This window comes from Carassius auratus, chromosome 4, assembly GCF_003368295.1.
Source record: "Carassius auratus strain Wakin chromosome 4, ASM336829v1, whole genome shotgun sequence".
NCBI lineage: Eukaryota > Metazoa > Chordata > Actinopteri > Cypriniformes > Cyprinidae > Carassius > Carassius auratus.
In genome coordinates, this window is record NC_039246.1 from 13104717 (window position 1) to 13247742 (window position 143026).

Below are 143026 nucleotides of genomic sequence, written 5' to 3' on the forward strand. Positions count from 1 at the left end.
GTCTCGTGTGAGGGTGAATAAGTGACCGATAAAGAGCCTCCTACACCATTCAACCACTTATGTCTAAGAGAAGAATGGGGGAGTCATTGAGAAGCCTTTTCATTGTAATTTATTCCTCTGTTCTGTACTTGCAGAGTTGCACCAGCAGAAGTCAGACTGGCTCTTTCTACAGAAAGGCTCCTGGGTGTTTCCGTTCACCTCAGAGCTGGCATCGTGTATTTGCACTGAATAATACATTTGGACGGTGTGCGAATAGCTCAATGACTTTCAGGTTGGACTTTAAAATATTTGCCTCAGTGTTTTGTTTTTAGTGCAGTCGATTGAGCGTCATCGTTTGGCGCCCCTAGATGATTCATTAAATAAGTTTAAACAAAACACTACATTTATACGTTATTTATAATATATTTTTGTGATGCATAAATTTATAACGCGTCGTATAAAATATATAAATTAAAATATATCAACGGAAATTTAAAGTAAATTTCACTTTTTGATTAGGTCCACTATATCATCGTATTTCGTGTTTCCATAGCCAAATGCCACAAGTTAACCAATAAACCCTGTTAAGTATTCAAATCTAGTCCAGTTGATCTCAGTCTAGGTCTACAGTATTTTGACTTTCTCCGTTATCTGGCACACCCAGTTCAGGTCTTGTAGTCTCTGCTAATAAGCCGATGATACAAATCAGCTGTGTTAAATGAAGAACTAGCCAAAATGTTCAGAGATTGGCTTCTCAAGGACCAGGACAGTGAACAACTCGATTAGATGTTTCCTAAAATAGAGTGACTGTCAATTTTGTGTCTTAAACACAAACACGCACACCCAGCTCACGCCCCAACCCGCCCACCAATTGACAGCAGTGTGAGAGCGCGCGCATAAGAAACACGCACACCTAACGATTTTATTAATCTATTTATTTATTGCATACACAATGAGATTCTCTCACTCTTTTGACTGAGTTTAGATGAGAAACGGTGTGTGCCTCCTCTAGCTTTCGTGTTTATCTCGTGCGCACTCAACCTGTGCGTTATATTTATGCGGCCACTTGCATCTCCAGTCGTTCTTGCGCGTCTGGCGATGCGGCTGTAACGACGCGCCCCTGTGGTTCACGTGCCACTTTTCATGGCTCTTGTTGTACCGTGCAGGTCCAATAATCGTTGATGTGCATGGTTGAGTGTCATCACTTTGCTTTACGGACTACAGTTTCCTGCAGCTGGATCACGCACTGAACCTCTGGTTAGATATGACGCATCGGGCACAGTAGGGACGCGTCTCGGAGAAGCAGAAAGGTTTCAGACAGAAGGGACAAGCGGATCTGGACTACACAGGCGTCATGTCTAACACGACGAAAAGCAAAAAGGAAAAGGAAATCATTACGGAGTATGAGAGCCAAGTGAAAGGTAAGAAGAACACTCTCGCACCTGATGGGCACCTGGAGACGGACTCTCGTCTGATGCATCTAATACGAACCTTGTGCATGCGTTAAATTTACAACATGTTGACAAAAATAATATTTCATAAGGTCTTTCAGTTGCATTATTGCTGCCTGTTTTGTGTCAGTTGATTCTCAAAACATTAAATTGTTCTGCTTGAAATTGTTAATCTGGTGGGTGTGTTTTAAAACGAGGTAAGTGGTTTCTTGTATTCTTTTGCTGGTTAAAGGTGGTTAACCATCTTTGACCAAGCAGATCAAAATGGTCAAGATGGTTTTTGGAACATGGTTAATGGTCAGCCAGCTATTGACCCTGCTGGATTAACTAGAAACCAGCAGCCAACTGGTCAAGATGGTTTTTGCAACGTGTCTTACTACCAGCTACAAACCAAATAGCTGGTCAGTATGACTTTTGCATCATAATATCTGGTCAGTCCGCTTAAGGTTTTTCTGATGGGGTTTGGATTATAGTATCTGATTCAAGAACTAGCTGCAAATAAGCAACCAGCTATAAAGTTGGTTTTTGAAAAATGACAACTGGTCATCCAGTTTAATGTGTTAAGATGAGTTGTGGAACATGGTAGCTGGTTGACAAGATGATAACCAACTTGTCAAGATGGTATTTACAACATTGGAGCTGGTCAACCAGTTTAGCTATAAACCAGACAGACTAAGGTGGATAAAATGTATTTTGGAACATGATAACTGGTTAACAAGATGATAACCAACTGTTCGAGATTGTTTTTGCAACATGGCAGCTGGTCAACCAGCTTAATACTAGTTAGACACCATCCTGCTTAATGTGGTTAAGATAAGTTGTGGAACATGGTGGCTGGTTGACGAAGTGATAACCAGCTGGTCAGGATGGTTTTTACAACATGGCAGCTGGTCAACCAGCTTAATTCTAGCTAGACACCATCCTGCTTAATGTGATTAAGATAAGTTGTGGAACATGGTGGCTGGATGAAGAGATCATAACCAACTGGTCAGGATGGTATTTGTAACATGGCAGCCGGTCAAACAGCTTAGTGAGAAAACAACCAGAGTAAGATGGTTAAAATTAGTTTTGGAAGAAAATAGCTGGCTAATATCCAGCTAGATATAAGCAGTCAGCTGGTCAACATGGTATTAACAACATGGCAGCTGGTCAACCTGTTTATAACTAGCTACAACCAGATTAAGGTGGTTAAGGTGGTTAAAATTAATTTTGTAACATGGCAGCCGGTCAAACAGCTTAGTTACAAACCAACCAGATTAAGCTGTTTAAAATTAGTTTTGGAGCATGACACCTAGTTGAGGAGACGATAGCCAGCTGGTCAACATGGAGTCTGGTCAACCATCTTAATACCAGCTTAAAACCAACCTGCTGGTGGTCAAGATGAGTTTTGGAACAAGGTAGCTGGTTGACCAGCTAATAACCAGCAGTCAGCTGATTATACAAAGTGAAGATGGTCCAGACTGTATAAGTAATGTGGTTACTGGTCTCAAGGGGATTAAGATGGGTTTCGGGTCTGTTATCTGTTTGACTAGATATCTAACCGCTTAAAACCAGCTATCATTTGGACATACCAGCTCTAGATGACTATTTCACCAGTTGATAACCACCTTGAATTAGCTAGAAACAAGCTACCATGTTGAAAATCTTACCATGTTTAAAAAGCAGGAAGTGAGAGGCTTAAGTGAGGGAATTATGAAAATGCATGCTTCTTATCCTTAAATACATGTCTTATCAACATAATAACATATACAGTCCACCCTGCATCATTTGTTTGCCCTTACAGCAGGGCGTTCACTTGTGCATGCACACTCGTTTAACAGTGTGTAATCGATGAAATGGAAAGGGGGGGGGGGGGGGGGCTTCATGCAAACCCCTGTCTCCAGCACTCCAGCTGTAGTCAGTCAAAGCTGTACGTCTTTTTTAGATCTCAAAAATGGAAAAATGTTTTTGAAAAAAGCTGGAATAGGAAAAGCATAGGTTTGCTTTACCTAATGCTGATATTTAAATGTAAGGAACCGAGTTGCTGTCTCCGCTGCTATTGGCCAATGGTGGTCCGGGTGAGGGTGGTCTCTAGGCAACATGCTGATAGATCGGTGTAGTATTGGGGCCGCTGCGTTAGCGCACGCGTGGCTAAGATGGATGAACATATGGCCGGCTCTGGTTGTCAAATGTAGGTTTGTGTGCACATGCACAAAGGTACACTCTGCTTTCAACAGACAACAGGCTCTTGCATTGTACATGTTTCCATGGATACTCAACCACCAGTGTGTGTGAATGTCCAATTGGGAACGATGGGTATCTGTGTGTGTGTGTCAGGGAGCAAGATCAGGGAATCCTCCTGCCGCAGCAGTGCTGTTTAGTATGGGCCGCACGTACGGCCGTGTGTGTGGCATACAGTAGTGTGAGTAAGGATGGATCGAGACAGATGAGTGATTTCTGGTCATAAGGGACAGCGCTGTTATTATCCGATCTTACAGACGCACGTTTGTTTGCTTTTCAAACGTGCCTTATTGAATTTTTATTGATTAAAATTGCTGCAGTGAAATGTGTTCTGTGAGCACAGATGTGTAAATGTGATTGCTTGAATTTTTATCAGAATTGAAAATAACAGTTTCTGTGTGAAAAAATATAATGTCCTTGGGAACAGCTCCAGTTTGTCAGTGTCCGAACAGGAAATGGTTTTCTCTAAGGGAGGAAGTTAGAAGGAAAGAGAGGCACATGACCTTGACTGTGTCTGCATCTACACACACACACAAATTAAACTACACATTTATGATAATTCAAATGAATTTTATTTTAGTTTTTTGTTTTGTTTTTGTTATTTATATCTTTGTTATTTTTTCATTTAGTTTTTATTTTAATATATTTAAAGGTTAAGTAGTTCTGTTGTGTTGTCAATGCCACTATAGTCTATATATAATCTAGTTTATATATAATAGTTTATATAAGATAGATTATATATAAACTTTTATACACACACACATACACACACACTGCATGTAGTATTTTATGTATTTTATTATATTATTAAACACAATATTATTTTTATTTTTATTATTTTCATGGTTTTAGTTTCAGTTTTCATTTCCATTGAATTCAATAACCCTGCATGGCAACTACCTGAAATAAATGTAGTTTTTTTTAAATCTATATATCAATACAGTTTCAGTTAACATGTAGGCTACTTATTTCAAGTAGAGCAAATGTTTTTATGGTTTTTAGTTAACCCTGATCCAGAGTGAGTCAGTTTAATGTGGAAAACATTGGTGTATGTGTGTGTGTTGTTGCATGCGCATTCCTCAGTATTTTTGCTTCATCAGCATGAAATGGCACACGAGCGGGTGACTTTTTCAGTCCTGTAGGGAGCTTGTGTTTTTTAATGCATACGACTAGAAACACTATTGTAAACCCCATCCTCATGTCATCCAGTGATAGCTAGTGTGTGTATGAATTATGCGTCCAGTATGTTATCATGCAAGGCTTAATCTTTTCCAACGTGTGATTATAACCACAAAATGAAAGACAGTAAAGAATGAATTGATATCTTACAGCATGACATTGCTATAATGCTGTGTTTTAGTCCATTATTCTCATGAGATTTGATGCCGGGTTGCACTTCTGGCTGCCGTCCAGTCCAAAGCCACAAACACTCAGATACACATCATCGTCCGAGGCCGCAGACTGACTCGCTGGTGTACTTCCTCTGCCGAGAGTGACTGTATGAATCAGATTTATAGTGGCTCAGGGGATCCACTCCGCTACAAGACATTTCATCTCTTTGTTCAGAGTCCCAGAGAAGGAGCCGAGAGAGTCCAAATATCTCACAATAAATGTTCAGAGTAAATGCAAAGTGACATAAAACGGGCTGTACAGATTAAAGGAATATTTCTAGTGGCTTTGGGAAGCATTATACTGCAGATTTACCAGAATTCAGCAGCCATTCATAGAAATAATGCCAGATGATACTGATGATTTTTAGTTTATTTATTTTTAATGGTCATGCTGAAGGAAGAAAGCGGTTTTAATCACCCACATCCTCTTGTTCGTGTCACTGTGTCACATAAATGATGAACTTTGGGTTTTTCCAGTATGAAATAACGAGAAACGACCTGCTTCTTTTATAGTTAAAGATTGATCTTATGAAAGTGCCATTATGTGTGGAACGGCTCTGTTTAAACACTAGCTGAAAACTACACAGATTATATAGACCTGCAAACCTGCAACTTTACTGCGTTTTAGTTTATATATTTTGCAGGGAATTGGGTGTGTGTGTGATTACTTATATTTTCAGGAAAATAAATTGTTACCTCTCCTTTTAGGGTTATTTGGGGACATTCTTAACTGGGGAAAATGTAAATAAATATGTATGTAAATATAAGTAAAATTAAACGAATAGTGTTTTATAATAAATAGAATTAAATATAAATAAGAATTGGAATTTAACCTGTTAAATGTCACCCCGTCCCGTATACGGGACGCCTACGTTGACTATACTATATTACAATCAAATCTAATCTAATCTTGACAAACTATATATCGTTGGAAAGGTCTAAGACTCCCAAATATATATTTTACCAATATTTTTTGTTAAAAATTATGTAGGAAAAGTAATAGATGAATTTATGACAAGAGTGCACCCTCAGAAATCTACATTACAAAAGGAGCTTTGACCTTTGTTTAAAAAAAAGACTTCCTCGTTGCCTTTTTCTCTATCACATTTTAGAAATCATCAGAAGTTATATATCACTTGAAAACATAAAATCTCAAAATTCATCCTTCAAAACCCATTTTAAAATCAGACATTGCATTACCATGTAAATGGCACATCAAAATCATGTTACAAAATGTTTTCAGTCATGAATTATAAAAATGTATGTTTGTATCATGCACATTAATGTCTATCTTCAAAAACGTGAGTGACAGTTAACAGGTTAAATATAATATAATATGTTAAAATAATGTTAAAATAATAAAAATAAATAAAAAATATATGATAAATTTGATAATTTTTTAAAAATATTTAAAGTATAATTTCTTTTAAATATATATATATATATATATATATATATATATATATATATATATATATATATATAATATCTGTAGGCTGTTCAAATGGGCTAAGAACAAATTGTGGTATCGGATCATAAAATGTTCAGTTGTTGGCTTTATTTTGTTTTGCATTATAATAGCATTATGGAAAACAATTTTAAGTCTATCTGAATTTGCATATTTACCTACTATATCATACATACAAACAGTACACCTAATTAGTAGCATGTCCAAATGTTTATTCATAAAACAGCACACACACACACACAAAGAAACAATACTGCTTCTGACAATATTTTATAGTCGAACCTTTCATACTACCAAAATTCATACATGCATTAATGGTCAAAAGTGCATTCTTCATCAAATGCAGTACATACTTAGTATGTGATTTCAGACACCGCTTATGAAATGTAGGTATACCTCATTTAGGTAGTGAAGTAAATGTGTAGGCCTATGTGTGGACGATTAGTATTGTAACACAAGTAAGGTGATGGCGAATGCTGAGAGGAGGACAAGGACCAGATGTCCACAGTGTGTGTGTGTGCTTGCAGGAGTGTGTGAATGTGAGTTGTGTGTGTAATATCGTCCCATCCTCATGTTCCTATCCCTAGTCATGTTTCAAAATAATGATTAGAAAACGCATATGGCCTCACTTCCTCTTTTTCAGAATAGACAGTGAACAAATAGCTCATTTGGTCAACTGATTTCTTTGTGTCAGACTCGAGACCAGACAGATTTCCCAGCCGCCCACTGCATGTATTTATAACTGGAACCCTGTAAGTCTCATTAATCAAGTATAGATATCGATCCAGTAATCTATTTAAGACCACAGCGGAGAGGACCACATATACTGCAGTACTTACTACTAAGGATTGTGGGTCTTAAAGCCTGTCTTTGACTTTACTCATGGGTTTAAAGCAGACAGCGCAGTTAACTAAACTTGCTTTTCAGATTATCTCAGGTTTTATATTTTGATTTGAAACTACAGAGATGTCCTAATGGAGCTTAGTCAGGGTAAATGCTATATTTTGATTCATGTGGATAAAATGTCCTTTTTAATGTTTTTACTGTTGCTTCCTAAAAGCCTCATTTGCGTCATATTAAATATGGCATGACGGTTCTGGTCTGGTGTTGAGTCATTGTCTGTCTGTTTAGTCCTGACACGTTCTCTTTAGCGGTTCGTATCTACTGACCTTGGATTCGTGAGAGCTTGATTACATTTGTTGTGTCTTGTGTGCTGAATGAAGTCTTATCTAATGCTGACTTTTCCTTGACACTATGCGTGTAGAAAAAATTGGGGTATTTTAACACGTAACAATTCTTACATTTACATTTATGCATTTTGCAGATGCTTTTATCCAAAGTGACTTATAGTGCATTCAGGCTAACATTTTTTATCAGTATGTGTGTTCCTTGGGAATTGAACCTATGACCTTTTGTGCTGCTAACGCAATGCTCTACCACTGAACCACAGGAAGTACAAGAAACTTACTTCTTAAAGATTGGGAAGAACAGAGTGTGTGCCTAAGATTAAAGCAAACGCTGAATAAAAAGATTAAGAATTAAATTAGCTTCAGATGAATAGAGGAGCGCGAGAGAGGATTTACAGATAAGAAGTCTAAGGAGAAATGGGAAATAAATGGGAAGAAGCAGAATAGCGTATAACATGGTGACGTATGTGGGTTTTTTTTTTTAGAGGATAAAAACTTGAATTCTCCTTTTTTCCACATAAATAGGATATATTTATGTTTATAGGGGGCATAAGTGCGTATTTTGCTGCCACTGTGGTTGGAAGTTCCCATTTTTGTAAATCGTGTGTGTGTGTGTGTGATGCTGCTTTACAGCATGCCTGCACACTCCTCACACTCTCAGGTTGCTGAGCAGAAGCCTTGTTGCCATGGAGACAGTCTGGGTCGGGCGCATGCTGCAGGGTATCAGACGTGCTCACCGCGGTCATAAGTTCAAAGGTCAAATACCAGATAGACAGCGAATTTTGAAGGCAAACAATTTGAAAAATTATAAATCGTTATTTTATAGTAGTGACTGGTGCACATTACTTATACACCATTATTCACTGCTTGTAAACTGTCAAGTTTTATTTTTCATCGTGCTTCAATGTCTATATTTACGTATTTGCTCGGCACAGCAGGACGGGAGTTTTCTATTTCTGCGCTAGATGAAATCCATGCACATGAACAAACATGTCTCCGATGTTTTTATATCGTTTTAATTAGAATTGCCTGCCTGTTTTGTGCTTCAAAGGCTTGTGGAAATGACTCACTGTCTATTTATTTGCAGTTTGGAAAGCAGTTTCAATGCACTTCCAGTTCCGCAGTTGTTTCACGCTGGTTTTGTTCACAGTGAGTCCATTTGTAACTGATTTGAAACTGCGTGGATGCTCTGAATGCACATTGTCCAGATGACAGATGAGTGTGTTTCGAGCGTTAACAGCCGTGTGAGGATGCGCTCCGTTGCAGTCGGATGTTTTGTCTCTGGAGATTTTCTCGAGAACAGCTCGGTCAGCAACAGCTGGACTGGCAAAAGACTGATGCATTGGCTAGGCCAATTAATTGTTCAATATTTGGCCAATTAGAGATTATCGATATCAGCCAGGAGCACCCCAGTAGCTCCTACTATTAAAAACTATTACATATTTTTCTTGTAATTTGGCACATTTTTTGAATATCATTTGAATAACATATCTGATTCTCTGCTGTGTTTCAGGTGTTTCTTATATTGTATCAAAGAGTCACCTTGCTCACCATGCCACCCATGTAGAACAAGCCAACACAACACATACGCATTACATGTCTCCACTTCTCACAGTCCCTCCTACACACACACTCACACCCATGCAGAGCTCACGCCAAGCCTGCTGTCTCATCTGTTATTTCGAGCCGAGAGGCAGTGTGACATTAAACAGTTGGTCTATGGAGAGAGAAAGAAAGGGGGAAAAAAGTGTGAGGGAGAGAAAGAAAAGGAGGCTAGCGAGCGAGCTGCTGAAGGGGAACAAGGGAGTATTATGATTAAAAGCATGCAGTTATTAAAGGAATAATTTGTGCAAAAATGAAAATTAAGTATCCTCATAGTGTTTAAAACCAAGGCTCAACCCTGTATTTACTGTAGGGCTGGGGATACAAAATGTATGAATCAACCATTTTAAAAAGCCATATCGATGTGAATATTTTGATGGGATGGGGTGTGGGGGGGTGGTGTGTCCAAGGGGGAATATTTGAGTGTTTATGGCACTGTTTCAAACCGTATGGTCTGTTTTACATGCACTTACAATTAGCAGGCACTGAATCTTTTTGAAGCTTCCAAAAGATGCAGAAATGCTGTAGAAATATCTTGTGGTTCATATGACTTATGCACTTATATGTGATAGTTTATGGGAGGAAGTGACACAAATTTAAAATGTAATTCACTGAAAATCTGGCCCAGTTGTGTTTGGTGCATTCGTAAGAGGACATGAGAAAAGTACTAATAGTCTAATTTATTTCACATATTTATTTTCAATGATTTGGTTAAAGCTAGAATGATCTGTACACAAATCAAACTCATGATTCAGTCACATCTTAGATTATCAGTGAATAATGCCTTACATTTCATGCAAAGATATTTTGACTGGACTTATGTGCAGACTTTTATACTTGTATAACTTGTATATCTTTGTTATAATATTTAACTTTAACTAAAGCTATTAAAACATTTGTTAACTGAAATTAAGCTGAAACAAAATATGAAATGAAAAGTTTGAATGGAAAACTAAATGAAAGAAGTTCAGGGTCAAGGACTAAAATTACTAATTGGAAATATAAATAAAACTCAAACAAAAATCAATTAAACATTAGTAGTAATTATATATATATATATATATATATATATATATATATATATATATATATATATATAAAAACACTTGTGCAAATGTGCATTCAAAATCTATTTTAGTATAGAAATATTTCTTAACACTACTTCAGATTAATTTGATTATAATTATTATCATTTATTATATGTTTGAATGGAGAATGGCTTCTGAAAATTCAGCTTTGCCAACACAGAAATTAATTTTATTTAAAAAAAATTACAAATTTTAAAAAGGTTTATTTTTATTCTAATATTTCAATGCTATATTAGTAATTATATGCAGCCTTGGTATTTTAATATTTACATTTATATTTCCTGCCTTAATTTTAAACAGTTTTTTGTTGTCTCTATAGTTTCATAAAAAAAAAAAAATGTAATAATTTTTTTTTGGGGGGGGGCTGTATTTGTGCTGTCTTGAAAGTAAATGGTACTTTCTGATATTTTCTTGTCTGATTTTTCATAAGAATTAGATGATAAATGCATGAGTCTGAACTACTTCTTTGATACATTTGCAGCTGTTTTAAAAAGCTGAAAGCGAGTCACTTTTATACTGTCTTAGTATGGAAGCAGCAATGAGACTGGAACAGCACGACGATAAGTAAATGCAAACATTTGAATTCTGACTGAACTGTTCCTATAATGAAAATGAGTGTGAAGTTTGAAGAGAAGTGGAGATGAAAGCTAGGATGGAGAATCCAGAATTCCTTCTCCCATTAAACACACACACTAATCCCCATGGGATACTCCACTCCACTACCTGTTGTCTTGGCAACAGCAGTGAGTGTGATAACCAGTGTGTTAAGGAAGAATCCAGAGTGTCTTGTTAGGAGGAAAATCTCTGGTTCAGGGAGCACAACTTCACCCATCAGTGCCCACATTGTGCTCAAGTTGCCCCTGAACGTGTCATGTGATGTCACTTACACTGCAGCTGTCATTGAAAATCAAACACTGTCTTTGAAATGGCCATTGTTAATTAGCTAACATAACTGTGTGTGTGTGTGTGTGTGTGAGCAGAGATACGCTCTCAGTTAGTGGAGCAGCAGAAATGTCTGGAGCAGCAGACGGACATGCGGGTTCAGCTCCTCCAGGACCTGCAGGATTTCTTCAGGAAGAAAGCCGAGATCGAGAGCGAATATTCACGCAACTTGGAGAAGCTCGCCGAACGATTCATGGCCAAAACCCGCAGCACCAAGGACCACCAACAATACAAGTGAGTGAAGCTACAAATGTGTGTGTGTGACAGAGAGACGGCCAGAATGTGAATGCATATGAATGATTCAAGAGTCATTTTCTAGAAACGAATCAGTGGCGAATCGTTTGGTTCAGGTGCTTATTTCCATTCCTTCCGTTCACCTCCAGTTCATCTCTCTCTGCCTGATTTGTTCGACTTGTGGTTTGCAGTGGATTAGGGCGACGTCTGGAATACTTTACCCATGATGCTCTGCAGCTTCATGCTTGAAAAATCAGAGATGGCAGAGGAGAGGCGATTGCTGTGTCTGCTGTAGTTATTGTTCTTGTGTGTGTGTGTGTGTGTGTACAGGCATCTGTGTATTTGCTGTCTCATTAATGCAGATAGCATTCTTCTGGGAAAATAGAGAGATGAGGGATGAGTGAGTGAGAGAAAGAGAGAGGGAGGGAGTTTCACAGTTTCTCTTCTGTTGCAGTTTTTTTTCCTCGTGCTGGGCACTGAATAGTGTGCTGGTCCTCATGGGGCTGTCCCATCGGATGCCTGCTGAGCTTTATGATTAGTCACTGGCTGCTGAAGACATTCGCCTCTTTGGTCCAAAATGGCGTCCCATTGTCTTTTCGCAACAGCCTTTACTAATATAGAAGATCAAGTGTGTGAAACAAAATGGCGTCCTTTACCTTCACGTTGGCAGGTGGTTACACCACCTTCACTCTCAGAACAAATGAGCAATTTACACAGACAGCAGTGCAATGCAGGTTTGGGTCAGCTTAAAACATTCAGTTAAAGTCTGGGGTCGGTAAGATATTTTAAATACTACTATTCCGCAAGGATGCATAAAATTGGTAAAAAGTGATAGTAGACATGTATAAAATGTTATGCATGTTTTTATAATGTTACAGATTTTAGTTTCAATTAAATGCCGTTCTTTAAAAATTTTGATCAATCAAAGAATCCTGAAAAAACGATCACTTGTTTCACTCAAATATTAAGCAGTACAACTGTTTGTAACATTGCTAATAATCAAATATCAAAGTTTGTTTTAGCAGTAAATCAGAATATATATATATATATATATTTTTTTTTTTTTTTTTGGTTATTTCAAATTGTAAAAATATTTTGCAGTATTTTTACTGTATGTTTAATGAAATGTGAGCATTCGTTTTTTCAACTCTTAATTATTTATTAACAATATTTTAATAAATTATTTTTATTAAAGGATGAAATCACTGCACTTTACCAACTCAGGGTGTATTTTCCCAAAGATATGCACTCCTTTTTTTTAATGCTGTCTTGAAAATGCCCCTTGGTCAGATATTTTTTTGGTTAATGCACATATATGTAGTCATTTTTGTGTGCATTGCGAATTGAAACACTTTTAGAGGCTGTTGTATGTGACACAGTTATTCAGTTTGTGAATTAATGCATCAAATATCTTCTAGAAAAGTGAGGTGAGGAATATCATTTTTTCACATGGTATGAGATTCAGAGCATTAACTTGTCGTCAGTGGCTTGTATGTTGATATATTCACTAATGAGTCATTTACTATGAAGATTTCATGAGTGCGTTCAGCTGGGAGTCATCTATAGAGATTTTAAGGGTTGTAGGACATTTCCTTAACATCCTCATCCAGGCAACTCAGTGAACTGCAGTTGAAATCTTCAGCAAAGCCCAGCATTTCTTGAGGATAAATACAAAATGGTTCATTAGTGGATTTGGATGAGTACTTGATAAAAACCACAGAGCGGCACTCACAAAAAACAGCATGCACAGCAAATCCAGGGCCACCCAGAGAGTCCTGCAGCAGAGATGAAGATATTCACTTTGAATATCACCAAGAGATTGTGATTTGTGATTTTAAGCTTGACATTTATATATATATATATATATATATATATATATATATATATATATATATATATATATATATATATATATATATATATATATCTTGTTCTATATTAGAAGATATCAAATCAGTAGCATGTAGTAAAGCATATAAGCTTTATGTATTGCATGAAAAAATATATAATTAAAGGTTCTATATTTAGATTTGAACCTTTCTCAAAGATAACATGGCAAATAAATAAATGAATAAAATAAATCAAATGCAACTGGCGAACAGTTAGTAGGAGCTTTCTTTTCTTGAATATGTATTGTGTATTATTTTTTCCATCTATATATTAAAAGCCCACCTTTCCGTGGCTTTCAGGAAGGACCAGAACCTGCTTTCTCCCGTCAACTGCTGGTATCTGCTGCTGAACCAAGTGAGGAGGGAGAGCAAGGACCACGCCACCCTCAGCGACCTTTACCTCAACAACGTCATCACCCGCTTCACGCATGTCAGCGAGGACAACATGCGTCTGCTCAAGAAGGTGAGGTCAAACACAGGTCCTTCCTGTCAGTACTATAATGTGATGGGATACACGTATAATTACATCAGAATGAAAGCTGGAAAAAATATGCATTTGTTAAAAATGATCTTACAGTCAGCCGGTGGGAGACAAAACCTCTTGATATTTTAAGCACATTTCTACTTTGGATAATTAAAATGTGAACATGTTCTCTAGTAACATTGGTGTTTGTTTTCATTTCAGTATAATTCATTATCAGACTCTTAAACTCAACTTTCTCAGATTGTGTGTGTATTATTTTATGTGAATTCAGCATTCATTGTCTCTAGAATCCAATGCAGTGGCGGTTTATTTATAGGAAGCTTATTTCTTGTTCTGCACAGCACTTTAGCAGATCAGCATTAATGTAAAAACAATAGTAGAAGAGTCAATGACAAATAATACTGTAAGATACAGAATACAGGAGATACAGATACTAAGACACAGAAAAAAAACTAGTTACAGATGTGCAAGTTCGTATAAATGCAACCTTTGCATTCATGTTGGTGTTCTGTGGTTTTAAACTGTTTTGGGGACTTAGTGAACTTCTTCTAAAATGTTTTATTGCTATATATATATATATATATATATATATATATTAAACAATTAAATAATTAAAAATGGAACAATTAAAATAATCAAAGAATGGAATGCAAATACCTAGGCCTATATATTTTATTTAAAATGAAAAAATAGTATATTTAAATGCATTTTTTCTAAATTTTATATCCAGTCAAAAAGCTCTGCTAAAATTCACTTGTAACACTCTAAAAGAAAAACGGGACTTGGTCAGTGTATCTGAAGTGAACATTTGTGTTGTCTTGATCTATGGTGTTAGTTCAGAATAGACAAAGCGAGGACAGCGATTCTTGGCTGTATATTAGAGTTTGACCCAGCTCGCCCTTACTCTCTGTCCATTATAACACACCTTGTGTTTTTGGCCCACAGAGCAAAGAGATCATTTTCCAGCTGCAAGAAGACCTGATGAAGATTCTTAACGAACTCTACACGGTGAGCTTGTCTCATTCTCTCTCATCACCTGTTCAATCTCTTTTTGGATGACTTTTTTTCATCCCATCATTGCTGGTGCCTTTCTCTCTCTCTCATTTTATCATTCCATCAATATGTAATTCACCCCTCCATCACCAACACTCTCAGTCTCTCACTTCTCTTCTTCTAGAACTCAACTGTATAGCTTTCATCTGTCTTTCTTTTACTAGTTCCAACATTTCTGCATTGCTTTTTGCTCCGTGATAGCAGTTTTCCTTTTGTCTGCAAAATCTGCAGCTGTTTATTCTACACAACTCTGTAGTGAATTTTCAGCATGAAGTGGACTTAGAAATTTTGGCAACTTCTGTCTTTGATGTGATGGTACGAGAGGAACGCATACAGTCCCAAACCATTCGTTAATAATTATCTAATAAATGCAGCCTTAGACAAATCTGTCACATGAAGTTTACCCGTACAGCTCAGTTGATTGGCCTAAAAAGAATGCAAAAAAGGAAAGGTGGCATATTTAAAATCACAAAAAAAAAAATAGCTGAAAAAAAGAAATGCATGCATGGATGAGTCTTTTCCATTTTAATGCTGACTTTAAGCTGGGTGGGAACTTTTCCTGTTGAAAGAAATTTTATTCGCCTGTAATTGTTTTTATGTGCAGTGAATATTTGACCTGGAATGTGAGCTTGTATGACAGGATTGAAGTCTTAAAAGCCAGTAGCTCTTGCATAAATAACCTTGATAAAACAAAAACACGCAGCGCACATTAAGTCTGTCAGCTGAGCTTACCTCTAACATGAGGAATGCACACTAAAAATGAGATGTGAATTCTCTGAACCACAGGACTCAAAGCTCAGGAAGTTTCCACCTCACTGCAGCCCTCATGTAAGCAGTTTTGTGTCCCTGTTGAGAAGGATTTACATCAGTTTTTAGACCAGAGCAGGATGCATGTTGCACAATTGAGCTGCGTTAGCAGCTTTAGTGTTTTTTGACAGTATGGTGTAACCATCAATTTCATGATAATAACAAATTAACAGAATAATTATCCTAAAAAAAAAATTTGCTTAAAATATACTAAACGTCAGGCCATCCAAGATGTAGATGAGTTTGTTTCTTCATTAAAACAGATTTGGAGAAATGTAGCATCACATCACGCCATTGGCTCCTGTGTGGTGAATGGGTGCCGTCAGAATGAGTTCAATAATAATCCATAATAACGCTGCATCCATAGGAAAAGTTCATCCTCTGTTGTCCGCTTACATCAAAATCCAACAGCATATTTGTTTAAGAACTCTTTTGGGAATTTTTTTTTTTTTTTTTTTGCTTTTTAACAGTGTTTAATTTGTGCATATTTCTCTCCTGATTCAGACAAGACAACTTCATTGTACAAAAAGCAATATTATGGACACATAATTAATGAAAATTATAAAAGCAACGGTTTGAACTTAAAAACATATTTATGGATATGTTTAACACAAACGCGTAGCTTTTTGGATTATTCTGAAGATGTTTTTATCAGCTGTTTGGGCTCTCATTCTGACGGCACCCATTCACCCAACAAGTGATGTAATGCTAAATTTAAATGTTATATGGAAACCATTACACACGCATCCATGTGGACACAGATGCACAACAGACATTTATGAAACGGATTATCTCAGTAGGATGTGTTGCCTTCTGCTGAAAGTTTTGGGCTTGCATATGTGGGATTTTGAGGGTAATGTAGTTTTCCATCTGCTCTGCTCCCTGCAGGTGATGAAGACATATCACATGTATCACTCCGAGACTCTAAGTGCAGAGAACAAGCTAAAGGAGGCAGAGAGGCAGGGTGAACGACAGGGCCGGGGCGGAGAGGCCGTCTTTAGTCTGCGCACCGAAGATCGCCACCAACGGCGCAACGCTGCCCGCAAAATCCAGAAGATGAAAGAGAAGGTGAGTTCCACATCTTTTGCCTTTTTTTTTTCTATTGTATTGTTGTTTCTTTTGCCGTACGTGTTATACCTAATATGTGTTTAATTGTTTGCAGGCTAAGAGTGTATTATCCGCTATGCAAATTAGATTCCTTGAATTTTAATGTACCAGATGTGTTTCCAGAAATAGAGCAAAGTTCATTTGTCTTGATGAAATAATATGAACTGGAGTTATGGAGTAATTAGGTGGACATTATGAGGGAATAATTTCTATTTATGCATAACCAACCTGAAAATTAGCCTATTTTGTTGCTCTTGTTGGCTTAGATGATTTGATGCTGCATTATAATGTTGGTTCTGAAGAAAATTTTTTGTATGCCTGGTTGATTTAACGCTATATTAATGTATTTTTTTGTGACTGAGTGGAAATACATTATAACGTCAGTGCTTTCCAAATGTACATCTGTAATTGTGAACTCATTCCATTAGATCCTATTACAGCTACAGCATGTGCGAGATCAGAGCATATTTATAGAAATTTTCACTGCGGAGTCTAGGGAAAAAAGCAAAGAAGAGCAGCCATTTTGCAAACTATTCTGTAACCAAAAACCATTGATAACCATGTTTTTTAGGGCACAGTAGAGTCCCACACCAGTATAAAAAGACTCTGGAGACTGATGTCAGACTTTATAAATTAAGCAGTCTAATAACTAATATGTATATTATAGTATTATATAGTAGTCTCTCTTCAGAACATTAATTTTCCAGTACAAACAGCCCCATGACACACAGTGTGTTCACTACAGTTTGGTACTGCATTCATTTCTCTCTTTCATAAAGGGGAGGAGAGGTTAGAATGAACAATTGTTACAGAATTGGACAGAATAGGCAGACAGGATATCCCGACGGACAGAGTCAACAGTGCATTTTTCAGTTCGAGGCATTTTATGAGCATAAAACAGTCTGGTTAACATATAAATGTAATGTGCATGCAATATCATTCAAAGGTTCAGCAAGGATGCATTAAATTGCTCAAAGGTGACAGCAGAAATATTGATAAAGTAAAACTGATTTTTATTTTAAAACAAATGCTGTTCTTTTGAACTTTCTATTCATCCAACTGAAGAAATTCAGCTTAGCATTCCAGGAATACATATATAAAATAGAAGTTACTTTAAATATTTCACAAGATTGTTTTGTTTCACAGCCTTGATTTGAATTTCTTTCATAGCATTTTTACTGACCCCAAACTTTTGAATGGTAGTGTACCTCTTTACACAAATATCAGTTAGGCTGTGATGAATCCAGAAGTAAAAATGAATAAACTCTGACTCTATTGACACTATATGTTCAGGATGCTTGCTTGATTTAATGATAATGTTGCTGTAAAAGATCTGTGGGTTTTACCAGCAGCCGAGGAACTTTAATTAAAGGAGCAATTACAATCACAGAGAAGTGGACATAAGCCAAGCCTCAATGTGCTAACACACTTCCATTAGAAACAAGTTAGTCGATGGGCTGTCAATAAAAACATTTTATCTTCTTGCCTTGTAGGAAAAATATCACTTACTCAACACTCTTTCTTTCCTTCACCCTCTCTTTCTCTTCTTTTTTTTACCCCCAGCGCCAAGCCAAGTACTCCGAGAACAAACTGAAGGTTATGAAAGCTCGGAATGAGTATCTGTTGACTTTGGAGGCCACGAACGCTTCTCTGTTTAAATATTACATCCAAGACCTGTCTCATTTGATTGATGTGAGTATCTGATTAGGGCTGTGTGCTGTAATGCACAAGATTGTGAGTCGACGGCAGGAAATTGCCACTGCATGAAGGGCATGGTGTTATGGTTGCATTTATTTGCTTTTTCACCAAGCACAGTAATGAATTATAGTCCTGATTAATAATCACTAATTAAGGCAGCCTCCACTGCCTTTAATTAGAGACAAACGCACCCTGTAACAGGCAGGACGGGATAAGATAAAGCCTTTAATTACAAGCACACATTAGCACATTCTGAAACAGACCATGTTTAGAATGGAATACTGGCACACTTGTTCCTGCATCTATCTATCTATCTATCTATCTATCTATCTATCTATCTATCTATCTATCTGTCTGTCTGTCTGTCTGTCTGTCTGTCTGTCTGTCTGTCTATCTATCTATCATTGTATTGTTTGTTCTATTGTTTTTTTATCATTATATTGTTTGATCTTTCGATCATTCATTCATTCATTCTATATACCAGTCTATTTATCTATCAATCATTCTATATTTTGTTCTATAATTCTATCTGTCTGTCGTCTATTTATCTGTCATTCTATATATTGTTCTTTCATTCTTCTTGTCATTCTTTTTATCTATCATATTATCAGTTGTTCTCTATCTATCTGTCTATCTATCTATCTGTCTATCTGTCTGTCTGTCTGTCTGTCTGTCTGTCTATCTATCGTTTTATCTTTCTGTCTGTTGTTCTATCTATCGTTTTATCTTTCTGTCTGTTGTTCCATCTATCTATCGTTTTATCTTTCTGTCTGTTGTTCCATCTATCTATCGTTTTATCTTTCTGTCTGTTGTTCCATCTATCTATCGTTTTATCTTTCTGTCTGTTGTTCCATCTATCTATCGTTTTATCTTTCTGTCTGTTCCATCTATCTATCTATCGTTTTATCTTTCTGTCTGTTGTTCCATCTGTCTATCGTTTTATCTTTCTGCCTGTTGTTCCATCTGTCTATCGTTTTATCTTTCTGCCTGTTGTTCCATCTATCTATCTATCGTTTTATCTTTCTGTTTGTTGTTCCATCTATCTGTCATTTTATCTTTGTCTGTTGTTCCATCTGTCTATCGTTTTATCTTTCTGCCTGTTGTTCCATCTATCTATCTATCTATCGTTTTATCTTTCTGTTTGTTGTTCCATCTATCTGTCGTTTTATCTTTGTCTGTTGTTCCATCTATCTATCGTTTATTCTTTTGTTAATTCTATCATTCCATCATTTGTTCGTTCTATCATTGTATTGTTTGTTCTATCTTTCGTTCTATCATTCTATTGTTCCTTCTTTCTGTCTCCATCCATCCATCCATCCATAATTTTATATTGTTTCTGTCTTATCATTCTATTGCTTTTCTGTCTGTCTATCATTCTGTCTATCATCCTGCCTGTCGTTCTTTCTTTCTATCATCCATCTGTAATTCTGTCTATCATCAGTCTGTCTGTCTGTCATCATTGAAGATTGAAGTTGTGTGCATTGCATTGTGCGTTATGAAGCGTATTATGGTTGCATACTGATCGTTTTCACAGCTGTAGTAATTCATCAGTAAAAGTGCAAACTGTGCACTGAACACACTGTATAATACCTACTTTCCACACACACAGTCCTATAAGATCTTATTAAATATCATGCACAGCGAATCTAGTTTCCAGTGAGGCCAGGAGATTCCTCAATGGTAAAGAGAGGAGACATTTCTCACACTGGGTTTGCTGTGTCTGTTGTTTTGCTCATTAGAGTTTGCAGCAGACTGATGGTGGTCAGCAGTATCTGGCCGATCGGACCTTCACAGAGGTCAAACCTGCTCGCACTGTGATAAAGACAGCAGGAGAATTTGTGTACGTGGGTGGGTGAAAGAGGGAAAGAGAGAGAGATTGTGTGTGGGTGGGAAGTGAGATACAGTAAAAGCCTGGATGAAAAACCCTTCAAATTAACCCTGAGAACACATGCCCTGGAGGATAATTTCTAGATAAATGCTTTAAAGCAGTGGTTCATCCATCGTAATGGGCTTTGACTGACAGCTCCACACAAATCCACACTATTCATGTTCTCTTCTCCATTAAAATCGAGTGTGTGTGTGTTTGTGTTTTAACAGTGTTGTGACCTCGGCTACCATGCAGGCCTGAGCCGGGCATTGCGCACCTATTTGTCAGCAGAATACAGCATGGAAACCTCTCGACACGAGGGCCTGGATATTTTGGAGGGGGCTGTGGAGGGGCTGGACCCCAGTAATGACCGGCAGCGCTTTATGGAGACTCACCCTACAGCGTTCACCCCTCCTGCACGCTTCTCCTTTCAGCCACACATGGGAGACCAGGTCACATGCCACCTAGTGTCCTATCTAAATATATACATGTCATTTACACTACATTGACTTCTGTGCTGGAAAGGAATGAATCGGTGCTATTGTAGTGAGTTTTACTATCGTATCTAGAAACACAAAATTGTTTATTTAAATATTTTTTTTTAATGTAAAAGTTTTAAATTGTCCTGTGCTTGACTATATTGTGAACTGTGGGATTATATAAATGGGGTCAAAAATGAAGAAATATAAACATTTTCATATTTTGTAATCAAAAACGAAACTAATTTGGAAAAACTAAAACGTGCTACTTCCATTTTTATTCCTGTGTGATGTGCCTTGACATAACAGAGAGATTTTCAGCATTAATAAGCATAAATAAGCTAAAACTTTGCTAATTTGTGTAAATGAAGCATATGGGAGTCTGTCTTCCTAAAACTGTTTTAAATAGCATTTTCCAACTGTGTGATAATTATTGCACATGCAGTTTAATGACCTCATAATAATTGCAGCCAAATGGATTATTCATAAAAAAAATTTAAACTCATTTGTCACACCACAAGACCATTTCAAATGAATTCATGAAGCCGAAAATCTGATTTAAAAGTGGTGACCTCTTACAGCATCTAAAAACCTACACCAATTTTTTTTATATATACATACAAATATAATAATTTTAACCTCAAGTGTTGAGACCAATACATATCTATATAGATATATATGGTTGAGCTTGTTAATTGAAATATTATCCAATTTCACACAGCATTTTTATGTCAAATTTAGTCCAAGCTGTGGCCTTTTAGTTATCATGCATGCTCTGATATGATATGCAGAGCCTTGGTGGTCACATGGGAAATGCAAATTCAAGTCTGGCTCACAACATATTTTATCCAACACCATGCTGTTCTCCCTATCACTTCCGATCCTTTTTTACTATCCATGTCCTTGATAATGGCAAAAAGGCCTCTTTAATAATTAATACGCTCAACTGATTTGTTTGTTCTGCTGAGCGGTTTCTGTAATATGTGTATTTATGCACGTTGATATTTCAGGTGAGTCAAATCACAGCACTGCCGCAGGTGCAAGCCGAGCTCCTCCTCCGGTTCCAGCAGCTGCAGTCGCGCCTCTCCACACTGAAGATCGAAAATGAAGAGGTGAGACACACACACACACACACACACACACACACAATCCCTTCCCCTCGAATGAGCACCTCGGCAGCTGCAGTTCCCCCACTGAGGATAAAGAATGAGATGACAGGCGTGCACACCTTCTCCATTTCTCCTTTCCTCTTCTCTCGTTCCTTCTCTCTTGGTCGTCAGGTGTTATCTCCTTCACAGCTACAGATGCATTCATTCATATTGTTTCCATCTTCTCAGTCTCTGTTGGAGTGTGTGGTTGTTTGTCGCTGGTGGTTGGCAGAGGCCAGCTGTTTCCTGCAGCTCTCAGCGTGTGAAGAACCGAGCAGAAGTGCTGATGAACGCTGTATTACTGTAGAGATCGAGGGGTGTACGGATGTGTGTGTGTGTGGGATATTCCCAAATCCTCGTTTCTCTTGATGACATCAGACCAGTTCCTGAGTACAGTGTGTGATTGTCAAAAAGTACAGCAAACTATTGTAGTATTTGCTTGGTTGTACATAATAATACTAATTTATTTGATCAGTATTGGAGTAAAATAATAATATTGTGAATATACTTTTTATAATATTACTGTTTTCTGTTTTTAGATATTGTAAAATGTAATTTATTTATGTGATGACAAAGCTGAATATAGCCAATACGCAGTGTCACATGATACTTCAGAAATCATTCTAATATGCCGATTTGGTGCTCAAGAATTTTTTATTATATTTAATGTTGAAAGCAGTTGTACTGCATAATATTCTAGTGGAAACCATGATGCTTTTTCAGGATTTTGTGATGAATAAAAATTCAATATATAATATCATATAGTATTATCATAAATGTCTTTACTTAGATTAAAAAGTGTCCCAGCTGAATAAAAGTATTAATTTCTTTCAAAAAGGCTGAAAAAAACAAGCGTGTTAAAAAACACAATGGACATATTATTGCTTTCAAAATAAATTTCCAATTTTTAATTTCACTGCAAAATTGTATTTAATTATTGACTGGAGAAAAGTTAACCTTTTTTGGATTATTATTAAAGTGCATACTGTAAATTATGGAAACCCATTTCCCCAACTGAAGGAAAAATAATAATTTGCTCGCAATAGTGGGTTTACTGTCTAAATAACTGATTTGACTTTCTGACTGACTTATCTCATAACTGTAATCACAGTGCAGGATTTGGTGTTGAGGGTGATTAAATGAAGACAGAATTTTCTTTTTTTGGGTGAATTAGACCTTTAAGTGTTTAATCAGGCATAACATGTTACTTATAGTTAATGATGTGTGATTACATCACAAAAATTTTGGACCTCTATTCACACCTGTTTTTTGCTTTGCTTGAATTAAAATGACCATGAGCTAATTATTCCGTACAGTGGCACCACCGCTTCAGTAACTCTGTATGTTCCCTCTGAAGGTGAAGAAGACATCGGAGGCCACGCTCAGCACTATCCAGGACATGGTGAACATGGAAGACTACGACGTGTCTGAGAGCTTCCAGCACAGTCGCTCCACTGAGTCAGTCAAATCCAGCGTATCAGACACTTACCTCAGCAAACCCAGCCTGGCCAAGAGACGAGCCAACCAGCAGGAAACAGAGCTCTTCTACTTCACAGTAAATGTTGGCCCACACACACTCGCCCAAACAGGGCCTGTTTTGGAAATGTAATAAGACGTTTACTTGCATCAGACACAGAAAAGAGCACAGACGCCATGTTTATTCTCCTAGCATCACACTTTGCAGGCAATGATCTGTTTACACTGTAGTTTTGTAGACCCCTGGATTTAGCCTAGAGCAATGTCAGCATCTTTAAACTAAGTTTATGGCTACTGAAGGATGACCAGGACTAATTAGATCATTAATTTTCAGTGTAATTGGATTATTATTGACCGGGTGTATCTGTGTGGCTGCAGAAGCTGAAGGAGTTTCTGGAAGGCAGTAATCTCATCGCTAAACTACAAGCCAAACATGACATGCTGAAGAGGAGCATAGCTGAAGGTGATGTTGCACTTTTCTTGAAATGTGTAATTAATATGATTATATTTATTATTTACTATTGTATATGACTACTGCAGCTGGGGCTACTAACAATGAGAAAATGAGAATGATTTAGAAATGAAACGAATAATAATAATAATTATATTTTTATTATTTTCTCTTATTTTTTTCTTTACTTATTTGATTAATTAAATTCCATTGTAATATAATATGAATACTGCTGCTACTAGTGCTATAACTACTACTACTTTTTTATTTATTGATGCATAAATTAAAATATTATTTAATACATTTTCATTATACATTTTTATATAAATATGTATTTAAACCGAATATGCATTTTTACATGCACAACTAGCAAGATATAATCTCTCTCTCTCTCTCTCTCTCTCTCTCTATATATATATATATATATATATATATATATATATATAATCCATGTTAATAAAACCAAGATAAATAATCTGTGTTCACCATTTGAAATTATATAATGAAGAGTAAGTGGCGTTACTTGAGGTTTCAGATTAGTTGAGTTTTTGTCTGAAGAGCAGTGAAATGTGGTCTAATATAATATCTGCGTCCACAGAATACAGAGCAGACATCATGACAACCAGGTAAATCTCATCATCTATGTCTGACCTTCTCTTAATGCCCTTTTTGCATATACTGCTCTGCATCACAAGGTCCTTTTGATATTTGTAAAGGTTCTCGTGACCTTTTTGAATGCTAAATCTCTTGTTTCAGTTGCATTTCTCTCTCTCTTTCCAATTAGCCGTCGACGAAACTCCCACAGCAGGCACCAGGTAACAGCCGCTTTTGTTTCCACCTGTACCAGAACACACATTTCACGTACAACTTCCATAAGCTGCTTTATGACTCTTGGGTTATTTTTATCTGCATGCAGGATTCTGGGAAGGCCATCCCACTGATTGTAGAGAGCTGCATTCGCTTTATTAATCTATATGGTAAGAAATGTATATAATCTGATGAATAATACAAACATTGACTCCATCACACAAACATATAAATTCATATGCTCTTAAATTATTGTGTATTTTTTTAGGTCTCCAACACCAGGGTATTTTCAGGGTTTCAGGGTCACAGGTGGAAGTCAATGACATCAAGAATTCTTTTGAAAGAGGTTTGTGAACGCCGTGATGTAAATAATTCTCATAATTCTATTATGCTTTTAAGCAGTCACAGTCACAGTGAACTTTGAAAGTCTCCATATAAATCATACAAATATTTAATATGGAGAGAAAAAAGTTAATTTTTAAAATAATTTTAAACCAATGTAAGTTGTAGAATAATACGAGGAAGAAATATTATTTCTATATATATAATTATACTATTTTTATGTAGATAAATTGAAAATGTAAAAATCTTATTTTATTATAACGGGTGACTATTTTCAACTTAATGTTATATAAATAAAGCCATAATACCTTATTATAGTTGGTACCTCCTCTACATAAGAAGTCTTTTTATTTACAATTATATATTTTTTATTTTACTTTATTTAGTGACGTAAACAAGTTTCTGAAAAAAATTTAAAACCATATTAAGTTATAGATCAGTTTTACAGAAAAGTTATGGCATAATATTAAGAAGACATTTTCTGCACCATTTCTGTTTCACCAATTAAAAAAAAAAAAAAGTAACATTTTATTTTATTATAGAAGTGGTGACTAATTTCCACTTAATGTTACTTGCATAAAACCAAAAATTAATATGGTACCTCCTCTGCACATTGTAAAATGTCACCTTTAAAAAAAAAAAATGTTTTCCATTGTATTATATATTATTTTTATATTTTTATTAATTATAAAAGTAAATAATTTGTAAGATTTTGAATATGGTGAAAAATAAAGATTTTTTTGCGGTATTTCTGTGTCACCAGTTAAATAAATAAATAAATTGGTGACATTTGACCCTATAACTTGTAATGATTTTAAGAAAAATGTTAAGTAACTGTGTAAAAAATAATATATATAAGAATATAAACAAATAGCATTGATTAAATACGGTTTAAAAATCTCCCTTAAATTAAAACCATTAAAATAGATTATTTGATATATAGTGATATATACAGTCTTGTTCAAAATAATAGCAGTACAATGTGACTAACCAGAATAATCAAGGTTTTTAGTATATTTTTTATTGCTACGTGGCAAACAAGTTACCAGTAGGTTCAGTAGATTGTCAGAAAACAAACAAGACCCAGCATTCATGATATGCACGCTCTTAAGGCTGTGCAATTGGGCAATTAGTTGAAAGGGGTGTGTTCAAAAAAATAGCAGTGTCTACCTTTGACTGTACAAACTCAAAACTATTTTGTACAAACATTTTTTTTTTTCTGGGATTTAGCAATCCTGTGAATCACTAAACTAATATTTAGTTGTATGACCACAGTTTTTTAAAACTGCTTGACATCTGTGTGGCATGGAGTCAACCAACTTGTGGCACCTCTCAGCTGTTATTCCACTCCATGATTCTTTAACAACATTCCACAATTCATTCACATTTCTTGGTTTTGCTTCAGAAACAGCATTTTTGATATCACCCCACAAGTTCTCAATTGGATTAAGGTCTGGAGATTGGGCTGGCCACTCCATAACATTAATTTTGTTGGTTTGGAACCAAGACTTTGCCCGTTTACTAGTGTGTTTTGGGTCATTGTCTTGTTGAAACAACCATTTCAAGGGCATGTCCTCTTCAGCATAGGGCAACATGACCTCTTCAAGTATTTTAACATATGCAAACTGATCCATGATCCCTGGTATGCGATAAATAGGCCCAACACCATAGTAGGAGAAACATGCCCATATCATGATGCTTGCACCTCCATGCTTCACTGTCTTCACTGTGTACTGTGGCTTGAATTCAGAGTTTGGGGGTCGTCTCACAAACTGCCTGTGGCCCTTGGACCCAAAAAGAACAATTTTACTCTCATCAGTCCACAAAATGTTCCTCCATTTCTCTTTAGGCCAGTTGATGTGTTCTTTGGCAAATTGTAACCTCTTCTGCACATGCCTTTTTTTTAACAGAGGGACTTTGCGGGGGATTCTTCTAACTTTGCAGTTAGTCTTCTAACTGTCACAGTACTTACAGGTAACTCCAGACTGTCTTTGATCATCCTGGAGGTGATCATTGGCTGAGCCTTTGCCATTCTGGTTATTCTTCTATCCATTTTGATGGTTGTCTTCCGTTTTCTTCCACGTCTCTCTGGTTTTGCTCTCCATTTTAAGGCATTGGAGATCATTTTAGCTGAACAGCCTATCATTTTTTGCACCTCTTTATAGGTTTTCCCCTCTCTAATCAACTTTTAAATCAAAGTACGCTGTTCTTCTGAACAATGTCTTGAACGACCCATTTTCCTCAGCTTTCAAATGCATGTTCAACAAGTGTTGGCTTCATCCTTAAATAGGGGCCACCTGATTCACACCTGTTTCTTCACAAAATTGATGACCTCAGTGATTGAATGCCACACTGCTATTTTTTTGAACACACCCCTTTCAACTAATTCAACTAATTGCCCAATTCCACAGCCTTAAGAGCGTGCATATCATGAATGCTGGGTCTTGTTTGTTTTCTGACAATCTACTGAACCTACTGGTAACTTGTTTGCCACGTAGCAATAGAAAATATACTAAAAACCTTGATTATTCTGGTTAGTCTCATTGTACTGCTATTATTTTGAACAAGACTGTATATGTGATTATTTAATAATATATTTCAATAATTTTTTGAAAGCCCATTGTTCAAATGTGAAAATCACTGATTTGAATGAAAAATATCTATCACCATGGATACACTTTCATCTTAGTGACTGTTTCCCAGGCAACGACCCCTTGACTGACGAGGAAAATAACCATGACATTAACTCAGTAGCAGGCGTGCTGAAAATGTACTTCCGCAACCTGGACAACCCGCTTTTCCCCAAGGAGAAGTTCAACGATCTCATCGCCTGCGTCCGTGAGTGCTTGTGTCCCTGCGTTCATATGTGTGCATGTACGTGTATGAGGCAGGATGGAGAAAGGAAAGGAAAGGAAAGGTGTGTGTGAGAAACGGTGGCACAAGCGTTCGGGAAATGACAGGGTGCTAAGTACTCGGGTTTCCTGGGGCATTTGGACAGCTGCTGTCTTTTCATGTGAATATAATAGAGTCCCTGCCTGTCTGAGCACACGGGACGTCTGCTTTTCCTTGTTCATCAACTTGTGTGTTCATGTGCCTTCAACAGGAACGGAGAGTTTGTATGAGCGTGCCCTCTCCATCCGCAAGATCTTGACCACAACACCACGACCAACTCTCGTGGTCATGAGATACCTGTTTGCATTCCTCAACCAGTGAGTATTCACACACATTTATATAGCTAGCAAAATGAGGACATACTACATAGACTGTATGTTGCTTTTCTAATCTTTTTGTATAATATCTATTTGTTTTCTTTTTATTTATTATATAATAAGAAAAATAAAAACCTTACTACATGTACTGCGTTAAGCTAATTGAGACTTGTGAGTATACACACACACACACACACACATATATGTACATGTATATATGACCCCCGAAAAGTTCAAATGTTGCCTTTTTTCAATTTTATTTTATTTCAGTTAACATGTTTTTTGTTTTGTTTTGTATTTGTTTTAGTTAATGATAATGATAATGACCCTGGTATAAATATTACTAATGATTTTATATATAATTAGTAATTAATCAGTGCAGACTCTAAAAGAAAACAGGAACACAGAAGAATTATTTATATATTTTTAAGGAAAATTAATTATTTATTATTTGTTTAAATATATATATATAATATAATTAGAAACCTTTTTCTATTTTAATTTATTTCAGTTAATGTTTATTTTATTTAAAATAATATAGACTACCCCAAAAGAAATGCAGGGAATACAAATGAAACATTTTTAGAAGGTCAGATGGTATTATCTATTATTAAATTATTACACAAGCACAGATGTCACTTTATAACAAGTAATAATAACCTTATGAAGTGTTTGATTTTATATACTGAAAATACTACCATAAATTACATAAGACATTCACAATTATATTTACTGTTATATCTCTGAATCATTTTTTTTAGAAAGTTTTCAGATATGTTTTGCTATATTTAGCTGATTCATCTTGACAGTTTTGTTTAAAAAGGGAAACAAATTGAACCCACATACTCACTGTTCCATGTATGTACTCCGTATGAAATATTCATCAATATTGCTACTTCCAAACGAACACAACTCACTCAGCTGCAAAGCTGAAGCGTCTCATTGAATAGGAGAACTGCAGCTAAACTAAGCATCCGTTTTCACACCTGAAATTAAATCCTCTCCCACCTCTGTGCCGTGTGAGACAGAGGGAGGCTGAGAGCGAGAGTGTTGGATAAAGGTGCGATATGGAATTTATATTATTCATAAAAATAACAGACTGATGCTCTGATTTAGAATGGATAATTTTAGCGATGTACTCAGGAGACAACGTAATGCATCATGGGTTTGTTTCCCATCATAGCTTGTCCCAATACAGCGATGAGAACATGATGGACCCTGGAAACTTGGCTATATGCTTCGGCCCCACTTTGATGCCCACCCCGGACCTCCTGGACCAGGTCTCATGTCAGGCTCACGTCAACGAGATCGTCAAAACCATCATCATCCACCATGAAACCATCTTCCCTGACACCAAAGAGCTGGAGGGACCCGTTTATGAGAAATGCATGAGCAATACTGAGTACTGGTGAGTTTATGTGGGTAACTAATTACCATGTTCACATTTAAAGTGCATTGCAGTATGTTGATGATCTTCTGTGTTATTTAAGTGAAAGTCCGTACAGTGAACCTGGAGTGTTTGAGGAGGGGGAGCAGGATGGAGGGACTGAAACACAGACGAGTGAGGAGGGTAAATACATGCATGCTCGTTCGTTTTTATTAATCCCAAAAATACAGAATGCTGAATTTGCCTGCCTTTCTTTCAGAGGGTGAGCCTGTGGAGGCTATAGCCAAGTTTGACTATGTGGGACGGTCTGGACGGGAGCTGACCTTTAAAAAAGGAGCCACTCTGCTGCTGTTTCAGAGAGCGTCTGAAGACTGGTGGGAGGGACGACACAACGGCACTGACGGACTCATACCACACCAATACGTCACGCTGCAGGAGTGAGTCCACACGCTACATCTACATATTCAAGGCAACAAGATAAAATAAAGAAAAAAAATATTACCATAGCAAACACTTTCCGCTAAAATACCACATTTACAGTTAATGTTACTTTTAAAATTTTTTACATTTTTATTGTATTTATTTTATATTTTCTTTTTTTATTCATTTATTTCATTACTAATTCCCCCTTAAAATGTCTGCTGTAAAAACAAATCAATATGGTACCTCCTCTACACAATGCAAGAATTTTATTTTAATTTAATAATAAGAAAAGAAGTGTGTATTATTTTAATTATTTATTTATTTAGTTTAGTTTAGTTCAGTGGTGACTAATTCCCACTGAATGTTAGTGCTGCAAAACCATAAATCAATATGGTAGTTCTTCTACACAATATAAGAATTTAATTTAATTTAATTTAATTTAATTTAATTTAATTTAATTTAATTTAATTTAATTTAATTTAATTTTACACATTGGCTAATTTAATCTCCTTATAAAATTAAAATTATAATATAATTAATATAAAATTCATTTTGATTAAATGAATAGCTTGATGTGAAAATGGATGAATGAATGAACTTCTGAATGATGTATATCAGGGATGAGGCCATGTCAGACACTATGAGCCAGAAAACAGACAGTGAGTCCAGCCCTACACCTTCAGATGAAGTGAGCTCCAGACGGTCACTGACGTCTCCTACTGAACCAAGAATCCCTGAGACCTTCATCAGCCGGTGAGAACACACACACTCTGGCCTTCAGTCACCTAATCACTTTTCTCCTTTCATTCAACATTATTAATTCCTCTCTCCTCTCCTCAGACACCGGAAGCGGACGGAAGCCCTCCTGCGCCGTGTCCCTGGTCGTTTAAGCGATGGTCACTGCCATGGCAATGGGCTGGAACGTAGCTCTCCTCCCGTAACGGTGACGGTAACGGGGCATTTCAGCCCGCGGGAGCTGCTGCGTGGAAACAGCTGTGTGGACAGTCCTGAGCACCACAGACGCATGGGACACAACACCACCTCCAACGGCAACGTCACTGCCAACATCAACCAACACGAGTCCCTGCGCAGAGACAGAGAGCGAGAGAGTCCTCCGATACGCCAGTCACCATCCGCAATGCATTGTGGGTTACCTATTCAACGCTCCCAGACGCTGAACCCGCACACAATGGCACAGGTTTGTTATGAACAGACATGCAAATAGGAAAATCTCACAAAAACATGTTCCTGGAAACCGCTTTGTGGCAATGTTACAATTTTTTGCATTGACATTTTTACAGTTAAGCACATTTTTCAGATTCTCATAAAATTTTTATATAAAGTGTGTAATAAATGCATAGTTAGTTTATATTAATTTTAGAAAAGGCTTTTTTTTTATATTGATCAAATTAAAAATATATTAACAATAATATAAATCAAAAAACTATATCACATATAACATTTATATATTTGTTATTTATAATTTAATCATGTATATTAAATGTATAATCATTTTATTATATAATGTTTTGGAAAATATTAATTAATTTAGATTTTCTTTTATTAATTGGTCAATTATTTAACAATAATATAAATTATGATAAATTATATGTTTTTAGATTTCATTATTTGTGTATTAAAGGTGTAATTTAATTTAATTTATATTTAATAGTTTTTTTACTTTAATTTTATCATATTGATTAAATTGATAATTGTTGAATTACCAGTATAAATGGTGATATGTTGTTAAATATTATAATAGATATATATAATTTTTTTTATGTTTAAATTTCATACAGTTATTAAATGTATAATCAGTTTACATTTTATTATTTTTTGAAAAAAAGTTTAATTTGGTAAAATATAAAAAAAAAAAATTATAATCAGTAAATTAACAATATAATAATTGTAAATATTTTAGATATTATTATAATTTATATATGACATTCATATAGTATTTGCTGAAAAATAGTTTAGGGACCCTAAAAATATGGGACTTGTTTTCTCTATCCAAAACTTAATTTCTTGTTGTCTTTAAATTTGCTCTGCATTATGACGCAGAAATGTCCATGACAAGTTTTGTGAGATTTCCAAAAATCCGCACTCATGCATGCTCAAATAACACAATGTGTCGTGTTAGTAATACCGAAACACTCACAATCACTCTCTCTCTCTTTCTCTCTCTCTCTCTCTCCAGGATTTGGAGGAAACCATGAGTCTGGCATTGAACGAGCTGCGCCAGCTGGAAAGGCAGAATGGGAAAACCGCTGCTCCTGACCTGGTTCTGGACACCCTGGAGCAGGTGAAGAGCAGCCCATCCTGCCCATCCGGCTCCACCCCCTCCAGCTTGTCCAGCCCATCAGATTCCCCGAGCCCCCTCAGCCCGATCAGCCCCCTTCCTCCTCTCCCTCCGCTGCCAGGCCCTTCGTCCCGGCGCTCCAACGACCCCGTTGCCACCTTTAAACCCGTAGCCTCGCCCCGCATGGGTGTGACGCTCCGCCCACCCGCTTTGCGACCCAAACCGCCCATTCTTCCCAAAGCCAACCCTCCGCCTTCCCAGCAGCCCCAGAATCCGCCCTCGAGTTTCAGCAGCGACAAATCTGGCACTATGTAAGCCAATGGGTCCAACCGAAGGAAACAGGGTTAAAGACTCGACGACTGCTCGAAGAACAGGGTTAATCTCTTAATAATGACATGATTGTACGGCCGATAGCTAGTTTATGCGCAGAACGGTCTGATAGCGTTAGTCTACGATATTATATCCATAAATGTGTTGTCAGGGTGGTGTGTGTGTGTGTGTGTATTCTCAAAGTGAATAGGACTTTACCGTGTCTGTGTGTAGATACATTTATAAGGAACACATTCAGAGACAGCGGAGAGAGACTGCCTGTACAGGAATTACCATTGTTGTTTTTATGGGAAATGTTCCATTGAGTCGGTGCAATGTATTTTGAGTGCTTTGATTTGTTAGGCCTTACAAGAGAAATGTGTCGAAAACGCTGTTTTTATAAGTTGCTGCTGCTTTTTTTGATGCTTCAATTCGAGTTACAGGACTCCTGGTGCCTCTTGGGAAAATAGTTATTTCACTTGTTGGAACTTGATGGGGAATGTAATTTAAAAAAAATTCCCGTTCACTTAGCCTTTCCCGCAAGGCGACTGAAGAACACCGAATGTATTCCATGAATGTTCCACTGTTTTTCCTGTTTTCACTCTGAAAAATACCACGCTAAGCCTTGATCACCAGATAAACCTCCCCTTTCACCGTGGAAACCAAACCCTGAAGCCTGATTGGACAACGTGGGAGGGACACAACCGTAACATTCCGAGGGCAAACGCACGAACGAAGCTTTAGCAAAACATCACACTGAAGGCACAAAAAAGACATTCCAGGGAGGATTGCGAAGAAAATGACGAAAGTTTGTGAAATAGGCCACGCCCTTATATGCCACGCCCTCCCTCGGGTCGTTCAAGTACAATTTCCTCTGCTGCTCCACTGACGGACGATAACAGTGTTCGATCCTCGATTTCAACGTCCCCTGTGCTTCCATTGTACGTGTGTTTGTATGATATCGTCAACGGCAGACTCTTTGGAGCACACTAACCATACATGGCTCTCCTGTGTGTGTCTGTGTGGGGATTTTTGCATGATAAAACGCGCTTAGAGTAGTTCGGAGTACAAGGTGATGGATAATTCATGCTTGTACATGACAACTTAAGTGTTTGAGTGTGTTTGTGTGAGTGAAAGATAGTTAGAAAGAGTGCACTGCACTTGTAGACAAGATTGTGTGTGTGAGAGTGAATGTGTGTGTGATCAAGGGCGTTTAGTTCAGTGTGTAAATATGCATGAAGGTGAAGCAAGTAGTTTTACGACCGAACGGCCTTGGTTCACTTTTTTTATACACTAACAATGATTGTTTTTCCACTTTTTTTGACTGCTGCTTATGTTTTTCTACCGTTCTATTTTTTAACCTTTATTTCTTACTGGTGCTCTTTCATACGACCGTGTCTGTTTGTCGCCGTATCCAAGACCCATTTTTTTTGTCCTTTTCCAAGCAATCTGAGATTTTCCCCCCACCCTTCCACACACACACACAAACACACACACACTGTGTTCACATGAAAGTGCCTTTCAGGATGCATGTTGAATGCAGGAGCCTGGTCTGCCAAGGGTGTGTGCTCCCGTCGCTCTCTGAAGAGTCGTTCCCCAAGTAAAAAATAAAGAAATAAATATTATTAAGGCTAGAGCTCTTTCCAGATATTTAATAACCTGAACGAACAATAAATATGTACATTTAATCCATTGTGATGTCGCACTTTCATGTATAGGACTGTATTGGCATGTAGCATTAAATCATGTTCCAGTGCATTTTAAAATGAGTCGAAACTGAATGTCTTTGAAATAAAGGAAAGTTGATATGTCTCAAAATAGTGCGTTGTTCTTTTTTGTTGATATATTTCAGTTTAGTGATGGAAATTGCTCATACTAAAATTAAACTGTAAGTAGAAAGCATTGTACATGTGATTTAAAGACACAGTACCCCTCGAAAATAAAAATCTCTTTATTTGATATTTATTTACAGTGTACTGTCCCTTTAAATGTTACAATCTGTCTGCCTGAATCCATGTTTTGTACATATGTGCACTAATAATTTATGCTCTTATTTCAGTCATGCCGTTAAAAATGTAGGACAATTCGAGGATGCTTTTAATGGTTCACACAGGAGTGGAGGACACAATTTCTGCCTTTTAAAGCAAAGAATCATTTCCCATCATGCACCTTAACCTGGCTGATTCTAAAGTGGAGGTAAAATGATAGAGATTAGACATGCAGTGGGGTCCAAAGTCTAAAACCACTAGTTTTATTTTGCATTCTAATGTAATATATCACTTTTTCCATGTTTAAATGAAAATGTAATGTAAATATCATAGTATATTTGTATTTTGTTTGTTCCTTTTGCTTTAGCTGTATAGGCATTTATGTAAAACATGGTAATCATGTTTCCCAGATTTCTTATTCATTATACATCACATAATTTATTTGTAAATTTTTTATTAGATTTTGAGTCCAGATTTTCAATGCGGTCTCAGACTTTTGGACTTTGGACCCCACTGTGGTTTTGGATTTGCAGATGTTTTGCAAGCCTGTTTTCTATCTCTTGAGTTATGGGTATAAAGATATGAATCTTTAATGTTTTGATTTATATTAATCTTCATCCATTTTTTCAAATGCAAGCTGGTACATCCTTGCTGCTGTCCTTCTGCCAACTCTCATGTACAGTTGTGACCTATGCATTTCATGGGCCCATTTTTTTCATTCATGGGGGGGTTGCACTGAATTACCAATATGGTCATGGGTTTCAAACTTTTTAAAAAGTGCAGAATGTTTGAAAACAAAATGTTATTCATTTCTGTTCTGATCTACACTATCATTTGAAAGTTTGGGATCAGTATAACTTTTTAAAAATAAATTTAGTAAGAATGCTTTGAAGTGACAATAAAGACATTTATAATGCTACAAAAGATTTATATTTCAAATAAATGTTCTTTTGAACTTGCTATTATTATAAGCTTATTATTATGATTTTAGAAGTTTGATGTGACACTGAAGACCGGAACAATTATACTGAAAATTCAGCTTTGATCAAAAAATTTGTTCTTTTAAACTGTAATGTTTCACAAAATTACAGTTTTAAAGGATTTTGATAAAATATGCAAACCATACTACATATCACATTAAATGACAATTGAAATATTTGAAGACTCTTGGAATCAATAAGAGTTTCAAGTAGTATTTAAATTTTGCTAGTCACTTCAACTCAAAGATTTTTTTTCATAACTATAATTTTATTCCCTAATAGAAAGATTTCAGTACAGTTATAGTATGATAGACAATTCCAAACTTTATTTCGCAAGTGAAAAGGTACACAATGGTCAAAACGTTAAAAACCAAAGGCTATTAAAATGTGTTACACAGCAAATTAACAATAAAAGGGGAAGTCGAACTCTTTGCAGTGGGTCCCTTTCACATTCAGTAATTGCTAAGCAGGAACACGAGCTGAAAGAATTCATTCACGAACACATTTTTTTTTTTTTAAACAAGACAAAGCAGCCACAGCGGTGATATTCATCTTTGGTCTGAAAGTGTTTGAATCATGAAGCTTTTGGACCTCTTTAATAGTCATTTCCAAGGGAAAAGGATAAAACCGATTACATTCATCAAGAGTTTCAGCAGCGCAGTAAATAAAAGAGCGTCAGCAACTGATATTGAGGTATACATCCTTTTAAAATAAACTACATTTAGGGTGAAATGAGTCTATATTGATAATTAAGTAGTAGTTCAGCCCTTGGAGCCTGGTTTGAGTGTGGTGAAGGGTTTGGTGTTCCTCAGCGATCCCGTCAGCTCCTGCAGGAATGGCACGATGTTCGAGTCCCTCTCTGACTTCCTCCCGTCGAAGATCACCACTACGGTGAAGTGCGGTTCAGGCCGTGTGAGGAAGTAGGTGCTCTGGACTTTATCGTCATAAAAGTGGACCACCTTATCCAGAGCGTTGAGTTCCGTGGAGCGGTCGCTCATGATCATGATGACATTTGGCCAATGCGTGACCGGCCGTTCTCCGCCGGGAAGAGACACGATGGCCGGAAACTGGTCCACGCCTTTGGGAGCTTCACGGTAGGAGTGCGGATGATGGTATCCATGACCCTGGAAGCTCTCTGAGCCACGGTTGTCGAAGACCAAGGAGACGTTGGAAGCGTCGTGCTTGCGAATGAAGCCCGAGATCTTGCCGAAGTAATCTAGGGAGGTCCGAGCCGTCAGGGTTTTCATTTCGGACTGCAACGTTTGCCGGCTCAGAGCCTCGTGGAAGTAGAAGCTGAACTTGGCTAGGAGTGTCGCTTGAAGGCGCTGGAACCACAGGTAGAGGTGTGGCAGCTGCACGGCCTTCTGGGATTGGCCTCCGAAGAGGTGTTTCCTGGTTTCTCGTTGCCGTTCGAACACCTGACCCCACGCTTGAAGTTTGGAATGGGCGCCGTGCAGGTTGAGCAGAGACGGCAGGAAATGCCACTCGGAGATCTGCGCCTGGCATCGCAGCAGCTGCGTCAACACGTCCACCTCCACCTGGAAGCTGCTCTCCAGACGGCTCAGGATCGGATGGTGGAATCTAAAAGAAGCCAAATGCAACAATATATCGATATTGTTTAAAGCTATAGTCAAATCACAAAGGTTAATTACCATAATTTCCGGACTATAAGTCGCACTTTATTTCATAGTTTGGCTGGTCCTGCGACTTATAGTCAGGTGCGATTTATTTATCAAAATTAATTTGAAATGAACCAAGAGAAAACATTACCATCTACAGCCGCCAGAGTGCGCTCTTTGCTGCTCAGTGCTCCTGTAGTCAACCACTGAAAACATAGAGTGCCCTCTCAAGGCTATAGACGGTAATGTTTTCTCTTGATTCTAAATAAATGCGACTTATAGTCCAGTGCGACTTATGTTTTTTTTTCCTCGTCATGACATATTTTTGGACTGATGCGACTTATACTTAGGTGCGACTTATAGTCCGAAAAATACAGTATCTAATGGGCTGCAAATTTCAAAGTGAAGCACGTCACTGTGTTTATTTACACGCTGTACAAAATTATTTTTATTTCAATTATTTTGCGGTCATTGAAAAATATTTATTTTTCATCTATTATTTAATTCTTTTTAAGATTTATTATTTTAAGTTGTAGATAAAACTAATTATTCAAGTATGTTTTACAAGAAAATTCTGTATTAGTATTTAAACTTCAAAATTTTAGGATTAATTCCTAAATTAATTAGTGTTACTTGTCATTTCTTTATTTATCAAATTCACTACAAAGTATATTCTACACCAATTTGTTTTTGTTTTTTTTTACATTGGAAAACAAATTGAGCTCTGAGCCCATGATTTTGTATTTCAGCTCCATTAAAAAAAAAAATCAAATACATATTTTAATATTTTATTGTAATATTTTAATGCAATAATCACATTGAAAATCATTATTTTTATAGTCATATTAAGTGGGTCAAAAAAGTGGAAATTATTTTTTTTTTTTTGTATTTGTAAAATCCTTTTAAATGCAGATGCACTACTGAGCAAAATCAACCAACTTATTCTCAATTTTTTTTTTCCTCCAAATAAAGCTATTAAAATCATCTTGAGAATTTCTTAATTTTTTTATTTTTATTTTATATCACAATATATATTTCAGAAAAACTAAATATCGAAATACATTTTTTCAATATCACGCAGCCCTACATGAAATGGAACTCTGATATCAATATGAGACGATGTAAGAAGGTGGACGACAGATCCTCCAATCTGTGTGTCCCGTTTGTGTTTGAGCGAGCGCCCCCGTACCAGCTTGTTCTTGAGAAAGTCATGAATACTGCAGGGCGGCATAGAACTCATTACATCTCTTGCATTCAGCAGCAGCAGCAGCGTGAAAACTCTTCACCCCTGACTGATCATTAATTACACGTCTTAGCAGGCAGCCGGAAAGAATAGCACGAGGAAATGACAGAGAGAGAAAGAAAAGTCAGCTACTTCATAAAAAGGCTAACAGAGTACTTTCTATGGGAGTTATATATTGGAGAGAACCCTGGCGCTACCAGAATATCTTCACACAGCAACCAATGGGGAGAGTTTAGGGGCGGGGCTACCTGTTTAACCAGACAATGGAAGAAGGGGAGTGTTTGAGGAAAATGGTTTGGAAATAGATTTTTGCAACACAAAAATTCACATTCAAAGCATTTTCTTTGTAGGCCGGCAGAAATTTGATAGAGTTCACCTCTGATTTCTCAAGGTCAACCTCTGCAGAGTCAACACTGCTGCCAAAGACCAAATCTCTGTTGAGCACTTGGCTGACTGATTAATTGATCAGATAACATTTGTGAGATGACTCAACGTTTGGCATCCTTCCTTCCATCCATCCATCTCTCTCTCTTCCTTTAGTGAAGTGCAGAGTTCACCTTGAGCAGTCAGGTGCTGGCCTCACATGCTGCTTTATCATGCATCACTGTCCCTCTCACTATAACACGAATTAGTGTTATTTAGTTTGCACATGCCACCTGTGTTTCTCACCTGGAGCTGTACTTCTGCAGAATGCTTTCCAGCGTGCTCACGAGCTCTTCAGAGTTCACAGTCTTCTGGCTACCCAGAGAATGCATCTTCTCGTAGAAGTCTGCGATCTCCATCCTGGCCTGCGTGAAGTGACACAGCTGCTCGGACAAATGGGGCAGGAGATCCTCCAGGTTGGGAGTGGAGCCTCCGGATGTGTGGCGGCCCATGGAGACCACCTTCCTCAGTTCGTTGTTCAGGGACGTATAGATGGTTCTGATGGAATCCTTGCGGATGAAAAATGACTGACCACCTGCATGACACACATACATTAATGTGATGGCATCAAAACAATACAAAGCAGGAGGCACCTCTAGTGATTCAGCCTGAAAATGAATTCAGTAACAGAACACACAGATGGAGATGCATTATGTATGACCACATGGCGCCATCTGCTGTATTTAAATTATATTACCCTGTCATTCACTGTAAAAAAAGTAAAAAATAAAATAGGTGTTTTTTTGTTTTGTTTTTTGACTTGGACCAGGGTAATTCCTCGTTTTTGCCATATTTGACAGATATTTCCATGGTACATATACTATGGTAATAAAAAAAAATTCCAGCAAAAAAGCCATGGTATTATTATGGCACATCAAAAAATATACTATTATCCTGACACAAGTCCAAACACATCATCTTACCATAATGTTACTGAATTACTAGCATTATCACAAAGTGTTACCATTTAATACCTGTGGGAAAAAACTAATAAAAAAAAAATCATCCTCTGGTAAATCAAGTTTTACATTAAAAAAAGTTTTATGAGATACTATGTCTATTGTGACAAATCACATTAAACTTATAATTAAAATGATGTATTATGACAAAGTCACAATAACGACAGTGAACTTTCAGATAAGTGGAAAAATTAAGACAAACTAAGAAAAAAAATTAAAGTCTTAAGACAAATAATTATGTATTGACATTAAAATTGGTCAAATCTGAGAGATGATAGAACTGTGTTATGAAAAAGTGTCAATTATAACATGATAAACGTTTTGTCAAATTTATAGCTTTGTTGTAATCATGAGTCATACATTTGACTATAATTTTTTTAATGTTTAAATTATTTTTATGTTCCCCTTTCTCTCCTAATTTGATTATATCACAATTATGACGTTGTATCTAAATTTTACTTTTATAACTTCTCATAATTTTGATAATCATAATTATTATATTATAATTTTAATTGATCTCATAATTACCATCTGACATCTCACATTTTGACATAATCTCAAATTATGACATCTCTAACCATTGTTTCATAAATTTGACTTTTATTTGTCAAAATATCTATGTCTGTAATCCAAATTTACTATTTTGAATTGTGTCATAATTTATTCTAAATCTTTAACTTCCCTTGTTTGGCGGAAATGGGTTTTTAAATGGTAGTACCACAGTCAGTAAGTTTTGACAGAATGCAGTATTGTAAACGCTGTTTCACACCTAGTTTCTGCCCGAGGAAAGTCATGTTGTGGTAGGCTTTCTCCGCGGCGGCGAGGTGCGCGAGAGCGGCCAGCAGAGACGTCCAGGTGGCCCCCGCGCTCTTACTCACGTCCTTCTCCTTCTCCACATAATCCTTCGCCCGGTCGAACCAGAACATCCCGAGCTGAGTGAAGAAACTCTCGAGCACGGCTCGCTCTTTAGGAACCGGCCGCAGCTCATCATCGCGCGGTGTGTCACTCATGATGACACGGGGGAGATAAACTTACAGCTGCTGTACATTCACGCTGCAGTGTTATTAAACGACGCTAAAACTGTTTGATGCGCCCATTGTGTTGTGCCAGGCAGTTGCGATCGCTGGAAATAAAGAGATTCAAGCGGGTTTCTGTTGGTAAAATGCGCATTCTTAGTGCTAAACGCCACCATAACACTTTTCAATAACAACACTACGACAAGCCAAAGGAGACAAATATGACTATATACGAAACGCGCATCCTATACAAGAATGCTCAAATGGATCAAACCTTTTCGTTTTCTCAGAATGATACTGAGCTAAATCTCCACTTCAGTAGCACCACACTTTACATTTTTATTCCTGTCTATATTTCTGTCTGTTCTAAGTAACAAAAATGAGAAATTTATTCTGCAAAAACCTTTGACTCTAATCTGTAAAAAAAAAAAGAAAAAAAATTAAACAAGAATTTTAAAACTGACTTAATCCAGTATTCAGATTTTTGTTCTAGAAGTGTATCCAAATAAGCGCATATTTAATTCAATAATGCATCATTTGCATATTTACACCTAACAATTTAAAAAACTTCAATTAATGCTTGCAATTATCAGTGTAATCAATCAACTAAGATGGTAACTATTAGTTAATGTTTACCCTCCAGTGTCTTGCCTTAAACTATATATATATATATATATATATATATATATATATATATATAATATTCAAAAAACATTATATTGCGAAGACTCTTTAATAATCAGTAGTAAAATTTAACAAAAATCTGTCAAACAATTGTTTTAGTCAATAATTCTAAACTATTCAGAATGCATTAATGTATATACATTTGAACAGTACACATAGGCCAAATCTTCGATTTAAGAGACAAACTGTGTGCCACAGTTTAGATGCGTTTATATCAACATCACATTTTAAAAAGAGGTCCCTTTAACTTTTCGCGTGGGGCTTTGTTCTTTGCGACGATGACAGTCGCTTGACGGCAGACTGGGGCAGGGCTGCCTGTAAAATCCCCATGGTAAAATCCGATACATCTCTCTAGGGTCGTTCGCGCATCTGTCCGATAGTCCAAAGTTTATTCAAATTAATCGGGCCTAATGGATCTCAATCGAATCATACAGGCTCTGAAGGGCACCATAGATACAAACCTCAGGCTAGCGGCTGAGAATGAGTTCAATCAGGTCAGTGACCCATCGAGAGAAGTTTGTTTCTTTAGGAAACAGAAACACTGACAATGAGAGCAGAACTGCATTCAGTGAATATGCTGCATAAGGCAGGGCGATGTTTAATCATTCTGTCTGCGTCACTAGTTTATCTTTGTTTACTCTTTAGATGGTTGAACTAACTAGTTGCAATGCATTAGTGTCCAACAGTAGATGCAGATGCGGTCCTTTTCTGACAACCGACTAAATTATAATAATATTTGTGTCCTGTGCTGTAAGATCTGACCTGGTTTAGGTTTGATTCCAGAGAGGGAATACATCCAATAAATCCCCTATGAATAATGTGGAATGTGCACTACAACAGAGTTTATAGGTGTTATACTGTGATGTGACATTTTTCATTGTGTCCTGATTCTGCTGCATGTAAAGCCATTGCTACAGACCACTGATGCAATTCAGTGCAATCCACACTCTGTGCAAACAAAGCACTCCATGTAAAGTCATTTCTCTTCCAGATGAACTCGTATGTGTGTTTAGAAGAGCGGATGTGGCTGCTTACAAAATCTGTTTTTTTAATTAACACACTAATTATTTTATTTTTTTTAGTTCAATTAGTTTCATTATTTCAGTTCAGTTTTGACATCCTGTTGGTTGTTTGTTTGTTATATTTGTTAAAGACAGAATTTACTGAAATTTCATTGTTCTAAATCTAGTTATTGGCTACAGGTAGCATAAAACCAACAATTTTGTGTGATAATGTAACATTTTGGTGCTATACTGGGTCACCATTTGTTCTTGATCCTGAAGAAAAAAAAACGGAGAACGGTGATGCATGAATCCAGAATGAATTTTAAATGTTTTTATTTTTCAGTCCTACAAGATCATCAACTTCGCCCCAACTTTGCTGCAGATCATCGTTTCGCAGCAGGTGGAGTTTCCTGTGTGACAGGCAGGTAAGAGCTTTTCTCATCCTTTAGCGTTTTGATGCTTTTTGTACTTTAAGAAATTACTGATTGATTGAGCTGAGTGAATCTGAACTGAGACATGTGCATTCTGATTGGATGAAATAGTCATTATGTTCTTGCTCTAGCTGCCATCTACTTGAAGAACATGGTGAGTCAGTACTGGCAGGATCGAGAGCCCACATTGGGAGAGGTGGCATTTCCTTTCAACATCCATGAAAATGATCGCGGACAGATCTGAGAAAACATGGTGGAGGCCATTATTCGCTGTCCAGAGTCCATAAGGTGAGTCAGTTGTGCCAGTATGTGATCTTTGCAGGTGTTATTACTTGAAAATGACTTTTTTATTTTGTTGGTTGGCAGGGCTCAGCTGACAGTATGTTTGCGTGCCATAATAAAACACGACTTTCCTGGACGGTGGACGGGTGTAGTGGACAAAATTAACCTGTACCTGCAGTCACAGAACAGTGGGAGCTGGTACGGGAGTCTGCTCACTCTTTATCAACTCGTCAAAAACTATGAGTGAGTGGACCACAAGTTTTTGGTCTCTCTTGAAGTTCCTTACCTGTGGTGTTTCACCATTTGCTAATGTCATAACTTTCAACCTTCAATCAAGGTTCAACGAATATTTCACTAAAATTTCACTATCCTCAGGCCATTCAAGATGCAGACAAGTTTGTTTTTTCACCAGAACAGATTTGGGGAAATTAATCCTTGGCAGTGAATGGGTGCCGTCGGAATGAGAGTTCAAACAGCTGATAAAAACATGACTCCGGTCCATCAGTGAATGTGAAGCAAAATACAACTACTATACTTTTAGCTAGAATACAAGTTCATAATCCATAATAACACTTCCTCAATTGAAAAAGTTCATTCCCTGTTTCCCTCTCACTTCAAAATTTACCAACATATATTTGTTTTAAACTGTTTTGATCTGTGCATATTTCTCTCCTGATCCAGATTAGACTACTTTTTCACTGTACAAAGCAATATTATGGATAGATGTTAGCTAAAATAATAATAATGAAAATTAATAATGGTTTTGTTTTATAAATATTCTGGTTTTATAAATATTCTTTTGCAACTGTGATGTTTATATAACCAGTTTGGGCTCTCATTCTGATGGCACCCATTCACTGCAGAGCATAGCTATGTAATGCTATATTTTTCCAAATCTGTTCTGATGAAGGAACTCATTTTCAACTCGGTTGGCCTGAAGTTAAGCAAATTTTCAGAACTATGTTTTAAATGAGAGGTTAAATAGAAATTAGTATGGAAGTTGATCATTATGGTTCTGTGGTGGTCAGGTTTAAGAAGGCTGAGGAGAGGGACCCCCTGCTGGCTGCGATGCAGATCTTCTTGCCTCGGCTCCAGCAACTCATCACTCAACTCCTGTCTGGTGCCACCTTCATCTCAGTTCTGATCCAGAAGCAAATCCTAAAGATCTTCCATGCACTTGTACAGGTGTGTTTGAACATTTCTTTCATTGGTGTACCAGGTTAGTCCCAGCAGGTCAGTGCTAAGTCCCTGTTTGTGTTTATGTCTGCAGTATTCCCTTCCACTACAGCTGATTGGTAACACAGTCATGACCTACTGGATGGAGATCCTGCGGACAGTTGTCGATCGGGACGTCCCTGCAGTAACTTTGTGATGCTTTATCTACAGTTAAGGTCTTATTGCACACTGGTAAAGCACTTTGGGTGTGCAACAATAAACAATAAAGCTCTATATAAATGCATCATTCATTCAGTCATTATTGGTAAATATGATTCCATGACTTTATGCTGAATGAATTTCAGGAAACTCTGGAAGCTGATGAGGACGATCGACCGGAACTGATCTGGTGGAAATGCAAGAAATGGGCTCTGCACATCATCACGAGAATGTTTGAGAGGTGATTAAACAAGCCAGAACACAAGCCTCATTTGTGGGCACTTTATTGATCTCACAATAGCAGACATAAAACAGAGCAGCACCCAGTAATTAATATAGTTTAAATAATGCAATTATATTATATTTCTTATATATTAATTGATAATTTTTGCATGATTATTTACATTAAGTTTTTAAATCAAAATAATTTGTGTATAACATTTTATGTTTGTATATTTTGTATGTTTATTTTAAATTATCACAATAACTTTATTTTTATTATTATTATTATTATATCATTTTAATATTCAAATATTTCTATTATTTTTTTTAATATTTCAGTTACTATTATTATTAGTAGTAGTATATTTATGTTTGTTTTTTTATATTAGTGGTATATTTTGTGTGATCACAATAACTTCTAATATTAGTACATTTTGTATATTAATTGTATTGTTTGGCAAAATATAATATTCTGTGTTTTAGCCATGCATTTTGTATAATCATAATGTCTTGTATTATATTATATTATTATTTCTTATATAATTATTGTATATTTTGGATGATTATTTACATTAATTTTAAAAGCAAAAACTTTTTTTGTACAATATGTATTCTTTTTTTATATTTTGAATTTTTATTGTATTTCTTGTCACAATAACTAAATATTATTGTTGCATAATGCATATACTATTAATGTAATATTCAAATAATACTATTATAATTTAGATATTAGTAGTAGTAGTATATTTCTGTGTATTATATTTTTGTGTATTAGAGTTATATTCTTTGATATTTGGATAACTAACAAAAACTTTGTATTCAATTACTTAGAATTATATTGTTGTATAATACATTTGTGTATTAGTGGTAGATTTGGTATAATCTCAGTAACTATTATGTTACATTACGTTATGTTACATTATATTAATTGAATTGTGCTGATTTTCTGTTGTCAGATATAGCAGTCCAGGAAATGTGACGAAGGAATATGTCGAGTTTGCAGACTTTTTCTTGAAGACATATGCTGTAGGAATCCAGCAGGTCTGAGCAGACATTGTGTGTGGTCCCATTGTACAGTGATAGTTTTTTCATGTTATCTATAAGATCGAGCTGCTGTTTTTCTTGCAGGTCTTGTTGAAACTGATGGATCAGCACAGACAGAGACAGTACGTGAGTCCTCGTGTCCTCCAGCAGACGCTGAGCTGCATGACTCAGTGCGTCTCACACTCACTCACATGGAGACAGATGAAACCGCACATGCAGGTGGGATCCAGCGTCACATGACTTCATATAAATGATGACTTCCGTACAGCGTAATATCTCTGTCTCTGCAGACTATAACTCAGGAGGTGGTGTTTCCTCTGATGTGCTATAAAGATGAAGATGAAAGACTATGGCAGGAAGATCCTTATGAGTACATCCGCATTAAATTTAGTCAGTGAGCTTTATCATTTTTTTGACCTTATCTCTTTGTACGGTAACTCTTAATGTGCTTTTGTTGCCATTAAGTTCTTTAAAGATTGTGTCATTGCACTAATTTCTCACATTGTCCAATTTATGAATAGGAGAGGGTGTAAACAGGGAGATGTTTTCTGATTTAAAATCTCTAGCATTATAACATTCCAGCTGGGAAATTTAGTTTTTCAAATTTTCAGTCAATTTTTTTTTTTTTTTTCATCATAACTCAAAAGTATCTATGCATAATATATTTAATATATTGATGACTTGGAAAATAAATGGTATTTTTTATTTTTTAAATGCATGATTATTTATTTATTTTATTGTTTTTAATGTATTTATGTAGTATTTACTTTTTTCAACTAGATTTTCTCTTCTCTTTTGGCAATTAAAGTTTATTAAAGACAAGATCATCGCACTCATTTCAGGGTTTCTGTTTGTTTCGCAACTCTGGAGTTCATTTCCTCTGTCAGTGAATCCAGGAATAGAAGCTGTTGTTTTTGATTGTGTAATGATCTGATTGGCTGATGTCTGTGGTTGCCGGTGTGTGTGTTTTCTGCTGTAGATAAGTATGATGATCATGTGTCTCCCACCACGGCCGCTCAGACTCTATTGCGTACAGCATCCAGGAAGAGGAAGGAGGTGAGTCCACCCTCAGACCGCTCTTTAACTCCAGAGCTTACATTCCATTGAAACACTCCAGACTCAGATCTGATCAGAATTACTTGCTAGAGATACTGGAGGGAAGAAGCTTTCAAGGGAAGGATTCAGAGTGACATAACCATTGTATTTCATTGTAGGTGCTGTTTTTTACAGGTCACGCATGATTCAGTTGCACATATTAGGGGGTAAATGGGTTCTGTCATCGCCTGTGGGTTTGTGCTCTCGTTATTTTTGATGTCCTTCTCAGGTCTTGCCTCAGATGATGGTGTTTTGCCATCAGATCCTCATGGATCCCAACGCTGACCCCCGCAGGAAGTATGGGGCGCTGTATATGATCGGTGCCTTGAATCTACCATTGATAAAGGTTCGATTTAATTAGCAAGATCTTCTCTGTGCACCCATTTTAATTACGTGCTTTGTGCATTAGTGTTCCTACATGTGCTTATCTTTCTGCAGAACCCGGTGTACAGGGACCAGACGGAGCTCATGTTACAAAACTATGTGTTTCCTCTGATCAACTCTAATCTGGGCTACTTAAGGGCCCGGGTGAGTGAGTGAGTGTTTACTGCCAACCGTTAACTCCCAGATGACATTATTAAATGTTACTATATAACGCATCAAAAAAACCTCATAACGCCAAAGCACTTGAAAATATGGTGTATAACTATTCAGTAGGGATTACTACTACTGTATAACTATTCAGTAGGGATTAGTGTTTTTTATTTTATTTATATACTTTGATTAGTTTTATTGCTATTTAAATTTTTTTTAATGTTATGTACTTTTGACATTTTTATTGTTTTATTTTATTTTTTCTAAATGGTTTTAATTCTTCAGTTTTTTATTTTTATTTTATTTTTTTAGTTTTATTTCATAGTTTTAGTTCTTAAATTGTTGTTTAACTTATTTTATTTCATCGAATATTTTATTTAAGTATTTTATTTCAATTAATATTTTTTTTTATTAAATTTGTTATAGGTTTAGGATAGGATTTAGTCAGGATAGTCAATTTATCATCCGAAACAGCAAATTAGTCAGTTATTGAGTTTTTCTTTACATTTAAAGTCTTCTTAAATAAAATGTTAAGATCTTTTCAGAAAGCGTTTTTTGCTTGATTACTAATTATTAGACTGTCAGCACAATAAAAGCATTTCAGACAATTGTCTCCAAATTCAGTCCTCTAAAGCGCCGCTGTTTAAGCCATCAGAGCACCGCGTTCTTTACAAAATCTCCAACAATAAATTTCAGGACAATTACTGTCAAATTTCAAATCGCCTTCTGTGAAAAATGTTGTTATAATGCATACTTTGTCTCTTTTTTTGTGGGGACTATAACAGTTTTCAGCAATAGAAGTTGTTAATTAGCATGGTTATTTGTTGGCTATCTGTCTTTTACCCTATTAATGTTCTCTGCTCCTAGTCTATAATCCATTTCTGGTGGGCACGACAAACTATTTGCTCTAACAACCCACGACTTTTTGAATTTGAAAGGATATTTTGCACAGAGCTTTGGCTATCAAAACTGCATCTGTCAAGAGTCCCTCAAAGCATCAGTGGTTTCCATGGTGGCATGATTCTGGTCTTTCTGTGGTGTGTGTGTGTGTGTGTGCATAGTCGTGCTGGGTGCTGCACACGTTCAGTCCTTTGAGTTTCCATAATGAGCTGATCCTTAAATTGATGATACACATTTTTAGTTGAATACTTCTGTTTATGGAGTGAGGTGAAGTTCTGAGGGATGTAGTTTGCGAGGTTGCTGCTATGGTTTTGCTAAGTGGCTTTTAAGTAGTTGCTAGGCCTTTGCGACGGTCTGTGGGCTGGTTGTTAGGGTGTTGCTAAAACCTTGCTATATTGACAAAAAATGATATCTCAATACTATTCAGGATCTTAGTGCTGGGCTGTAAAATCGCCAGTAGGCCAATATTTCAGTAGTATTAAGATGTGATTCATTGACTTCAAATAAATGTAGGGTCAGAAAGCTCTCGGATTTCATCAAAATATCTTAATTTGTGTTCCGAAGAAGAACGAAGGTTTTGGAACGACATAAAGGTCAGGAATTAATAGCAGAATTTTGCTGGTGTGTTCTGCTATTATGTTGCTGCTGTAGATTCTGCTTGAGCCTTTCAGGGTAGTCGCTTTAACTGGATTGCTAGGGCATTTAAATGTAGTTTCTAGGGTGTTTAAGGTCATTTCTGGACAGTGTTACTGATTAACGGACAGAATGAGAAGATTAAATGAAATAAAAGTATGCAGGCTTATCAAGACGCAAACAGAAGGAAAATAAATACGCCTGCTTCCGTTTGAGAACAAAATGCAGAACACTAATGCACTTAATATGCAGCAAATTAATTTAGCTAAATTAAATTAGTTGACTCTCTGTAATTGGTTTAAGAAACAATTGGATTAACCTGTTTAAATTAAAGTCTGCCTGTCCAGTACTTGCATAATTCTTCCCTCTTTCTGCCCTTTGTGTGTTGTGTGAGTGCAGCTAAGGTCTACATCCAGCCCTTCATCAAGCCTGTGATGCAGGAGCTGCTGCACATCATCAAAGAAACGGAGAACGATGAACTCACCAGCGTCATGCAGAAGATGATCTGTGAATACAGCGAGGAAGTGGCCGTCATTGCGGTGGATATGACGCAGAACCTGGTACTGTACTTGTCTTCTCAGTTTAGCATTCAGTAAGGAGACGGTTGCATGCTAAATGAGGTTTTTGTGCACATGCGGAGATCTTCAGCAAGGTTATTCAGAGTGAAGAATATGAGGAAAGTGAATATAAGTCTGAGATGGCTCTGGGTACCCTCAGCACCATAGACATTATCCTCACAATCATGGGGGACCGAAAAGAGGTTTGGACATGCCTTTTTCATGAGTTTTATATATATATAAATGCCTTTTTCATTAGTTTTTATATATATATTTATTAATATTTTCCGATATATTTGGGAAGTAAATGTATCCTTTTATTCAGCATGGACTGATTGATATATTTAATTAGTCTACATGATAACATTTAAAATATTAAGGTTAAAAATCTTATTGACCCCAAAATTTTAAATGATAATATTCATTGCTGGTATATCAGCTTGCAAAAATATTTTATTTTATTTTTGATTTATTATTATCATTTTATCATATTATCATTCCAAAAAAGTCAGTTATGCATTGGATTCATTTTTGATTGAAATAATTTTTTAAATAAAATTGTTGCACGTATTTCAGAATTATGTAAAAATATTATATACTCTTGAATACAAATATAATATTTATATGAAAAAATATCCTTGCTGCTTGTTTCCATATAATTAAAGTGAATGAACTGCATTTTTTCCATGTTTTTTTAAGTCATGCACTAACTTTGTTCAAGGAACGGACTGAAATGTCAGATTCATGAGCAAATAGTTCTTTTGACTCATGTCTTTCAATTGCGTAAGTTTATCCAGTTCACAAAACTGCTCTGAATGATTTGTTCGCAAATTGGCTTGATGAGAATGATCACGTTTGGGTGAAAGATCTCTTTAAATTACATCAAACTTAGTTTGAACATGTTGTGATATTTCTGAAAACAGAAATGAGGTTTCTCTCTTTCTATCAATCGTAGATCAGTCAACAGCTGGAGGGAATATGCCTGCAGGTGATCGGTCTTATTCTCCAGAAACCCATCATAGGTATGGCAGGTGTGTGTGTGTGACACTTTTTTCGACTTCAAGATGATTTTTTTATGGATTTTTGCATTAATATAAAACGTTTTAGTGACATTTCATTAATAACAAAAAAAAAAAAAAAAGATTTTTTTAAAGCACATTTACAGTGATAAATACAGTGATATGATGGGAGTGAAAACAGAAGAGATATGGTTACCTTCTGAAGCTGTCAGTTTGAACACCACTTAAAAATGCACCATTTGACCACTTGGTGGAGCTTGGAATTAAAATTTCAATATCATTCATTTTTAATACCGCAAAATATATATCCTTTTGACTGTCCTCAAAACATAATGTCTCTGTTTCAGAAGCGATCGGTCACATTCTCTCTGTCTTTTTCAGAGTTTTATAAGGAGGTCTTGTCGCTGGCGTTTGGACTCACCTGTTATTCCATCTCTTCTCAGATGTGGCAGCTGTTGGGGGTCTTGTACAACGTCTTCCAGCACGACTGCTTTGACTACTTCACAGGTCTCAGACACACATGGAGCTCAGATACTTCACCTGTGGTGTAAAACACAGCCAAGAGCCAAGCTCAGACTTGATCTCTCCGCTCCACCTTAAACTATAAATCATGTCATGATTGAACGAGGTTGAAAGCGTCATTAAGATGATGGATGTGCAAATTTACGTGAGTTATTTGAAAATGATTGTGGTGATATTGAGAACTTGGTTAATGATGTGATTTATCTCCTTGTTGATGCAGATATGATGCCCCTCTTGCACAATTATGTTACTGTGGACACAAATATACTGCTGTCAGACCCCAAATACCTGGAGGTCATTTACACCATGTGCAAAAAGGTCTCATTATGCATTTCCTCTATTACATTATTCCATTTAAAGGGTATTTTATGTCATTCTTCCATATGCATTCGACATTTGAACTTTTGACCTCTCATCCCCCAGGTCCTAACTAGTAATGCTGTGGAAGACCCAGAATGCCATGCTGCCAAACTTTTAGAGGTTATTATATGTGTCGTGGACGTGGCATTGACCAGGTAAGTTGTGTGTGGAGGTTGACATGTATATGCAAGCTTAGGTGGGTTTTGTCGTATGTTAATTTTGTGTGTGTGTGTGTGTGTGTGTGTGTGTTTTTTTTTTTTTTATATATATATATACGCTATTTTAGTTTTATTAATATTTGAAATTAAAATGTTCAATTCTTCAATAATTTTTTTTTTACTTTTTTTTATTAGTTTTTATGTTCCTTTTTCTTCTCTCTCTCTCTCTCTCTCTCTATATATATTTATATATATATATATATATGTATATGTTTGTCATTTGTAATTTCTTTATTTATTTAGTTTTTTTAATGACTTTTGTGTCGTTTTAAAGTAAATAATTAAACTTAAATTTTAGTTCATTCATTCATTTAGTTATTTATTTATTTATTCATTCATAGTTAGTAATTATAGTGGTTCAAATTAAATTTATTTCAGTTTGTTGCCAAGGCAATGCTTCAAATTTTTAGTTTAGATTGGATTAAGTTTTTCATATAAATTTGTTTTATTTTTGTCACTTTTAGCAGTGCTTTGATTTAGTTTGTGTCCTTTTTTTCTAAAGGTAATAATAAATTATATTTATTTAATTTTAATATACGTTTCAGTTCTTGTTCAGTTGTGGTTTATTTATTTATTTATTTATTTATAATTTATAATTGTAGTGCTTTAACTATTTTATATATGTATAGGTTTCATTTCAATAACCAGAAATGTTTTAAATGGTTTTAGTTTAAAGAAACTATAATGGTGTGTATTACTGGTTTATCAAATCAAATAGCAATATCAAATGTGCACATTGATGTAACATCAAATCTGGTGCTTTTGTGTGTCTATTAGTGTATCCCTTTGTTTGTGGAGGCCGTGTTGGAGCGGTTAACGCGAGGTGTGAAGTCCACCGAGCTCCGCACCATGTGTCTACAGGTGGTGATCGCAGCTCTGTACTACAGCCCCACTCTACTGATACACACACTGGAGAATATCCGCTTCCCACACAGCCCAGAGCCAATCACAGCGCAGTTCATCAACCAATGGATGAACGACACCGAGCTCTTCTTAGGGTAAGGCTGCTTACACAGGAAATGCCTTACATTTGGTTCAGAAGGTCAAATGCACTTTATTAACAGAGATTGATTTAAATGAAACACAATTATCTGCATTTATGCTGATATGGCAGCTGTTCCTGACAGGGATGTACACTGTTTACATCTAACTTTGGAATGGTTTAAAATTTCTGTTAAATTCCGGAATTTCAATTGTGGTACTGAATTTGAATTTTGAATTTGAGGAAATAGAATTCTATAACTACTGGATACATAGTTTGAAATAATAACTGCCATCTTTTTAGTATGAATTCTAAACATATTAACCCTCAGTATGTGTGGAGTACTCCCAGAAACATTTCAATTCAGACTACAATTCAATTCTGATTCACACTCATTTTTGCATTCTGATTGAAAAATCACTGATTGATTGTTTTTGATCAAACTACATATTTAATTAAAGTGTATGATCGCTTGTTGTTGCTTATTGTTGTCTACCACAGACTACATGATCGTAGGATGTGCATCATTGGGCTGAGTGTTTTGATGGAGCTGCCCAGCCGCCCTGCAGTCCTGGAGGAAGTTGCAGGTCAGATCGTTCCCTCTATCCTCCTCCTCTTCCTGGGTTTAAAGCACATCTATACATCCAGAGAGCTCAACAAACCGGAGCAGTTCGCCAGAGCTCAAGGCACAGAGGAGGAAGAGAATGGTGAGATTGTGTGTGACTGAGACGTTTTTAAGCATTTCACTTGCAGAGTGTTTACTGTCTGTACCTTTAAGACTTCCATATGTAAATGACCTCATTTACATATATAGAACCCTTAGAGGTACCATAGCAATTGCTCTAATTAAACAGGGGTCACAGGAGGGTCAGGAAATGTTTCGTTGCAAAAAAACCTTGACTAGTGTAACAAACTACTTTTAATTATGTATAAAATAGCTGCTTTAACAGAAGAACACAGCAAATAGAATATAATTATGTATTTGGTGACCTACGGAGTGCAGAGTTTGTTGTTGCTGTTGTTTGGTGGTCTGTATAGTTATATTAATCTCACAGTTTCATCAAGTCCTTGTCTCACTTCACCTCAGGTAAACTTAGTCCCTGCACAGGAAGTACTATTTCTGGCATGTATAGCTTCAGGTTGGTCTTTAGTCATCAGGGTTTACGGACGACTGAGAACTGATTGCATCGCTCTAACAGTACCCCGGAGACATGGGAAATGGAGGAACGGCTTGTGCATGTTAGTTTAACATGATTCTGAACCTTTGGGTTTCGAGTACTTGACTCTGACGAATTAAACAGATCTTCACCACCCTTCATGATCCAGTAGGCTCTCAGTGTCTGGGTTGAAGAGGCAACTATGCAGTATTGCATTTAAGTATAAATCTGACCAAATTAAGTTAGAGGTTTGTAGGAAGGATAGTTTACCTCAAAATTAAACTTTTGTCATCATTTACTCATTCTCAAGTTGTTCCACACCTGTATGAATGTCTTTATTCTGCTGTACACAAAAGATGTTTTGAAAAATGTTGGCAACCGAGCAGTTTCTGGTCCCCATTGACTTCCAAAGTATAGAACAAAACCCCTGTGGAATTCAGTGGGGAGCAGAAACTGCTCGGTTGCCCACAATCTTCAAAATGCCTTCTTTTGTGTTCAGCATTTTTGGAGTAACTTGAGGGTGAACAAATGATGGAGCAATTTAGATTCAAATAAAAAAAGTTTAGTTATCATTCACACTTCATTTTTAACATAAAAGATGATATTTTGAAGAATGTTAGCAAATAAGAAGTTGACGTAAGTATATAGTAAGGGAAATAAAGTACTATGGAAATTGATGGCTACCAGCAACTGTTTGGTTCCCAACATTCTTCAAATTATCTTCTTTTACCACCTTTGTTTCTTCAAGTGTTTACTTTGGTTTGTGACAAACTAATAATCGTAATTTGGTTTAATTTATACTATGATGAAAAATATGCACATTTGCATGTAGTTTTTCTTTCATGTTAAAACCAACAATTTATACATTCCAAAATGTTTCTTGTAGATCATCGACAAAGGCTTTTTTCGCTTTGTTCTGTTGGGACCGGTAGTTTGAGATTCAAACACTGGAAATGTCTATTTTTAGAAGTGACCTTTACTTCAACAAGATCCAGACTACATCACCAAGCCCCTCCTCCTCACTACTCTGAGTTTAGAAATTCATCATGTCTGTTTTCCAGAGGAGATTCCTAGCGATGAGGATGAGGTCACACAGAAAGGGGTGGCCCTTGGGTCGTCGGGCACTCCCACTGGGAATGACGATGAAGATGATGAGGACGATTATGAATACTGGGATGATGAAGGTCTGGAGGGGACCCCATTAGAGGAGTACAGCACACCACTGGACTATGATAACGGAGAGGATGAATATCAGTTTTTCACTGCCTCCCTGCTCCGTATGCACATTTTTGTACTCCATAATATACCACCCATATAAATTACATGTCACAATATGCCAGATTTGCATAAAACAGCCCCACCCACATCTTGTTTGTCCAAATTCGGCTTCATATAGATAAATATTAAATAAAAGGGTAGTCCATGCATAAAATGTGTATACACTCGTTTTAGTCAACATCAAGAATTAAGGTAAAATAAATATGAAGTGTTTTACCATTTTACATTTTTATTTTTTTGGTCTGCACTAGTTCATTTGAAGCAGTCATGTAACGTAGTAAATACATTTTTAAAATTCTAAATTTTTTATGTATTTTCATTATTAAATTGGTCGTAGAAAATTGCATTCATTTTAAATATTTAATTAAAAATTGTGTATTGCACTTCACACCGCAGGGCAACTCCCCAAATGTCAAATAAGTTTTCCTTTGCTCAAAATCAGTAGTGATTTTATGACTCCAATGTTTGTTTAATTATTTTTTATTCATTTATTTATCTATCTGTGGGATAGATTTTCACATTTCCACACATTTTCCACAATTTTTAATCATCTCTTTTACTTCGTTTTAATTAACATGGTCATTAAAATCACATGCATCATTTTTTCTTTGCAAAAAGAAAAAACATTTTATATTAATAATTTATTTAAACACCAACATAAATTGATGCAGCACCAGTAATTGGAAACATTTGCTGTTGCAGGTGTTCAGAGTTCAGATGCAGGCTGGTATCAGTCCCTCACGTCACCTCTAAGCGAAAAACAGAGGAAACAACTGCAGGAGATCTATAACCTTGCCCAGCAGAGGAGGAGCGCAGGAGTCAAGGGACACTGGTAAGTGTGGATCAGTGGTTCACAACAACTAGAAGCAGCACATCAGCGTTAACTGCTTTAAGACTCCACAGAAAGCATGTTTATCTTGTACAAATATTCTGTATACACTACTGTTTAAAGTTTAAGGTCGGTAATTATTAATAATATTTCTGTAGGACGTCTCTTATGCTTCCCAAGGCTGCATTTGTTTGATCAAAAATACAGTAAAATTGTGAAATATTATTTCAATTCAAACAGTGTTCATCATTTCTTCAGTCTTCCGTGTCACATGATCCTTCATGCTAATTTGCTGCTCAAGTAACATTTCTTGTCATTACCAATGTTGAAAACAGTTGTGCTGCTTAATATTTTGTGTGAACCACGATACGTTTTTAAGGATGTTTTTCTAAATATTTTATTGTGACAATATAAAAGTAACATACAGTGACAGCACTATTAAATTAATATTGCATATATATTTCAGTCTCGCGTCTATATATGATTTATGATATTGACCTCTCAAATGCACGGGACATTAATCGAAACAGTGATGTGTATGATTGACAGCGTTTAAAATCAAAAACGGCAACATTTGCGTAGTACTCAGTGACACAGATGAAGTATTTAAAAGCATTTGTCGTCACTCTAGCACATTTAACATTCACATTACATTATTTCTCTGTCTGATGACTGCTGTTGTTACTTCAAGCACTTAAAATAATGTTCATCTCTCTGCAGAGATGTTCCAGTTGCAGGTCGGAGATACCTGACACTTTAGATTTGGATCTGAGTTCTGACATCGGAAACAGCCTAACCTCTGGAGACTAGAGACATCTCGGTCAGGATGGATGGGATCTTTAACCCAGGACCCAAAGCAAGCTCTTCAGATCCATGACTCTAAATAGGAATACTGAGACCTCGTCAAAACCGGTCAGAAAGGCACCAGTGAAGTCGAAGAGGTTACTCTGGGTCACCCCTTCCCTGAAGCTGTGTGTGTGTGTCTGTGCATCTGTACAGAATTATGGGTGTTTGTGTATGTGTGCAGATGGGTGTGTGTGTGTATAGGTAATTTGCAATGAGTCAGTAAGAAACCTGAGCAAGGCAGTGAGGTGAGACATGTTGGGACAAGCAGGTGAGAGAGACAGACAGACGGACACAGCTTCAGACTGACACACAGATGGAGGGATTTGTTGTGTTGGTCAGTGCCTTCAGAGATACGTAGGTATTTTTCTGCCCGAACAGATCACGTGCACTGGCTAGATGTCAGAAGGACGATGTTTATAGCGGTCATATGTTTGTATGTTTCAGAGTTTGTTTTTCTAACAGTCTGTTTTCAGAATTAACTGAAGTTATTAAAGTTAATATAACACTATTGATTTGCAGTTTTTTATTATTATTTATTTATTTTTATTTTTTTTTATGGTTATGTAGTCATGTAATCATTGATTTGTGTATATTTTCCGGATCATATTATTTAGCATATTTAACCGAATCGTATTTCATCCCAAAATCAAAGGAGAACTTGAAGAAATTATATTATACATTTTATTTTAAGAAAATTAAACCTATTTTAGTACAATTATGATTTTTATTTGTAATTTTCCAGCAGTTAAGCACATTTTGCACAAGTGTATTGCAATATGTGAAAATTTTATTTATTTCTTTATATATATATATATATATATATATATATATATATATATACATATATACATATACATATATATATATATATATATATATATATTAGTAAGTTTTTTTCCATATTTTTATTTATATATAATGTCATTTTGTTATATTTGCTAGAAATTATATTTTATAGAATTTAAAATGTATTTTTTTTCTATTTATATATATATTTATTTATTTTTATTTTAATTTTTTTTTCACATTTTTGTTCCAAAAAATGTATTCTTTAAATATACATATAAATATTTTATATTCAGTACTTCAGATATTACCATGATATAATTTTATTATTTTTTCTTTGTTGCATCTGTTACTGACAGTTGGTGGAAGGTGTTTAAATGTGCTTAATTGTCAAGAAAATTATTTCACAAGTGCAAAAAAGCACCATCAGCAGTCAGTTTCGCTGTTCAGTCTGGTTGCAAGTGTTTTGACTGTAGGGAGCCACCAGATGTATTTAAACGGCCCCCTCAGAAGGGTAATTTTAACACTTCTTGCATAAAATCATGTTTAGCCAGATGTTCACCCATCACTGAATCTTTCAGAGTGCGTTTATCATGGTGATTCATTATCCCTGTCTTCCTGTTCCATTAGCAAGTCCAAACCCAGAGCAATTTGCTTAAGACTGGTTCTGTGTGGAAGCACAGGTCACGGTCAAGGCAGTGCAATCATTGTGTGAAATATCCCACAGCTCTTTATTGATTTCCTGCCTGCGATCACTCTCTCTCTCTCTTATTCGTGCCATAATTAGCATTTATCTTTCTCTTTTATTCTTTTATTCTTGTGTTCTCATTCTCTTCTTCAAAATTTCACCTTGGTAGCCACAGTTTCTGCCCAAATATACTGCTATAACCATAACAGATATTATGGAAACAATTAGATGCTTTCAGGTTCTGTTTGCCATTTTGTTCAATCTTTTTTTTTCTTTTATAACTACAATTTATACAAACTATAAAAAAATCATAAAATTGAATCAATAATCTTTTGACCTAACTAATGTCATACAAGTATACTTGTGCACTATGTTGACAACAGTAAAAAGCAACCGATTCTTCAAATTACAGCCATTTAGATCAAAGCACATTATCTGAACATTTAGTACCAACTAATAGTCCTTTGCTTGACATAAACTTGTTAAACTATTAAACTACATGGCTTTTTGCCAGTTTTATTTCTTAGCTCTAATTTATGGAAACTTGTTTTTGTCACGGAATGAAAAATAAGAGTAATTGTGACTTTTAATCTCAAGTCAGAATTGTGAGATATAAACTCCGAATTTTAACTTTTTTTCTTCACATTTCTGAATTTACATCTCACAATTGTTTATTTCCCCCTGCCATGGATTGCACAATAAATAAATATATGTGTATATATATATATATATATATATATATATATATATATATATATATATATAATTCATCAGTGTTTAAAAGTAAATAATGCAAAAATTAGGTAAATGTAAAAGATGTGGGCTAAAAAAAAATATTCATGGGGAAATTATAATGAATATAATATTTTTTATAACATAATTGTTTCCATCTGTCTCCCTCTTTCCATCTGTTTTTTTTCCTTACGCGCTCATTCTTTCTCATTTGCCTCTCTCTCTCTCTCTCTCTCTCTCTAATTTACATTAGTCTCTGTTTCTCATCCAGTTTCTCTTGCTCTCTCTTCTGCGCATGCGCTGGTAGGCGGGTTACATAGACTTCGACACCTTATATATGTTCACACTCGCTGATATTACGCATTCAGAGCTGATCCGCTGTCCGGGCTTCGGTGCAGCACACGGGCTATGGAACGGGACGACTCTCCTCTTTTTGACTCGCACGAGCAGCATGCGAGACGGGGACCGACATGACAGTGAACAGCAGAGGGACCAAAGCTGCTGCTCCGCCGATGCAGAGGCGGCTGTCGGCGCTCCCGAGGCCGGCGGTGGGAGTCCGGTACGCGGCGCTGGTGGCTGTGTGCGCGCTCTGCTACAGTAACTCTCTCTGGGGGGAGTTTGTGCATGATGATATATGGGCCATCACCAACAATCCCGATGTCAGACCGGGCTCCAGCCTCCGGAGCATCTTCACCAATGACTTTTGGGGCAAGCGGATGGCTGATAACACCAGCCACAAATCCTACCGTCCTCTCTGCATCCTCACGTTCAAGTAAGTCCATCAGCTCCTGCGAAGATGTGACCCGAAGTTGCTTTTAATCACACATTGCAGTTTTCCGATATTAACTTAAGGTCTGGGAAGGTTTTACGCAAAGTTGTGAATTATCGTAACTTTCATGAGAACATTTTACATGGCTGGAGTCACTCTGAAAGATGATAGCCATTCATGTCATAAAAAATGGCACAGTACCATATTTGGCACATAGGCTCAGTAAGTGATTACATGTTGTAGATATTAAAACATCGTTATTGTTTATTTAACACTATATATCATGTGTTCGAGTTATTGTGCTTAACTTAAATAAGTGTTCCGGTAAATTATTTTTTAAATAATGATTGCATTTAGAAACTTCATGACGAAGCGCAAAGCATCTAAACTGAACTTGACCCACCGCCCTAAAAACACAACGCTCATGATGCGACGCCAGTCAGACGTGTATGAAAAATAAACGTTGTGCGTGAACGCCCATTTAAAGATATTTAAATACGTCAGCTTCGCGTTCATGTCCACTCTTTGGGGTTTTCTTTGGGAATGTTAGTAAACACTTGTTGCGCAGTTTCTATAGAGAGTTACTTTTCTCCCAAAGTTCACCACTACAACGGCCATTAAAAAATAAATATATAAATACTCGTAAATGGTGAAATGAAACAGACTATCACACACGTGTGTAGGAGTTATAGACAGTTCAAGATAAACTCGCGTGTTTTGACTCCGGATTCAGAACACGGGGCGTTCCTCTCGCGTGTATGACGTCATAGTCCATATGGCGCGAGAATCTGACAGCTCTCCAACATCCACAACAGAATTAACACAACGACAATGGAGGAGGATTGTTCCTTATAGTCTGAAAGGAGGCGTTTAGTATTTATAGCAAGGCAATTAACAGCCTACCCTGCGCCTCATATTTTATCTCCTTTATTTTTGGAGCAGCCAAGACACTTCCTGCTCCAGATAAATCACTGCCTAGGTCTTTAGTGCATAGAAATCTTTCTTTTTGTAAACGTATTGGTAATAATTTTCGCACAGTCTTGTTTCGGCACTCAAAGACCTATGGGTATTTATAATACGTGAGTTATATGCGATTGAAAAGTATTTTTTGAAGAAAGAATTGTGAGTTGTGCCAGATGCTGTGATGAATGGTTTCCAGGGAGTTGTTGTTATGGAGGTAGTAAAGTGGTCTGAGTATTACTTGCTAGTTGCTAGCTCGTTGTTAGGTGGTTACTAACTTTCCTAGCTCTGAAATTTCAATGCAATAGAATACTTTGCATTCAGGAACTAGAAATGTATAAAAGTTTATTTATATGTCCTTCTAGGCTATTTATATATATCCTATATATAATTTTGTTACATACAAGTAATTATATTTTATTAAATAATAATATATAATTTTATTAAAACCTATGTGTGTGTGTGTGTGTGTATGTATGTGTGTGTATATATATATACATTTATTTAATTATTTGAAAATAACTTGGACATGTTGGCTTGTGTAGTATAAATAGGGGGGGAAATATAATTAGAATAATTTAAAAGTTGTAAAAATATACTTTTAAACAGCACATATTTCTAGTATTTGAAAGAACCTTATTCTTTGGTGGCAGTGAAAATGTTGGCATTGCGAGTAATTTGGAAGTAGAATAAAATGTATTTTATAAGATTGTTAATTATTTATAAATGTTATATAAAAATGTTTTATTTAAATAACATAAAATACTCTTTTTAGCTCACATTGCTACTTATTCCCACCCTGACAAAGTTAAAATACTTGGAGGAGAGATTTTGAGCGAGGTAATTTTGGCATTCTTCAGTCTTGAAGCATATCAGTTGTGCCGTGCATGTCATGAGAGAGCGAACGGGTGCTGCTCATTCCCCAGTGTGTGTATGAGTAAAGAGATAAAACGAATCCCCTTGAGACCACAGGCGTTTGTGTGTGTGTGAGAGAGAGCTGTGAGCTTGCAGGCAGAGTCACTCTTGTATCTCAGTTTGATCCTCGTGTCTTTTATCTGCTCTCTGATGCCATCTTGACACAGACTCTTGAAAAACTTCAGCTGTCTTTCTCAGACTTATAGTTTGAGCTTAGAGCTGAGCCTTTAACACAATGCTAGAGTTGGCTCCAAATTTAAAGGATTAATTCACACAAAAATTCACACATTTCCTCCCTGGAGCATGCAAGTAGATGATTTTGGAGAATTGGTCCATAGCAAGAGTTTAGTTTATAGTGACCATGGCTGCTAAATTTTAAAAATGCGCACACACAAACAGAAAAAATCTAGAATTAGAATATCTCCTCCATATGTTAACATTATCAGTATTTACAATTTAAGTTTAGTGTGTTCCTTTCACAGTGCTATCAATGGCTAAATCATAAAGGATGGGGAACAATCACTTGAAATTCTTACACTTGTTGACCTTTAGATCTTTTTTTTACATCCTGCACACTGAAATTTTTGAAAATTTAAAAATATCTATAATATCATATTGGTATTGGTATTTATAAAATATAAAAATATATTATTAAAGCTTATATATATATATATATATATATATATATATATATATATATATATATATATATATATATATATATTCTGAGCAAATATATATATATTCTGAGCAAATATATTACTAAAAATATTAAATTAAATTAAGTATAAAAAACATTTAAAATAAACTGTTGACAAATGTTTTACAAAGCTAAATAAAAATAGAGAATAACATTATTTCTATAGAAAATATATATTTTTTAAAATACATTGCTAAAAGATAATATTAAAGAATATTAGAAAACTAAAAAAATAGGTACTGAGCCAGCAGAAAAACCCTATTATCATATGCCTTTACAACACCTAAAATGTTACAATCGTATGGACCACTTTTATGATAGATTTGTGGTGCATTTTGGGAGTTGTTTGAACTTCACAGCCCCTGTTATTTGTACTCTAATGCTCCATGTTGTAGAATGACAGGAAGGGTGAGTAAATAATGACAGAATTTCCACTTTGAGGTGACCCATACCTTTCATATAGTTTCCTCAAATCAACTGGACTCGCTTTTCTGCTCACTGAGAGCATTGCAATTATGTGATGTTAGTGGTGACCAAGAGTTTTTCATGGCTCTGTGATTGCAGAACGGCCTAATGATGCTGTCTGATGGAACCTAAAGACTGCACACTCAGTATAAATGGCTAGATTTTTATTTTCAGCTTTGATGAGGCCGGAAGACATCTTCTTGCTGTCCTGTAGAGACTGTTATACACACACTCCCGTCTCAATGTCACATTAATCAGCAGCAGTTAAACAAACACAGGCTTGTTATTGCCTGCAGATGTACAAACTGTTTCACAGTCATTATCGTTTTCCCTCCATCATTTCATGAACTGTCACCCTTCTCGCTCTCATTCCATCTCCTCTCATTCTCCGGCTTGTTCTCGACCCTGAGCGCTGACCGTCAAGCTTGGAGCTAAATATTAAGTGGCAGGTGTATTCAGTGACTCATGTAGAACCTTCATGGACAGCTTTTTCATGCTTGCATAACAAAGTACGCTGTCCAAGTTGGTCTGAAAGTACTGTGATCTGGCATTTATCCTGACAAAGTCTTGTGCTTTTCACAGTCCTAATTGAGAGACCCTCCAAAATCATCTTTAATTAGAGTAAACAAGCTAAGCATCTTCTCATGATTAAATTTTGACGATAATTGGGTTGTAGCAAGTGCCATCAATATTAATGAATTTGGGTTTAAGGGGATAAACAAGAAAGAAAAGAAAGTAACAGAATTAGGGGTTTGAGTGTCATGAGGGAGAATAAATGAGAAGCTACTTTTCATTGGGGTGAAATTATTTTAATTCAATTTCAGAGTATTATTTTATTTTATGTGAAGAAAACTTTAATAGACAGTTAATCTAAGTATATGGAATGTATAAACTAGAATAAAAGAAAACTTAAATGTAAAACAAAACATATATAAATTTCTAGCATATATAAATATTTATTGCTACAAAATAGGAAAACAAAATAAAAAATAATATCCATTAAAATACAAATATAATTTTATATACAAAAATTATAATACAGATTGATAGATAGATAGATAGATAGATAGATAGATAGAAAATGAAAATATATATATATATATCATCATCATCATCATTAACCTGATGATGATAATTTAGTTTGAGGTAGTATTATGTATATATTGAATGTTTTGTGAAATGTTCATCATAATCCATGCCATGTTCTGCCTCTGGTGCTCTTGCTAAATTTTAATGCAATCTCTCCTGCAAGTCAAGGTGACCATGGAACCTCATTAATGTTGCATTGCTTTAGGCTAATTGTTCCCTTCTCTCATCTCTTTCGTTCTCTCACTCTCGGTTTCTTTAAGGTCTTCCGCATCTCAAGGTGAAGCAAAAGTGTTTACCAAACATCAGAGATTTCAACCTCAGTCAGGTCTTTTTGTTTTGCGTGCTAAGACAGACCTGAAATCCATGAAACTGCAGCATTCCTCTAAAGTAATTTGTCTGTCCATAGTAAAAAAATAATGCTGCATGACTGAACACAATCATAGTCAATCAGAAACCGATGCAGAATATGCAATTATCTGTATATATATACACACACACATGCAAGAGATTTTGCTGGTTAGGACATGCTCATATCTTTTTAATGTGACTCTTTCTCTCTTTTTCACTCTCGCTGCAGGTTAAACATTTTGCTGGGCGGCATGACTCCATTCTACTTCCACCTGGTGAACGTGTTTCTGCACTGCATGGTGACGGCGCTGCTCATGCTCACCTGCGAACAGTGTGTGTTTGAAGACAGCAACTTCTCTTTCCTCACCGCACTGCTTTTCTCTGTTCACCCCATTCACACCGAAGCTGTGAGTGCACAACACACTGCATTTCTACTTTTCTACTCTATTTTTACTCGTCCGTATATGTTGTTGTATTTTAAGGGCTGTGTAATACTAATTACAGAAATAATAGCGTGAAGTTTGAGTAACATGAGGGAGAATAAGTTAACCAGTTAATTAACTAATTATGAGAGAATTTACTACAAAGAAAAAATCTGTCTATCTACGTATATGATATTTTTATATTATAGATTAGGTTATTATATTATATGCAATTTATATGTTAATACACACAAATATAAGTAAGTTTTCACTTGTGGTCAAAATGATTTTAATGCATTTACTGAACATTATATATTTTTAATTGAATATTTTTTTTTATAAAATTTTATTTTAAAAAATATTTTATTGTGAAGAAAAATGTATAGTTAACAAAAAAACATAAAAAATCAGTTTAAAATCTTAATATTATTTCTTGCATATCTATCTATCTATTGATATAAATGCTATAAATAATATTTGATATGTATATAACATGTCATATATTAACCATATGTGTGTGTGTGTGTATACATCATATATAATTATTTATTTAATATAGTCACACATTCAATAAATAATAATAAATGATATAAATATATGTTCAAAATGAATGTTAGTTTAATATTCAGGAATTGTATGTTTAATGTTCTGTGAAAGTTAAGGGTGTTTCTTTGGGCTTTATGGAGATGTGGACTGTGTTTGAGTTTTGCTTTCAGAGCTGCAGAGTGTGTTAACAGTAGAGTGTTTTCTGGGTTGTTTGGACTGAGTCCATGCCACCGCACCAGACTCCGATCGTCAGCTCTGTGTAAACACCATACATCAACAGCTGCATCCCACCAGCATTAATGAGACTCACACACACACACACACACACACACACACACAAACACTCGGCCGCTGGAGGAGCTGCTGTCCTCAGAGTTTTGATTGATCAAGCAGAAATATAATTAATCTCTGGATAAATAAATGGAAGACAAAGAGGTACTTTACTCAAATCTGTGTGTGTGCGTGTGGGTGGGGAGGGGATTATTATAGTTTTCCTTTTCTTTAATTTATTGCCACTTTCAGAGTAAAAATTATGGACAAAGAGGGAATAATGGGATTGCAAAATGTATTCAAACTCACTTTAACTGAATGTGCACCATGGCATAATGTATCCGAGTATACAGTTAACAGATTAGCTTCATTTTTCATTTTCTGACAGAACATAAATCAAGTTTTCCAACACGTTTCATCATAAACAGCTTTAAGAGACTTCCTTCAAAAACATCCAAAAATCGTACTTATTCTCAACATCTGACTGTTAGTGATGCTTCAGATCTGGCTTTTACTCTCCACTATTTATCACCTTAATTAACAAAGAAGTTTTCCTCCATTTTGCCTCACCCTTGAACACATGCTCCATGGTGTTTCATGAAACTAAATAGTGGTTATTTGGTGTCCGTATCATAGTGAATGATATCCGGTGAGGTTATCAGGTTACATCAGCTGTGCATCGCTCAGCTTGCAGCCGAAGGTTTGTCCCCACAGCAGGGCTGTTGGCTAGTTGTTAGTTGAGAGGAGCATCGCTTGACAGGCGTCACCAGGCTCCTGATGGAGGATGAAAGTCCTTCGTTCTCTGGCATTCTGTCTCTCCCCGGAGACTGTACTGAAGCCTGCCTACAGCCTGCTGACCATCTGTCCTGCTTCCTCCCTCACAGCCACCCGCCGCTGGCCACTGCCCATGGCCTCACACTGTCTTCTAATTGAAAAAAATGCATTAAGTCCTGTCATTAGCGGCACTATTTTTCTTATTCTACTCTCCCATACAGTTTCAAACATTTCTGCATATATGAGTCATATTTTCCTAATCTTAACTTTTCTTGCACACTCGTGCACCTTTAAAAAATAAATAAATAAATAAATTACGCATGAACTTCAGCTAGTGTCCAACACCTGCTCGGCTTTCAGCTGTGCGTGTGCGATAAAGTTTGTTTGTGTAAGCTTCTCCCCACTATCTGTTCCTCTAAGGTTTTACATTTATAGTGTGAGTGGAAAAATGGTTTGTAGATTTGGTTTTGCAGCAGTCGAATGGTGTGTGTGTGTGTGTTTGAGGACTCTCCGTTGGCAGGGCATGCAGGGCCCGACTGCAGCTGTTCTTGAGGAATTCCTGTTGAATTAGGTAATTGGCTGAAATGAGGTATAGCTGTGGGTCTTTCTGAGAAGTGCAGCGTTTCAGATCCCTGGCTTGATATACAATCACCCTGTAGATATGTGGTGTGTGTGTGTGTGTTTAATTGCCAGTCTTAGCATGGGGAAAGAAGTAGTCACAATTGAATCCACACATTTGAAAGCACCTCAGAGATCCATGGGTCTACTTTATGGACCAAATGTGTTAAAACAATAGATTAGGAACATGATCTTTTAGTGTATAGTGTGCGTGTACTCTCTGCAAATGTCCAGGGTTAAATTCTCCATTATAGGAGGCAGGATAAGAGTTTATTAGTGCAGGTAATGGCCTGTTGTTTGAAACAAACAGTGGGAAATGTGTAGGAGGACAAGTGACTAATAATGTAAAAGTTTAATGGAATGAGGGATAAGAACAGGGTCATTCAAACTCTACACAACTGTGTGGGTAATAGCATTATGCATGGTCAGGTTGTGTGTGTGTGTGTGTGTGTTGGATTGTATAATATATATATAATGTTGATATATATATATATATATATATAATTTGTGTGTATATAATATATAATTTATACATTTCAAACATCATAATTTAATAACATGCAATAAAATGTTTTTGTAGTGTTCATTTTAGTGGCGCAGAAATCACACACTTTCTCATCAAATATATTATTAATGGATACTAAAAAAAAATATATAAATGATAACTGCAATATTCTTTAGTTGTTGAATGCATTACAACATTAGGGTGGCGTTCACATGCGCTTATCTCATAAATACTACATGACCCGGAGGCAGCATTTACACATGCTTTTAGACGGTGATTTTGTGTCTGCAACAGTGCTTTATTACAGCAACTGTGAAAGTCTGGCGCTAGATTTGCTGATAGGTCCACTGGCCCGACATTTACATCTGTATTCAGCCCATAAACACTGCAGCCGGACTGTAATACCACACAGACGCTGAGCTGTTTTAAGGGCCGCTGGGCTTTATATGTTTACATTTAAGATGATTTCTCAGAGCAGTGAAAAACACACACACACACACTCTGTGTCCCTCACCAGCGGTGCATGTATGGTGTGTTGCTCCGGGGTGTGTCTTCTGGAAGCGTGTGTGTGTGTGTATAATTCCATGGAGTTCTGCGTCTGGGGGATGGGCTTCAGAAACCCTCCAGATGTGGTGTGTGTCAACTGTGGGATCATTTTAGAATTTGTGCCTCTGGCAAAAACAAGCAGGAAAAAGTGCAAGGAAACCGATTGGAGAGGATAGGAGGACTTTATGGATGATGTACGTTTTTGGGGGATGGGAAGATAAAAAAGACTGAGCCGACAGCGACAGGGAAATAAATCTCTCTCTCTCTCTTGCCCACACGTTTCCGTTTTCTCCTTCCCGCTCTTTCTCTCCCCTCATTTGATTTCGCTCTCCTCCATTTGTCTTACTAAGAAGTGATCATTAGATGTGCAGTGGCTCTCCTTCATTGCAAACACACACACACACACACATGTATTCACCTTTTCCGCACACAGTTCACACACTCACACCACCCTTTATGCCACAATAGACGTGAATATATTTAGAATGCCGGCTGACGTCAGGAATGGGTGTCAACACTCACCATTTTGGGAGAATGGCTCAATGACTGCGACATTAAAATTTCATCAAAATTACTTTTTTTTTTTTTAAAGGTTATGGATTATAAATGTGTCATAATTGTGTGTTACAGGTGTCTGGGATTGTTGGGAGAGCTGATGTGTTAGCCTGCGTGTTGTTCCTCTTATCCTTTCTCTCCTATATTAGGTAACAGTATAGTATTTTCCATTAGAGTCAGAGAAAACACATCTAACAATGTAATGCATTGATCACAAAATGTAATAATTGATTATAATTATCAAACCAAAGCTATTTATGTATTAATTTTGATCCAAAATACAGTGTTTAATCTGTGAATGTGAAAAAGTTTTTTTTTTTTTATTATTAATATTTGTGTAGATTGTCCTTCCAGTTATGTGATTTATTTATTTATTATTATTATTATTATTTTACTAAATTGTTGTTTTCAGCATATTGAAATTAATTGTAAATCAGACCAAAATAATCCAGTTAATCTGAGTTGCGATACATCTTGAAATCTGAAATTTGGTCATGATTTGATTCATTTATTGATATTATTTCAATTATCATGATTTGTTTATGAATAGAGCCATGAATTAAAGAATTGTAGATATAAATTCTTTTTACTGCCATTAGCTTTCTAAATTGGTCATCAATCTTAGAATTTGTTAATTCTTTATTATAATCAATACTGAAAACAGTTGTGCTGCTTAATATTTTTGAGGAAATTTTTTTCTGGTTTCTTTGATGAATAAAAACTTCAAAAGAACAGCGTTTATTTGAAATAGAAATGTCTTTAATGTAACTTTTGATAAATTGAATGCATCCTTGCTGACTAGAAGCATTCATTTCTTTAAAATAAAAACAACCCCAAACTTTTGAACAGTAGAGTAAATGTGATGACTTCGTGTTTTTTGTGTCTTTCAGGAGTGTGTCAGCAAGCAGAATAGCTGACGAGTTTCCCCCCACAGTGTCTGTCTTGTCACTAGCTCTCAGTCTGTTGCTGGGCACCTGTGCCATGCTGGTGAAAGAGACGGGAGTTACGGTGTTTGGTGTGTGCGTCCTATACGATTTCCTGGTGCTGTGCCGCAAACCACTCATCTTGTAAGTGTTTGTGTGTTTTCTATGCCATCATATAAGTGGACACTGATTATTTTCAGCTAGCATTGCTTTTGAAAGCTCTGTTTTTCTTTGTGTTTTAATTTTTACAATCAGCATGCATGACAACATGACAGAGTTTCGATCATATTTTATCACTTTTCAAACAATTCTCAAATTGTCTTTGATTGGTCGGTCACCTCTTGATTTAGATCTGAAATAGCAGTCATTTAAATCCCTCGCTGGTGTGTATGTAAAGGGCTCAAAGAAGGCCGTCTGTGATGGAATCTTCAGCGGAATGTTTATGGAGAATTCCACTGTGGCCGGAGCATCGGAGCAGCCATGTGCTTTCAATCATCAGCCCAAGGCTGAGACGGTGCTATAAGTGATACACATTCATCACATGCAGTCAGATCACATAGCACAGACAACCTTTAAAATCATTAGGAGACGGTCAAAGATCGCCAGTCCCTAGACAGACATTGACTGTTGTATGTACTGTCTGAAAATTAGCTTAGCTCATCAAAACATGCTAATGCATGCCGACGACACAGTGTCTGACCTTGGGTAGTGACCTTTCAGGGAACCAATTAAGTATGTTGTATTCACATACATGAACATGTACACAGAGCTTTGATTTTGTGTAAAACATTTAGCAACATCACGAATATTGCAATGATTTAATGTGCTCTATTTAGCCATTTCTAAAAAGCTTGCCATTAGAATACTTTCATGTTCAAAAATGCAGTGGCAGGTTCAATTAATTTTAAAAAATCAGGGCAATTTCTTTCGGAAAGGAAAATCCCTTTAAGCTAATTCTGAGCAGATTCAAAGATATTGCAGTATACACATTGAATAAGTAAAAAAATGATGTATGTATTATAATCATCTACAGTATTTGTTGCATGACCACCAATGACAAAATGTTCATTACAGCATGTCTTTTTATTGCATACAGGTAGACTACTCAAATGAAAGCAAATCAGTTTTGTACTTCTTTAATCATTTAAAGAATCTTCCTGTTTGACTGGTACCAAACAAATTGTGAGCTGGCAATCTAGCCAAACATCAACGCACATATCTGCGATGGAGAATACACAAAGCAATCTTCCAATTACAGCTCAGCTCTTTCGTTCGGCTGTGGCAGTAATTGGCATTTGAAGAGAGTCAATCAGGCGAGACAAACAGCAATCGCACTCCCCGACTCAACCCAGACTCTCTCATTCTTTCTCTCTCTCTCTCCTCGTGTCAACCTCATTTGCTTCAATTACAGTTTCAGCTACTTAAAATGTGCCCTGTGTCCGGTGGGCCTTCAGTCTCTGAGAGTGGGAAAAGCTGAACAAAGGAGCTCATCAGTGAGTGGAAAATAGATAGGGACCCCTTGACTGGCCCTTGGGTTCTCATTACCGAAGGAGACACACGACTGAGATACCAGACTGATCTTCAAGTGCTGTGTGCAAACATTACACCCCTGTGCACACATTCACACACAATCCCATACTCCTTCCTCTCCCCCTAGACTAATAAGTTGCTGTCTCAGCCTTGCCATTTTTAAATGAAATGCCTTTTTCATGGTTTTACGGTTTTATTTTAACATTAACAGTTCTAACAGCATTTTAACCACTTAGCAGCCACATCCAAACACCTTAAAAACCTCTCAGACTCACACGTTAGAAGTTATCTGGCCATACAGTTTGTATCCATGTATGTATATCATGTTGCAGTAATGCATTGTGTTGTGTATATCACTACAGCACTTAAATTATGTTCAGTGCCGGCGATGTTTTGCAACTAATTCTCTCGACGTTCACACGTGTTCTACAGAGATCAAAAACACAAGACATGCATCTATTTCTCAGCATTAGTCACAGAGCACACAACCTCAGGGACAGCACAGACCTCACATGACTTCAGACATCCAGTAGGAAGCTCCTTTAATCCATTACTAAGACATTTAATATGAATTATCTGATGTTTGTATTTTTTAGTTTACTTGCATTCATGTGCCACATTTCACAAATGTTTAATTATTGACTATAATAATTAAAATAATAATTTCCCTATTTGTTTATCCTAATAAAAATGTAGTGTTCTACATTTTTGTATTATTTTTATATTTAAAACTAATACAAAAATTATTTTTATTTTAATCCTTAAATTTGCAACCATATTAGTTCTTCATCATTCTAGACGCAGAATGACGTTAACAGACGCAGCAGAAAAAAACATCCGTGACACTTATATAAAACATGTGACATGAGCTATGGTTTGCTGGTGGGAATGATAACACTCTGCAGCCTTGAAGAACAGCAAAGGAAAGATTCCTCTCTCTGTCTGCATGTCCCTCTGGGGAATGAGGACTCTGCAGCTTTATTTGATTTTCAAAAGTGCCCATAAACCTTTGCTGCTACCCGTGACCCTGGGGAGGACATGGGATACAAACTCTCTCTCTTTTACACACACACACACACACATAGTGTGTGATTGTGACTGATAGTCGTCGTAATGCCTGCAGACATGCTGTCTCTCCATGTACGTTTTGGTGTGTGTGTGTGTTTGCAGTGAAGAGGGTGGAGTGTCTCCTGTGGGCTTTGTTATTATTAAATGCATAAGCCAACACTTTTTTTTTTCTATCCTGTATCTCTACACCATTGCAATATTCATAGGAGTATCAATTACAAATGCAGCACGAACACCTGACATTAACTGAATAAATGCTCCTAATTCCATTTACATGATTGTTTATCTGCATTTATACTGTTTGGTATAGACATGCTATAATTGTCTTATTTCCAGTTGTATGGCACATTTAGAGGCACAGCGGATGTTGACGTCTCATTTGTATATTCATGGTTGGGGGTCTAATTTTGCTTGGTTACAAAAATATTGGAGACATTTAAAATTACATTTCATTCGCAACTGATTTTATTCCCATAAGGTGACATGTTTCCGAGTCAAAGAGCATATTTACTGAGGAAAAAATTATAGACAGGGCTTAATTTTATTCACAGGATTTAATTCCTGTGCCAGTTTGTATTCTGTGTAGGACTCCTCCCCTTCTGACGCAAAGCCAGCACCCATTGGTGGAAACTTTATGGCCTTGGTGATGTCATCATAAAAGGAAATTTGTTTGTATTGTGAAAATGTTTATATTGTGGTGAAATCTACATTTTATATTTCAAATTCTTTGGCATAAAATGCACAACTGGATCACTCGCAATAAAACTGGGAACTTCTTCACTGGTTAAAACCTGGTGGCCTTGATGATGTCCTCAGAAAAGTTGTTCCAGACGTAGAGAAAATGTTTTGATTTCTTTGAAATAGCATGTGCAAAATGAATTGCACACAGTTAGACTGGAAACATCTCTATTGGGTGAATCTTGGTGGCCCTGGTGATGTCATCAGAAAAGAAAACTTGTTTCAGAGTGAGAGAAATATTATTAAGACTTTGTATTTTTGAATAACATGCACTGATGAATCAATCATAATAAGAAAAGGAATGTGATTTTAAATGTATTAAACAATAATTGTTTAGTATAAGACGCCTCCCTGATTTCTATATCTTCTAATTTTCTTGTGTCAAGAACAAAAAACACCAGAAAATGGAAATCGCAATAAAAGGCGAGGACAGAGACGGGAGGCTTGTGTTTTTTAAAATACAGTGCTGTCTTTGAGCCCAGTTACCGATCCCTGGAGTACAATTCACTCTGAAAAGCACTGATGCTCACACACGCACACACACACACACACACACACAGACACCATCATTAAGCCCAGCTCTCTGCAGCTCTTTACTGAATCAATCAGCAAAAGTGCGATGTACAGCCTGAGCTCCACTCCTCCCCCACCTCCTTCTTTTCTTTCATTCATCTCACCCACATTTCCAGTCACAGCTGTCATGGTGTCATGTCACGCTGAATTAAAATTCACTGTACATCCCAACACTCTCAAAGAAGGATGATGCCGTTCCAGTTTAGAGTGGCATTTCAAAAACGTTTAATAAGGACTGTGAGAGTGTTTATGTGTGTGTGTGTGTCTTTTCATTTGTTTTCTTGCCGCTCTGTATTCCAAGATGGAGATGTAATTAATCGAAAGCAGCAGTAAACAGATTAATATACCTGTGAAGTAATTCGGTGATGGTTTGATTAAGTCAGTAATGAATGAAAATGGGTTCAGCTGACAGAGTTATGGTGTCGTTAAACGACTGTCACATCTGGTTATGCTTTCATTCCAGACACCTGTCGCGCTCCAGGTTGAAGGAGCTCGTCAGAATTTCCAGCCCGTTCGTCAAACGAGCTTGCGTCATCTCGCTACATGTAAGTAGCTACGTGTTTACTGCCAAATGTAGCAATTCTTCTTTTCATTATTATTTTCATTATCAATCATTTATTTCATTTAAATCAGCACTGGCACGTTTGTGCAAACCCCATGACCTCAAGTGCTCATTTGTTTAAATTGTTTTTGTCCAGGTTACAGTCATCATGTTTTTCCGCTTATGGCTAATGGGTGGATCCATGCCACTGTTCTCAGAGCAAGACAATCCAGCATCCTTCTCTCCATATCTGCTCACCAGGTCGGTCCAACTGTCATCCCTCACACATCTTCATCTTAAAACAGTTAACAGAGAAATATATTCTAATCCAATTAAGACTGTATGCACTACAAGTGTAGAACTGTTGTTTTACTTGTATTACTAATGGATTTTAATGTGTGCATGACTTTGTCTTCTATAATTGCCAAAGAACTATTAATATTTTATGTGGATGAATAACAATGCTTAACAATGTTATGACATGTTTGGGATTAGATTTTACTTAAAGGGGGGGTGAAATGCTATTTCATGCATACTGAGTTTTTTACACTGTTAAAGAGTTGGATTCCCATGCTAAACATGGACAAAGTTTCAAAAATTAAGGTCTACGTTTGAAGGAGTATTTCTGTTCCAAAAATACTCCTTCCGGTTTGTCACAAGTTTCGGAAAGTTTTTTTCGAGTATGGCTCTGTGTGACGTTAGATGGAGCGGAATTTCCTTATATGGGTCCTGAGGGCACGTCTGCCGGAAGAGTGCGCGCTCCCGTATAGCAGAGCACTGAGAGCACAACAGACATTCACTGATCAGAGCGAGAGCGTTGCAAAAGGAGTGTGTTTTTGGTTGCCAGGGCAAGACAACCCTGCACAGATTACCAAAGAAAAAACAGCATTAAGGGACCAGTGGATGGAGTTTATTTTTACAGAGCATCATCGGAGTTGCGCAAGTGTTTGTGTTTGTTCCCTGCATTTCGAAGATGCTTGTTTTACAAACAAGGCCCAGTTTGACGACGGATTTGCGTATCGTTCATTTCTTAAGGATGATGCAATCCCAACGAAAAAGGGTCACGATCGTGTGTTGGAAACGCAGGCGGTGAGTAAAACTGCTTAAAATATCTCTGCCTCCTTGTTAGTACGTCCGCCTCTCATGCCGGAGACCCGGGTTCGAGCCCCGCTCGGAGCGAGTCATTGCTGCTGCTGCTCTCGTTCAGTTTCAGCCTCGGGATCTGATTCTGGATCATAAATAAACGGCTGAATCTGACTGTTAGCCATGGTTTGTTTTGGATGATGGTTTTTTCCTCAAGGTAATGTCACAGCTTCCAAACGCTCTCAACGCAAAAGCCTACTGGCGCTCGTGATTCTTTAGCTCCGCCCACATGTCACGCCTCCAGTCGGTCGTGTTTTTCCGGGAAAAATCAGTACAGACTATCTTTCTCTTATGAATATAATAAAACTAAAGACTTTTTGGAGTTATGAAGGATGTAGTACTACTCTATAGGTACTCAAGATTAACAGGATATTGAGTGAAAACGAGCATTTCACCCCCCCTTTAAGTCAAGAAGAAACTTTCCAAAACACAATAAAAACACTCTTGCAACCACCAGAACATCTTCATCCTTCACATTCATTGTAAAAAAAAAAATATATATATATATTGTGTTCTAGCTGTTTTGACCAGGAGAGGATATTCTTTCTACTAAAAATACTAATTAATGTAAATACATTGGATTAAAACATAATGACTTAAAAGCCTACACAAAATTGGGTAACACTTTGGTATAGGGACCAATTATATTAGCATATTGTCTGGTTATTAGTCCCTAAACTTAACAACTACCTTAATAACTATTAATAAGAAGCCAATTAGGGAGTTTACTGAGGCAAACGTTTTACATTTCTATCACATTTGTGAAAGAAAAAACAAAAGCAATGAGGCAAAAACATGGCAAAATTTCTCGTTTTGTTATATTATTGTCAAATATTTGTTACTTCTTTTCTTCAGCTTGTTTTATTTCAAGTTTTGTATGTCTTTTTGGAACTGATTGATCATAGGATTCATTGATCTGAGCTTACTCACCTCAGTTTTGAGTGAACAAAGCATTATATGTGGATAATTTTGGCAATATTCACTCAAAAACTGAGATGCATGAGCTTAGATCAATGAGGCCTACGAATACAAAACCAACTGAATTGAATCCAATATTTGGTGATACTACAGTATAGCATGATGAGAGATTTATAAGTCTGGCCATTTTTTACAGGGAACACCAGATTAGTTAGCACAGCACAAGGCTTAAACTTATTATATATTTATTCCTTTAATAAATTAAATGCTATATTCTTTGCTGTCAATTTAGGTTTTTTACATACTGCTACCTGCTCGCCTTCAATGCCTGGCTTCTACTGGCTCCCATAGTGCTTTGCTACGACTGGCAGGTAAGTGGCATCAACATAAACACACAGCAGTTGCATCATCTCATGGAATGTTGAATGATTGCTTGAGTTGTGATTGACAGGTGGGCAGCATTCCGTTAGTGGAGTCTCTGTGGGACGGACGGAATATTGCTTCCCTGGCTTTGGCTGTGGTCATGCTGGCGCTGATCCTGAACTGTGTTACATGCCTACAGGTTTGCGCACACACATGCATTTCCACACGTCAACAAAACCGCAGGAACCGCGTCTCCACAGATTCGTTCTGTCATCATTTATGAGAAAAACACACACATTTAGCTTTCCTCGTTCTGATAGACATAAAAGCCTTCGCTCGAGCTGTCTCACACCCCGCTGTTCTATATCGGTCTTCACTCCCAACGCAATTCTTCACGACTCATCGCCATGGCAACCCGATTGTGTAAATGAGTGCAAGCGCTCACATGAAGCAGATGTTTGCCGTGAGCTAATGCACACATTGTGCATGAAGTGAGATGCTTTTTTTTTATCAGTTCTTCAGGCAATTATTTCTGCTCATCATCTTTTTGAATTCTTCATATATCATTTTCATATGGCATATGAATGTGATTTTAGCATCAAAGACACTGGAAAAAATAGTCCCGCACACCATTTCAGTCAAAGAGTATCTTCAGGCATGTTAAAACTTTGCCGTTGCAGTCAAAGACCTTCGTTAAACACTTAAAAACATTTTAATATGCCTAAATAATTTGTGTTTACTTGTTTATTAGTCTCAAATACACCAGTATTTTTCATTTGTTATGTGTTGGTTGTAAGAGGGCCACTGACCGGAATTTGGCCCAGTGACATTTTGGGACAGGCTGCGGATGACCTTTGTTTGTGCTGCCATGACAACAGATGGCAACTGGCGAAAAGGATAATGCCAAAGCTATCATCATTCTCATGACCCAGCTTTAGCCCTCTAATATTTCCCAGAAAAACATAAGCTTTTAGGCTCTGTGTGTATGAGTGTTGTCTGGTTTTGTGTCTGTCTCTGTCTGTGTTTGCACTGCTTTCAATTCCTGCTTGTAACGATGGACACACAGAAATCATACAAATACATAGATAAATGTTTAATGTTTAATCATTTTCTTTTTCTCTCTCGCTCTCTCTTAAATCCAAATTAGAAATGTTGTTACTGTTTACTTCAAAGTTAAAGTACTAAAATTACTAGAAAATATACAGTAGATAAATGTAAATTAAGCTAAAGTGAAATATAAAAAATGAATAGAATGAACCAAACAAATAAAAATGACAAAAGTACAAAACAAAATGATGAAAACTGAAATGAAAACTAAATATATTTAAAACTATATTTTCATTTAAGTTTTTGTTATGTGTATGTGTGTGTGTATACTACCCTTCAAAAGTTTGGGATCAGTAAGATATATATCCAAAGTTTCTTGTGCTCATCAACGCTGTATTTATTTGATCCAAAATACAGAAAAATAATAACTTATTTTGTGAAATATTATTAAAATGTAAAATAATACTTTCTATTTTAATATACCTTAAAATATAATTTATTTCTGAGATGCAAACCAGCATATTAGAATGATTTCTGAAGGATCGTGTGACACTGAAGACTGGAGTAATGATGCTGAAAATTCAGCTTTAATCACAGAAATACATTATATTGTAAATTATATTAAAACAGAAAACCAATATCAGAAATTGAAATAATCAGAGAGAGAGGGAGTTTTCATTAAAATTTTAGTCATTTTGTTCAGTTGCTTTTGTCATTTTTATGTGTTAGGTTCATCAAAATTACTAAAACTTAAATGAAAACTGAATATATAGAAAATTAATAACACTAAAAAATCACTGCAGTGTACTTTAGGCAGCAAAGCTACTGTACAAATGGCCTGTATATTATCGGAAAAATGTATATCATGCCTTTTTATCTGACTTACCAATCTGTTTGTGATCATCTGATCTGATATAAAACCGGCGGCTAGTAGTCAGTGTTATCTTACACTTTTGAACCTAAACACAAACCTATTTGACACCAAAAACTTGAAATTAAAAAGTATAGCTTCCCCTGTCACTGAAATATTCCCATAGCCACATGACCACGCTTGGCCATGCCTTTATCATGTGCGTCTTTTGGCAGGCCTTCCCCGATCAGCCGTGTGGAGCTGTGTGCCAATGATTCACCCTAATGACTTTCCAATCTGTCTCCACAGCAATGTTTACTAGGTTAATTATCTCATGCAAAAGACACTAAAACACAAGAAGGCCTGAGAGCGTTTCGATAGTAATGATTTGTGGCCGTGAATGTTATCAGCACATTTCTATACAAGCTTTTGCTTATTTCTTGACACAGTCATTACATTTAGACTCATTTGTTGCTGAATCTGAAGTTAATTAATGTTTCTGATGGACTGGAAGACAGAAATCAATATTAAAACATTCATATCCTGTCTGTGGATATGAGAGTTAACCTCCAGACAGTGGCTTCGGTTTTATTGTTTATTATCAGCATATCGGCCTATTGAAAGTAAACCGAGCATATTACAGTTATGATTTCATCCCCCCAACCTCTCTTGTTCTACCTTACATTTCATATCCAATTCATATCTCTGTATCGACCCTTTATTCCTCTGCTGTCATATTTAATGAACTTATACATCAGTAGAAACAACTCTAGCTCATATTTCAAGGATACACACTCAAATAACAGTAATAAAAGTATGGGAGCTCAACTGCAGTGAAAAGACCACCTTAGTAGTGGAAATATTGCCTATACCATAAACAACGTGTCAGTCATGTATGAAGTATGTTTAGTGTGTGTGTGTGTGTTCTATATGTTTGTGTTTTTCATTTCTATACATTTCACCCAGAATACCATAGCAACCCAAAAAACATAAAAAAATTGCAACCTCATGGTAACATCTTAACAACCTAATAGCAACACAGAAAAAAAAACACTCACAATACCATAGAAAACACATGCAAATACAAAAAAACACCAACAAATTAATAAAACATCTTCATTATTTTGGCAGAACGTGGGGCAAATACTCACAACAACCAGATACAGAAAACGCACTGCAGATACTCTAAACAAACAATTATAGAAACGTGCTGTAAATATTCACAACAAACAAATACAGAAACGCTGCAAATACTCACAACGATTTACACAAACACACTCTAGATACTCACAATAACAAAATACAGAAACACACTGCAAATATTCACAACAATTTACACAAACACGCTCTAGATAGTCACAATAACCAAATAAAGAAACACACAGCAAATATTCACAACAATTTACACAAACACGCTCTAGATACTCACAATAACCAAATACAGAAACACACTGCAAATACTGACAACAGTTTACACAAACACGCTCTAGATACTCAAAATAACCAAATATAGAAACGCACTACAAATACTCACAACAACCCAATACAGAAACACTGCAAATACTCACAACGATTTACACAAACACACTCTAGATACTCACAACGACCAAAAACAGAAACAAACTGCAAATACTCAAAACAGTTTACACAAACACGCTCTAGATAGTCACAATAACTAAATACAGAAACACACAGCAAATATTCACAACAGTTTACACAAACACGCTCTAGATAGTCACAATAACCAAATACAGAAACACATTGCAAATAATCACAACAATTTACACAAACACACTCTAGATACAACAACCAAATACAGAAACACACTGCAAATATTCACAACCCAATACAGAAACACTGCAAATACTCACAACAATTTACACAAACACGCTCTAGATACTCACAACAACCAAATATAGAAACGCACTACAAATACTCACAACAACCCAATACTGAAACACTGCAAATACTCACAACGATTTACACAAACACACTCTAGATACTCACAACAACCAAAAACAGAAACACACTGCAAATACTCAAAACAGTTTACACAAACACGCTCTAGATACTCACAATAACTAAATACAGAAACACACTGCAAATAATCACAACAATTTACACAAACACGCTCTAGATACTCACAATAACCAAATACAGAAACACACCGCAAATAATCACAACAATTTATACAAACACGCTCTAGATACAACAACCAAATACAGAAACACACTGCAAATATTCACAACCCAATACAGAAACACTGCAAATACTCACAACAATTTACACAAACACGCTCTTGATACTCACAACAACCAAATACAGAAACACACTGCAAATACTCAGAACAGTTTACGCAAACACCTCAGAACAGTTTACGCAAACACGCTCTATATACAACAATTAAATACAGAAACACACTGCAGATACACACAACAACCAAATACAGAAATTTGCTGCAAATTAGGGCTACACGATTAATCACATGTGATTGTCATGCGTATCTCGTCAGAAAACAGCTTTGGATGAAAGCACGATGACTAAATGTAAATACTCAAAATGCAACCACATACAAAAACGTTTTGAAAATAGTCACCACAAACAAACAGAGAATAGCGCTGCAAATACTCACAACAACAAATTAGAGAAACATGCTGCAGATACTCACAATGCAACCAAATATAGAAACGTGCTGCAAGTTCTCACAATGCAAATGCACTACAAATCCTCACAACAACCAAATACATAAACAGGCTGCAAATAGCACAGACCACAACAGAAGTGTTATAAGGGGACCCCGACTCTGGCTGGGATATGCTTATTCAATGTCTACTCATCAATGGTGCTCTCAATGACCTTTACCGTTTTGTTGGTCAATAATTTGTTAGTCTTTTGGGTATTATTAGCATAAATAATCTGATGAAATACACCATAAACTCTGAAGAGTTATGTAAGATGGCTAACCTGCTTTTAAACTTGTTGGGGTCCCCTTAAAACATTTCTGTTGCGAGTATTTGCAGCAAATTTATGAAGATGTTTTTTTAATTTGCTGGTGCTTATTGTATTTGCACATGTTTTGTTTAGTTTTACGAGGTTGAGCTTTCTTGGCCACCATAAAAAACACTCAGAGTATCAGAACAATGCTCTAGCAACAAAATAACAGTGTGGCTGCAGATTTTGCATGGGCAAGCTTCACTGACATTCTCTGCAGGAAATGTAGAAAACTTTAGGTTTCTCAGCAAACTGCCTCTGGTTTCTCTCTCAATCTGTCTCACTTTGCTTCGTCTCTCTCTTTGTGTAGAAGATGAAAGGAAAGGAGGTGTTGGTGGGCCTGCTGTTCCTGGTCTTTCCCTTCATCCCAGCCAGTAATCTGTTCTTCCGCGTGGGATTTGTGGTGGCGGAAAGAGTTCTCTACATGCCCAGGTTTGTGTGCATGTGTGTGTGTGTGTGTGCGGATGTGCCTGTAAAAATATATTGCAACAGGCAAAGAAAATGTCCTTTGAAAACATTCCTTGCTCTTCATTTGACTTTTTATTTTTTATTTTTTATAAAGCATTTCAAATTTAACTTCCATTTTTCTCTCCCTCGTTCTCCTTCATCCCGCTGTGGGGATCACACACCACTGATAACAGTACATAATCTGTCTTGAGCCCTGCTTCCCATAATGCACCACTGATCTGTTATGTGTGTGTGTGTGTGTGTGTGTGTGTTTATCTAAACTGTCGAGATTAAACAGAAATTTGAACGAGGCAAGGAATTTAATAGAGGTTGTAGAAATGATCTTATTAGCTCAGAGTAGCGGTGACCTGACAAACGCCCACATATACACACATAAATACAAGTACACACAGCATTACATCCCTGAGTACACTTAGTTATGAGTAATGAGCGGTTTGTGCTCAGTGAATTTAATGGCCTGTGTTAGGATCAGATGGGCACTTATCTTGATGTTTAGGCAGTACTTTTCTATGCATGCTGGGTAAATATTAGTAGCTCTGTCTTTGTTAGTGCTAACAGCAATTTGTAGTCAGACACGTGAGGGTGGCTCAGAGGCCAAACCTTTTATACACACATGCAGCCACACACACATTAGTGAATAGCTATGAGAGAAATGTGAGTCGCTTTCAGACTCTGATTCACTTTAATTGTGTCTGTGCAGTAAAAATATAAGGGGAACATCACAGCTACTATTGCTCATACTTAGTCTCATAAAAATGTTATAATTTACCTCAAATTGAACTTTTTTTACATAAAGAAATTAGGATCATTAAGGATTTTTGTCATTGCGACATTAAGAGAACTAAAGGAATAGTTCACCCAAAAATGAATGTTTTTATCAGAACATGTGGAGAAATTTAGTATTACATAATTTAATCACCAAATAGATCCTCAGAAGTGAATGGGTGCCGTCAGAATGAGAGTCCAAACAGCTGATTAACATCCACAAGTAATCCACACAACTCCAGTCCATCAATTAACGTCTCAGAAGGAAGAATCTGAGCCATATCTAGAGACCAAAATATCATAGAACATTGCAATTCTGAATATTTTAGAAACCAACAATAATGCTTTAGCATTGTGCATGCAAGTTTTAAACAGGCAAGTACATTCACAGTTTCTTCAGTAAAACTCTTGTTCAAGTAATGTCTCCACAACAGAATTACTAGACAAATTCATTTGAACTGTGAATGTACCGCATGTTTCAGAAGAGTGTGTGTGTGGGAAGCAGTGAAATTGTGTGTGAAGCCGGAGGAGTCCTCATATGTTCTGTTTTTTGAGGAGTGGGTGTCGCTTTCTGTGAGGCAAAGCAAAGAAAATGAGATTGGAAGGATATTCAATCCAAATTAAGCCCCAGAAACACTGAATAAGTAACAACCAAAAACATGAAACAGATATTTCCAGGGAATATGCTATTTGATATAACAATTTGTTTTCCTTTAACAGATTTTTTCAACACTAGTAAGTACTATTCTCTGTGTGGAGGATTCATGGAATTGTGTTTGACTTGCTGTTTTTGACCGTGTCAACAGTGACACCGGTGTCTGAAAATAAACCGTGTGAGATGTGGAATAGGATCGGCCCCTTTCCTGTGGCTAGAGGATTGAAGGGCGTTTTGTCCTTCTCATGATTACCTTCAAATATGCACTCAAGTCAACAAATATAATTCACAGATGTGTCCGATTTTGTGTCTGTGTTTGCAAAACTTAGTTTGCAGTTGTTTCAAAACTGCTCTAATTGGTCTATCTATGCAGTGTTGCTCACATTACAAAGGATTTGTCCATAACAACGCTCTCTTTGTGTCTGTCCAGTATGGGTTACTGTGTTCTGGTGGTGCACGGGCTGAACAGACTGTATTCAGTGGTCAGTCGGTGGGGAGCAGCCGCACTAACTGTGTCCATGCTGGTTGTCCTCCTCCTCTTCTCCTGGAAGACCGTCCAACAGAATGAGATCTGGCTCTCCAGAGAAGCCCTGTTCAGGTGTGTGTGGATATGTGAATGTTCATATTCACTTCCTGCTGTAAGATCCAGAATAAACCAGTTTAAGATGAAGGCTGGGTTTTGTAACATGGCAGCTAGTTTCTAACTGGTCAGTGTTGATTTAGGTGGTTAACTAACTGGATTCTCAATTGAAAATGGCCTGGCTGAGCTATTGGACTATCTTGATCTATCTTAGTTGGTCAATGAGCAGCTAGAAACCATCTTATTTATTCCTGCAGTTATTTTAAGCTGGTTTTATTAGATGGTTTAAAATATTTTTTTTCTTGTATATTTGACTATTGACAGTGTGATTTTAGTATAATTTGAGATACTAATATTATTTTATTAAATAATAATTCAATATTTGTATTACACAAAACTTTAATCTAAATTAAGAATTAAAATCGATTGTGTGTATTTTCATTCTTTTAATACATTTCTTTTTTAGTTATTTAACACATCAAGGCAAACTAAATGAAAATTGCCTCATTAACTAACTGAAATGAAAAAAGTTTTCTATATATATATATATATATATATATATATGGGATGTGTTAAATTGATAAAAAGTGATAGAAAAGAAAATATATTATTAGAATATATATTATTGGAAATTTTATTTTTATTTTGAATAAATGCAGATGCAGCTTTTTAACCTTTTATTCATCAAATATATTAGACAGCAGAACTGTTTCCAACACTCATAATAAATCAGAATATTACAATGATTTCTAAATGATCATGTGATAGACTGGATGTTACATGTAACACTGAAGGCTGGAGTAATGATGCTGAAAATTCAGCTTGGCATCACAGGAATAAATTATTTTTTATAGTATATTCAAATAGAAAACTATTATTTTAAGTTGTAATAATATTTCACAATATTACAGTTTTTTCTGTATTTTTGATTAAATAAATGCAGGCTTGATGAGCAGAAGAAACTTCTTTCAAAAACATTAAAAATAGTAATGTTTCCAGACATATATATATACATAACCACACCCTGGTTGTGGTTATTATAGTAATTTTTGTTAGTTTTTAATGAAAAATGTTTTGCATGTATTTTATATATGTATTTAAGTTAAGGTTTTGTAGTTTTGTTGTGGTTTGTCATTTGTATTGTTTTTCATATATATATATATATATATATATATATATATATATATATATATATATATATATATATATATATATATATGTATATGTCAGTATAATTTTTTTTACGTTTAAGTAGTACATAAGTTAAGTTAAATTTAATGGAAATGAGAGAGGTTGCAAACAAAAGCTTTTTATTAGTTTTAGCTTTAGTAACTATGATAACCCTGGTTATTTATTTTTTACATTTTTAATGTCATTTTGCATGAAATGTTGCATTCTTTGGATTCTTATCCTTTCAGACTGATGTGCTTATTCTTTCTCTGTGCCATCTGGGTCCTGATCTGTTTTCTTCTTTCTCCATCAGGTCTGGCATTCAAACTTTACCTCACAACGCTAAAGTTCATTACAACTATGCCAACTTCCTGAAGGACAGGGGACGAAACCAAGAAGCAATTTACCATTATAAAACAGCCCTCAGGTAAGTGTGTGTATGCGGGCATGAGAACAGTTTGACGCTGAATGGTTCTGTCTGCTGATGGAAGCATTTCCAATTGCCAAAATACACCTCAATGCCCCAGTGTCCTTCATACTTTTGGTTAAGAATCAGTGCTTTTGTTTGATTATGTAAATCCGTAAATTGCCTCTGTGTTTTTATATAGACTGTACCCTCGACATGCCAGTGCTCTGAATAATCTGGGCACCCTGACTCACCAGGCAGAGGAAGCTGAAGTTTATTACAGGAGAGCGCTGGATATTAACCCTCAACACAACAGAGCTCTCTTCAACCTGGGCAACCTTCTGAAGTAAATACACCAATTCTTTACCTTCTGAAGCAACAAACTGCTAACCTTCCGAAGTAAATACTACTATGGAAGCATGTTTCTGCCACTGAATAAAAAAAAAATATAATTATGACTTTTTATTTCACAATTCTGACTTATATCAAATTATATCTGTGGGATATAAACTCACAATTCTGACAAAAGAAGTCATGAAGTCAGAATTGTAGAATGTAAACTCACAGTTGCGAATCATAAAGTCCAATTCTGAGGAAAAAATGCTATTTTCTAGCAATTGCAAGTTTATGTCTCATAATTCTGACTTTATAACTGGCTTTATTTATTGGTATAAAGTCAGAACTGTGTGAAGTAAATACATAAATTGGTTGGCTTCTGAAGTAAATACACAAAACGCTATTGTGATATTGCTTGTGTCTGAAATCTGAGAATGCTGCTTTGTGTGTCATATGCCAAGGTTGGAACGCACCCAGGTACAACCGAATGCTGGAAAGGATAAAAATAGTGTTTGATGTTGTGGTTCACAGAAGTAATTTCATGTTTTTTGTGCTGCTGCCTTCAGTTTCGGACACAGCCACAGTGTCTGTGTTTATGAGGAAGAGGATGATGGTGATATTGTTTTTTTCAGGTCTCAGGGGAAGGAGGAAGAGGCGGAGAGGATGTTAAAGGAATCGATTCGGTTCGGTCCCCATTTTGCTGATGCGTACTCCAGCCTGGCCTCTCTGTATGCTGACCAGGTCTTGCTCTCTGCCCGTTTTAGTAAATGTTTCACACACAGTGATCTTTTTGGTCTGTTGTTTTTTTTTTTTTTTTTTTTTTTTTGTAATACCTAATAAAGGCTACATTATATAAACTTATTTTTGTCCCTCATTTTTTTTGTAGGGACGTTCAAAAGAAGCAAATGAGATTTATAGCAATGGTATTGAGAACTGCCCTGACAGTTCTGACCTCCACAACAACTACGGCGTGTTCCTGGTGGACACAGGTAAGACACTTCTAGGACTCTTTAAACTAGATCAACTCTGCCGTGATGTTAGATTGTCGGGCAGTTGTGGAGACCTGAGGACCCTATACATGTGTTATGTTACATGCTTCATGTCAACCACATATTATACACAACCTACTGTACATACCCGTCTCCGTTTTAGGTCATGGGGATCGTGCATTCTTTCATTACCAGGAAGCGGTGCGTCTCAAACCATCTCACTATGTTGCCATGGTGAACCTGGGTCGTCTTCTTCGCTCGTCCAATGACAATAAAGAGGCGGAGCTATGGTACAAAAGGTAAGATGAGATCAAATGAAAGCGAATAGTCTAAATGGTGTATCCAGCTTGCACAGCTAAATCAAGAGTTGTGTGTGTGTGTGTGTGTGTGTGTCTCTCAGGGCACTGCAAGTGGTTCGTAAAGTGGAAATCCTGACCCCTCTTGGGGCTTTATACTACAACACCGGTAGATACGAGGAAGCACTGGAGGTTTACAGAGAGGCGGCCACACTTCAGCCTGACAGCACTGACATCTGGCTTGCCCTGGTGAGATTAGTCACTTTTTAGCCTAAAAAAATATCCCAACATTTCCTTTCTCTGTTGTTTATTTAATTATTTTCAATCCAACCAGTTATGTTTAGGTTTGATGTTGTTGTAAAGGGATAATTCACTCAAAAAAATATATAGTAAATTTGCTGTTCATTTACTCACCCTCAGGCCATCCAAGATGAGAGGTGACTCTTTTTTTGTGTGTGTGAGTTGAACAGCTTTTTAGCTGAAACTGTGGTCCTTGGTGATTCAGAAAATGCAAGTCAGCAGCTGCCCGTTTTTAAGAATTAAAAAAAAGCATATCAAGGCACACGAGATTAAAACCCAAGGCTCTTGACGATATATTGAGGTCTCATGAAGCGTAACAATCAGTCTGTGCAAGAAACTGAACATTATTTAGAACATCATTCAGGGTGAACTGATGAAGGCTAGTTTATTTGCTTTATATCCTTTAGACATGCAAAACATCCACCTTTCACATCATTATTTGGGCTTTAATAACTCAATTATGTATACATTATATCATTGTATGATTATGTAAATGAACTAATGAACTGAACCAGTTAATAGAAACGAACTGTCCAAAAGAATCAGAAAAAGAATCGGATTGCCCCATTGCCTGAGGCTGTGGATTACAGGTAATAATGTAGTAAAAAGGGTTCAGTTCTTGCACAGACCGATCGTTTTGCTTCACAAGACCTCAATGCATTGTCAGGAGCCACAACTATTAATTTTGTGTTCCTTGATATGCTTTTTTTATTATTCTCAAAATTGGGCAGCCGATCTCTGACTTCTGTGCAAGTTTAATTCAAAATAGATTGTTGTTCACTGGTTTACGGCTACAAAGAAGACAGTAATACAAAACTGGTTTACACCGCAACATATGTTGGATCCATAATAAGGCCAATACTGGGACTATTGATGTCTGGATTTTTCTTCCAATCTATTGGATTATGTTAAGGAATGATTCATATAAAAATAAAAAAATATGCAGTTTTTGAATCACCAAGGACCATGGGTTTCAGTTAAAAAATATTCTTTACTGTTCTCCTGTCAAAAAACGGTTTGCTTTGAGTGTTTCAGATTGCAGAACGTCAGCTTTAATTGAGTCTCCACAGACCCTTCACTGTGATTCACATACAGAGGCCGGGACCTCTCAGCTTCCTTTCTACTTGCTCTTTCATTCCCTCTTTCCTTTTTTTTAACTGGTTTTGTCTCTTCCCATCTCGTTGTCTCCACAGGCGCAGGTTTTAGCCATGGCAGGTCACTCTGCGGAGGCCGAGAAAATGACCCTGGGCATCATTTCAAAGACCAGCAACTGCATTGAATGTTACCGCTTGTTGTCTGCCATCTACAGCAAACAAGGCAACCACACAGAGGTGCGTGCACACGTCTTTGTGTGCGTCAGTTCATGCGCGCTCTCTTTTATTACCCCCGCACTAAAACGGAAAACACAAACACAAGGTTTTTATTCCTCTCATTTGTTGCTGTGAATCAGTTCATCCCAGATCTTAATTTTGCCCAGGTCCAATTTCGCCACTGCATTCGGCAGTTCAAAGAACATTTTATTGAATCTCAGTGAGGCGTCCTAGACTAGAATAAATAGCATGTAATTTCTTTTTATTACTCATGCCTTTACTCATTACTCTATTACTCAGTTTAGCGGTTCTCTGCCTCAAAGAGAAATCTCTATGCCTCCTGAGAGACAAAGAAACTCAGGAAAAAGAAGTTCAGATTAATGAGTGTGTGTGTGTGTGTGTGTGTGTGTGTGTGTGTGTGTGTGTGTGTGTGTGTTTCAGGCTCTGGATGCATTGAAGACAGCACTGCAGCAGGAGCCGTCAGACCCTGCGGTGAGGGCAGAGCTGCACTTCTCAATGGGCAACCAGCTCCGAGAGATGAACGAGCTCGATCGCGCCTTCCAGGTAACTACATCTGCAGCTGTCAGTGTGAGCGAAGAGCTCTTCTAATATTCCCCTTCACATTCTTGTTTACTCTGTTTAATTTCTTAAATAAATCCATTTCTACTAAATCCAAGAGTAAAGATATACAGGTTTTTATCAGTCCTCTGAGAAGCATAAGATTTGAGGCTTCTTTTTTGTTTTTCAAATTGATCGATTTACTTTTTAACTTCTATGAAAAGCATAGTATTTTTCAGAACGAAATATTCCCATAAAGAAAATTAAGGCTTAATTTAGGACCGTGAATAATGTTTTGACCATTTATTCGCAATCACGTTTATAGGATTTTTTTATATATGTATATATATGTATGTAATGTGAAGGAAGAAAATAATGAAACATGATTTAGATATATCAACATGAATAATAAATTAAAATAATTATATTTGTATTATTTAAATAAAAATAAAAATACAATAGTTAAAAAAACAATTATGTAATATATCAAAATTAATATCTAAAGCACAATTGTAAAAACAAAAAAATAATAATTATTGCAGAGCATACAGTAATTAGACTTCTTTTAGTGAAATTGTATCCTCAATTTTGTGTGTGTTTTCTTTTTAAAACAAAAAAGGGATGGGGAATGATTTTTTTCTGATTTTTTTTTTTTTCTTTTTTTGAAAAAAGATTTTTTTTGACTGAATTTTCAATACATTAAAATAATTACGATTTATTTTTTTACAGTATTGATAACTTATTTAAAATATATGCAGAATTACAGTTCTTAACTTCACTTTTTTTCATGATGAGTATGCTTTGCTTTTATGGATTAAAATTCATTTGCATATTTTTGTGTGCTCAGAGACTACCTGCTACATGTATTTTCTTTTTTTTTTATGATTTGTTTTTTCTCATCCTAGATATTTGTTGTTTTGATTTATCGTACAGAATGTTACTGCATTAATATTTTGAATTCAGCGGGATTGTTCCTTTGACTGAAAACATACATTTAAAGCCTTTTCAGAGCCAATACATACTTATCAAGATGCATATCAATTTGGTTCAGCTTTATCTCCATTACAATACACAAAAAGACTGTGATTGGTTGTTTGACATGTCAGTCAGGCCCCTTCCTGTTTATATCTCAGTCAGAATAAGGCGGAATATGGATCAGTTTTGCTGATAGACATGAGACTAAATGTTGGATAATTGTGTTCTCTGCTGCTTGCTGCTTCTCTCACCTTCACACTGTTCCTCGCCGGTGCCCTGATACTGTCAAAGGAACATCACCCACCTCCTTTCATCTCCACATATAAACAGTCCAGACTTCATGTGTTTCTCTGCTTCCTGGCTGCCTTCTGAGGACTGAAGTTTCTTAGACAGGATTTCGGTTTTGGTTGCGTTCTTCGATCCTGGACTCATTCCAGGTCTCCATCTATTATTTGGACTGTGGTTCTACTTTTAATTAAGCAACAAAAGGACAGACGAGAACAGGCTAGTCTCAGGTTTACATCATTTTGCTATCCGGTTCAAAGCTCAGATATATAGCCCTGAACAAAAATCCTTTTTGCGATATTTCAAAACCACATCTGCGGTAGAGCCAGACTGTTAAATGCGCCTCCAGTGCTTTTTTTAATCTGGAATGGATCGTGTTTCTTACACAGGCCAAGACTGTTATAAAAGGTTTACGGCTGTTGAAATCATCATTGGCTGCATATCCTGTATATAAAATGTCATGTCTTGATCTAATGTTTGCAGAGCTACAAACTTGCTGTTGAGCTCAAACCGGACCAATCACAAGCCTGGATGAATATGGGCGGCATTCAGCATATCAAGGTATGAGGGCTGAATTTTGAGGTCTGATTGAAAACTTTGTTCTGAATAGTTTGCATTCAGAAATTGAAGCCTGGGACTATAAATAATTGTGACATTATTTTAAAGATAATATATTTTCAGTAGCTTCTAAACAAATTCCTATTACTGTAATGTGAAGGAAAATACAATAATGCGTTCTAAAAAAGTATATATATATATATATATATATATATATATATATATATATTTAATATATTTAATATATTTATAATATAATATATTTATATAGGACCATAAATAACTGTGACATTATTTTTGTTATAATGTGTTCTCAGTGGCTTGTAAAATTAATTACTATTTCTGTAATGTGAAGGAAGACATAATAATATATTAATATAAATAATGTATTCACATTAATATAATTATATAATATTAATCTAAGTTATAATAATTGCATTTTAAGAAAGCTAGTAATACAAATTATTTTTTTAAGTAAAAATAATATAATGCTTATAATTAAAGGTTAAATATTTAATAATTAATAAGCTATATAAAAATATGTAAAACACAAAAACAAAAATTAGAAAAAATAAATTGAATCACTACTCTCTCATTTTATATAAAAATCTTTTCAAATCAGATACATTTTCTTCAGTTTGTGTCTTTAGATTATAATTAAGAATACATTTATCATTTATTTAAATTCATTAAATTATAAATGTGTGAAATAATTATAAGTTAAGCATAAAAATAATGCTTAAATATGAATGTCACATTTTGTTAAAACCATTAAAACTACAAATTATCCTAAATTAACAGCAAAAAAGGAGTGATAAATAATTAAAAAGCTTTAATTATATTAAAAGCAATATAAAAATATATAAAACACAAAAACTAAAATTATAAAAAATAAATTTATTGAATTACTGCTCTCTTTTTATATAAAAATCTTTTCAAATCAGATACATTTTCTTCAGTTTGTGTCTTTAGATTATAATTAAGAATACATTTATCATTTATTTAAATTCATTAAATTATAAATGTGTGAAATAATTATAAGTTAAGCATAAAAATAATGCTTAAATATGAATGTCACATTTTGTTAAAACCATTAAAACTACAAATTATCCTAAATTAACAGCAAAAAAGGAGTGATAAATAATTAAAAAGCTTTAATTATATTAAAAGCAATATAAAAATATATAAAACACAAAAACTAAAATTATAAAAAATAAATTTATTGAATTACTGCTCTCTTTTTATATAAAAATCTTTTCAAATCAGATACATTTTCTTGAGTTTGTATCTTTTAATCATAATTAAGCATAAATGTATCATGTATTTAAATAAATTATACATTATTTCATACATTTATAATATAACGCATACAAATAATGCTAAAATATTAATAATTTCACATTTCAAACAAAAAGTCACATTTTGTTTAGACCATAAAAAATACAAATTATTCTAAATTTAAAAAAAGTTTATTTACTGCATTACAATAATAATAATATATATTTTTTTAATAATGAGACTTTGAAGGGAATGTGCTTAACTATTAATAAAATTATGGTGAATATTTTTTTTTTTTTTTGACATCTTATTAGTTACTATAGGTTCATAAAATAACTAACATGAAGTTACAATGAGCAAAACATTTGTAATCTTTCATAATACTTTCCTAATCATTGTTAGCTCTAGTCCATTGATATTAACAACTTTTGATTTTATTAGTGTAATAGTAAAATTATTTGTTTGAAATTCATTAAGAAGTATTTTTACGGTAACTTGTGTTAACAAATGGAATCCTCATCCTTATTGAAAACTCTCACTATGCATATTCACATTCTTATTTATTCCTTTTAATTCGATAAAATATGACCTGGACATTTTATCACATCATTGTAACCTGGAATGGTGTGTGCTATTTATTTTTTTATTTCTTTAGGGAGACTATGCAGCAGCACGAATGTACTACCAAAGAGCTCTTCTCCTCTCACCCGGCTCCAAACTGCTGAAGGAAAACCTGGCCAAGCTGGACAGACTAGAGAAAAAACTCCAAGGGGCCTAGAGGAAAAAAATGTGACCTGAACTGTGGGCCACATGATGAAGGACAAGCAACCGAGAGACCGAAGGGTGAAGAGAGGGAGTGAACTAAGACATGCAAACTAGGGTTTGGACTCAGGAGATGATTGATGACCGCTTCCTTGCCCTCCAGAGTTTACAGAGAGCCTCTCGGATTGAACTAATCCAAAAGACTGAATGTTTTAGCCTCTACATCCAGGGCTGGACCACGCAGATACCGTTGACCTCAACACATCACTGCAGTATCTCACAGCAACATATTTCACATGTTTTTCCCCACTTGTCATCCCAAGCACTATTTGAGCGTTCGTTGTTCTTGTTTGACTCGGAGCAGAGGCACCATCATCTCTGAGAGGGATTTTTTTCGGAGCCGTTCCCCTCAAACATTGCTGCTCCGTTCTGCTTCGCTGATTGAAAAAACCTCAGAAAGCATATCAGAGCAATGCTGCGAGTTATCAAACATGACTAGCGCTGCTGATCAGTTGTGGGTGGTCTGCTTGTATCTGGTTTTATTTATTTTTTCACGTAATGATTTTTAAATGAAGGGAGAGTCGTTCATCATGTACTTTAATTCGATCTCGTCTATCTTGTACACGCATCAATATTGTGGAATGTATTTGGACTAAAGGCATATCGACCTGTGCAGTTAATTACATATCATTTTTATCCTCATAAGCTATAATACTGAAGTCTCTTTGAATTGGAATTACGAATACCTAATGACGTTATCCTTGAACTGGGTCATTAAGTGGATTTTAGTCATATTTGGGGTGGCTGGAGATTGTCCTGTGGTACTCTTGATTACACCGTAATCTTTGCACTTACATTTGGTTGCCATAGGAACTGTTATCAAGAACATTTCTTGAATTCGGCAGAAGCAGCAGCCGTGCTAAACATGTCATAGCAGAAACCAATGTGAAGTAATGTATGATTATTTAATAAATATTATCCAATACCAGTGAATGTGTTGTTGTGTTTGGAGATGTTGATATTGTTCAGGGTGGGCAATTATGTATGCAATCACTTTTTATTAATATAGCTGTCCAAGGCCAGGTGTTAAAGTATTCGTACACACAGAAATGCATTGTTCTGTAATTCGCCATATATCCCACTGATTTACAATCATCATTAAAATGCACACGGATATGATATAGAAACTGATTTAGCAACACAGTCTCTCTTTGAACTGAATTTGCAATATTAATATTATTCGCATTTGATTTCATCTAACCAAACCTCAGACATTGGTACATGGAAGAATCCTGCGTGATCTTGAACAAGACAGCTTTTTCATATTTTAACATGTTACAAGTGTAAATATTGCTTTTAGTAGTGATCTGAAACCCCATGTTTATTGAGAATACACAGAAAAATGTGAGTATGTTAAAAAATTGAAGTCTGGAAATCTAACGGTTTTATAATGAAAAAATGCAACTGAAGCTCTTTTAGTAGGCCAGTGGTCACAGACTATAGTGATTTGTTTTAAATTGCATGTATGATGAAGACAAGTATGCACAGTATATGCATATGAGACACATTCTGTTGTAAAACAAATTAAAAATTTGTAATAAAAACATTCTTTAAGCGTAGTTTAACCACAATCATGTTTTAAACAATGCATGGTTAAAAAAAAAAAAAAAAAAATTGGTAAAATCTGAGTTTCTCCCGGAACCTCCCGAGCACTTTGAGGTCTCAGTGTACTGAAAGGGTGACTCCAGAAACTCAGAACTGGAAACAAAGTGCTTCAAGCATCCCATGAGTTCCTGCACGTACTGCAAAGTCTATAATGGTTCCTCCAAGAACCCTATTAAGAGAAAAAGAGCTTTGAGGTACTAAAAATACATTTTTAAGTTCCTAGAGTACTCAAAAGGATACCTGAGGCACCTTTAGTTTTTACAGTGTGGTGTGATTGTAGCCGGACTCGCTTTGAATTTCTGCACGTATTTTCATCAGTGCATTATAAATATAATATCGACAGATTTGTACAGTAATGGAAGATTTGTCGTTCAAAACATGAAAGTAACATTAAAGTGATTTCAATCCACAGTAGTTCTAGTGTAGACGCTGACCTCTAGTGGTGAAGCTCTGAACTGCTCCACTCTCTTAATTAAACACTAATTGCGCCAGGTGTTCAGGGATTCTATTTGCCTTTCGTGTTGCGTGTCTTTGTATTACGCCTCTTCTTGCATTTTTTATGAAACATTTGTGAACATGTGTAAAACGTGTTTATTCTTTTTTATACTTTCTCTTAATTGGACCAAAGCTGGTGAGACCCATCGACTAGCATGTAACAAGCTGGTTGTTGTGATGAAAATGCAGTTTCCATAACGTTATATTTCTTTAAAGATGCTGAAGAGAATTCTAATGTGAACGCTTCTGCTGAGAGAAACTGCATCTTTGACAATGGATGTTATGGTAAGTCTGAGTGAAATGAAATGCGTTTTTCATCTGCGGGCTTGCACATAATGAGTCCTCGCGCTGTTTCCAGACAAGGCTGGCGTGCGTGACTTTATCCCAGAGAATGATGATGATGAGGAGAAGAGTCGGATTATAGGTGGACAGGAGGCATGGGCACATTCATGGCCATGGCAGGTGTCCCTGCAGTACTCCGAGACGCCAGCCTGCGGGGGTGCCATCCTCGACCTGCGGTGGGTTATTACCGCCAGCCACTGCTTCAAACGGTGAGTCTATAAAACCTCCATGAGTGCAAATATGTGATTACACATCACTGACTAAATAAGCTTTCCATTGATGTATGGTTTGTTAGGATAGGATTATATTTGGCTGAGATACAACTGTTTAAAAAAATCTGGAAGGTAGCAAAAAATAATAATTATATATATATATATATATATATATATATATATATATATATATATATATATATATATATATATATATATATATACAATTTTTCCAAATGAAGTTTTTAGCAATGCATATTACTAATCAAAAATTAAGTTTTGATATATTTATGATAGGACATTTATTAAATATCTTCATGGAACACAATCTTTACTTATCCTTATGATTTTTGGCATAAAATTATTATTTTGACCTATGCAATGTGTTGTTGGCTATTGCTACAAATATATCTGTGCTACTTATGACTGGTTTTGTGGCCCAGGGTCGCATATGTGTATTAAAACTAAAATTGATGCAAGAAATTGTATCCTTTTGAATTGGTTAATGGATAAAGCCCCTTCAAAGGCACTATAGCATACTTGAATATCTATCATTAGATTACTTAACCTTTGCTGCTTCTAGCAAAGATGTCATATTTCACAGAAGATGGGATCCATTTTTTAGATATATGGGCTTAAATATATCCCCTATTCTTATTAGAGGGTTTGTTTAATGAGGTGCAAATATGTAAAACGTATTGTTTGTACAAATATGTAATTCCCCATTTCATATCTTTCTCATTTTGATTTATTAGAGTGGTGAGCCTTAATAATAATAATTTGATTAGTTGTTTTCCTCTTTTATATTTTTTCTGTTTTCTGTCTTGTTTTCTTCTTTTAAGTTGTTTACAATTTTCTTTTAATAAAAACATGATATATAATATATAACTTAAATCCATGTTTGTGAACAGTTATAAAAAGGCATCACTATGGAATGCTGTTGTTGGAATCCACAATTTGGAGAATACGAATGAATCCTGTTATCGAGTGAGTGTCTGTGTGTATTTACATCTCACTCCCCTCTTATGTGGATCTTTTAAGTGGTCTCATTTTAATTTGTGTAACTCTCTTTTGTATTTTATTTGAAGACCGTAGGGGTGGAAAAAATCATCTCCCACAAGGATTACAATCAAAAGACAAACGAGAATGATATAGCCTTGGTGAAACTGCAGAGTCCCCTGCTGTTCAATGAGTGTGTGAGGCCTGTTGCCATCTTAAACCGTGATCTACCCCCTCAGGAAGCCTGTACTGTCACCGGCTGGGGCTCCATCAGAGAGAGTAAGACAGGGATATATTAACCTTGTTCTGTATAACCTGTGTAATGGGTTTCATTAGTAATGGTTATGTGTGATAAGATGAATCTGATGTCTCTTTATAGATGGCCCTCGTGCCTCCAGACTTCAAGAGGTCAATGTAACTGTTTTTGAGCCACAAAAATGTAACCAATTTTACAAAGGGAAAATGCTTAATAACATGATGTGTGCCGGAGCAGATGCTGGCGGAATGGATGCATGTCAGGTAAACATTTGGCTTTTTTGTTTTTTTTTTAAGGCTCTGACAAATACAAGAAAAGATACTCTGTATGTGTGTATACATGTTTTAACTTCTCTTCGTGTCCCATTAAAAGAATACAGTTTTTGTTAAATAATTTCATAGTTTTTTTTAGAAAAATATGTATAGGATATATTAATAAGATAAAAATATGCCATGTGGTGCAACAACTGAGGGAAAAAAAGAATATTAATAATAATCTTGATAAATTATTAATATTATTACATTATAAATATTTAATATTAATAATTGTATTAAGTGATCTTAATATTACTCATGCTAATATTAATATTTACTATTCTTATTAGTAATTTTATTCTTATTCGTTGTTTTAGTAGTAGTAGTCATTTGTATGTAACTTGCCTGCCAGATTAAAGCCATTGGATGTGACAAATGAAAACTGTCATAGAGAGGATTTAATATAAATGATTAAATTAAGTAATGTTAGTAAATGTATTATATTAGAATATACACACTATGCTATTATTACTATTAATATTATTTAAAAAATATTTTAAAATATTACTTATTATTATTACAAAAAATAATACAAATTTATAAAATTATATAATATGATTTTACCATAGTTTTTATTTTTATTTTTTAATTGTGAACACTCTTACATGCCATTGACCCACTAACCCCTCTGGATCAGGGCGACTCTGGTGGGCCCCTCTCATGTTTCACAGGTAAGAGGTACAAGCTTGCTGGAGTGGTCAGCTGGGGGGTCGGATGTGGTAGGGCCCAAAAACCAGGGGTCTACACCGTAATATACCACTACAAACAATGGATCGAGTCTTCAATACATGGTATGGACTTTCAGATTTCAGTGATGTATCAGTGGCCACTTTAGTTATATATTTTTTTGCTTGCATCATATAGGTCAACCCTTTTCTGAAAGCCCTGGAACTGATTCCACTGGTAAGACTCTCATCATGTACTTTTCTGATTGCTTTAGTCGTCATTCATGTCCTTTTCCATGTTCAGGGCAGTGTGGTCAGGCCAAGATGGATCCATGTCAACTGCCAGCTGGCTTGGCGCAGGTGGTGTCCTCAGAAGGCGGCACATTCAAGGTGGATAATGTGAGTGAGGCCTGTCCTAACTCCTGGCCATGGCAGGTCAGCCTCCAGAGCCACGATATGCATTACTGTAGTGGCATTCTTATTCATCCACGCTGGGTCCTGGCACCGCGCCACTGCCTCGCCATGTAAGCTAGAGGAGTCAGATCATCTATTGTTCCTCAGTGATGTTCTGACAGTTCATCCCACAGGGCTGGAGATGTTGTGGTCTTGGGAGCTCATGATCTGAACTTCATGTCGGGTCAGACTGCAGCTGTGGAAAGCGTGCAGAGTTTGGCATACACCAGCAGCTTCCCACCCGTCTCCGATCTCTCCATGATCCGGTTATCCGTCCCAGCTCGAATCGGTATGGAATCACATGACCTTATCTCTGTTTTTCATGCGATCCTTATCAGCAATTAGAGTTGTACAATTCATCCAGGGCCGATGATATTTCCGGTGTGCATAACGGACAAAGATGATGAAATGGTTAATGAAGACACCTCGTCTTGTGTGACTACTGGTTGGGGACCAAGAAAAGCTATCTGTGAGTTTACGGAGTTTTCAGCATTGAAACCAACATGAAATATCATTCTCAACAGCATTCTTACTTTTTTACCATTCTCCAAACCATTTGTCCTATGTAGGTCAGGGATCATTTTAATTTAACTTTAGAAATATATATGTAATATTTAAAATATGGGATATAAAACTATATACTTTTTTCTTCTTTCACTTAATACATATATATAGTAGTAATAGGATGAGGAGTTTTATATCCCATATTTTTTTGCGAAAACAGGGAATCCCTTGGGATGGATGATTCTATTATTATATTTTATTATTTTTAATTTGATTGATTGGAGAAACGTACATTGCAAAGTAATGCACAAGAAGACCAGAAACATATTTCAAGACCAAGGACGAGGTGATTCTTGACGTCATGTTATATGACGTCAAAATATGCATATAATAAATGGAAACACACACACACAAAAAAGTGTTTTGTACGTGCTTTGTTTTATTTTCCCATATTAGTGGATCTGCACCCTGATATCCTACATATGGCCAGAGTTAAGCCTCTTTCTGAGAAGGCCTGTAAGACGGGATGGGGTGACACTTTCAGCATGAAGTCCCTCCTGTGTACGGATGCAGCAGCCTCCACATCCTGCTTGGTACAGTAGCTTCAAAAATCACTATTCACATGCACTTGTTCTGGTCACTTAAATTCTTTATTTTGTATAGGGGGACTCTGGCGCACCCCTTATGTGTGAAAAAAATGGGGTCTACTACCTTGTTGGGCTAACAACATGGGGCGGCAAGAAATGTGAACCTCAGAAACCAGCTGTGTTCACTCGAGTCTCAGCCTATCACTCATGGATACAAACTTGTATAAAAAATGCCTAATATCTATAATAAAGCTATATTAAAGTATTCATTAAACTGTGTGTGGCTCGTTGTCAAGTTGTTTGCAAAGCATTACTTTATCACGTTTTATTTATAAGCAATAAAAAAACTATATATTGGCTAAAAGTTATTTTTTTGTTTCATAAATTGTTTTTAAAAGCTAACTATTCTTATTTGGTGCTTGAATATTTGTTCTGCTTTCAAAATGCGTAACGTTCACCCATGTACCACAAATTCAAACGAGTGAACAAATCATTATTTTAAATCGAATCTTTCAATGAATTGATTCGCAAAATGATTCGTTTCCCAATCTGTTTTCCTAAAGAGAGTCTCACTCTCTTTTTGGTTTTGTGAACTCGCATACAAAACAGCCACTGTGAATTAATTTTAGTGTAATGTACATGCAAATGAAATGTATGGTTTAAAGGGCTCTTTTGGAACGTTTTGGTTTTGACGAATTTTGTTGGAACGCCAGGGACCACGTGATAGCGTGATTACGTCAGGACGTAAACGATCCGAACGAGCTGTTCAAAAGAATCGACTCGCGGAAGTGACTTCCCATCATCAATGATTCAAACTCCACCCCTCCGGTTCCTCTTCATTTTTCCAATGAGCATCAGCGCTCGAGTCACCCGAAACAAAGTGACACCTCATTCCTCCAGCAAGCTGCCAAGATGGGGGAAGTAAAAACGCCCAGACAATGGTTCTTGTGGAGCATTGCACTTGTTTACGTGTGTGCTTTTGCATCCATCTACGTTCAAATACCAGGTAGGGAAGTTTTCCTGTTTTTTTTTTTGCAGATTGATGTTTGGTGGCTATGGTGGATTTTGGGTGCGGCACTAATGAATGGTTGCGTTTACACATGAACTTGAACTGTGCTGTGGAATGTCGTTCATTTGGTTCATTTATTTGTTAGCGCGAATGGCTAACGTTAGTTGTCCTGCAACATCGTGGGATCCCTCTCGGTTTTCAGTTCAAACTTTTGAAGGACCTCGTGCACAAACCGCATCTCTATTCGAGCTGAATTTGCGCAGTGGATTTAATATTTTTGAATGAGATTTCTGAGATAACTAGACAAGACATAAAGCCCGTGTGAATAAAGCAGCACCGCTTCAGTTCCTCCGCATGTGCTGATATCTGGGATCCCCGCCAGTTAGTGCTGAGTGCGCACTGTAGTGACCCGTCATCACTCAGGGGCCTGTGAGCTTTTGTCCCTAAAATGTTCAATGCATATGCCATGTGTGTGGAGGAGTGTTCCCTTTTTCTACTGCAGCATGTACCAACACCTTTCAGCGTGTCAGTAAGCCCCACTCAGCCCGTGTGTACAGAGAAGCGCCTCATCCTGTTTAATAAGCTCTCACCTCTAAGCATTGTTACTCATACATTTGCTATGTGTTACCAAGTACAAGTTTGTACACTCTCTTTCTCTATAAATATGCGTGTACATGCATACATGGTGTAGATAGGGTGGGTTTATTCCTGCATTGGCACACGTTTTTGCTACAAAAAAATTAAATAAATGCGAATAATAATTTAACGTTTGCAGTTTGCACCAGAATAGGCCAACAAAAAAGCCAATAATGAAAACACATTGACCTTTTTTGACAACATTCCATAGTAGTAATGTTGTCATTCTATATGGGGTAAATTGTTAAAATAGATTATATTATAGGCATATATATATATATTAGACACACACACAATGCATCAGTTTTTTGCCCAAAACAATAGTTTTCTATTTACTTGTAATTATTATAATTATGCTTATTTCTTTATTTTAGTAAATGTTATAGTAAAATTGGTCCGTTTTTGTTGATCATTTTGGAAATATTCACATGCTGACTTCAAAGCGTATGGTTAGGGCTAAGTGTCTGTTTATCACAAAAAGCTGAGTATTTCCAAACTGGGCCCCAGCAGATTGTGTTGAAGTCATGTGCACTGAATAATAGCTCTCTTCCCGTTTGATATTCTGAGTTGGGTTATTTGCCACCCGACTGTGCATGTTCAGCACTCAACAAAAAGGGGCATTTTTCAAGTTTCAGTTCCTGCGAACATGTTTCTCAATCAGAGCTAAACTCTAGGACTCTCAGTGATTACGCACAGACTCTTTTCCTCCCGTGGGAAATGATCCTCTAAGGCAGTGTGCCTGGAGGAGACGCTTGTGGCAGAACTGGGTCTCATGCCAAAATGGAGTAATTCAAAGAGCAAGTGTGAGTCATACGTTAACACTGCCACAATACCCAGCCTGTTCTCTAACTCAAACCAGCCTGCTATACGCTCACTCTTGCTGTGGCTTGCATGCCAAAAATGTGGATATGCAACTTTGCAATCTTTGCCAACCGCCATCTACCTTAAGAATGAGTTCAGTTACATTAAAATGAGTTCAGTTTGTCAACGTTCTGTAAGAGAGTAAAGTAGTATTTCCTGATCTCTCTCTCTGTATTGTGCATCAGTCTCGTTCACTTACTGTTAGCGAGTAGCCTAAAGCAGTATTTTAGTGCACCTGTTTGCATCCAACGGTATTAGGACATGTGGGCTGTTTGTACTTGTTTCAAGGCATTAAAAAGTCACAGGTCTGGTTTGTTTTGCTCATCGTCATGGCAGTGTGCGCCTGTGGTGTTGTTGAGTGAATGTTTACATGATGCTTGATGCTTTGTGCTTCGACTATCACTGAGCAAACAACTTATTATTGTGTGCAGACCTCGAGGGCAGTCTATCAGCACCGGCCGCATGACGCAGTGTTTCTGATCAGCACATTTGTCTGATGAAATAAAATATTATTATTATTACTATTATTATTACTATTAAGTTTACATAGATATAGTTGCTATAATAAAAATTGTTTGCTAAATATTATTATTATTATTATTATCATCATATTTACATGAGTATAGATGTTAATTATAATACAGATATTTAGCTAAATATTATTTGTTTACATAAATATTTGGTATATTAAAAATTGTTGGCTAAATATATTTGAAAAATTATTTGTATTATTTGATATGTTATGTACATGAGTGTAGTTATAATAAATTATGTATTATTATATTCACACATGACATGTATTACATGTTTTTTTTTAAATACAATTTCAGCTCAAATTTTGAAGCTTTAGGTAGGTAGGCATCTACAAATCTCATTGAGAATCAATTAATTAACACTACAGTATTAATCAAGTAAAAATACATTTTTTCAGTAAGTTTTTGTTCATGATTTCAGAGTGGTTGTGCCGTGTTTTTGTCTTTTTATTGAAATAGAAAGTTGTTTCAAGGCCATATTATTTATGTTATCACATTTTGATAAAGGTGTGTAACCAATGTAAGATAACGCAGTCGTCAAATAACGTTTTCAGTATAAAGCAGGTCAAGGTCACAGATCAACAGTGTGCACCGTTATATCATGAAATAACACTAAGAACGATCAGAACTGACTAAGCCTTTTCTTTTCTTGTCTCTTTGGACAGGTTTGTATGGAGACGAGGGTATTCTCCCTGTGCGCCTGCAGATACCAAAAGTGCAGCGCCCCCTGCTGGAGCAGGAGTCCCTTCTGGGTCTGGGGCCGTCTCTGGGTCTGGCACCCCAGCAGGTCCTGGAGCTCACATGCCTGGTTGGAGTGGCGCTGGCCTTGTGCGCCGTACTCCTGGAGCCCCTGAGAGACAGTCTGATCTTCTTCTGCCTGCGGCTCCTCTACCTCTCACTCTACAATGTCAGTGTAATCTCCTCTTCTTCATAAGCTTATGACATTGTAGCCTCTGTGGAAACAATGGACTTATTACAGTATGTGTTTTGTTTTTGTAGGTCGGTGGAGACTTCCTCCGCTCTGAATGGTGAGTAGTAGTAGACTTGCATTTTGATCTACTGCGTCACATTTGGTATAACTGACACAGCCATAACCTCTTGTTTATTTGTCCATCATTGTTGAAGCTGTAATTGGGGCATTTAAAAGTCAAAAGGAATTGAAAGTTAATGTGAGTGTTTATGAGAGGCAGAGCTGGCAACAAACCTCAAACTGCAGTTTATGCATCTATCCATTAAATGTGATTACAGTCCAAGAAATGACTAATCAGTTAGGGAACTGTGCTTTCGCTTTCCTAGCGGAATTGATGATTAAATGGCCAATAAGCTGACTTATATTTGAAGAACCCGGTCCATATATGAGAAAAGGCCAGTAAACAACAATCTGAAACACACTAGTAACTGAATATCAAAAAGATAAAATCATTGTTAATTTTGATGGGCATCTGTGATTTAGTCTTAGTCTTTATCTTGAGCCGAAAATGCTTAATAGTCTAAGTCACATTTTAGTCATTTGAGTCTTTCATAGTTTTAGTCGACAAAAATTAATTGGATTTTTGTCAACTTTTAGTCAAGAAGCTGCAGTTACCAACATTTATTTTGGTAGTTATTTTTTATGTAGTCTTCAAACAGAAGAATGAATGACTATTTCTCTTTAGACCAAATAAATTGAGTTTATGAGAAATATGAGTCAAGGATTGAATTTGGAAAAACTTGAATAAATGTTTACAATTTTTATTGTGGGGTGAAATATTCCTTTAACAGTAGTGAAAATAAAACGGCTTATACAAATTATAGTTCATGTATAATATCTATATCATTTATTTATAATTTTTTAAAAAGAGGCAGAATATAAGACAAATACAAAATAGATACAAAAAACAAATTTTTCAGATACGTCTTCGTTAACGAAATTAACACTGGATAAATTCAACTAAATTGTGGTTTTAAAGGGTTAGTTCACCCAATAATGAAAATTAGGCTGTGTTTTACTGACACCTTGAGTTATATTAAGAATTGTGTTTGATCTTTTAAGCTGTTTCATGGTGCTCAATGGGTGTTGCATTGCTTCAGTCCAAAAGATGTGAACTAAAAAGCGCCCTTCAATCCAAAAAAAAAGTGTCTCACACGCCTCCGTGGGGTGAACAAAGGCCCCCTGTAGAGAATCGATACGTTTTTGTAAGAAAAATATCCATAGTTCCCCAGAACTGCTTCCATCAACAACTGTGAGCGCAAGCTAGTTTCAGTTGATTATTATGTTTTCAATATGGATATTTTTCTTTAAAATATTTTTTTTTTAAAAATGCATCGATTTGCTACAGGAGGCCTTTGTTCACCCCCCTGGAGCCATGTGAGACACTTAAAAAAAAAAAAAATTAATGGAAGTGTGCTTTTTATTTCACATCTTTTGGACTGAATCAATGCAACAAACACTGACTGCAATGATAGAGCTTGAAAGATCAAAGAATTATAAATATAACTCCAGCTGGATTTGTCTGAAAGAAGAAAGTCATATACACCTAGGATGCCTCGGGGGTAAGTAAAACGCAGCCTAATTTTCATTTTTGGGTGAACTAACCCTTTAAAATGAATTTATTGTCGGATCATGACCAAAATTCCTTTGGGTAATTTCTTAATCTAAAAATGAATTTCTTATTTCTGCATGCTTCAAATGATATAGAACATTTATCGCACACTTGTTATCGTTTTATCAAGGTGAATTGTAGATAGTGATTGGTTCCAATGCTCTCATAGGGACGTGCTGCTGTTGGAGGCTGGGCTTCTTGCTGTGCTTGTAGCTCCGCTGGGTTTACTGCGGCGTCACTCCTCTTATCGTCATCATGACCCTGTGAGCTTCTGGTTGACCCGCTGGCTGTTCTTCCGGCTGACCTTCTGCACAGGTGTGAGCAAGCTGGCCAGCGGTGACCCTGCGTGGTATGACCTGTCAGGTAAAATCAATCATTTGTAACATTATTCATTCTGTATTGGTTGAGATTTGTGCTTGTAATGCCTCCCACTCTTATTCATGAGGAAATCTTCTACAGCTCTTTGCTGGAAATTCACTCCCCAAATGATTTATAGATCATATAAAACATCCAGTAGTGTAAGGTTTTGCTAATCTAGGGATTAAAATACTGAAAGGGCTAATGTTTATTAGAGTGAATGTTTCTTTGAATTTGAATGAAGTAATGGTGAAAATAGCCACAAACTGCGATGCAGACAGAACATTTATGTGGGAAAAACTGACTCGGTGTTTTAAACTCTTGCAGCACTGAGTCATCATTTGGAGAACCAGATGAGCCCCACTCCTTTGGCCTGGTATGGCCATCAGCTTCCTGATTGGCTGCTGAGATTTGGAGCAGCGGTTGTGTTGCAGAGCGAGATCATCGTTCCTCTTGTGACGTTCTTTGCACCCATTCGCCGTTTGAGACTGTTTGGCTTTTATGTTCAGGTTTGATACATGTTTGGGCATGCTTGGATTAAATGATACACACATCCCTCCTATTGAAAATATGAGTGGATCTAAAATGAAGTTTTTTTGTTGTTGTTAAATGCTCTACTACAAGTTGAAAGTTTAGGCTAATATGAATGAAGAACTGTATTTCCACCTCTAAAAGGACATTTTAAACAACCCGAGATCTCAAATAGCATTCATATTTAAATGGAATTGTGTATTATGAAAGATTTTAAATAGTAGTTGTAGTAATGTAATTGAAATCTGTAGTAGGACACAGTATGACAGTGTAAACCTGGAATATTCTTGAATTAAAGTGTCTTATTGTTCTGTGAGACACTTTCACTTATGCCTCTTTTCTATCTTTTTGTCAGCTGTTTCTCCAGCTCTGCTACATCCTCACGGGTAACTGCAGCCTTCTGAACCTGCTGAGCATCTCCCTGAGCTTCTCATTACTGGACGATGATCATTTCAACTCCAATACTGGTCCAAAGAAGAAGAAGGGCCAGGAAAAAAAGCCTGGAGGTATGACCACATATCTCCAACTTCTGTTTTGAGCAGTCGTTTGCTGTGGAATAGTCCCTGACTTTCACTAATGATCTAATTAATGTGCTCAATAGATCTCAGATAAAAAAAATCAAAAGCATTTGAGTAGATGTGAATTCAATCAGTTAGTTCTGCCAGTGTACACTAGTGTTCACACTTCTGAGCTTTTATTTAGTGTGTGTGACTGTGTTTTTCAGGCTGCGCACAGATGGTCTCTTATTTGATGCTGCTGGTAGAGTTGGCTGTCTACCTGTTCATCCTCTACTGTTTTATTACTCTCTTTAAACTGAAGATTAACTGGGAAGAAAAAACTCTGTCATCCGAAACAAGTGAGTGAGACTTCAAATGAGAAATGTCAAACTCGTTTGCAAAGGAGCTGATGTTTCCTTTAGTTTGTGAACAGATTTATAAATATGAGTACAAACATAGAATTTGACTGTTGTAAAAGTTATGAGTTTCACAGAGATATGGTGAGATCGTATTTCAATCCAAAACCGATATCTTGAATAAATGGAAAAACAAAAAATAAGCAAATATTTCATTTATAATACTTTTTATGTAGACACATTGTTTCTGCATTGTTAATGTTAGTTAGGATAGTTTCTTAAAATATAACAATGCAAAAAAATACATTCATTTTGTTAACCTTCATTTGCAAAAATATTTATTGCAGGACTACTTTTTTTTTTTTTGATGTTGAGGTGAAATATGAACCCAAAATGTTCTTGGAAAATTCATTGATTAACCTGCTATACCTGATTTGGTTATAGTTGTTTTGTGATTATTGTGACTTGACATGAAACTGAATTCTATTTCAGTCAACATTGTTCTTTCTCAAATCAAAATATGGCTATAAATACATGAGTTAGTCATTTTATTATTCACTTCATTACTGCTCCACTTATGTCTGAACTTTCTTTCAGATTTCACTCCAAAGGGATTTAATGCATTTCTGGAGGTTTTTCAGGAGCTCACTATCTGGATTGGTGTCCTGTCGTTCACCTGGGAAGCAGTGTCTGCCATGCTAATGTAAGCTCGATCAGGAATGGTTATGAGAATCTGATCTTTTTCGTGGGTGTACAAAAAGAAAAGATTTTGTATTTTAGCCTATGATTTTGCCAAAGTCCATTGTGCAAAAGACAAGCCAAGAAATCTCCCATCTGTTTCCTCTGTCAGTTGCGTGTGCACACGAGGTATTGTCAGCAAGCTCTGGTCTCTCATTCAGTGGGCGTTCATCACTGCAGCTGCTGCGGCTGTCTTTGCCCTCAGTGTGGTGAGTTACATGTCCTACATATGGTTGCCACTGCAGTGTCAAAAAATGATAGATTTTTTTTTTGTTTGTTTGTTTCATCCAGTCATATTGATAATGCATACCTGTTCTGAGGCTCAAGTGTTACATAATTGCGCTGGAGGTTTTCTATTTATTCATTTGTTTCAATTTCCTTTAAAAATAACTATATTGTTATACCATTCTAAATATATTTGTTTCATGCACATTTACACACAAGTAATGCAGCGCCCTCTGCTGTCCGTAAGCATATAACCTGATCTATATAGACTGCACTGGTACAATCTAGGCAAATAGTAGGCTTTCAAGCGAATAAAATAATTGTATCTTATTAAATACATGAGTTACATTAATAATGATATGAGGTTAATGGGTTTTGAATAGGCATTTGTGTTTTTAAGAAGGAATACTGAAATGATTTTTATTTTTTAATTAAATGGCTCTAAATATGCAAATCAAAACGCCTGCAAGTCATTCATCCAGCTGATTGGGTAACAGTTGATTCCTTTAGAAATGCAGAAAGTCTTTATAAATGGATCAGTATATCATTAGCTTACTCGCTTTGTTCGAAACTGTGGATTCATTCAGTAATAAAACACCACTCTGTGTTTCTTGGAAAGGCACAACAGTTCATCTGTGGCTTTGTTTGAAACACTTTTTGTTGGCAAAATTGAGCATAAACGGACAATACTGTGTCTAAAACGCATTATTAACTTTTTATTTATTAAACTGTTGTATAAAATCAATATCACATTTGCAATCATGCACCTATTTGGGGAAAAAACGGCACTCTTGCTCGTGAGATATTGCTAAACTAGGCCTATATCCTATGATTAAATATAAATAAAAAACCCAAACAGGGCATTTTTGCCTCATATCTTGAATTTTAAGCGCATATTACTGCATTCTAATAGAACACATCGCATGATCATCTTGCAGCAACTGCATGCAATGTCAGATGACCTGCAGGTGTGTTAAATGTTAATAATTTTAATGCATAATTTTCTCCATAATTAATTGCACCAAACTAAACTCAATCACACTACATAAAACATGATCTATGGACTGGACTGGTATATTTTATTGAGTTTTTCAAGCTTTTGTATGCAAGTAAATTTTCACGTGTGTTGGTGTTTCCACACAGGTTCCATACACATCCATGGCTGGTATGCCAGCCAGTAAAGTATTACCTGCAGTGCGAGACGCGTACAGCGCTGTAGAGAGGTTCCAGCTGGTCGGGTCATACGGCATCCAGCACAGAATGACCTCTGCTAAGGGCAGGCCTGAGATCATTTTAGAGGGCAGTTATGATGGGCTGACATGGACGGTAAGAAGGAACTGGAAAAGGTTGCCCTGCTACAACAATCCAAATCACTTATTTTTTTTTACTCCTTTCATAATGTCACAGCCATTGTTTCCACAAAGTCTTCAGTCAGTGGAAAAGTTAAAGTTTATACTCACTGGTGGACTGGTGTATTCTTGTCCTGTTGCAGGAAATGAACCCTATGTATAAACCAGGAAATGTGAATGCAGTCCCACCCATAGTAGGCCCTCACCAGCCCCGGCTGGAGTGGCTGATGTGGCAGGCAGCTCAAGAGGGCGTTGATACAAGACCCTGGTTTACAGGCCTCTTACAGCGCCTCCTACAGGGCAAACCAGAGGGTGGGTGGCCATTATCAGATTACATCCATTTAACTGTTTATCAAAATTATGATGTTTAAGATGGTCTATAATTTTGTGTTTCTCTTTCCTGTAGTGGTTGGTCTGCTTCAGGTGGATGGAGCGCAGTACCCCTTCAGTAAGAAACCACCGGTCTTTATCAAAGCCAAGCTTTATAACTACCACTTCACAGATCCTACCAAAGACAAGTGAGCGCCATACCTCCCTTTAACACTCATTCACATTTATATATTGTGCTGCATTTTTTTTTTTTTTTGGTTTTAGATTTAACATTTTATTTTGTGAATTGCATAAAAAAAATATTTTTTTATTTTTAATGACTCTACTGTTCTATTAATTATGCAAAGTTAACAATTTATTTCACTGTTAAATTTGTATAATTAGTGTGAAGCTTGCATTGTGCAAGTGATTGTGCCATCCCAAAGAAGCACAAAGTCACTTTTACGGACTTTTAAATTAAATGTTCCCTCCTGGTGGAATGACCTCCCCAACTCAATCTGAGCAGCTGAGTCTTTAGGCATCTTCAAGAATCGGCTTAAAACCCATCTCTTCCAACTTTAATTGACCGTCTAACTTTAACACTCACTATTCTATTTAACACACACTATTCTAATTCTATTCTTTAAAAAAAATCGAACTACCTTTCTAATCTTTTTGTATTTTATTTTCTTCTCATTTGTTATACTATTATTATTATTATTATTATTATTATTATTATTATTATTATTATTATTTAAAAAAATAAAAAAGACCTCTAACACTAGCTTGCTCTGTTCTTTTTCTATTCTATCGGTTTTCTTTTTATTTATTATATTATTTAAAAGCCCTTGCTACATGTACTGTTAAGCTATCTGAGACTTGTTCTAGCACTTAGTTACAGGTAAATGTTAAATCTGTATAATATATTAATAAAACAACTCCTGAATTCATATTAAATATAAAAACAAAAAAACAAATGGGATATTCATAAATGAAAATTATATATTTGTATTACTCTATATATATATATATATATATATTTTTTTTTTTTTTTTTTTTTTTTTTATATATAAATCCAACTGTTTTGTAATTTTATAAGTATGTTTCTTTTGTAGTTTTAAAGATAATGCTAAATGATATACAGGTAAATGTCAAATCTGTATAATTAATACATTGCTGTGAATATAGCCATAGATGCTGGTATGGAAATACAAATATATTAATATATATATATATATATATATATATATATATATATATATATATATATATATATATATATATATATATATATATATATATATATATATATATATATATATATATATATATATATGACATTTTTAACAATGCTAAATGAAATGCAGTTCAATGATAAATCTGTATAATCAGAGTAAGAAACTGAACATGATTTTTCTTCAGTTTTATTTTTTTCATTAAAGACATTTTATTCATATATGACTTGTTTGCTGTGGATCAGGGGATACTTCGGCTTACAGATGTAATGTGTATGCTGTGGTACATAAAAAAAAAAGCTTAGAAAAAGCTGCCTTATATAAATGCATCTACTGCAGTTATTTAGAAACAGAAGTGAGGTCATCATGTGAAAGCCCACACTAAAATAGAGTTGCATGCTTTCTGTCATGCTGTTAGTTCCTGAAACTTACTAACAGAAGAGAAACAGCACTGCAGTATGAATATTCTCTCAAATTGAGTGTGCTTGTGTGTGTCATTTTGGAAGGACCCATCTCCAGGCTTGGTGGAGGCGGCAGTACAAAAGGGAGTTTTTTCCCATAGTGAACCTCGATGACCCGGCGCTCACAAAACTCTTAGAGGAGGCTGGACTGAAGGTAAAATAGGAATATGCTCAGTCCACAATAACACCAGTAACATGCATTGGGAAAGGTAATCAAGTTTTGATGATTGATTGATTGATTGATTGATTGCAGGAGAAATTCCCAGCTCAGACCGGCTCTGACACACCTGTATCCCAAGCTGTGAGCCTCATACGAGAACACGTCAAAGGCCTCTCGGGGTCCCTCCTGCTTTCAACACTGTTAGCTACTTTAGTCGGCATCTTCCTCATCAAAGCCGTCTTCTCCTGGGTCTTAGGGGGCCGAAAACCTAGACCAGTTTCAGCTGATCTCAAGACTAGGAAACCCAAAGAACCCTCTGAGATGGCCGAGAAAAGCCAAACGACAGCTCCGTCCAACCGGGGAGGCAAGAAGGACTCCAATGAAAAAAAGGACTCTGACAAGAGCCCCCGAAAGAGAAAATGAGCTCCTGCTGTCACTTTGTGCCTTTGTCTTTGGCCATACACAATGACAAGTGATTCTCTCTCAGGTGTTTTTTTTTTTCTTTTTTTTTTCTAAGATCAAATCTTTGATTTCTGCCTGTCACACACCTCAGATTTGTGTGTAACCACTACACCTTTTTATCTGTGTCAAAACCACTCAGTCAAATGCACAGTACTTTATGTAAATGGCTTTGAATGTTAACCGAGTCCATTTTTAAGCTGTCACCTGCTACACCCTTCTTTATACACCGTGGATGTCCCAAAGATTACAACAGAAGCACAAATGCATTTTTTTTTTCATGCTATTTAACTCATTAAATGGTTGTTGATAAACTGCTATTCCTCAGTTGTTTTTACTAATCATACAACTTGTGGTTTTTGTTTAGAGGTACTGAAATCAACATTTAAAAATGTTATTCACCATAAAATTTTAATGTTGAAAAGGTGGCTATTTGTAATGGTGTGAAAGGGTGGAATGTTTTTTGGATGAGATATTTAATTTTAATTTTGCATCACCCTATATTGTCTCAACAAGTATGGGATACACCCGTTCTGTCAAAAAGTAATCCACCTGTCAGTCAGTGAAAGTTGAACAGCAGTTGTTAGTCGCCACAAGGTGGCAGTGCACACACATCGTGACCGCACACTTGGGTTTGTTGAAACATAACTGCTAATTGAGTTTAATTTATTAAAGTACCATTTTAGAAATCTAAGTGGAATTTTAAATATGCCGGACTTAAAACGGGTTATATCAAATTGATGTTTAATTATAAAGCCAAATGCTTTATTTTAAGTTAAAAGAGTGTACAGTAAGTAGATTTGTAGTTAGGTTTGGTGCCGTTCAACCAAGCGAGTTAACATTAAAGCATTATGAGTTAATGAACAGTGTGTGTGTGTATGTGAGGGTGTATATATATATATATATATATATCATTTCATAAAACCTAATGCATTAATGTTGACAATCTTTTTATTTTTATGACCAATATAAATTATATAATTAAACAATATATTTAAATTTATATATGATAAAAACGCATGTATGAAGTAAGTCATGAAGTGTTCATGTTTGGACGGTTGCAGTGTATTTTGTGTTAGTTTAATGGTAATTTGTATTAATACTGGTAGTTATTTGGTATTATAACACGGCTCTGTGGAATACTTGACTCTGATTGGTCAGTCGAGATATGTTATCCCTCGTTAATTGTGCACTTTTCTGAAATTATTTTGTGGACCATCTTGTAATTACAAACTGTTATTACCTTTTAAACAGATAGAATCTTCTTAAACTGGTCTTAGCTAGTTTACGTTGTCTTAAGCAGGTCTCACAATATGACCCTTCTGAAATACGCCAACAAAAAAAAAACACTTTAAAACCAAGTTATCAGGCAGTAAAACCAGCAAACCATCGTTTGTTTAATTAGGTTACTATACATTTAGTCAGATATTATTATGAATAACCCATCCAAAAATCTCATGATTTGTTTTATTGAAACTAGCCAGAGCTGCTTCTGGTCAGGAGTTTCAGGTACTTTTCGGCTCGTCAGTCTGCTTTTAGAGGGCTTTTTGGTGTTTTACAGTTGGTCAGTCAGGTCTGGTTTCAGAAGGTGTTGGCTATTTTCTGGCTGATCAGGTTGGTTTCAGGGTGTTTGTGGCTATTTTCAAGTTTGGGATTTTGCCCATTTCTCAGCTGGTTTAATTGTCATTTTTCATTTCATTTGGTCTGGTTGGTTTTAGACTCTGGAGCACTAGGAGGCCAACTCAAATCAGCCAAGACCAGCAAACAGTCTCAGACTGGTTTAACCATTTATTTATTTATTTATTCATACGAAACTCCTATGTGTCACTTGTGATTGAGGTCTGGATGAGTCACCCATGTTCCCTTGAATAGTTTTCTCTATTTTACACATTATAAGTGAGTCAAAGCGCCCTACCTCTTAAACACAGAGGACAAGTCCATCCGCCCCCATTGAATTCACAGAAGCGCTGCGGGGCGAAATTGCGCACTGAGCACGCCATGCTCTCCATCGGGACCCAAGAAGAAAGACACGCCAAAACTACTGATCCCGAGCCCGTCCTGTGATTATCTGCAGTCAGGTGTACAGGCGGAAACATGCCTGCATTCCGTTGTCAGGGAAAGCGAAGAAAGTAAGGAGACACGGCTGATTTGTTTTTAATATTCCCATGTTCCACATGAGGGAGGTTAAGGTGAGTACGCGCACGCACACCCACAGCGTAAACGAATGCGCGGTTGAATGCCATCGTTGGTTACTTTACATTCCTTATAGGGGTTGTCTAGTGAAATGATTTGAATGTATCCTATGATCTTTTTCAGACTGGATAGGTGCTTGGCACTGCGCGCGTTATTTACCGTCTGTATTACTGTAACTACATTGAGACTTTTTCGTTATAGATCGGAGAAAGCATTTGTGTATTAGTGTTGCTTTTTTCTGGGCTTGTGACCTGCTCAGGTGTTATTGGAAGCCCTTTAACAGATGATGTTGCCACGCTGGAAACACTGGTAAGTTTTGCAAAATTAGTTTTATTCATTGTTTTCTTGCTTACTGTGTATTGACTTGTTGTGGAACCCTACTGGACAAAGAGTTCAAATCCAGCTTGCGATGTTTTATTGGTCTCTCAAACCGATCTGAAAGCTGTTTTTCGAGGGGATTTGAGCATGTTTTCATCTGGTCTGGACTAGTTGAATACTAGTTTAGCCATGCAGTGAGACCATCTAAACAGACTTAGACTAGCTTGGCTAGGCTGGGAGATTAACAAACATTCTAGTTTTAGCTGTTTTTCCCAGCAGGGAAATCAGTAGGATTTCACTTTTGTCTAGTCAGGACTTTTTCCTGGTATACAACCAACCAAAATTCTTGTTTTGTCAACCCATCAGAGTGACAATATTCCCAATGACTACAGAATACCTATCAGCTTCATCACCAAGGATGTGGTAAGTGTGATGCATGCCAATATTTGATGATACGGTTGACTAAGTTTGCTCTATTGTTCATGCGGATACATTTCCAGTGGCCCGAAATCATATTTGCACACTTTGAGCCACACTTTATGTATGAATTTTATTTGTATTTCAATCAAAATATCAAATAACTATGTGGCAAACAAATGGTGCCAAAGCTTATCTTTGAACTAACTTCATTTTCTGATTATCTGATGTTTTTTAACTTGCTGGGGAATTTTAGTGAATGCATAAAGTTAGTTCCCTTAGCAGGTTCACATACATTTGCATTTTTAAGTGTGGCTTAAGTGTCCAAATACATTTTAGCGCCATTTTTAGATAAAACATTATGTATGAAAGAGTTGTGTTTTGTGACAGTTCCAGAAGTGACGCCTATAAGCATTTTTCTTTTCTAATATCTAAGGGTGGAGCTTGCTGGCTATATGTGAACCTGAATCACGTTGAAAGCAGTTTAAAAACATTGGCCCGAAAGTTTGGCAACCTGTCCACCAATAAAGCGAACATCACTATTTTTGTAACAATGCTGGAGGGTTTTCGTTTCACTCTGGACAATGAGGAGCTGGTAATTTCCTTGCATTTACATTTGCATTCTTTGAAACGTTGTCGTGGCTGTCGGTTCACTCTGGATTGTTTGTCTTCTCTAGGAGGTGACAATGCAAACATTCGAGTGCCACTACAGAAGGGGAAAGTGGCTGACTAGACGTTACTTTAACCATGTTAAAGAGGTTCTTACAGCGGCTGGATCAACGCTTGGCAAATTTCATGACTGCACACCTCCTCCTTGCAAAACCCCACCAGCTCCTCCTTTCACACCAGGTGAGTGTGCAAAATATATATATGTTTTTTTCTCATGTATATGATGCATGAGAAGGTCTAGATTGAATCTTTTTATGGAAAAAAATATATAATTCTGCGGAACGGATGTGAAGATGATAAATCAAAGAACCGGGGATAAGAACAACCAATTCTCCAGAAAACTGCTGTCTTTCAGAGTTCCAAGGAGGATGCTTCCATCTGGGCTGCACATGAATTTCTTAAAGCTTGAGCACATGCATGCAAAATTTGAGCACGTGTGCAAAACACACAATATAGCAGTTAAATCGGTAGATATGTTGTTTGTAAAACAGGAGTGTAGCACTCTCTAAGCATGCGATAACATTCTAGAGAAGCATGTGAAACCATTTGCAGGAGATCCAGCAAGAGAATGCCTTCACAAAGCCCAGACTACAACCCTTTACTGTATAAATTTTTTGTTTTATTCACAGTCTTTCTCTTGTATTCTTTAAATATATAAATATAAAAAATTATATATATTCTTTTTCATTTCCTATACATTTAGTCAATATTACGTTGAGAAAGTGCTAAATTCAATATTCAAACATTTCAAAATAATATAAATTTTTTCAACATTTAGCCGAATATGTAAAAACTGTCCTTGTTGTGAGAACCTGAGCTCATTAAATAATAACATTATAATGACTACATTATTGCAGTAGAGTATTATGAATTATTTATGATTTGTTTATACATTGTGTGTGTTTTAATGCATTGTGCATTAAATGCAGAAAGACCGTATTCTGATTAGCATGTAACTTAGTTTAGGTTTTCTGTGGCATTCGTGTCAAGTTTGTAATAGATAGTAAATCTCATGTATAGTATGTGTTTCAGTAACATTACAAACAGTTTTAAATTTTACAAGCTTTCATTCACAATTCAGTTACAGCTTTCGCCACTAAAGTGGATAATTTTAATCTAGGTTAATTATAATCTAGATTTTTCTCGAAAAATGTTGTTAGTCCATCTTGCAGTCTTATACTTTTCATATAATATTCTCTTGGCCAACAGTAATTAAAATATATTATTGTCATCATAACTTAATTAATTAATTAGTCTTTATAAAAAAAAATGGTCTTCGTTGTATCAATATTTTTTGTTAATGATATTGAGGAGACTAACAATGAATCTCTGATGCTCTTATGTCTAATTGAAAGTGAATCCCCACAGCCATGTCCCAACATAGTGGAAAGCCTTGCAAGAAAAATGGAAGCCGTTAGGGAAAATTAAACACCTCATTAATGTCAATGCTTTTTAAATGAAATGCTCAACAAACACAAAAGGGTGTGTCATTTGGGTGTCCACATACTTCATGCTGTTTAGTGTACTGTACACGTAAGAGCTAAGAAGGGAATGTGCTTTTATGTTCTGCCAGGTCAAAGCAGACAGCAAAACGGTATGAACGGAGCGACTCATGTGCTCTTGGCGCTGCTCATCATCCCTAGCACGGCAGTTCTGGTCCTCACTGTCAGGATGGTAAGTTAGTACCCTTATATACCTTTACAAAGTATAGCCATGTTTACCAGCAGCAGAGGCTTGCATCATAATTGTGAGGAAGCCCCGAAGGCGCTCAATGAAATTTTTGGCATTTTTGCATTGACAACGCTCTGCTTTGAGAACACCCATATTTGCATGTCTCAGTGCAGTGAACTTAATTATGATAGAAAGGACTTGTCATTCATCAAAATGATCTCAATCTGTACCTATCCGCAGGTATTTAGAAGAAGCGACTGCTGTGTGCAAAGAATGCATGAAGTCAGCTTGAATGAGCCCCACGACGGAGCTGAAGAAAGCAGAACCGAGCCCCACAGCGGAGGGCTCCCTAATTCCAGCTCTAGCAGCCAACAGGACAGGTAGCAGTCTGTTAATTGCAACATGTCTTTGTCTGTTTACCAGTTAGTAAACAAGACTTAACAAAGCCTTTTTTTTCCATCAACATGTGGCATCCTTTCAGGGCGTGGGTGGATTCTTTAGGGTGTGCAGACACAGAGGTTTAAATTAAAAATGCATGAGGAAACTCATTGGAAATTGGCAGTGTTTTGTGGTGAAAATCTCCGGGTTTATGAAGCGGACAATGAAGGGATTACTTTGGCTGTTCCAGGAGGGATACATGGGATGGTTCTAAACTTACTCATCAAGCCTTACCTGCTCATCACAAAAAAAAAATTAAGCTGAAGAGACGAATCGCAACTTGTGTCCATCTTAACCAATCAATGAGAGTCTGTTATTATGGGATGCCATCCTAAAAACTATGGGATAATTTCATCCGGCAGGAAGTGTGGCTCTTTGATGAGCGCATTGGTTGGTCTGCTGCGATGCCCGCGGCAGCTTGCTGGCTTTGAGGAACGCTGCTGGTCCTGCAGGCCTCCTCAAGGAGGATAAATGGCTTTTTTGTGTCAGCGCCCCATTGCATGAGGACGGTGGTTTATTTTACACCAGAAAACATCTTTGGAACAGAGCATGGGCTTGTCTTGAAATACGTTTGATTTACAGCTTGGACAACGATGCAAAGATTTTTGGCATTTACTACTCATTTGGTAACCAATACTAAACCTGACAGGATCCTCAGAAGATCCATTTCTTCTGAAGAAGGAGGTATCTGACGTATCTCGTTTCATCCAGCTTTAACACATTCAAACTCTGTCTTTCTCAAACAAACACATTCTGGCCGGAAGAACCAAACTTCTCCGTCGATCTTGAGAGGGTCTGCAATCCAGGTCATCGGTCCGACTGCGTTTTATTAACTCGCACACTCCAGCGGCGCAACAAGAGCTGATTGTTTTCGTGACAACACGGGGAAACCCAGTGAGCATGAGAAAAGAGCTCTCATGGTAAAGATGTAACATCAACATGACTCATGTCCCATAATTCAATCTCACTTGCTAGCATCTCTTGATCATTCCGGTGTCTTGTTTTCCTGCTCGCTGTAACTCAATAACATTATCTTGAGATTAAGACCAACTGATTAGAATCGATTTTTCAATGTTCAGATCAGATAGATTAGTCAATGTTCATGCTGCTTCTTTCTGTACAACAGTGTTTGCATGCTTAAGCTGCACTTAATGTTTGACTTTCAATGCATTTTTAACAAAATATCAAACCAGGTTACCTTTAGGCTATTTTGAAGAAATAAACACAATTTTCACTTTTGGTTTCAAACTAGAAAATAATACATGTGTGACCCTAGACTACAAAACCAGTTTTACGTGTCAATTGTTCGAAATGTAGATTTATGCATCATCTGAAAGTGGAATAAAACTTTCCATTGATGTATGGTTTATTAGGATCGGACATTATTTGGCCGAGATACAACTACTTGAAAATCTGCTAAGAATATATCCCAGCGACCTAAGACTGGTTTTGTGGTCCAGGGTAACACATATTGTACACATTTGAGAAAACATTTTCAACTGCTGAACTACAAAGTATGAAATTACTTTAAACCAGTTGACTGAAATTATTGCAGAAACTAGATAAGCTGTTTTTGCATTTGGTTTGTTGATGCCACTTGGTTTGATATTTTCTACGTAGCCTAATGCAGTTCATACATTATATGTGACTTAAGGGTTCAAATACTTCTGCCATAATTTCAGGAAATATCACCTTAAATTTCTATGTGTTCTGCGCAAAGCTGGCCTTTGGCTTCAGAATAATTCCTTGAGTCATATCAATCAAGTCATGATCACTGGCGTGAGTAAAAGGGAAAACTGCAGACCGACATATGTTTTGGGGTAATCATTCCTCATAGTCACACTGCCTGATAGGAGCTATAACACTATTAAAGTGTGAGAATTAACCTAGTCTACAGTAGCATTCAAACCATTAGCACTATCAATGTGCATATGAGATACTTCAGATCAGTGCTGCGCCAACCCAATCTCATGGCAATTCATACATATTTTACGAGGCTGGTAATTTACACGAATGCGTACGACCTCACTCATACAAATTCATAGGATTTTGGCCAAAACGTACATATTTTATCAGCTGCACAATTCATTTGAATGAATTTGTACAACTGACCTACAGCTAACCTCACCCCTAAACCAACCTCTCTTTGGGGTCTAGACAAAACGTACAAAATTGTACGAGTAAGGTCATACGAAAAATACATACAAATTGGTCGTGAGATAGCATTGGCTGCGCCTTGCTTTCACCGGTGATCGATGCCTTTGAATAAAAGCTTCGTTAAGCTTCAAAATTTTTGTTAATCATTTGTTTCAAACCAGTGGTTCGGAGCGTGTTTCAAACTGCCAAAGACAAGTGATTTCGATAAACAAGGCTTTTTTTTCTTCTTTTTTTTTCACCCCTTTTCAACCCTAATTGTCACATTATAAGAGCAGCATAAACATTCTTCAAAACGTCTCATTTTGTGTTCCACGACAGTCCTGAGAAACATTAAAGTGAGTAAATGATACAGTTTTCATTTTTAGATCAACTATTCCCTCAAAATACAACCTAAAATATCCTTTTATGCTATTTTTGAATAACTTATGTCACTTTCCCAGCACATCCCAGACAGTCTAGATAATCACCATTGACTCACTATGCATCACTCTGTCCAGAGCAGAATCAGGTGCTGGCAGTGGAAATCTCAAGCTTCTCTCAATGTAACCTTCTCATTGTCTCCATCAATGCGTGCGCTGTCAACTGTTGTCGTAAAGCATGACTGCCAACTCATAACCGCACGAGGTCGGTAATGTCAGCCTAGCTACTAACAACCGCAGAGTGACCATAACAAAGGGCCCTCTCATGCGGATAGACACGCCGCTCTTTATGGCCTATAGAGAGTGTCGTCCATCAAACTTCACTCAAAGCCCACTCTTGACTCGCCGACTCAGCTTCCGACACACACACACACACACACACACACTAAAAGGCTCCCAGTGTCATTAGCATCAACTCTTGACTCATAAAGCAGGTCTGAGTGTGCAGTGATTTACAAAACACCCTCTCGAATCATCCAAATATCACAAATGAGAGCAAGGAATCTCTGTGGCATGAAAAGCAAAGGATGACTAATGGTTTACACGCATCTTAAATACAGTTTGTGTGATTTTCTTTTTTTTTCTATTGATTACTAATAATCAATAATATAAATATAGCACTTGTATATAAAACATGTTTATTTTTAATTGTATGGTTCAAGTAGAAATCATGTAGATTTTTATTCAGATTCTTTATTTAAAAAAAACTTTTTACCATATAACAGTGTTTTAATTGTTATTGTTGCTGTGTGGATTGTCTCATATTGGTTATAATTTCAGGTCAGTATTCATATTACACTTTTACTCAGTTATTAAATTTCATGTAAACTTGTCATGGGGCATTACAATAATTACAATAAAATGGAAAATCTGCCAGAAAAATGAGTTAATTGTCTGTCATCAAACCCTGAGTTCTGACTTCTACAGAAATATTTTGTCTTAAAAAGCCTTTGACCTGAGAGTTCTGGAATGAATTGTTCGAGAAAAAGATGCTGGTTGTCTTTAAAAATGACAAATGATACTCCTGGGAACAGGCACTAACCTGAATTTAGTGAAACAAAACAATGGTTTTACGAGAATCTGGCTTCAGTAATCATCAGGATGGTAGCTCTGATGGTAGCTCTGGTGCTGCATGTATCCCTGACCATAACTGCCATTGTAGCTCTGCTGGTATTGCAGATTATGATGGCCACTGTACATTTGACTGTTATCAAGTTCGTAAGATTCAGGATTTTTATACTGGTCATAATTCTCATCAACATATCCACCATGATGATAGTAGCCATTGTGCATTTGAGGGTCGTAGGTTTGAGTATCAAACAGCTGATTTTCCATACTGTGCTGCTGGATTTCAGGCTGCGCTGCAGGATTCTCCTCCATGGCGTTCAGTAGATTACTGGGATGCAGTTCCCTCGTCTTACGGCCGATGCATTTGTAGGTTTGGATGCCAAAGATAAACTGCAGAATCTGAGCATTACAAGACAAAATGATTACATTTTTATATGTAAAAATGTAAAATTCCAAGAAAAATGTAATATTCCAGAAATATTCCAAGGTAAATAAAAATTCAGCTCCAGTCACTAAAATGCATACTATATTATTTTATATTTTATTTTATTCCATGTTAAATACAAATGAAGCTTAATCACTACTATAAATTAGATTATACACTTGCAAAGGAGAGATATCCAACAATTATATATATATTTATTTATTTATATTTATTTATTTATTTATTTATTTTGTTTTCATGTATGCTGAATGTGAACTTGCACCTTATAACTTGAACTGCATTATCTGCTTCCAAGGGAGAATATATAAAAATGTTTTATTATTATTTATTTATTTATTTTATCTTATTTTAGGTTGAATATATGTTAAGATCAATCACTGAAATGATTTGAATTATATACTTTGTATTATAATTTTTGGGTTTGATTTTTTCTGTACAAGCTAAAAATGCTTAACTTAATGCTTTATGCACATCCAAGGGAGAATTTTTTTTTTTTTTTTACTGTATTTTATTTTATTTTTTTATTCATTTTAGGTTAAATACAAATAAAGCTCTATGACTGAAATGAATTGCATTGCAAGGTAGAAATATACAACAGTTATTTTATTTTTCTTATTTATTTCTTATTTATTTACCAATCAGCTTGTGTTAACTTCAGTTCCAAGGGAGAAACATACAACAGTTATTTATTATTTATATTTATTTATTATAAGTCCAAGGAGCTTGTCTTTTATATCTAATTAAGTTACATATGTGAAAAATGTGTTTTTTATTTTTTGGTCTCTCCTTACCTGAATCAAAAGAAGCCCAACGTCCATTCCAAATATTAAGATTATATTCATCTCTAGCCAGTCCACTAGAACCTTCTCACAACCCTATCACCAAAAAACTGCTTTAGTATGCAAATTAAAAGAAGGAGGATAACTAAAGAGGATGTAATGATGGAAAAAAGGCAACATATGTAACCGTTTCATAGATGTCTGATCCTTTTCCAAAGCTGTGTGTTCCAGGCAGAATTACAGGGCAGGTACCATTAAAACAAGAGCAAGGGTAGATGTCAGTCTCCCCCAGCGACTCAATAACTGTGTTGTTCCTCCATTCATTTGAGGTTAGCAAACCACAGCATTGTGCCTACAGTGAAAAAATACACTAATATCAAAACATACCTTCCTATAGCTGATTGTTAGCTAAAATAGTCACAATCATCATCCAGTCATCTTGCTTTCAGTATAAATCAGCCACGTACAGAAGTCTGCACACTGTCTAGAAGTTTCCAAGATGTATGGGTTTCATTTCCTCCATACTCCATAATGATCTCGTCCACATTATCCCTCAAAAACTGCTCAATCTGGTAACATTCGAAACATGTGTTAGACAATTTGTTTAATCACTTTATCATTGGGACCTCGTGTGTGAAGTCGAAGCCAGCTGTGTTTTCCGTTGCAGTACTAATAATTTATGCAAAGACTTGCCGTGTTTCTTCGTATCAATAGCACGAAGGTGATGAAAAGCTGACCCAGTATGATGACGATCAAGAAGCACAGATACTGAAAATACAGAGGAGAGGAAATGTTCACAGCAAGCTTTCATTGCATTATTAGTGTCTTTGTGCACTCCATGAATTATGCTTACAAATATGATGAAGCATCTGCTCTCAAAATAGGCACCAGCACAACCCAGCAAGGACACACCAACCACAACAAGACCAATGAAAAACAGCCCCCCAGCCACCACCTTCACTTCCTGTCCTGAAAGACCACAGGTTTTGCTTCATTAATACACCAAAATCACATTAAATGCCACTAAAAATGGGCTACGGTAAACCATACTGGTATACTACTTTTTAATAGAGATAACATCATGTCCTAATACATTATTCTAGGTAATCTGAGGCAAATTGCAATAACATGCATTATGTAAGCTGCTATTTTGAATAATGATAGACTAGGACAAACAGGAAAACTCACCAGAGCTGAGAACACTTACAAAGCTGTCCTTATCAAATAGAATCCAAGCAGAACACGCAAAAATGCTGATGCCAAGAATCTGTCAAGATCATGTAAATTGTTACTTGTTTGTACATGTAGCCATGCATGAATTAAGATGTTTTATTTGACGAGTGCAGAAGTCTGCCTTTGCACACTGCTGGCAGAAAACAAGCTTAATTACGGGCTGCATGTCAATGTCCACCGTATGATTAATATATTTGACTGCAGTCCAGGAAGTTCTTTCATTGTAAGTGATAAACAAGAAATGTCTCTCAAATCCATGCCAGTAACGTACAGATCTTTTGTTATTCCATCTTACCACAAAGAAGGAATTGACAAGCATTAGGAAGAATTTCAAGATCAGAAGTTTGTCGTCTGCTTTCATGTTGCCTTTAACAAACTGTCAAAGCTTCACATGAAATCTAAAGGCTAGGCTGAGTAGAAACAGAAAACAGAGGTAAGTCACAAGAAGATCATATTACTTGATGAATATAAATTAAAAACAAAATTCCATGTTTAAATACCACTTTTTAAAGAATTACCTGTATTGTTAAACCAGTTCTCCTCGTTATTCGTCAAATCTGGTATGGTAGACGTCTAAACTGTCGGAAAGATTTTATTTTATACATCCATTTTTTCTTCCCAGGTTCAAGTTTGTGTGTTTCATATAGCATTTGCTACAATAATGGTTTCCTGGAGATCCTTTAAATGCTCAGGCTTAAAGTTCACTTCCTCATAACAAGAACATAAATGATTAACTTGAACCATCACTTGTGTTGTGCTTTACAACAGCATGTGCCTGGTGTTTTCAATTGCAATGAGGGGCTTGGACAGAGTTCAGAATGTGAAAAGTTATCATCTGGTTTATTTCTTTTAACTGTGATTGTGCAATGCATTGTTTAGGTTGTTATTGTTTCTCCAACTTCATACCAATAATTGCCATAGTTTGCAATACCATGTCTTATATATAGCATCAATGTCAGACTCTACAAATCAAAGTAGCGTCACTATTGTACCACCACAATAGTTTTGTGTAAGCTCTATCGTCATCATCACCATCAGTGTTTCCATCAGCCCCCACTGTGACCTTGAAACAATTTGTCTTTTCACCAAGAACTGATTGTAATCTCAAGGGTTGCTCGTTTGAAACCGTATTATATAGACCTACTTGTTAGAAACCTATAGAGTGCGCCACCTTCTGGACAAATACATTAACACAGGTTCGATTGCTCCTACTCGACTAGTACTGCTCCGATATGTCATCGGCTACTCGAGTCTCTCCGTTCTCATTTCCGGTTCAAACGAATGTGTTTCGTTGTAGTTGTGCTCAAGAAGCGGTGGATATAAACACGTTCCAGCAGAGATGTCTACCGCTCTTGAGAGCTACATTAACCGTATCCTTTGATGCACTTCATGATGGTGGGGTTGTGGTGTTTTCTTGACAGTGGTCATGTGTTTCAGTGGGCGCTGTTTGTGGCGCGCGCGATCAAGTGATTTAGCTTGTTGATGAGCATGATGAAGTCATTATCGCGTTTTAGTAATAATATACAAAATATACAGTAAATATGCATGATACAATGTGTGCATGGTATGTTTACCGAGTTATATAGAAATGCATTCATTTAAGGTGTTTAATTGAATTACATTGAATTATTATGCATGCATAATACTTTTAATTACACTACTATTTATACAATGATTATATATTGAACTGCATGTATAGTGTAGTGAGGTATGCATTTATATATCCAGTAACGTTATATATCCACTATACTATATACATAAACTTGATTGCATATGATTATGTCTATGTATGTCTTTATGAGCCTGATATTTCCTTCACTGGCATTATTCAAGGGACTGTTGCTATTGTGACTTCAGATGGCAGAATGATTGTGGTGAGTCTTTCTCATCTCCTTTAGTAACATGCATTAAAAAAGGAGCCTTCTTATGACTATTGTTTTGTGTTTAGGGGACGCTAAAGGGCTTTGATCAGACGATCAATCTCATCCTGGATGAAAGCCACGAGCGGGTGTTCAGCTCTTCCCAGGGCGTAGAGCAGGTGGTTCTGGGACTGTATATTGTCAGAGGCGATAATGTGTATGTATTTGTGCTATTTCTATACATTGTTTAAAGCAGCTTCAGACTTAGATGGATTTTAAAGGCTTGTGTGTTTGTGTTTAAGGGCTGTAATCGGTGAAATTGATGAAGAAACAGATTCCGCACTGGATCTTGGAAACATAAGAGCAGAACCGCTCAATTCTGTGGCACACTGATGCTTCCTGAACCAGGACGGAAAAATCCACGTTTAGAAGAAATTCCGTCTCCCTTTTGAAGACTTAACTTGGACATCTGCAGGCATCGAAAAGCAGCAATATTATTTGCCTTTTTAATCTTGAAGAAAATAGACTGAATGCATATCCATTTTTTACGTGTGTTAAAATAAAAAATTAAGTGGGGAAAGTATTTGATTGAAATATTTATTTTTATTTTTGATGGAGGCAAAAAAACAAGGCGCTGATGACTGATGTGCGTAACTGATTCCTGGTTGAATTCTAGTTAAAATTTAAACTTAATCAAGACTGTCATAAATATAAACCATAAAACATGTTGAATCTCTCAAAGAAATATCCAGGTTATATTTCACAACAACAAAGTCAATGGGAATACAAATATTTTTTTTGCATTGATCAAATGAAACCTATTTTAGAGCCATTATTTTTTTGTGACAGTAAAGCATTTATCAAAAAAAATTACCATAATGTAAAGAATTATAATTTATGGATTTCATTTTCAAAATCACATTAATAAAATTGTTGTCTACTGACATTGTGGAAATTTATCATGAAAATTGTCACAATAGGAAAAAAAAATACTTATTAGTATTACTTTGCTTTTGAATTTGGGATGAACTATGAACTCTCGTTTTTTAGATATGTCTCCAGATATTCAAAAACCGCTTTTATTTTAAGTTTGTTGAAAATTGCAAATTGCATTAGGGCTTCACCATCGCTGCCATGATGGACTACTATCCCTTCTCCAACCTCCATTTATTAAAAACAGATAATCACACTGACTAATTGGTTTGATTAAATAAACGCAGGACGATGCCATTGAAAAATATTAATGAAGCTCCAGTGTTACGCTTTAAAGGCATTTTGAAAAACCAAAACTGAATTCACATTATGAAATCGGATTCCTTTTACCTTCTGACAAATCTATGAATATCTGAAGGCATCATCGTAAATTGTTTTTATACAAGAAGAATGAGAGCTGAGCCTGTAATCTGATATTCTGGAGCTCTTCAAAGGTTTGTTCGTGGGTCGTAATGCTGCAGTTCCTCTGTGAATGAGTGGTGGCAGCATTTCATCTGCCATTCTAGTGTACTAAATCCTGCTCCAACACACCTGTGATTTGTTTGGAGCTTCCAACTGAATTTTACAGGATGTGATTGAGCGGACCTGAGCTACAGTAATGTTCCAGCTACTCTTGAGCAAATATGTTTAAAGATATTCCAGATGCAGAACTCAGATATCAGTGTAGGTCTTTGTCACGTTTTTCTTGTAAAAACTCTTGGTAACAGTACATTCAAAATTGAAATATTTGTTACAAACAAAATATGTTTTAAAAGAGGCTTTTATGACATGGGGTTATCTGGGTGGATGAATTCTGCCACACGTGATACTTTCTCGTACATGTCATGGCTGCCAATGACCAAAGCTTTCTGCAGGCCGGAAAAGTGTGGATTCAGATTAGGGGAATTGTGATGAATCCTGATCCATGATTGACCTGCCAATTGAATCAGAAGGATATCAATACAGATTTGTCTTGATAAACACTGTACAGAGATATAAAGGTAGGATATTTTTTGAAAAACTACTACTACAGTACCACTTGTACTATTTGGGCGCTAAGTATACTGTGCACGGCATGCAAATTTAATATTTTCACATTAGCGAAATGGTGGGTTATATATCCCACAATTTGGCAATATGATTTAATTTTTTATTAGACGTGAAATATGGCCTACTACTCATAGTATAATTGAGTATACCAGATTTAACATTTTCACATTTTTGAAAATGTTTTGTATACAGCATGGCATACTATAGTGGGTGATGTATGCTACAATGCAACTGAACCTATTTCCAGTGTGATTAATGAACTGGAGGAAGATAAAAGATCAACACATTTTTTTATATTATTATTATTAAATATGATCTAATACTCATGGTATGCTTGAATATTTCAGATATAATTGTAGGTGGTTTTTTTTGCAAAAATATTTAGTCTACATCTACAGCACACTATGGTGGATGATGTATCCCACAATGCAATTTGACTCATTTCCACTGTGATGAGTGAAACAGAAGCGATATTAATATCAATCTTGACTCATCATGTGATATGACTGCCAAAGGTTTTATACAAAATTGGATTATAAATCAAATTAAAATAAATAGTTATTTTAAATGACATTTTAAAATAACAGGATTTTATTTCTAGGACTGGCAGCCATTTGCCAAGGTAAACATGCATTGTGGTGAAATGGGTCTTTTATATACGATCGCTATTGCAAATTGTTAAGTGTTCAATATTGAAAACTTTCACATACTATTTTTTAGTAGTTATACTTTTTAGTTAGAAATATACCGTACACATTTTTCATTCCAAACAGTCATATATTGAGATAAATGAGACGAACCTTTCTGTACATGCTGTCCCATCTCAACCAAGATCTCTGCTCCCACACTATGATCGATTTCCTCTCCCGATTTAGTACGGCCTGCGCCTAGTTTATGCAGCACTTCAGCCAGGGCCAAACCGTCAATGTCCAAAACGGCTCCTGTCAATCAAACAGTTCACACACACACACACACACACACAATGGCTGCTGCTGCTGAGATAATGGACGTGATGATTGCATGTAGATGAATAACAGTGAATATTAATAGCGCTCTCTGTGCAATCTTTTTATAATCATGCCTGTGCTGTTAATGTTATGTAAAATAATTAACATATTTGATTTTCAAACGAGAACATGAAAGAATTACCATCATCTAGCACCTTGAGCTCTGTCTGATGCGCTGCACGCTTCATGTGCTCAAAGTAGTCCGTCTCGTTTGAGCACAGGGAATGTGCAACATCTGCAGACACACCCTGAGCCACCAGCATTGCCTCAAACTTTTTCAGGGCTTCTCCATTCTCCAGTTTCACAGCGATTTCAGTTTTCCCACTATCTAGAGTACCGGAGTGGCCACACATCCACAATAGATACCCACCTAAATGCAATGAAAACTTTTATGCCTGATTATTCCAGACAATTGTGGCCAGTATGTTATTGAAAGACATCACAATTAAGTTATATTGTGTGGGTCCTTCTCCTTACCTAAATTTGTGACCAGTTCTTTGAGATCATCTGACCCTCGTCCTTTAAGACACTCAAGTGCTTCACACACCTCGACCGCATTTCCCACACTCTGACCAATGGGAACGTCCATCCGGCTGAGCAATGCCCCGGTCTTCACACCCAGCTTGTTGCCTGCAGTGACCTAAATGGACACCAGTATTGTATAACAGTTAAATTGAGAATCACTTTCACAGATCTTGACTTGGGTTCGAATTTGATTTAAGACTGCAAACAGAATGCAGAATTATAACATTGCCACCTCCCTATTTGCTGAATTGAATACATGTTTCTTATTAGTTCTGATTTAAATAGTGCCCATTTTGTTCTAGAATGTCTTGAGATGCATTTAATAGCATTTTTGCTTTTGACAACCATTTGTAAGATCGATAAATCTTGTATTATCCCTTAATCATAACTAAAGCAAAATATATGCAACAAAATACCACAAATAACAACAACTTTTGTTAAATTCTCAGCCGATTTTCACATGTATGAATGATTCTGAAGACATTATGGCAAATTCTGATTTCCACTTTATCCACTCCTTTGCAGCTTGTAAGTTAAACGATAGATTTTAAATACTTAGTTTTGTCATTACATTGACATTTGACTGCTTTTGTTATGCATTTGTTATGCAGTGCATTAAAGCTGATAAAACGTATTAAAATAAAGTTCATATATGTTGCATGATTATAATAGATGATAATGTAGTGATGGAACGCTAAAAGCTCTCTTACCAGTGACTGAGCAAGCCGCCGAGCGCTATTTAAATCTTTATACAGAGCAGCTCTGCCGAACTTCACGTCTAACACAAGAGCACTCAGACCTTCAGCTCCTTTCTTAGAGATGATGGAGCCTGTGCAGACATGGGCAACAATAATCATAAGATGTGGGCTTAACACTGCAATGAGAAGTTTTTCAGGTTAATCTTACTGATGATAAGAGGAAGACTGTCAACAGTTGATGTGGCGTCTCTGATGGTGTAGAGAACACGATCTGCTGGAACTAGACTCTCTGTCTGTCCCACAATGCAACAGCCCACATCCTCTAGGATCTGCTTCACCTAGAAAAACATAATATATAAAATGCATAGTATATTGTAAGGCTGTAACATTTGGCAGGCCAATCACATAATGAGTCATGAAAATAACTTACAAATAATTAATTGTGTTCATAAATATCAATAAATAAATATCTGGATTGTCACTCTGCATCTGGATATTTTATGAATGTATACATTTTGTGTAATATACTATAAAATTAGGCTAATGTAGTAATAGTACAATAGTAATAACATTTTACTGAATTCTGACTTCTATATTTACCCATTAAGAAGTGTGTTAGGAAATATTGTATATACTAAATCATTGATTTGGGAGAAACGGCATGCTGTGATGAATCAGTACATGGGCTACATTCATTTACATAGATTTAATTATATAAGGATTACAGTCAGTGGTAAAAAATTGATTTGATGACACTCATATTAAATAACAGCATTAATTATGAAATGCTAAAACAGACCATGGAAGACATGGTTAGCAGGATTTTATGAGATCAGTATGTATTAGTCAGTTCCTCATTTAGATGTGGTTTGTATTGAACAGATATTTTTATAGCTATTAAAATTTATAAAAGTTATTTTCTTAACATCCTTCTGCTCATCATGTTTTTAAAAATGTATGCAACCTATAAAGCACCACTTTATATCTTCAAATAAAAATAAGCAACTAAACCAAATTTTTTCCACTAGTGACTCATGAGGCTTTTTTAACCTTGTGTTGCAAAGAGTTACACTGTTATTTGTTAGAACTGTTAGACTGGGGAATTAAATCAGGATAAATTCACATTAACTGTAACTTAAATTAAATTCAGTTTATAATAATAATAAATAACTGATAATACTTAAAGAAATAAAACTAGTCAAACCAGTAAGAGCATGATTACCCGTTCAACTGACTGGTTGACTCTAAACCCAGGTATAGACTCCAGCTTGTCCAGGGTGCCACCTGTATGTGCCAGTCCTCTTCCACTTATCATGGGCACCTAGAAAAAAAAAACCCTACATATCTGAAGTACCTCAGCCGCAATCATTTTAAAATAAATTCAGAGCAGTTGGCAGTGGAAAAAGTGATTGAGTAGAATTGTGCCCAAGGAATAGTACAGAATCGCCAAAATTTCGAATTAATTTCGCATCATAACAATTTAAGAATCATGTTGATTTTTGAGTTCTACAGTTTAAAATAGTACTGGACATTTCCTTTACCTTACAGCCACATGCAGCCAGAGCAGGAGCAAGTGGAAGGCTGACTTTGTCTCCGACTCCACCGGTTGAGTGTTTGTCTACCACAAGCCATTCCTTCGGCCATTTAAACGTCTCTCCAGAGTTCATCATCTCTCTTGTCATTGCCAGGGTTTCTTCATCAGTCATGCCCTTCTGCCATATGGCCATTAGCATAGCACCTGTGCAGGTGCAGCACAATTCTTTTTGAAATATTCCCCCCAAACGTTTTCTTAGCTTGTGTCTAAACTGTAAACTGAGTTGATGTGATTATGCTCTTACCTATTTGACTCTTCTGGATGGCTCCTGATGTGACTCCTTGTACAAAAGTGCTTATTTCTGCTCTGTTGAGTTGGCCACAGTCTCGTTTCAGCTTTATAAGCTCAGGGAAACTAATAGTGTTGTCTTTAGATGACATCTTTACATCGGATTCTGTGTTGTCTTCAGCTGTGTGAGGCATAAAATGGGAATTTTGTCCAGAGGAAATGTTACGTCAAGGGTTAGATTTTAGATCGATTGTGCTAAAGTTGATTTAATTACATAATGACATCTGTCCAGCTAAAAAAAAATAAATAAATAACTAAATAAAAATCTTGCTGTTTATTGAAGTTATCAATTTACATAGAAAACAGAACTGATTTTGTACTTTCTTTTACATGTTAAACTTTAATTTTTATTGTAATATTTCGTAATTTAATAATTATAAAAAAATAATTTGGAAAACGACAAGGTCTCATTACTTAATGCCAGTTAATGTAGGCATATTAACGAACATTAATGAGCAATACATTTACAGTAATGTTAGCGTTAGTTAATAAAAATACAACTGTTCATTGTCAGTGTTAGTTCAGGTTCATTAACATTAACATAAACATCCTATTTGTTTATTTTAATAATGTATTAGTAAACACTGAAACATTAAGAATATTATATGTTTTACATGTGTTAGTCATTGTTAGGTAACAGAAAAAAATATTGGTGTAGAAACTATTTTTAAATTTCACGAAGAATTACAAAGAACTGAATAAAATGCATTGAATAAAACATGACATTTTGAAGTAAAAAGACTAGATGTTATCTTGTAAAATGTAGCTAACTCTTAATCTTTTTTTTCCTGCAGTGCATTAATGTTAACAAATATAATGTTATTGCAAAGTTTTACCTATTAAATAGCCACTGAACCTTTCACTGCAGCTTACATTAATAAATGCAATAATTCACAGGCTATAATTGTCAGTATTATGCAGCTGAACAGTTTAGAATTTTTAATCAAGTATTTATTATGGAGATATAAGCACAACAAAAAAAACAACTATTAAAAGCATTTCATAATGATGCTAGTGAGTTTTTTAGATTATAAAACAATAGATATATTAATGGAAATAGGCTATTATAACCTGTATTTATAGAAATAAATGTATGTGAGATTAGAGGTGTTGGCTTCTCGGCCAATCACCGTCCACTGCAGTTGTAAGAAATAAATGATCTACAATCACTGCAAACATTTGCAAACAGAACATTGCCAATAAATAAATAAATAAAAAGCTAATTCAGTACTGAAAGTGAAAGTGATGGACATGATCAAAACTCCCGTTAAACAGGCGTTTTCTTCTAACATTCACGATTTTGTTTTAAATTGTGATTGAGATAAATATGTAGGCCTGACAAATGTTCGTCTCTTTGTCTTTAATTAGCACAAGTTTACTTGATATTCAAACCCAACATCTGACTGGTCGCACAGATAAACATGATCAAATTTAAAAGCAAACACTTACCTTGTCTTATACCGCAGACAGAGTAAATAGCGGTGGACCGTCCGAATCACTGCACTCTTTCAGAGCATATGTCCGTGACACATTAACCAGCCTCCTGTCAGTCTGACTCTGAACGTGAATGTACTGTCAATAAACCGCCACTGGCATTCATATAACATCAAATTACAGCATTGACTGCCGACGAATTACAGTAGTCATTTTGTCTGATAATTAGCATACATATCTTACGTAATACAAATTATTTTTTTTATCACTTCCTGACAACTTCTATGAATGAAAACAACGCCATTATATTATAGTTAGCCTAGCTTGATATTCGGAGCAACGTGTCCATAACATCAAATACACTCACTTTAGTAGACTACTTTAAAATATGATTGAAAGATATAAGATAACTTGATGCATATGAGTTACTGATCTGTTGGACATTTTATGGAGACCATGCAGGACAATTGTCACACTAGCTTTATGTCAGTAACCAAAGGTTTTGAGTCAAAAGTCCAAACGCATAAATGCTTGTTTTCAATAGCACTGACAATGTCCTCAAACCTGCTAAACTGTGACTTTTCTTGGTGAAGTTTGTCCTCTAAACATACATTTCAATATCATAATTGTAAAGCTGGATCATGTGTTTTTAGACAAGTGAACATCATAAAAACATACCATCAACTAAATGTTATGATGTAATCTTTTAAGATGAAAATGTTGCTGTGCTCTCATGAGAAACATGTTTTATAATAATTGCCGTGTTCAACAATATATTGTGAGTGAATAGGCCACAATACCTTTTAAAAATATGCAATAAAATATGGGTGTTTTTCAAAGATTTCAAGTTAGTGTTGACATCTCCCATAACGTGCATCTTTGCAAAACACTTATGTTTTATGTAGATCAGGAAAGATAATCTCTGTAGCTTATAAAGCATTTAATAATTTGAGGCAACCTGAACTAACACTGAATATTAATAGACTACTTGACATTTTTCCATGGAGTTCTAAAAAAATTTTTTTATTTACTTTGGTATTTCAGTTATTTATGCATTGCTAATGTTTTAACCTTGGCTGTGTCAATCGGCATGTTATTAGAATCTGACATATTCTTTTATCTGTTGATTGGTACTTTAATTAATTTGTAGAAATTTGACCTCTGTCCTTTTAACAACCACATTCTCAACTTTTATATGTCCATTATTGTTCACACGTGCGCACAGACAGACACACACACACACACACACACACACACACACATCTTAAAATCTTTTTCTCCACAGAACGATGTATTCTTTGATTAATCCCCACAGCCTGAGAGATGATCTTTAATAACAGACAAGTCAAATTATATTTTTGTGTACATTTTCTCATTTTAAAGCAAACGGCCAAAAGCTTGATCCTCATCACTTCATCCAACAAATAATAAAAAAAAAAAAAAAAGTCAACAACAGAAGAAAGGGCTCTTAAAAGTGGTAAACTAAAAGAACATGGCTGCCACCCTTCTCTTACGCCAGTAATTAATTAATTAAATTGTGTTTGAGAGCTTAAATGTGTGAGGATCGGATGAGAGGGAGAAGGACAGGGACAGATGAGGGAAGTACAGTAATATTTTATGCAGATGGCTTATAAACAGTAGCACCCACATCTTTGTGCAAATTGACCAACTGGAGGAGACAAGTGTGAGGATTCTTCTCCTCTGTTGGCAAAGTTAAACTGTTAGTTAAGTGTATAAACCACAGCAACACCTACTGTTCCAGCTTACCATACACAACAAACCAGTCAAGCTAGTTACCAGATAATTTTTGACACAATATAACCTCAACATTTGCTTGATTATATGAAAATCTTGGGGATTTTAAAATGAGAAATTGAGAAAAATAACTCTATTCACAGTAGATATACTTGTAATCAGATTACTTTTAGTAATTTGGTTGTACTAGAAGACAATTTCACACTTTTACTAGGAACAGAAAATGTTCCCAGGTCATTATGGTCAGGGAGACAATGCTTTTTAAGGCCCATAAACACAAGCTTTGTTTTTGCCAATGTGTCACATTATTACTTTTAGTTGTAGACTTGCCTATTACTGGGGATCAGACAAATTCACCAGTTTAGCACTTTGCATTAAAACATGTTTAATAACAATTTAATGTATTTATGTTAAAAGCCCTTAGGTACTGTAGCATATTTTGCTCATATTGTTCTAAACTGAAAGACTTGATAGGAATTAAATCCTAAATGAGTAATTGCACAATACATAACCAAATCATGGCAAAGAAACATTGTTACGTCTTGAATTCACAAATTGATCAGCATGAAATGATCGAATGATGCTGAGTTATCATTTACAAAAGGTAACAAATATATTCCTACAACCCATAGCATTTCAAATCATCTGTTTAAACGAAACAGTTATTCTACATACAGTCCTAATGAGGATTTATTTATAATAGACAAAAAAGGTCCGTCCGTAATTATGAAATTCTTAAATAAATGACCATGAACTAGTCTAAAGATTATGTGTTTATAACTCACAAATCACAAGTTATACCATGGGGAAAAAAGAGTAACTGTGTTCATGTTAGGGTATTGGTTGATAGTTGACAAATAAAATAACAAATATAAAGTAAGACCAAATATGACACAATCTCACAGGGCATAAGACAAGTATATCTCACCTTACTCTCATACATTCTTCTTTTTTTAATATATAACTCCATATATATCATATACATATAAAACTGAATGTAGTGACTGAAAATATCTATCTTTAACAAATTCTAGATGGCGGCAGTATTACCTCAAGGCCACACTTGTATTGTATTGGGAGAAGTTTTATTCTCCTGGTTTAGGGCAGATTGTCAGATCCTTTCTTACTTGGACATGTTGCAGTCACATGCCAAGTCCAGTTACTGCAACACATCTTATAATCACCATTAACATGGCTATCTAGTATTGAGTTGCAAGATGGTCCGTGAACATACTGTAAATACCGGGCACTTGGAAGCATTGGCATTGTTTACAGGAGACGTTTCTGCTCTTTCCTTTCCCTTTGCATTCAAGTTGACGCTGCTCTCTAAAATTCAGAAGTCTCTCTCCTGGAAGCAGGAAATGCACACAAATCCAGATGGTCTGTACGATTGCCACACCTTCATCATCATTTGATTTTAAAACATGGCAAATGAAGGAAATGGCTGCTTGCTGGCAATATCATTTGTTATTGTGCAGAAGACCCAGTTAAAAACATGGCCAGTTAGATTTTCTTAGACCTGTAGCTGTAAATAGCAGATATTGCGCAGTAGGTCCACCGTCCTGTCCAGCATGTTATTTTTACTCTTAGTAGGTGGCAAACTAGTAAAGAAACATGGTGGGTTTTGTGGGAGTTAAATCGTTGGTGTTTGGGTAAAATCTATATTATATAAGGGCTGAGCAATGTAAAAAAAATGAGTTGGAATCTATGGTGTTAGACTTAAATAATACTATTTAAATGCAAATAATTTGAAATTTCAATGGTAAAAATGTATTTTGTGATGGGACTACATCCTACATTTTGGCTCTCCTCAACTCTCCAGCAGCTGCTTCAGTGCACGTTCGATGTTCATTCGGTGTCCCACCCGCGTCACCCCTAATTCTGCCAGATCATCCTTGGTCAGTGCAGGCAGGTGGGCGCCTTCAATCTCATGCTCCAAAAAACGGGCACGATGTTCTCCTAGTCCCACACTCTCTAGCCACTCTCCCACATCATACTTACTCCACAGTGCTAGGGGGCGCTGCCTGAATGGCCGCAGGGCCAGGAGTGGGGCTCCCAGTACAGGTGAAGGGCAGGGGGAGGCGCATGGAGAGGGGGATGGAGAACGGCTGCGGGCTCGAGCGCTGGCGCTCCTCATGACGAAACGCACCTCTTTGGGCTCCTGGGGCAAACTTAGGCTAGAAGACTTGAGGATTGTGTGATGATGGTGATGAGGGCCGAATGTACGGACAGGCCCCAGCTGTTCACTCCGTTCTGGTGTGGCTCCAGGGCTTGGAGTCCTACGGGACACTGGGTATCGGCTGCCAGGACGGATTGTGAAGGTGGTGCCGTAACTTCGCTGAGAGATGGTGTGAAGCTCCCCTAAACTACTAAAGAGTCTAAGAGAGAGAATGAAAGACAATTAAAAGAAAAATAAGAAAGAGGAAGATGCAGCAAAAGCAAAAAAGTAAACAAAGGTACAGTTTTAACTGCAGTACTTTTAGGAAACTTCTAGGATGCTAATGTGAGAGAAAAGGAAAGTGAATCCAATGCTGTAAGCATTGGGGTTTAGATAGTGCAGAGCATGCAGAAAACTTAATGCAATAAAATAACAGTTAGAGCAGTTAATATAAAACTGGAGTCCTCAGAATGGGTATAAATAATGGTGCATTGGCATTTCACAGTATTTCCACCACAGCATGCTTTCAGTATTCATTTTGTAAACATCCGAAACTTGCTGCAATAAACTTACCACAATCAATGCAGCAATAAAAACTAAATGTAGATTCAACATTCATTTCATTTACTTTTTTATGAAAAAGCAATTTGATTGGCCTTCAGCGGTACACTGAAAATTCCAGTTTCGTTGCGCAAAGACAGACAGAAGCTGAAATGCCTCAGTTACTGCATAATGAACTACCATAAGCCTTTAATACAAGCCCACAGTAGCATTTGCAGCTTGATTAACGGCTGCAGTAAAGGGTTTAGTGAAAGTTAGTTAGACAAGGAGTTGTTTTACCCACAGAGCTAAAAACCTACGATTTACTCTCTTCTCCATTCTCCTCACATCTGCAAGGACATACAGACACACACACACGTGTGTTATGGATAGGCAGTTTTAACCAGGTGTGTGGCTAAGGGTGTCAAAAGTCAAGTGGGTGTATTGCTAAATGATATTGAAAGTTGTGCTGTGTTTCATGCAGGTGTGCAAAATGTGATGTTGTTGTTAAGTAGGTGCAGTTTTAACAGTTTTAAACTTTCCTACCTGGCACCTCCCACAGGTGATCTCCTGCCAGGGTCAAGAGGTGCTCCCATCGGTGGCTCCTCACTCAGTGAATGAGTGTCTTTGCTTAGCAACTCTGCCCCCATTGCAGCAGGCCGACTTTCATCAGACCCACCCATCTGGCCCCGGGGCTCTTCCCCCCAGAGTTTGGAACGTCTTTGGAATAGGTAGCGTGGACGGCTGGGGCCTGTGCTGGGTGGGTGTGGAAGCAGCTCACTGTCTGATGACTGTTTAAGCAGTGGGTCCCTGAGATGGGCGGGGCGACCACGCCCCAACCCAGAACGTGGTTTACTAGCATGAGTGGAGTCTGTGCTCTCCGAAGACAAAGTGGACATGCTGGAGACTGTGGAAACTGTACTGGTGGTCTCCATATGTGGGTCTTCAACACCAGAGTCTGCCGTAGAATCACTTGCTTTCCCAGAGGAGGTCTTTGCAATGGATGGCCGTGATCCACTAGGTGAAATACTTAGAGTGGCTTTGGGTGTTTCTTTAATTAGAAGGCCATTAGAGAATGGTTGAGGGGGCGGCACGAGGCCTATCTTCCGAAGCTCCTCTCTGGTTTCCTCATCACTGGACGAGAGCAATGCAGGGGGAAGTGTCACTGTGTAAGGCTCCGCATCCTCCTCAGAGCTCATAGTCAGACTTCGAGCAGTCAGATTTGAGAGGGTAGGGGCAGGGGAAGGTAGAGTGGGTGGGACTGTCGGTGGGGTATGTTCTGTATCCAACAGTGCAGGTTGGACACCTTGCACGTTTGGCGGGACAAGTACCTCTTCCAGGCTTCGTCCAGACCCAGGGCTACCGCTAGTCACTTGGCTTGCCGTTTCTGTGATGCTAACCGGTTCGTCTCTCCAGGAATTTGATGGAGGAGCCTCAAGAGGAGCAGGTGGTGTCGCTCCTCCTTCTGTCTCTGGCCTTTCAACTGCTCGACCTTGAGTGGGCGAAGGTGTGGGCGAAGGTGTAGGAGTGGGTGTATTCCGGCCACTAAGGGCACGTTCTCGTGCAGCCAGTGCAAGTGCTAGTGGTGAGGAAGGATCCAGTGGTCGACCTGTTAGAGGGTGTATAAAAGTGGTGCCCCCTGGTGGTGGGCCAGGGGAAAGCATTGGTGCAGGTGGAGGCAGCTCGGCCAACTCATCCACTGAGTGGGACTGAGAAAGTAATGGGGTTGTTTGCGGCTCAGTCGTGCCTCCTTCTACAGATAGGAAAACGCTCGGTCTGCGTCGGGCACCTGGAGGTGTAATTCTAGCTCTCTCAGAGAGAACTTGCTGTTGGAACTGCTCTGCTCGGCTACTGTGGGGAATCCGTGACCCTCCCAAAGGAGAGGGGTCTCTACTAGTTGTAGCAGCTCCCTCCTCAACTGGTCCTTGTTTGACTAATTGGCTCTTTCTACGCTGGGGCTTGGTAGGAGTATAGACTGCACTTAGACGACCTACGTTAGCATACGGATTCTCCACAGGTGGTCCACGCCTACGGCCACGTTCAGGTGGAACCACTCCAGAGGTAGGCGTTTGTGGTCTTGCAATAGGGGCAGGCTCCACTGGCAAATGGGTAGTGTCCTGAAGAATGATCATGGAGCGTGTTTTTCGCTGGCGGTCTGTCGTGACTGGGCCATGGAGTTTGGGCTCCGCCCCTGGGCGGAAGCTTGAACGGCTCTGGTTGGCAGCGCGAGAAGGGGGCGGAGGTGGATGAAAGGATGGTGGTGGCCCGGAATCTAGGAAGTAGGGAGTGGGAGGTGGTGGAGGAGCTGTCTGTGGAGGGGGCGGAATACTATCTTGTCTAAAGCTGTCAGTCATCGAGGAGCTTCTCGGAAAGCGATGCTCTCCAATCAAGGCTGAAATTCTTTCATCTTCAGGAGCACCTGTAAAACAGTTCTCAGTGAGACTGTGGGTGTACAAAGATCAGATCTCTGGTCATCATTGTATTTTAATAGCCCTTTTTATATCATTGTTTTATGTTTATGAAAAGACAGAATTTGTGAGAATCTTTGTATTTGTGTATGTGACAATGATACATTACCAAATGACTTGGTTCTTGACATTCCCCGAGGCAGCTGCATGTGACTTTTGTCCACAGCCAGGGAACTTATTGGCAAACCCTGCCTCTCTAAAAGAGACTTCACACAAACAAAAACAATACGTGTTCAAATACTGGCAAGAATTCAGTTACTATCAGAACAACAAAAAAAATCACAGATTCTGATTAATCAGCTATCAAAGAAATAAACAGAAAATGCAGTCACAGCAATTTTTTTTTTACCTAAAGACAATATGCATTATAAACAAAAACTGATCAGCAGCCAAATCTTTACTGACACAATTTGGCTACTGTACTATAGTGGTGATAAGCACCATCTGTTGTATACAATGCATAGTATGTCAGAAACTAAATTGCCATATATAACAAGGGCTCTTGTATTTTTAATTTTTTTATGAAAACATAATAACTTTCATATTGTTATAATATACTCAAAATACTTAAAAGTACACTTTTTCTTTTTAATGGTGTGTGTTTATGTGTATCAGACTCACATTGATCTCAGCCTGTGTGATGCGGCGACTTGATGGTCTCTGTTTCACAGTGGCTGCTCTGGAGTCTGAATCCGCAGGACGTGGCCTCATCACTACAACCGGTTCTTTGGGCGAACTCAACATCTCATCCAACTTCTCTGTGAGGGACACACACAGATGCACACACATACAGAAACACTTAATACACATTCCTGACCAATATTCCAGTCCTTCCCCTGATCAAATCAAAGAAGACCAAACACAGTCACCAGGTGCACCAGAAAATACAAGTACACAGATCCCAATTGTATAATATGCATTGCCTCAAGGAACACAAAAACAAATATACAGTCACAAATACAAGACAAAACATACATAATAGCTGTCTAAAATCCACAAAAAAAAACAACAACGAACAGATACACATACTTTGACTTTACAATTTTTCGCAGTCACAGGCAACAACACACAGGCTAAAAAAACAGGTTAGATAAATCCATTCATGACATCACATGCTAATCAGCATATAGAACCAGTAAAGGACATCATCAACGTGAGACTGGTTTCATCTCTTACCTCCCCTCCTTCTCCTTGACGCTTGTGGACAAGAAGGACAAATCTATAGTTCCTGGTTTAGCTCATAGATTGCGTATAAGATGGTCAATTTTCATTAGCAATGAATTAGCAAAGCTATCACCACACAATCATTCACACTCCTTTCACTGCTTTCATCTCACGGAAAGAAAGACATTAATTTGCAAGTATTTCTCCATTAATGTTCCTGGAAAAAAGGACTGATACCTATCTGAGACCTAGCATAACACAATTTGTGTATTTGTATGAGCATCTGTCTTACCCAGCTCCTCCAGTTCTGCAGTCATGCTTTTTGAGCGCAGGGTCAGGCTGGTGCTTGGGTCTCTTTTGGGAGGTGGTGGGGCTAATTAATTAACAAAAAATGCAATATTTAAATTTAGCAGGATTCTCTAATTCTTGATGTCCAGTCAAATAAAAAAAAAAAAAACATGGTATTCATGCATTAATGAAGAGAGGACAAGAACCTTTCTTGCGGATGACGTCTCCAGTGTCAGGTTTGCGTGTGACAGACACCACCTTCATTACTAGCCGACTTCCACCTTGCCGAATCAGTGATACCACCTGCCTATGTCCCACCTTGACTACGCTCACCCCATTTACCTGAAAAATGTGTGGAGGATTAGAGAAAGATATAACACATAGAAATCCAGCAGAAGCATGATGAAATTCAGCCAATCTATTTTCTAAATGCATGCTATTGATCTTATTGTGAATGATTCATGCATGAATCAAATCAAACTCTCAGATTGGTCAAATAATTACATTTAGTTTTTTTCTTTGTAAATTACAATGATTAACTTAGTCCAGTTTTTGAATATATGGTTTGAAAATCACTGCTTTAGCAAAGAAAAAGTTTGCTAAAAGTGTGTGTGTGTGTGTGTGTGTGTACGTGTAAATCAAAATGTTTTTTAACCTCTATGAGGAAATCTCCAGTCCTTAACCCTGCCCTCCACGCTACCCCTTCCAGATCCACAGACTCCAGATATTGCAGAGCAGGAAAAGCAGGAGTAGGTGTGAACTCTTCTATGGGTGTCTCAGCTGAGAAGAAAGAGCATTTAATTACTGCATTTGTATGTGAATGTTATTCGTGCAAACATGCATGCATGTATGCGAATGTGTTTCAGACCTTTAGCTCCCCGAAGCACAAAGCCGAATCCTTCACTGTCTCTCTTCTGCAACGTTGCACTTTTTTCTTCTATAACATAATCACTGTGAATTTATAGAAGTCAATAGTCAGACGTATAATAATTCCACAATTCCATAATTCTCTACACTGGCACAATATTTTATTTATTCAGGATGAAGGAGAGAGAAACGCAATGGTTGGAAAAGCACAATACCATTCTATTCATGTATACTGTGCACAGTAATGCATGGAACACGTAGATGATATTTACATACATATATTTATATGGTTGAATATATACCTGTAAGAGGTATAGTTGTCGTAGGAGCCAACAGTGTAGTGCCTGAAAAGTCTCTTGGTGCGATCCTCTCTTGTCTCTGAGAAACAGATGAGTGGGCACATCAATAACAATAAGATCTGAACATTAAACTGTAGAATACTTTAAAATAATGCTGTTAAATGCTCAGGTGTGTGTATGTGCAAACTGACCAAGTCGTGGGTCATATTGTCTCATCTGGACTTCCTCTACACAGTGGGCAGGAAACCAGCCAGTTCGTCCTTTAACTGACCCTTCCCAGAATCCACCTTCACCTATGCTTAGCACTGGTGGAGACACGTATAAACTGTTAAATGCTGTATTTCGGATATTTAACTCCATTATGGATGTTTATGGATTGTAACTTCAGGCATTTATATTACTT

At 36.5% G+C, this 143026-nt stretch overlaps 11 protein-coding genes across 19 annotated transcripts in view; 7 read left to right on the top strand and 4 right to left on the bottom strand.

Annotated features, from left to right (window-relative positions):
• Positions 1-711: 711 nt before the first annotated feature.
• Positions 712-34611, top strand: srgap1b (SLIT-ROBO Rho GTPase activating protein 1b). 2 transcript variants are annotated; one of them, XM_026227375.1, is made up of 22 exons: positions 712-1400; positions 11367-11562; positions 13752-13914; positions 14881-14943; positions 16684-16863; positions 18466-18594; positions 20698-20919; positions 21957-22058; positions 23452-23649; positions 23949-24033; positions 24620-24647; positions 24806-24836; positions 24938-24998; positions 25097-25174; positions 27874-28008; positions 28274-28379; positions 29563-29787; positions 29870-29940; positions 30026-30203; positions 30808-30942; positions 31030-31387; positions 32387-34611. In XM_026227375.1, the coding sequence occupies exons 1-22, from the start codon at positions 1334-1336 to the stop codon at positions 32801-32803; spliced, it is 3228 nt and encodes a 1075-aa protein (XP_026083160.1). In that variant the 5' UTR covers positions 712-1333; the 3' UTR covers positions 32804-34611. The 2 variants fall into 2 exon arrangements, with proteins under 2 accessions (XP_026083160.1, XP_026083152.1); XM_026227367.1 differs by having other exon boundaries at positions 714-1400; positions 29870-29949.
• Positions 34612-36068: 1457 nt separating this feature from the next.
• On the bottom strand, positions 36069-41244 carry kics2 (KICSTOR subunit 2). The gene is made up of 3 exons (XM_026227386.1): positions 40779-41244; positions 39297-39585; positions 36069-37346 (listed from the first exon to the last, which is right to left on the bottom strand). Exons 1-3 carry the CDS (start codon positions 41017-41019, stop codon positions 36527-36529), a joined length of 1350 nt encoding a protein of 449 aa, XP_026083171.1. The 5' UTR covers positions 41020-41244; the 3' UTR covers positions 36069-36526.
• A 771-nt stretch (positions 41245-42015) lies between these two features.
• On the top strand, positions 42016-57504 carry LOC113056639 (importin-8). The gene is given in 27 exon segments (XM_074559851.1): positions 42016-42203; positions 43057-43138; positions 43276-43432; positions 43511-43669; positions 44455-44611; positions 44697-44786; positions 44947-45041; positions 45979-46063; positions 46151-46285; positions 46357-46456; positions 47046-47122; positions 47391-47507; positions 47600-47689; positions 48757-48835; positions 48929-48947; positions 49563-49788; positions 49869-49988; positions 50741-50816; positions 51186-51311; positions 51547-51644; positions 51750-51813; positions 51816-51841; positions 52682-52902; positions 53388-53593; positions 55105-55320; positions 56024-56153; positions 56871-57504. Coding segments are annotated over 27 exon segments (3036 nt in total). The 5' UTR covers positions 42016-42119; the 3' UTR covers positions 56872-57504.
• A 2012-nt stretch (positions 57505-59516) lies between these two features.
• tmtc1 (transmembrane O-mannosyltransferase targeting cadherins 1) lies at positions 59517-94053 on the top strand. The gene is made up of 20 exons (XM_026227397.1): positions 59517-59974; positions 64678-64855; positions 68760-68833; positions 69575-69751; positions 73980-74061; positions 74215-74318; positions 76411-76489; positions 76570-76680; positions 81680-81801; positions 83688-83855; positions 85321-85434; positions 85616-85759; positions 86382-86490; positions 86636-86738; positions 86902-87037; positions 87139-87283; positions 88528-88665; positions 89086-89208; positions 90946-91023; positions 92954-94053. Exons 1-20 carry the CDS (start codon positions 59673-59675, stop codon positions 93074-93076), a joined length of 2610 nt encoding a protein of 869 aa, XP_026083182.1. The 5' UTR covers positions 59517-59672; the 3' UTR covers positions 93077-94053.
• Positions 94054-94845: 792 nt separating this feature from the next.
• Positions 94846-99825, top strand: ovch1 (ovochymase 1). The gene is made up of 14 exons (XM_026223438.1): positions 94846-94919; positions 95226-95356; positions 95437-95505; positions 95579-95771; positions 96686-96761; positions 96863-97052; positions 97153-97292; positions 97981-98134; positions 98208-98246; positions 98313-98532; positions 98596-98750; positions 98826-98930; positions 99422-99558; positions 99629-99825. Exons 1-14 carry the CDS (start codon positions 94846-94848, stop codon positions 99788-99790), a joined length of 1845 nt encoding a protein of 614 aa, XP_026079223.1. The 3' UTR covers positions 99791-99825.
• Positions 99826-100377: 552 nt separating this feature from the next.
• On the top strand, positions 100378-112164 carry lmf2b (lipase maturation factor 2b). The gene is made up of 14 exons (XM_026227408.1): positions 100378-100558; positions 103257-103498; positions 103591-103619; positions 105343-105536; positions 105858-106039; positions 106417-106567; positions 106786-106917; positions 107512-107617; positions 107765-107861; positions 109021-109203; positions 109370-109538; positions 109633-109744; positions 111277-111385; positions 111485-112164. The coding sequence occupies exons 1-14, from the start codon at positions 100465-100467 to the stop codon at positions 111812-111814; spliced, it is 2130 nt and encodes a 709-aa protein (XP_026083193.1). The 5' UTR covers positions 100378-100464; the 3' UTR covers positions 111815-112164.
• Positions 112165-113700: 1536 nt separating this feature from the next.
• Positions 113701-121017, top strand: kitlgb (kit ligand b). The gene is made up of 8 exons (XM_026227432.1): positions 113701-114039; positions 114245-114352; positions 114728-114784; positions 115215-115373; positions 115456-115627; positions 117021-117121; positions 117359-117498; positions 117600-121017. The coding sequence occupies exons 1-8, from the start codon at positions 114016-114018 to the stop codon at positions 117640-117642; spliced, it is 804 nt and encodes a 267-aa protein (XP_026083217.1). The 5' UTR covers positions 113701-114015; the 3' UTR covers positions 117643-121017.
• A 122-nt stretch (positions 121018-121139) lies between these two features.
• On the bottom strand, positions 121140-124730 carry LOC113059141 (CD82 antigen). Its single transcript, XM_026227421.1, has 9 exons — positions 124176-124730; positions 123953-124067; positions 123613-123691; positions 123278-123393; positions 123118-123192; positions 122892-122993; positions 122612-122776; positions 122437-122520; positions 121140-121599 (listed from the first exon to the last, which is right to left on the bottom strand). Exons 2-9 carry the CDS (start codon positions 124016-124018, stop codon positions 121219-121221), a joined length of 1068 nt encoding a protein of 355 aa, XP_026083206.1. The 5' UTR covers positions 124019-124067; positions 124176-124730; the 3' UTR covers positions 121140-121218.
• Positions 124731-124874: 144 nt separating this feature from the next.
• lsm8 (LSM8 homolog, U6 small nuclear RNA associated) lies at positions 124875-126099 on the top strand. Its single transcript, XM_026227444.1, has 4 exons — positions 124875-125027; positions 125491-125531; positions 125606-125733; positions 125819-126099. The coding sequence occupies exons 1-4, from the start codon at positions 124997-124999 to the stop codon at positions 125907-125909; spliced, it is 291 nt and encodes a 96-aa protein (XP_026083229.1). The 5' UTR covers positions 124875-124996; the 3' UTR covers positions 125910-126099.
• An 862-nt stretch (positions 126100-126961) lies between these two features.
• On the bottom strand, positions 126962-133273 carry tymp (thymidine phosphorylase). Its single transcript, XM_026227455.1, has 10 exons — positions 133100-133273; positions 131607-131771; positions 131310-131506; positions 130991-131089; positions 129977-130106; positions 129781-129899; positions 129023-129185; positions 128688-128915; positions 128339-128479; positions 126962-127422 (listed from the first exon to the last, which is right to left on the bottom strand). Exons 2-10 carry the CDS (start codon positions 131740-131742, stop codon positions 127271-127273), a joined length of 1365 nt encoding a protein of 454 aa, XP_026083240.1. The 5' UTR covers positions 131743-131771; positions 133100-133273; the 3' UTR covers positions 126962-127270.
• A 1129-nt stretch (positions 133274-134402) lies between these two features.
• LOC113059172 (SH3 and multiple ankyrin repeat domains protein 3-like) overlaps positions 134403-143026 on the bottom strand; it is a 26021-nt gene continuing 17397 nt past the window's right edge. For 5 of the 8 annotated variants that reach the window (XM_026227483.1, XM_026227492.1, XM_026227477.1 and 2 more), the window contains 12 exons: positions 142815-142928; positions 142627-142702; positions 142326-142408; positions 142113-142237; positions 141664-141799; positions 141462-141542; positions 141182-141202; positions 140627-140763; positions 140115-140211; positions 138084-139956; positions 137858-137887; positions 134403-137217 (listed from right to left, as the gene is read on the bottom strand). In XM_026227483.1, coding sequence (XP_026083268.1) covers positions 136650-137217; positions 137858-137887; positions 138084-139956; positions 140115-140211; positions 140627-140763; positions 141182-141202; positions 141462-141542; positions 141664-141799; positions 142113-142237; positions 142326-142408; positions 142627-142702; positions 142815-142928 — 3341 coding nt within the window. In that variant the 3' untranslated portion in view covers positions 134403-136649. Of the gene's footprint in view, positions 137218-137841; positions 137888-138083; positions 139957-140114; positions 140212-140626; positions 140764-141181; positions 141203-141461; positions 141543-141663; positions 141800-142112; positions 142238-142325; positions 142409-142626; positions 142703-142814; positions 142929-143026 lie in introns of all 8 variants that reach the window. The other 3 variants (XM_026227530.1, XM_026227512.1, XM_026227522.1) reach the window with 3 other exon arrangements.

Excerpts from the sequence above, each read along its gene's own strand:
- kics2 (XM_026227386.1), bottom strand. The coding sequence starts at position 41,019 with ATGAGTGACACACCGCGCGATGATGAGCTGCGGCCGGTTCCTAAAGAG. Across the intron at positions 39,586-40,778 it reads TTTCCTCGGGCAGAAACTAG|GTGGTCAGTCATTTTTCATC; the intron begins GTGTGAAACAGC and ends TGTGTCATGCAG. Across the intron at positions 37,347-39,296 it reads CTGCAGAAGTACAGCTCCAG|ATTCCACCATCCGATCCTGA; the intron begins GTGAGAAACACA and ends GGCTTCTTTTAG.
- lmf2b (XM_026227408.1), top strand. The coding sequence starts at position 100,465 with ATGGGGGAAGTAAAAACGCCCAGACAATGGTTCTTGTGGAGCATTGCA. Across the intron at positions 100,559-103,256 it reads CATCTACGTTCAAATACCAG|GTTTGTATGGAGACGAGGGT; the intron begins GTAGGGAAGTTT and ends CTCTTTGGACAG. Across the intron at positions 106,918-107,511 it reads AACTCTGTCATCCGAAACAA|ATTTCACTCCAAAGGGATTT; the intron begins GTGAGTGAGACT and ends ACTTTCTTTCAG.
- LOC113059141 (XM_026227421.1), bottom strand. The coding sequence starts at position 124,018 with ATGAAAGCAGACGACAAACTTCTGATCTTGAAATTCTTCCTAATGCTT. Across the intron at positions 123,692-123,952 it reads TTGTCAATTCCTTCTTTGTG|ATTCTTGGCATCAGCATTTT; the intron begins GTAAGATGGAAT and ends TGATCTTGACAG. Across the intron at positions 121,600-122,436 it reads TTGGGCTTCTTTTGATTCAG|ATTCTGCAGTTTATCTTTGG; the intron begins GTAAGGAGAGAC and ends TGTAATGCTCAG.
- ovch1 (XM_026223438.1), top strand. The coding sequence starts at position 94,846 with ATGAGTTCCTGCACGTACTGCAAAGTCTATAATGGTTCCTCCAAGAAC. Across the intron at positions 95,357-95,436 it reads TCTTAATTGGACCAAAGCTG|ATGCTGAAGAGAATTCTAAT; the intron begins GTGAGACCCATC and ends ATTTCTTTAAAG. Across the intron at positions 99,559-99,628 it reads CAGCCTCCACATCCTGCTTG|GGGGACTCTGGCGCACCCCT; the intron begins GTACAGTAGCTT and ends TATTTTGTATAG.
- tymp (XM_026227455.1), bottom strand. The coding sequence starts at position 131,742 with ATGTCATCTAAAGACAACACTATTAGTTTCCCTGAGCTTATAAAGCTG. Across the intron at positions 129,900-129,976 it reads CAGTCTTCCTCTTATCATCA|GCTCCATCATCTCTAAGAAA; the intron begins GTAAGATTAACC and ends ATGTCTGCACAG. Across the intron at positions 127,423-128,338 it reads GGGACAGCATGTACAGAAAG|GTCAATCATGGATCAGGATT; the intron begins GTTCGTCTCATT and ends TTCAATTGGCAG.
- lsm8 (XM_026227444.1), top strand. The coding sequence starts at position 124,997 with ATGTCTACCGCTCTTGAGAGCTACATTAACC. Across the intron at positions 125,028-125,490 it reads TCTTGAGAGCTACATTAACC|GGACTGTTGCTATTGTGACT; the intron begins GTATCCTTTGAT and ends GCATTATTCAAG. Across the intron at positions 125,734-125,818 it reads ATTGTCAGAGGCGATAATGT|GGCTGTAATCGGTGAAATTG; the intron begins GTATGTATTTGT and ends TTTGTGTTTAAG.
- kitlgb (XM_026227432.1), top strand. The coding sequence starts at position 114,016 with ATGTTCCACATGAGGGAGGTTAAG. Across the intron at positions 114,353-114,727 it reads TTGCCACGCTGGAAACACTG|AGTGACAATATTCCCAATGA; the intron begins GTAAGTTTTGCA and ends TCAACCCATCAG. Across the intron at positions 117,499-117,599 it reads TCTAGCAGCCAACAGGACAG|GGCGTGGGTGGATTCTTTAG; the intron begins GTAGCAGTCTGT and ends GCATCCTTTCAG.
- srgap1b (XM_026227367.1), top strand. The coding sequence starts at position 1,334 with ATGTCTAACACGACGAAAAGCAAAAAGGAAAAGGAAATCATTACGGAG. Across the intron at positions 16,864-18,465 it reads TCCAGAAGATGAAAGAGAAG|CGCCAAGCCAAGTACTCCGA; the intron begins GTGAGTTCCACA and ends TTTTACCCCCAG. Across the intron at positions 25,175-27,873 it reads CAAGAATTCTTTTGAAAGAG|GCAACGACCCCTTGACTGAC; the intron begins GTTTGTGAACGC and ends ACTGTTTCCCAG.
- tmtc1 (XM_026227397.1), top strand. The coding sequence starts at position 59,673 with ATGACAGTGAACAGCAGAGGGACCAAAGCTGCTGCTCCGCCGATGCAG. Across the intron at positions 85,435-85,615 it reads CATTATAAAACAGCCCTCAG|ACTGTACCCTCGACATGCCA; the intron begins GTAAGTGTGTGT and ends GTTTTTATATAG. Across the intron at positions 86,739-86,901 it reads CGTGTTCCTGGTGGACACAG|GTCATGGGGATCGTGCATTC; the intron begins GTAAGACACTTC and ends TCTCCGTTTTAG.